This window comes from Malaclemys terrapin, chromosome 2 (assembly GCF_027887155.1).
Source record: "Malaclemys terrapin pileata isolate rMalTer1 chromosome 2, rMalTer1.hap1, whole genome shotgun sequence".
Taxonomy (NCBI): domain Eukaryota; kingdom Metazoa; phylum Chordata; order Testudines; family Emydidae; genus Malaclemys; species Malaclemys terrapin.
Window position 1 is genome coordinate 126148876 of NC_071506.1, and position 144179 is coordinate 126293054.

General features: G+C 39.1%; 1 protein-coding gene across 2 annotated transcripts; it reads left to right on the forward strand.

Moving 5' to 3' along the window:
- The first annotated feature begins 8812 nt into the window (after positions 1–8812).
- On the forward strand, positions 8813–120427 carry CDH9 (cadherin 9). 2 transcript variants are annotated; one of them, XM_054016718.1, is made up of 12 exons: positions 8813–8891; positions 40922–41245; positions 70901–71195; positions 91618–91737; positions 93023–93190; positions 96985–97172; positions 99979–100232; positions 101895–102031; positions 103386–103507; positions 115128–115245; positions 115476–115727; positions 119497–120427. In XM_054016718.1, the coding sequence occupies exons 2-12, from the start codon at positions 41018–41020 to the stop codon at positions 119982–119984; spliced, it is 2370 nt and encodes a 789-aa protein (XP_053872693.1). In that variant the 5' UTR covers positions 8813–8891; positions 40922–41017; the 3' UTR covers positions 119985–120427. The 2 variants fall into 2 exon arrangements, with proteins under 2 accessions (XP_053872693.1, XP_053872694.1); XM_054016719.1 differs by lacking the exons at positions 8813–8891; positions 40922–41245; positions 70901–71195; positions 91618–91737 and adding an exon at positions 91927–92002.
- The last annotated feature ends 23752 nt before the right edge of the window (positions 120428–144179 follow it).

Consider the following 144179-nt stretch of genomic DNA (forward strand, 5'->3'; position numbering starts at 1 on the left):
TTAATGAAGTTCTTTCAGCCCTATAGCAGGAGCAAGTGTCTTTACAGTTTTCTCTTCTGATGGTGTCTCAGGTCAGGGAATGAAATGGTACTAATTATATCCAGCTTTAATGAACTGAGCTCTCAGAAAGTCAGTAAATACAGAGTTAAGGTACAGAAAACTCAGTCTGAATTCTACATACTTATGCATATGCCTTTATATTAACTTTCTCTTTTTAGCTTCATATTTGCCATATCATTCAATGTCATTTCTGATATAGCATAAATATAGTACACTAACTACATGCAACATGTTGCATTCCCATCCATGTTTTGGAACAATAAATAATAATGAAATCATAGAAATTATAGAGTTTAGTTTGCTTAAAACTCTGTACCATTGTCTGTTTGAAATAGTTGGAACTTTAAAACTGCTTTACTGAGTTTGTTGAAAATTGGCTCCTACTTACATATCATACATGGGGTTTTTTTTTAAATCTATTTGTAACTTTTTCTTTTGAGATATACAGTTTCTGATGGGAACATATGGGAAGATTTTTGTTCCACACACATGTACCTAAAAAAATGGCAAGTAGTTGTGTGCCAACTATCTCAAAATAATTTATCTCTGGGCTGACACTGAGGATGGAAATGTTGGCCCCAGAAGATTTAGTTTATCTCAAGAAAATTATGAGCAACAAAAGATGCATGTGTACATGGGGGGTAACTGTTGGAATCAAAACTGGAACTTAATCTTAGTCACTGCTGTGCCTCTGATAATCCAAATACATTACAATTGCAGACTTACCAGTCTGAAACCAACTGGTCCTGTGGCATATTGTTATGTCTGATTTACATTTTATGTTTGCTTTGTTTTAAACTGGTAAATGTTGCATGGTACTTTTCTAACATTAGGTAATCATCCTTACCTTGCTCCTGCTTCCTCCCCATCCCATCATGCTACTTTGGGGAGTTTGTAGACAGTTTCAGTACTGTAATTCCCACTCTGAGACTGGAATGGGGGTTGCTTTTTGCACAGATGTGCAACGGGGTCTGCTAGTTTCTTATTTTGTCTTTTTTTTTTTTTGCCCCCCCCTTCCCCTTCCTTCCCTTCCCTTCCCTTGAGTACAACACAGAGGGCCAGCCAAAATCAAGCACTTGTCAGGTCCGATTTAGTAGTGTTCTGTCAATCTTAGAGAGGGAGAAGTCATGTTCTCCTTAATTTCTAAATCACTTAATGCCTTTTACAGGAAGAGAGCAGAAGCCTTGGAGAAAAGCTAGGAGAAGAGCTAATTGTTTTCTCTTGATATGATTGACTAGAAGACTATATGGGAGAGCTTACATGCCATTTTTAAATTAATGGCAATAACTCAATCTGGTTTCCTTATGCTTCATAGAGCTTTATGGACTTTGGTCAAAATGTACAGTGCTTGAATGAAAAAATTGATCGGTTTTGCTCTTGCAAGTCTGAAGAAGGTTGTTATTCATGTGCTTCTTAACTGTTCCATTCTCAGAATTTTCTGCAATTTTTCCTTTATTAGAGGAACATTAGAGACACCTTATACAATATCTCTAACACTGAGCCTATTAAAAAGCTCAAGAAGTGCACCCTATATATGGGAAAATGTTACTAGCAATGACCAACCTGATTTTCCCAACAGATCTCAGGATAACTGTGGGAATGCAGAACCATGGACACTGCCTCTCCATGGGTTATCCCGTCCAACATTCTAGAGGGGAAGCTAGAGTAAATACGATTGAGTCTCAAGGCCATGATGTGTCCCACTGTGCTCCTCAGTTGCTTTACACACAGGAAGGCGTGATCTGGCAACTGGGAAGAACTATGAATTAAAATAGGTGCTTCCCTTAAAAAAAAAGTTTGCATTTCATCATCATAGAATCGTAGGACTGGAAGGGACATTGAGAGGTCATCTAGTCCAGTCCCCTGCAATCATGGCAGAACTAAGTATTATCTAGACCATCCTGATAGATGTTTGTCTAACCTGCTCTTAAAATCTCCAATGATGGAGATTCCACAACTTCCCTAGGTAATTTATTCCAGTGCTTAACCACCCTGACAGTTAGGAAGTTTTTTCCTAATGTCCAACCTAAACTGCCCTTGATGCCATTTAAGCCCATTGCTTCTTGTCCTATCCTCAGAGGTTAAGGAGAAGAATTTTTTTCCCTCCTCCTTTTAATGATCCTTTATTTAACTGAAAACTGTTATCATGTCCCTGCTCAGTCATCTCTTCTCCAGACTAAACAAACCCAACTTTTTCAATCTTCTCCCATAGATCATGTTTTCTAGACCTTTAATCATATTTGTTGTTCTTCTCTGGACTTTCTTCAAATTTGTCCACATCTTTCCTGAAATGTGGCACCCAAAACTGGAGACAATACTCCAGTTGAGGCCTAACCAGCACGTAACAGAGTGGAAGAATTACTTCTCATGTCTTGCTTACAACACTCCTGCTAATACATCCCAGAATGATGTTTGCCTTTTTTGCAACACAACATTACACTATTGACTCATATTTAGCTTATGATCCACTATGACCCCGAGATCCCTTTCTGCAGTTCTCCTTCCTAGTCATTTCCCATTTTGTATATGTGCAACTGATTGTTCCTTCCTAAGTGGAGTACTTTGCATTTGTCCTTATTGAGTTTCATCCCATTTACTTAAAACCATTTCTCCAGTTTGTCCAGATCATCTTGAATTTTAATCCTATCCTCCAAAGCACTTGCTACCCTTCCCAGCTTGGTATCGTCCTCAAACATTATAAATGTACTCTCTATGCCATTATCTAAATCATTGATGAAGATATTAAAGAGAACTGGACCCAGAACTGATCCCTGCTGAACCCCACTTTATGCCCTCAATCAGTTGTACATATACTGATAACTACTCTCTGGGAATAGTTTTCCAACAAGTTATGCACACACCTTATAATAGCTCCATCTAGGTTGTATTTCCCTAGCTTGTTTATGAGAAGGTCATGCGAGACAGTATCAAAAACTTTACTAAAGTCAAGATATACCACATCTACAGCTTCAACCCATCTACAAGGCTGGGTACCCTGTCAAAGAAAGCTACTACATTGGTTTGACAAATCCATGCTGACTGTTACTTATCTCCTTATTATCTTCCAGGTGTTTGCAAATTGATTGCTTAATTATTTGCCCCATTATCTTTCCAGGTACTGAAGTTAAGCTGACTGGTCTTTAATTGTCCTTAATTCCCTTTTTATATACTGGCACTATATTTTCCCTTTTCCAGTCCTCTGGAATCTCTGTCATCTTCCATGACTTTTCAAAGATAACCACTAATGGCTCAGATATCTCCTCAGTCAGCTCCTTGAGTATTCTAGGTTGTATTTCATAAGGTCCTGCTGAATTGAAGACATCTATCTTGTCTAAGGCATTTTTAACTTGTTCTTTCCCTATTTTAGCCTCTGATCCTACCTCATTTTCACTGGCATTCACTATGTTAGATGTCCAATCGGAATTAACCTTTTTTGATGAAAACTGAAATAAAAAAAAGCATTTAGCACTTCTGCCATTTCCACATTTTCTGGTATTTTTCCCCCTCTCCCCTCATTGAATAACGGGCCAACCCAGGGTTTTGGTCTTCCTCTTGCTTCTAATATACTCGTAGCATATTTTCTTGTCATCCTTTCTAGCTAGTTTAATTTTGTTTTGTGCCTCGCCTTTGTAATTTTGTCCCGACATGCTTGTGTTATTTATTTATATTCATCCTTTGTAATTTCACCTAGTTTCCATTTTTTGTAGGGCTCTTTTTTGGGTTTCAGATAATTGAAGATCTCCTGTTTAGACCAGGACGGTCTCCTGCCATACTTCCTACCTTTCCTATGCAGTGGGATATTTTGTTCTTGTGCTCTTAATAATGTCTCTTTGAAAAACTGCCAACTCTCTTGAACTTTTTTCCCCCTCAGACTTGCTTCCCATGGGATCTTACCATACCTTGCCATACCTTAGCTTACCTTGCTTCCCATGGGATCATGGCAAATCCCAAAGGGATGTGTTCTTTTTGTAGCTGAAATGGCCAAGAGCTTCTCTGATGATGAGATTAAAATAACTAATGAAACCATGTGATAGGACTATTCTGATATCCTGCACATTGGTGGAAAATGTAAAATTGGTGCATTAATTTGAATTCAGATTTGCCTAAGCAAGTAAATATAAATAACACACCAAGAGACTAATATATTCGGAGTAAAAAATGATTGAACACAAACCTATTTAACATACCAGACAGCCTGATTCTGCATGGTGCTTTGTGCTCTCCGCTCCCACTGAAGTCAGGAGACACTCAGAGCCTCACAGGAGTAGGATTATTATGAGGTTTTACTATGGTCTCCAACAAACAAAGCTCAGTGTGCTTTCTATTTAAAAAGAAGAAGAAAAAAGGCTTGATTCCAGAAAGGCTTCACAAAGCAACTTCTGTGAAATACGGCCTGGCTTAAAATCAAAGCAAATCCTGCTGCACCCTTTGGTACACATTCTACTTTCCCATATCTATTGCCGCCGACTACTCTTCCAAGGAGAAACTTATTTTTTCTGCCTCCTGGGGTATCTTTCAACAAGTTATAGCACTCTTTCTGCTCTAGATTCTGCTCTTGCTTGCTCTTCTTTTATACCAATATGGAAGCCCTCCAAGACCTTTTCCTTCTTCTCTTCCTGATTAATGTTTATCCCCTTTATGGTATATTTTATAAAGCTTTTTAGCATGTATATCATCATAGTATGATGTTTGTATTAGAAATTGTCTATTTTTTTTAGTGTAAAGCATTTTTTCCTATAGTAGTTATTGTGCTATATTTTGAAAAATAAAAATATATGAGAAGGAACAGGCTAATATAAACGGTATTGTTTGTTTTATTCAGAGCTTAAATATGGCACCATTGGAGAACCAGCCTTTCCCACCTGAGCACTGCATGCCTGGTATTGAGTTGGGCTATGGGGCTAGATCCTCAGCTAGGGCTGAGGAGCACTTTGTGGAGTTGAATGGGAGGAGGGTACGGACATGCCCTTGGGGCTTCTCTGCATGAGGCTAGTCTCCTAGCACAGGTTAGTATACCCCAAAAGGTATAAAGAATGCTGAGGCAAAAAGCAGCCCTGGCTACCCTTGCCAGGCATGCCCCTGTTGGCAACCTGTACAGAGGTCACACAGGAGCCAATATGATGGTTCTATACCTCCAAGCATCCTGGTATTCAGGGAAAATCTCACACATGCTGGAGCCACCCGGCTTAAGGCTGCTTGAGCCAGTGGAGCATCAAAAGCATATGGCATATGGCCCCAAACTGGGGCCAAGATGTCCTATTCTGCTTTGCTATTGACTGAACACATAATTCTGTGTAACTGGTGAAGACAAGAATCCTATCACCTAACTTTTTTCGGTATTTCTACTGTTAATTAAAGCAGACACAGCATGAGATAAAAGTGCTTATTAAAACTTTCCTTGTTTTCTATGTGTTTAGTCAAGATACATTAATTGTTTTTTGTTTTCACCTTTGCTTTCAAAATAATAGGCCAAAATCTGCCTTCTGTTACACACACGCAGGCACTTACTTCAGTGGAGTTGTATATGTGCATAGTATCACAGAGTAGAAATTAGCTAATTTAGGGCCCAGCCCAATTACCATTGAAATTAGTGGAAAGACTGTCACTGATTTTGATATGTATTGGATCAGGTCCTTAAGAATTTCAAATGGGATGTCTGACAGTGAAATGGGTCATTAGAAACAGCCTGCTGTGAACATAGGCTTGATGATTCTCAATCAACTGGGAGGTGGGTGGTATTAAGGAAGAATCTATTCATAAGTAAATTATTCTTTGTTCTTTAAAGTACTCAGTTTGGCTGGTTGATCTACACAGGAACATAAGACATAGGACCTGAAGGGATCTCCTGGGTCATCAACTTCAGCCCCCTGCTATCATACCAACCCCATCATAAAATCCCATTCATAGATTTAACAAGTTCCATTTTAAGACTAGTTAGATTGTTTGCCCCCACTACCCCTACTCCTCTGATGGTTAGAAACCTTCTCATTCCCAGCCTAAGTGTATTCATGGTCAGTCTATACCCATTTGTTCTTGTGTCAACATTGTCCGTTAGCTTAAATAGCGCAGCTCCCTCCCTGGTGTTGACCCCCTGATATATTTATTGAGAGCAACCGTATTCCCTCATAGCATTCATTTTGCTAGGCTAAATAAGCCAAGCTCTTCCACTGTCCTCTCATAAGATAGGCACTCCATTGTCCTGATCATCCTAGCAGTCATTCTCTGCCCCTGATCCAGTTTGAATTCATCTTTTCTGAACACGGGTGACCAAAACTGTATACAATATTCCAAATGAGGTCTTACCAGTGCCTTGTACAGTAATACTTCCCTACACCTACAGGAAATACCTCTCCTGATACATTCTAGGATTGCATTGGTTTATTTATGTAATTATTTTAAACAGCTGCACCACACTGTTGCCTCACAGTCATTCTGAGTTCTACTAATAAACACAGGTCTTTCTGGTCCTCAGTTGTACAACTGAGTACTATTCTGTTGTACTCCAATGAGCCCCCGGCTTACAGCAGAAATTCTTATTGTTAGTCCCTGAATGCATGACCTTGCAGTTTGGACTATTAAATTTAATTTAATTTCTATTACTCCAGTCCTATAGGTCATCAGATTTGCCCTGTATAATATTCTACTCCTCCTCCTCTGTATTGTCATCTTAACACTGCTCTTTGTTTTAGTAAAGTTTCTCTGAAGTGATGAGCAGATTTTTTCTCCCTGAAAAATCCAAACCAATAACCCTAATACTATTTCACAAGTATGAACTGGTGTCAGTACTTATATATGAGTAGGGCCCTACCAAATTAACAGCCGTGAAAAACACGTCACAGACCATGAAATCTGGTCTCCTCCCAGTGATATCTGGTCTTTTGTGTGCTTTTACCCTATACTATACAGATTTCATGGGTGAGACCAGCATTTCTCAAATTGGGGGTCCTGACTCGAAAAGGAGTTGCACGGGGGTCATAACATTATTTTAGAGGGGTCACGGTATTGCCACCCATACTTCTGCACTGCCTTCATTGCTTGGTGACCGGAGAGTGGCGGGCTGTTGGCTCGGGGCCCAGCTCTGAAGGCAGCACCCCACCAGTAGCAGTGCAGAAATAAGGGTGGCAATACCATACCATGTCATCCATACTTCTGTGCTGCTGCTGGCGACAGCTCGGCCTTCAGAGATGGGCTCCCAACCAGCAGCAGCCGCCACTCTCCAGCTGCCTCGCTCTGAAGGCAGCACTGCTGCCAGCAGCAACACAGAAGTAAGGATAGCAATATAACAACCCCCTCCTACAATAACCTTGCGACCCCCACACAAATCCTTTTTGGGTCAGGACCCCACTATCACAACACTATGAAATTTCAGATTTAAATAGCTGAAATCATGAAATTTATTATTTTTAAATTCCTATTACCATGCAATTGACCAAAATGGACTGTGAATTTGGTAGAGCCCTACATATGAGGTACTTTTGCATCTCTGCATTTGAAACACAAATACATTTCTAAATTAGCCAAAGAGTAGGAACATAGGCCCTTTGCGCTGTTTTAGTGGTGCTCCAGATAGACATTTGGTTATTCCGCTGTTGCCCTACACCATCCCCGCACGCCCAGTGAAACGTATATTTGCAGCATGGATGGACCATATTCTGCACCAATGATCCTGACCAGTAACAGTCCCTAAGAGGTCATTACAAGTTAATGGTCACCATGACTTATGCCAGTGACTGAAATAACCCCCAGCTGTCTCTGGCTGAAGACACAGGCTGCCCAAGGGATAAGGGAGCAAAAAGATTGGATGCAGGGATGGGGTTTATATTTATATTTTCATCAGTTCTGTGGTTTATTGAGGCCATTATCTGATGCTTCACACGTAGGTGCAAACCAATCAGAACATATCTAGCTAAACATGTACTGCTATACACTGGGGGAGGTAGGAAGTGGGGAAGAGAGATTCCTTCCTGTCCCCCGTAGGTAATCAGACTGCACTGTGAAGCAGGAAATTTGTTTACCCTTAGCTGGCAGAACTATATATCAGTAATTGTGCTAAAACTGTTAACCATGACAAGTGAAACATTCTTAATAATGTGGCATTATGCGTTTTGAGATACAACAACACTCCCATCATTTACTAATCTCTGTAAATGAATCTAATGCTGTAAACTTGGGAATGGGGGCGGATCTTCTTCACCTTCTCCTTCTTTCAACTTCAAATCTTTTGTCCCTGCACTGGCACCGAATAATATCAAATTCTTCAGTGATTGCATGTGCACAAATGGCATTGAATCACAACGATAGATAATGCGGGTAAATCTTTTCTCCAGATGATTTACAGGTTACAGATATGCCTTCACCTTTATTATTAAAATTGAAAACAGATTAAACTGGGCTGATTAACTGAGACTTCAAACCCAGAGGCTCATTCTATCAAAAGGGGGTCCTTGACAAAGCCCTCCTCTCGGTAGCCTCCCACTGCATTCACTTGCAAATCACTGTATGCCTGGCAAAGCCTGCACTCCCCCCAGCCCCAAACCTTCTCATGTTGAGCACTGCGGCTCCATCAGCAGCAATATCTCTCTGTGTGAGGGACGTTTCTTATTAATCATGGGCACTGAATGGAAACCAATCAGATAGAGAGTCCCTTTGGCTTCAGCTCCCTGCCTGCCTGAGTTAAAAGTGATGCTGGGAGAGAGGGAGCCCCAGTTAGATGCAAGTACATCCAGCAGTGGAGATACTGTAACAGGCAGCAGAGGGAAAGCAGGCAGAGAAGCAGCACTGAGCAGTGCATCACTGAGCCAAGCTAGATTCACTTTACATTGGTGAATAAGGTAAGAGGATTAACTTACTTTAGCCTTGGAATTACTGGCAGCTAAAAGTGGAAACTTTTCTTTAAAAGAAGTTGTTCAAAGCAGTAGTGATCCTTGATTGTTACCTTTTCTGTTTAGGTTTGGTTTATTTTATTTTCTGGAATAAGGGGGGGGAGGGAGCTAAGATGTTATAAAAAATATTGTAATAGACTATTGAAAGTTGAAACACAAAACTTGCAATGCCTGGTTAATTTCCTTGAATATTATAATATATAGAGAGAGACTGCTTTATGTATATTAGGAAGCTTTATGCTATTCGACAGTGTCAACATACAGTAAGTTCTATTTTATTTGCATTTTAACAGTATATCCTAACATTTTTATGCAGTGTATTTTCTCTCCTGTTCTGAGTGTTAGCTGCAATCCCCCCTATCTTTGAATTCTATTTTTATTGAAAGTTTATAGTCAGAATTCACTCTAGATAAAAGGATAAACAAAAAGCAAGTTTTAGCCATTAATTTGCGTGAGAAAAATCCCTATCTCTGTAAAGCAAAGAGAAAAAAAAATCCATATTTTATATGTAGTTGATACAGGAGAAAAAATGACAGTTAGTTAAAATGACTGTTAGCATAGGGTTCAGGGACCTGGAGAGGTAAAGGTAATGCTCCTTGGGATATTCTGAGCAGTAAGTCAAAGACAGCCAGCTTAAAGTATAAGGCTATTTTCCAGCAGTGCTAACTAACTACCTAGCCAACATGATATTTAGAAACAGCAAACTGGATAGAAACCAAGGCAGAAAGAATGAAAGGCACAGTTGATATTTTGACTTCAAAGTAACCTGTAAAATGCAATTATTTGATAAACAACATTTTTTACACATACAAGAAACATGCAATCACATCAATTCAATTTCAGTGAGCATACAAGTCTCGAACAAAGAATGATGAATACTAATGTTAAGGAAATCAATATTCCTTGCAATAATGTAGTAGTGTGAATACTGTAGCAGTGTGCATACTGTACCAATTTATCCTCTTGCAGACAGTTTAAAATAATGAGTCAGGATAATAGAATAGGAGCTCAGTTAGGGTAATTTCCTTTTGCAGCAGACAAGTTTACAATCAGGAGTCCAATCCTACTCCTAGTAAAGTCAGTAGCAAAACTGCAGTTGACTTTAATATGAGCAAGTTCATGCCCCAGGGCAATGTACTTTAGTTCAAGTTTCTTATGACATGGGTAAGCCATGCACTTAAAATAGCTTAGCTAGTAGGGTCAAACATCTTCCCTATTAATGATACTGGTCATAGTAGTGGAGTTTGTTGAGGACAGGTGGTGGGTTGTTTTTTGCCCCCTCTAAAGGATATTAATTAAATTTTAAACATGAATAGATATACAATTAAACATTTAGACCTTGTGCTTTTACATTTTGTTGTGGCTATTTAGAACCCCATCAGAGGGAATATAGTAAATTTAATAAATGTGCATTTGCTGCTATACATGGAGATATGGCATTTCAATATATGGTACTGCCATGTGGATTTACAATCTAGTAGTTTGGATTCAAGGTGGGATTACATAATATATTGTCACCTATTGTAATTTTTTATTAGCAATAACATAAGACTTTTACATGAACAGGCATGTTATGCAGTCAAACAATTATAACAAAAGCATGTCCCTTAAAAGATGAATAATGTTAATCTTAAATGAAAAAAGTATGTCTGTTTTATTTAGTATTGTAAACCACCAAAGTTGTACCCAATATAGTTGTCATGTCTCTGGTTTTCTCTTAATATGTTTGGACTAGACAAATATTATTTCAATAATCAGAGTTAACTGTTATACATTTGAGTGCATGAAGGGATAACACCTATTATTATTCTGATAGCTATAATAGGGATATTAATAAAATGCAATGTGTATTATATATGTACAAAAAGAAGCCGAAAGACAAAATACAGTGTGGCAATATAATATCCTAGTCTATCTACGTCTTATGTTAAGACTCCTTCATGTTTTCTGTATAGAAGCTTTATAACTTGCCTGGTGAATTGGCCATTATTAATAAGGACCGAAATTCCAGTTATCCAGACTTCAGGATAACAGCTCATTTACAGAGGTGTGCATATTCTTTTCATCTGAATGCTTGTCAACAAGGATGTTAGTTATGTTGGACTGGCAGAAATACTCTGTGATAATTAGATCAACCAATGAGAATAATTTAGTTCCCCAATTTGGATGCCAATTGGAAAATAATTACTTAACTCAGACCACATTCATAAGGCTATGAATAGAACCAAACAACTTACTAGTAACATCTGATTGTGTTTGGAAATCTTATGAAAATTGAAATGGTTTCTGAAAACCTAGCCAGCCACTAGGTCACAGGTATTCAGCTGGCAAAAACTGTATGATGTGGGTGTGGTAAATAATATGGTTCAAAATTTCCTCTGAAGATCAATTTGTTCAGGAGATGAAATGTGGTAGATTAATTTCAGTTCCATCTGATGAATACTGCCAACAACCTGGCATGATATGACACTTAAAGGCACATTATTTCCGGTATTTTGGTTTGATTTTAGGAGGACACAAAAGATGTAGCAGCTGTTTTCAAATACAGAACGGCTATCCTGTCTTTATTTCTTCCTAATCAAGCTTCTGCCAAGTGCTCAGTCATGTGGCAGGTCCTTATTGGAAATGAACACTCTGTTATGTTCAAAGAGTCATTGTGTACAAATTCTCACAGTTCATGAAGAAATCTTGTGCTCATGGAAAATCAGCTGAACAAGCCTGGAATTGGGATAGTATTGTATTAAATCCCCATTTCCTCAGTGTGTACCATTTAACTGTAGGGATGCTGCTGAAACAAAAACCTACACAAAGACGTTTCTAGTCTCAGCAGAGTGCCTTCTGAATTTCTAGGGCTTGCAGCAGGTGATATATGCAAATGGTATCGGGAGAAGCACAAATATTTGAACATGAATAGGGATGACTGAATGGAAGCCGACTGCATTTTGTGTGTGTGAGTTTATGAAAAGTAATTTTGGGAGACTAAAACACAGATTCCCTCAAAAGGAAGAAATAAAGTGAAGGGAAATTACTCACAAATCTGAACAAACAGAATACCAGGAGAAGCAGTCATTCCTTTCACATTTAAACGAATATCAAATTGACAGAAAATTTTGCTGTAGGATAAAAAAACAGATTATTGTGTTGTCTTTCAGGGATCGACCATGGTAAAAAGATCTGATAACTTAAAGTCCTCTCATATTAGAAGCCCACTAGATTTTTGTCTCGAGTGACTAAACAAGAAAGTACCATTTTGATCAGATGACTGTTCATGTCATTCCTAGTGGACCTAAACTCTGCTCCTTGGAATTCAATGGAATTTAATGAGAATTTTATCGCTGACTTCAATAAAGGGAGGATAAGGACCATAGAAAATACTATGTATATATAGGTGCAGCTTAGAAGAAAGTTCAAGACTGAGAAAGTGCTAGAGACAAATAATTGTTCAATCCTGTATGGAATGGAGTGGCATGTCTCATTTGCTAATAATAATAGGGAGGAAGGATTATTCAGTGGTTATGACACTAGCCTAAGATTTGTGAAATCCAGGTTCAGTTCCCTGCTCTGTCACAGACTTCCTGTGACAGTTCGGGCAAGTTTCTGTGCCTCAATTCCCCATCTGTACAATGGGGATAGTAGCATTTTTCTGCTCACAGAATTGTTGTGAGAATAAATACCTTACAGATTGTGTAGTGCATTGAGATCTATTGGTGAAAAGTACTATACTATTATTATGATGACTTAGCTCTTATATAGCACTTTTCATCCATGTATCTCAAGAGGCCTGACAAAACAAGAGAAGTAGCACTATCCCCACGATACAGGTGGGGAGACTGTCACACCAGAAGCTAAAGTGACTTGCTCAAGATTACACAGCAAGTCAATGGCAGAGTTAGGAATACAAGCAGCATCTCCACTCCAATATCTTATCCATTACAACACTGCCTTTACATGATAAAAATCTGCTCTTGAATTATTAAATAATCTATTATGAAATATATTATTTCAAAACAATGTTTCTATAGTAGCAATATGGGAATGTACAGCAACTTCCCATGCATGACACAGTATGTATTCTGAAACCAGTGGAATGCAGCTTCCTATTTAGATTTCACACATTTTGCTAACAGGGTATCTAGAATATAAGGGACAACTTTCATTGTAGACCCATTTTCTCTGTCCCAAACATGGCATCATTGTGGCTTTGTTGTTATAAACTACTGATTTCAAAAATGCCAAATCATAAAGACTCAAATGTGTGAGTGTACATTTGTTGGCTATTAAATGTTATCCACGTTGTTCTGACCCCACAGATCTTACTCAAGGGAAGAAAAAAACATATGTCATTGTACAGAGACCCAAATTTTCTCTGAGACACAGAAAATATTTTTAAATGGCTCATTTAAGCACCTGGAAGAAGAGCTGTTGAAGTCTGCACAGTGGTCTAACACCACTGAAAGCATCAGTGAAAGAGAAAAAAGTATGGGTAATGTATCTATGATTGTTAAAGGAAAATGAAGTCATCATTAACTATACCAGTAGACCTTCTCATTATTATTCTTAGGGGCAAATACTCAACTGGTACAAATCATTGTAGTTCCATTGAAGCCAATTGACATCAATTTACACCAGCTGAGAATCTGCCTCTCAGTATCTATGCCATCTGACAGTTTATACAGGCATATTTCATTTATCCCATTAGTTTTGGAAATTGAAAATCAATTTCACGGGTAATGAGTTGATCCAAAACCCCACATTTTCTGCTAATGAATAACACACTTTTTGGCATGCCTTAACAATAAAAATTCAGTGAGTGTGAGAGTATAAGTGTTCATAAATGCAAATTAAAAGGCATGCCTTGTATCAGACTCTAAAATCTTCATATCAAATTATCAGCATGGTAAATATCTTCCATTTTCCCCCTTCCTCCATCATTCAATATGTTATTCACCTCTTGATGAGGAGGTGAAAACCATTCGTCCATTACATCTGATTTGAGATAAAAGACATAATGCCTAGCTATTATGAAAGCAAATTGGATTATTTTAAAATCCAGCATTTTCATGTTATGATATGATCAGAAGGTGCTAGTAAACTGGTGACATATAAATTTAATGAATCAGCGTAATCCAAGCTCATGGGTGGAATTGTCGTTCTTATTGAGCCAAGCATGGTTCAGGCAACATCATGGAAGGAATGATTTTTAAAAATCAAATGTAGGTGAAAGCAAGCACAGACTAAAATGGGTTTCCTTAGTATTTTACAATGCTACTTCTGTCAGACAATGAATCTATTTACTTATTCATGCTGCTCTTCATCATAATGTGATAATGCAAATATTCCATTTGATTTAATCAACACATGCTCACTTTCTTGCTTTCTTTCCTTCTCATCTATGTGTTTTGTCTGTTTATTTGAATATAGCTTCTATGAAACCTGTGGAAATCAATCTGACCTTGGATTACCCAATAGCCTCTTGTAAAACCTGTTGTTTCAAATGCAGGTTTCTATAATCTTACTTATCAGAAGGCAATATAGAGATTCTATCAGATTCTTCAGCACTTACTTGCATTGAGTAGTATTTAGTAATCAGAGTAGTCCCATTGAAGCCAATAGAATTACCTTTGTGAGTACACACCAGTCATTGTAAGAAAGGGTTGCAGAATCTGGCTGTTTAAAATGACCTCTGTCTGACAATAATATTGCACAATCCTGTCACATGGAGTTATAATAAATATCACATTGTGGAAGATATTTTCCCCCTTTTTTTCAATGTCTGAAATAGGTCTAACCTTTATTTCCCTATGCAAAATAAAATAAAATAAATAATCCACAAATTATATGAAGGAAATAATCAATGTTAGACATTAATGTTTATTTCTGATCCTTTTATTATTTTAATTATTAGTATTATTTAGACTCTATATTGTGGTAGTGCGTAGGAGCCCAAGTCATGGAGCAAGACACTATTGTGCCAGGTACAAAGCCAAAAGATGGTCCTCTGCCCCAAAGAGTTTACAATCTATGTGACACACCTCACGTTTCATGACTAAGACACATTTTTGGATGACATTTATATCTTTTCTATAGAAGGCAGTGTGGCCCAGTGGATTCCCAACCTTGTCACTGCCTTACTGTGTGACCCCCATCCCTGCAGTTAAATTTCCTCATCTGTAAAGTGAAGATAATGATATTTATTTCTTTTGTAAAACAATTTGAACTCTATGGGCATAGCATGTTAGAAAGAGCTAGATATCTATTATTAATTATTGTTATTAATTATTATTATTAACAAGACAAGGAACACACATCACTTTAAAACAGCGGGTCTCAAACATTTTCATAGCATGGATCACATTTTAATACAGAGATTGCCTCAGGCATCACCTAACCTTCCATTCACAATCCCCCAGGTACCTCCTTCCTATCCATGGTATCATAACATCCCTGTGGCAAACACGCAACTGTCGACATGGCAAAGGAATGTTAACGAAAGTATTTAATATACTTTTAGCTGCCTTTTAATGTAATTTAGAATCTGGAAATAAGGACAGGGAGCACCAGTCACATGTGAGCAGGCAACTTTCTGCAAAGCACCTGCAAGTGCTCCATGACCCACCTGAGAACAAGAGACCACAGTTTGAGAACTTCTGCTTTAATGTGATTGTTCAGTAATGGCAAAAGTGTCCCTGGGGGTTAAAAGGTTGATGAGAAGGGGTTTGTCAGCACCACATATTCATTAGTTATTTGGAATTCAATACAACAAAAGGGTGCTTGTCTTGGGTTCTAGGCACCCTTTGCCATTAATTAAAATATTAACGAACATTAATGCAAATATGCCATTCAAGAATCATTACAAAACCTAACAAGCACTACATTCTGTCTTGTCTCACCATATACCCTACACCACATCATAATCACACACATTAGTGAATTATCCTTTCCCATCTGGAGATCAATGATTGAGACCAAATATGGCATATCCTAATAACTAGTGGGCATTAGCACATTACCAAAATGCCACACAATTTGACGTAATTCTTAAAAAGATGAATCTAAGTAAATAATAGCTCAGGAGTGGACTATCAAAGTTGCTATAAATCAGGACTGAAATACCTTGGCATTTGAGTGCAAACCCCTGTCAACATCATCTCTAATCACTGCTACTTTCCCCTGTTACAAAACACAAATTAATGGCTACATTTTAATGCAAATATGTCCCAAATAAGAGCCTACACACTAGTTAGCAGCCCCATATTGCATATGCTACTCAAATTTTTTGTGGCTAGATGGACACACCAATTCTAGATAACAAGTTTCCCCTGAAACCCATTGATTTTTAAATGATTTGTTTGAAAATTACTTGTAGGTTGAAATTTACCCAATGGCTCTCCAGATAGTCCATTGTACTCTAACACAGGTTATCGGCTATCTTTAACTCCTTGCAAAGCTGCACAACAATGGCTGATAGCACCACGTTAGTGATGTTCTCAAGTTATAAAGACAAAATTTGTACTGTAATGATCCAAAACACTTCCTTACAGATGGAAAACAGTGATAGAGTCATCTGCATGGTTTTTAAATTCTTAACCAAGAGCAGTATTTATGCTCAAAGTTTACATTTTGTCTGGGACTGAATTAAGGCATAGGCACTATAGGCCCAAGCCTAAAGTCCTGTTTCTTATGATGAAAAATGAGAGTCTTGCTTTTCTTTTTTTTTTTTTTTTTTTTTTTCTGTTTAAAGTAAATTACTTGCTTCATGGTTTTGAAGAAAAACCTGAAAAATATGAACCAAGTGTAACCAATGGAGTAACATCTGCTTAGACTGCAGACAGCCTGAAACAACAGCCCTGAGAAGTGTGAACTGACCCACATATCTCAATAGGGTGTTATCTCCAAGATCTACTGCCCTGGAAGGTCATGCCAGCACTGTCCCCGCAGGGGACTCTACACGGGGCAGGAGGAGAAGAGCGCATTGGGTACTTCCTTACCCACCCAAACATATACATCCAGGCTACTTCAGTAAATAATAAGAGGCCCACCTCTTCCATTCACAAGGGGAGGAAGGGGCCCTGGTACCTCTCCTAAAGGGACAGGAGAGTACCATGCCACTGTCTCTTGGGAAGGAAATGGGCACCTTCGCACTTCCACTCCAAGGCTATGAGAGCAGCTCTGCAGGGGTGAAGCCACAGGAGACCTCAAATTGTCATGTGCTTATGGTCCTGGATTACCTTAATCCAGCCCTGATTTCGGTGCAGTACTATGGAATGCTGCACCATTGCAGGAGCTAAGTGAGTCACTGTTGAAAGCATAACAGCTACACAGTTTGCCTACACAGTGTTTGCATCAGTAGTGCTTGAGCCTTTGCTTTATAAAGTATGAAAGCTGCTATATAAAACATTCTATTAAGGGATATAAGTAGGGGGAGATTGCTGCAGTAATGGAAAATGAGCCACATAAATTTTCTGCTCCCCTCACCTCAAGTTGATTAGCACAAATTAAATTTCATGCTAGTCAGCCTGATCAGTTAGTAGGAAAGAAATCAATCCTGAACTTCCGGTGACTATGGTAAAAATATGTTTGTAATGTATGCATAGCATGTAAACCATGCATGTACTCGCATCATAATCCACTGGCATGACAAAATCCCTATGGAATATATCCTAGCCAGGATCAGACTATGGTGAGATGGCTAGATGTTTTGGGCTAAGGGAAAAATCTGCTGGCTACCTCAGGTGTGCAACCTTGAGCAGCAAACACAGACTAATAAATATCAAAGAGGAAATCCCAGGGGAATAGCTGCTCTGCACACACTATCAGTGCAAAAGGAGAAAGTTTAAAAGATTAATAAAACAATTTGTTAGTAATAATACCTAGCTTTTATATAGCACTTTTCATCAGTAGATCTCAAAGCCCTTTCCAAAGAAGGTCAGGATTCTGATCCCCATTTCATAGATGGGGAAACTGTGTCCCTAAGAGCACCTCAATGCCAGATGATACTGTTGTCATGATATTTACCCAAAAGGTGGTATGTAATATATCATGTATAAACTAATAACTCATTGATTATTAATATTCGTGTGTGATGTATGTATGGTTAACCCACAAAAATCTTTACAGATGTGCTGGAAATATGAGACTAAAATGTTTTTAAACCTGGCACTTTGGGGGATAGGCGGCTGAGAATCAGATTTTCTCCAGCCAAATAAAAGAGGCCAATACCTCAGAAGAATACATTTTAAAGGTTTACTGGACTATAAAGAGAGAGAGAGAGAGCATGCAACCCCCTAGAACAGGGGTTCCCAAACTTGGTTTGCGGCTTGTTCAGGGTAAGCCCCTGGCAGGCTGCAAGACACTTTGTTTACCTGAGCATCCGCAGCTATGGCCGCTCGCAGCTCCCAATAGTGCACGGTTTGCTGTTCCCGGCCAATGGGAGCTGCGGGAAGCAGCGCGGGCTGGGCCACCACTTCCCACAGCTCCCATTGGCCGGGAATGGTGAACTGCAGCCACTGGGAGCCACAAGCGGCCGTACCTGTGGGCACTCAGTTAAACAAAGCGTCTCGCGGCTTGACAGGGGCTTACCCTGAACAAGCCGCTAACCAAGTTTGGGAACCCCTACCCTAGAGTAAGCAATCTCTTGAGGGAACAAAGAAACCAGCACTATCATTCTGTAAGGGTGGATCCCAGCTGGAATAGCCAGCCATGCTGGAGAAGTTGCTGTAAGTAAGGAAGCCATCTTGAACAAGAACTAAAGCTAATTAAGTTAAGTTTTAGTCTTAGAAGCACATTTTAGTTTTGTTTGTTTGTAACCATTTTTATTTTTATTCTTTCTATGTAGTATCACTTAATCCTATGCCCTTTTGTTAATAAACTTGTTTTACTTTTATGATAAACCAGCTCAGTGTTTTGTTTGAAGTGGAAGGTGTGTGAATCCCAGCTAATAAACTGCTGTGTACTATCTCTTTAAGGGTGCTGCAAATTTGATAGAGTTTTGTGAGAGAGGCTGAGTACTGCAAACAGATGTCTGGGAAATTTGTGAATTGGAGTTCCCTGACTGTTACCTGCTAGGCAAGGTTTTAATGGGCAGAGTCCTGAAGAGTTTTCTGGCAAGGCAGACAAGATGGTGTGTCAGGGAACTGATACATAGTTTTGCAACAGCAAAGCTGTCACTTGCTGTGGTGGCAACACAGTGGCTCACAGGTCTGAGAATCACTATCACAGAAACTGAGGCCCAGAAAGGCAACTTGCCCCCAAAAATATAGTAGACCAAGTGCTAGAGCTAGGAATAGAACCCAGTCTTCTGCCAGTCCAGTACTGTATCCATTATGCCATACTGCTTGGTCAATAATTGGATTGAATGTACCCTGACTCATCACAGCCAGCACATCATCTACTCCAACCAATAGGTTTGTTCTGAATCTTCTATTTCTTGGGAGAGGTACCAGTGACTCTGGCTCACTCTAAAGAACAATGATGCAGTATGGATATACCTGAAAAGTTTCAGAGATAAGCATCCATTAATTCTCCAATCTCATATCATCTACTCCAAACAACAGGTGTTTGCTAAAACCCAGGGCCGGCTCCAGCATTTTTGCCGACCCCAGCGGCGAAAAAAAAATAAGAAAAAAAAAAAGTCGTGATCGACGGCACTTCGGCGGCAGCTCTACCGCTGCTGCTTCATTCTTCTTCGGCGGCAATTCAGTGGCAGATCCTTCCCTCCGAGAGGGACTGAGAGACCCGCAGCTGAATTCCCGCCGAAGAGCCAGACATGCCACCCTTCTCCATTGGCTGCCCCAAGCACCTGCTTGCTGCGCTGGTGCCTGGAGCCGGCCATGGCTAAACCCCTATCTGAAGAAGAGTGAATTCCTTCCACTTCTTTTCCTTGAGGGCCAGTCAGGCACCCTCGTCTCTTCTTGTGGTGAATGACAAGTCTACTGCCTTCACCTTGGTGCACCCAGAGCCAGAAATGTCTGTGCTATTTTCTACTGAAATGCCCTTTTAAAATCTGAATGCAAGTGTTAGCAAATGACCAAGACAATCTCTAATATTTTGGTGGTCCTGGGAAGAAAGTAGGGAGTATAGTAGCCCATGCAAAGTTGGGGTTTTTTTATATAATTTATTTTATTTTTCTCTGACCCTCCCAATTAATTACAATTAGATTTTTCTGTGTAATAAAAACAAGGCAAGTGACATTAATTGTGTTCCTATTTGGCAAATGTTTTCATCACAAAACACACCACTAGGCTGTGGGAATATCAGCAGAGATCAATACACAAATAGGCCTGCTAAAACTGGTCCATAGAGATCAGGACTGACACATGATGAATAGTGCAGGAAGCTATTAAAGCTGGTATCTATGCTATACTATATCTCGTTCTCTGGGTAAATAGAGGGATTATAGGCATTAATAATAAAAAGCTATCCATTACCATCTGCATTTACCAACAGTTATTTTCTTATGTGCAGCTAAAAGACAATCACACTTTCCTCAGTCAAAGATATAAAAAATATTTGAATGAATACAGGAGGTAGGAAACCCCAGAAAAGTGAGAATCCTTCATATATGCACCCACCTCACAAGCCCTCAAAGGCCCTTCTTTCTTGCACACCTGGCAAAACCAAAAGGGATGTCTTTAGTAGTTTCACAGAAAGTAAATTAGTTTATGATTCCACCCCAATTTTTCAGTCTTCTACACAAAAGAAGATTTTCATTTTTATAAGCAAATAAAAAGGAACATTTTTTGCTTTGAAAAACAGTGACAATTCTGTAAATATGGCAAAATTTCTCTTTGGAGGTATTGTAGCATACATAAAATTTCATAATTATTTCAAAGGTAGAATCTCATTATTTCTTACTGTAAATCACTGTGCCTGATAGTGGAAAAGATTTCACCTATTACCATATTCATGAAATCTAGCAAAAGCTCCTGAAGCCCTCTGCTTATGTCTTTTAAAATTCAGTAAACAACAATTGTTGGTTTTCATTGCTCCATTGCTCGTCACATTTTTGTGAGCAGATGTTCATTGTTCATCTGCTTAATATTCTCTAAAACTACTTGTAAAACAAATCCAAACAAAACTCATGCGAAAAAATATGCACAGGTTAAATAGAACTGCATCCATACATTAAAAAACCCATTAAATGAAAATATCAAAGAGGAGAATAAGTTGACATAAGAGTGAAGAGTCATGCTCCCTATAGACCATACACTGTACTCAGTTTCTCACAGGATGGGTCCTTTGTATATGCCGGGAAGGGAACACATCACCCCAAAGAAGTGTCAAGGTCCAGGAACAATGCCATACCCCTGTCCTTCAGCTGACCCCACAGCAGGCCACATACACAATGAGGAGCAGTCTGCACACACCCCCACACACATCCAGCAACTCCTGGAGGGACTGATCTTTATTGAACTCCCCCTGGGTCAATACATTTCCTAAATATTGTGCCATTTAGGAACAGGCACATATGAGTTATAAAGCCTATTTTGTAAAAATATACAATATATTTGTAGCAATATAAAACATAATTACAGCATCTGCTATTAAATCTGTGCTGAGAGATGGAGGTGGGTGGGGTAGGTTGTGAGGATCACCAGGTGTTTTGTGCTGGTTATAAAGAGCATGGTTTGTCAAAGTGTAGATAAGCAAGCTTCTACCATGTGGCATTTATCCCCACTGAGAATAACTGCCTGGTGAAAAATAATATTACTCTAATCCTCTAATATCAAAAGCATTGCCCTTTCTTGAAATCAAAAGTAATTGACTTTTATACATTGGGAAATAAAGCTAGAGAGCCCTTTTCTGCTAGAATGGTGTAAATCTGGTGCAACTCCACCAAAGTAATAGGAAATGATCAGTGAAAGCAAATCTGATACCAACGAGATCAGAGTTAGGCCCTTAGTATTTTCACACATTTGAGGTAACACCTTCTACTGTCTGACACATGGAGCTGCCTAAGTGTACTTGTATTTGACTCGTAGGAAAATTAGCAACTTCAAATGGGGGTGAGGTTGTGGAAAGGCCCTGGGAATGGAGATTTTATTCAAAGTAGAAATTGTCAAAAATGATTTTGATTCATCTCATAGACTCATAGACTCATAGACTTTAAGGTCAGAAGGGACCATTATGATCATCTGGTCTGACCCCCTGCATGCTGCAGGCCACAAGACCCTTCCCTGGACTCTGCCATTGAAGTCCCCAATCCTGTGTTTTAGTGACTTCAATCGGCAGAGACCCTCCTGCTAGTGATCCCTGCCCCATGCTGCGGAGGAAGGCGAAAAACCTCCAGAGGCTCAGCCAATCTACCCTGGAGGAAAATTCCTTCCCGACCCCAAATATGGCGATCAGTAATACCCCGAGCATGTAGGCAAGAGTCTCTAGCCTGACCCTTGTTGGCCATTATGCTATTTACGTACCATTGCTTGGTTTTCCTTGGCTACTATGTTTTACCATTAAACCATTCCCTCCATAAACTTATCTAACTTAATCTTAAAACCAGACAGGTCCGTCGCCCCCACCGTTTCCCTCGGAAGGCCATTCCAATATTTCACCCCTCTGACGGTCAGAAACCTTCGTCTAATTTCAAGCCTGAACTTCCCCACGGCCAGTTTATATCCATTCGTTCTCATGTCCACATTAGTACTAAGCTGGAATAATTCCTCTCCCTCCCTTGTATTTATCCCTCTGATATATTTAAAGATAGCAATCATATCCCATCTAGCTAAGCTGTAAGGAGAAAAAGCACAAATACAGCATATGCAGGTAATTCTTAGATTTATATGGTAGGATGAAGTCCAAAGCTAACAACAATACGTGCAAAGAGTTAAGATCAAGAACCATTTTTATTAGCTCTGTGTGACATCACTCTGCACTACTGAAAGCAATGGAAGTTTTGCCATTGACTTCAGTTGACACAAGACCAGGCCCCATACAAGCATCTGACATACAGAAATTTGCTATCACATATTGACAGTTGTTGTTACTCACTGTTACAGCAGAAATGCCCAAATAGGGCCAAATCCTAAAGTCGTTTTGCTTTATCCAGACAAAATACCCTTTTAATTTAATGGAAATCACAGTTGGAGAGAGGAATTGTAGGACTATTTTTTAAAACAAAAAATCATTTTAATTAGAAAAATAGTATCACTTCATTGTAATGGTACGTTCTCATTCCATGGTGATCAAATTTGAAAGATGGTACATGCTACATTACTTCAGGTAAATTGGTACCTTTAGAAATTTGTAACATGACACAGTGCTACATTTAAAAGTGTTTTGTGGTAACAGTAAAGTGTAAGCAACTGGCAAACAATAAATAATAATAATGCCCTGAAAGACTGGTTCAAAGCTCAGTGATTTCTAAGGAGTTCTTTCCATGGACTTCCTTCTTCTCTTCAATAAACTTTTGATCAGACTTGTTTACAGTGGGTACATATTATCACCCCCCTCCCTTTACTAATGAAGATAAAGGACCTGATCCAAAGCTGTTCCTGGCCAATGGGAGCTGCAGGAAGCGGCGCGGGCCTGGCTGCCACTTTCCACAGCTCCCATTGGCTGGGAATGGTGAACCATGGCCACTGGGAGCTGCAGGAGGCCGTGCAAATGTAAATACATGGTCTGACAGTCCACCAGCGGATAACCTTAATGGGGCGCATGCGGCCCGTGGGCTGCAGGTTGCCCACCACTGGTATAGTCAGACAATGAAGCCACTGATGTGAGTGTCATTCAAAAAAGTTCAACACCTAGAAACAGTGTATTTCATTAAAAGACAAACAGACAGTGAGCACTTAACAGTAGGTAAAGGAAGACACTGTAATGAAAATTACACAAATACAATGATGTCCCAACTCAAAGACACTGATGTCAATAGGTGGCTTTCCACACACTTTAATGGGTTTTGTAAAAGACTCCAAAAGTTCTGCATATCAGGAAAAACTACACACACAAAAGAACAAATGATTTTGCAAAAAATGTTCAAAGCAAATAAAGTGTATTTTTAAAAATATGATGATGCAAGTGCAGCATTAGATTAATAGATTTTTGAAAGAAAAGATTTTCAATAATATGGTAAAGAAAATAATGTTTGGAACTCTATGAAGCTTCTGTCACTGTTAAACTTGATAGAGGGCTCAAGATAATGTGTTGCCAGAAAAAGTGTACCAGAAAATCAGGAATAAATCTGAGGTAGAGAAAACAAAAGTAAAATTTTAGGAATTTACATCAGAGAGAAACTGCTAGTAACTGGGATTATCATTATCAAGTGTTAAGTGAATCTAAAAATGCACAGTGAGACCACTTGGTTTTACTGCTCAGAGTATGGTAACAGCCTGAATTAGGGATTAAAATTTGTGAAAAATTATAAGTGATTAAATGTATACAGCAGGTCTTATCTCATATAATCAAAATATAAATAATAAACTAGAACAATTCAAAGATTTGTTTTACTAAATCAGTTGCACCAAAGACACACAACAGATTTGTTTAAATCATGAGGAAATCCCAGGTATTACTCCCCAAAGGGGGGGTGGGAATCTAGTTACACCGAAAGACCAAGTTCTTCAGGCATAAGTATATTTGATTAATTTAAAGTTATTAAATCAGTCAGTGAAAGAAATAACTAGGGTCATGTAATAGTGGATAATAGGGGGAAAATTTGTCTACATACAAAGAAGGAAAATAGCACCAAAAAGCATTTGCAGCTTTCAACAGAGGAAATCATCCAAAAGTTTCAGGTAAAGCACATTTGCTATGCCATAAGATTTACAATGTGAAGATAAACACTGATAAGCTATTGTTCAAAAGGTATTTGCTTATTTCCTCCCCCAAAACTTGCAGAACTAGAATGTCTCAAAAGGATGATCCCTGAGGGATAGCTGGAGGCAAAGAAATAAATAAAAATTTCTAGTAATGATCATCATTTCATATTTGCTTAATGGTGGTTGATAATGTAATTTTAAAATTAATTAAATTAACTTCCATGTAGCATAAGGAAAAGAATGCACACCTCATCCATGAAGGCCATTTGGGTGTGGGCTTATGCAAGAGAGAACCAGAGGAATACATTAATGAGTTCATATGAACAAACAGATTGCAGATATGTCTATGAAATATTCAGTATGTCACACGTATTGATCACAACAGTTTAAAGGACTTTTACATCTTCACCAAGTACTATAGAGCCTTTATGTTGAAATTTTCTTAATGAAACAATGATTCATCATATGAAATTTATCTCTGTGATGCAGGATTTCTGATCAAGTGTTTTCAGATCATGATCCTCAAATAGATGATGCAGAAAAGCTATTACAACTGGACAGCAAACCCATTTGCCTCTTGGGATGTGAATAACCCAGTGAGAATGTGACAAAGAGGCAAGCAGGGATCTTCACAAGTACTGCTCAAAGAATATTCTCCTGGTCTGCAGATGAGAAGCAACCACCTAAAGGACATACAAGTCACTTTGACCATGTTACCCCTCTCTTTAAATTCCTCCACTGATGCCTCCTTCTCTGCTGCATCAAACATAACCTACTTGTTTTCACTTTCAAGGCCCTTCAGTGTCAATCCCCATACTCCCTCTCACCTCTCATTCGCTATCCAGTTATCAACGATCGCCTCTGATTGTACCCATGATATCAGCCTCCATTCCCCACTTGTTAAATTTTCAAATAAGTACCTTGATGCTTTCTCCCATGATGTCTCACAGGTTTGGGATGTGTTTCCCATAAACATCTACAAAGCTACCTCACTAATGATCTTGAAATCCCTCCTCAAAACTCTCCTTTGCCATGAAGCCTACATAAGAACATAAGAACGGCCATACTGGGTCAGACCAAACGTCCATCTAGCCAAGTATCCTGTCTTCCAACAGTGGCCAATGCCAGGTACCCCAGAGGGAATGAACAAGTAATCATCAAGTGATCCATTTCCTGCCGCTCATTCCCAGCTTCTGGAAAACAGAGGCCAGAGACACCATCCTTGCCCATCCTGGCTAATAGCCATTGATGGCTCTATCCGCCATGAATTTATCTAGTTCCTTTTTGAATCCTCTTATAGTCTTGGCCTTCACAACATCCTCTGGCAAAGAGTTTCACAGGTTCACTGTGTGTTGTGTGAAGAAATAATTTTTTTTGTTTGTTTTAAACCTGCTGTCTATTAATTACATTTGGTGACCCCTGGTTCTTGTGTTATGAGAAGGAGTAAATAACACTTCCTTATTTACTTTTTACACACCAGTCATGATTTTATAGACCTCAATCATATCCCCCCCTTAGTCGTCTCTTTTTCAAGCTGAAAAGTCACAGTCTTATTAATCTCTCCTCATACGGAAGCCGTTCCATACCCTTAATCATTTTTGTTGCCCTTTTCTGAACCTTTTCCAATTCCAATATACCTTTTTTGAGCTGGAGCGATCACATCTGCATGCAGTATTCAAGATGTGGGTGTACCACGGATTTATGTAGAGGCAGTATGATGTTTTCTGTCTTATTATCTATCCCTTTCTTAATGATTCCCAACATTATGTTCACTTTTTTGACTGCCACTGCACATTGAGTGGATGTTTTCAGAGAACTATCCACAATGACTCAAAGATCTCTTTCTTGAGTAGGAACAGATAATTTAGACCCCATCATTTTATATGTATAGTTGGGATTATGTTTTACAATGTGCATTACTTTGCATTTATCAACATGGAATTTCATCTGCCATTTTGTTGCCCAGTCACCCAGTTTTGAGAGATCCTTTTGTAGTTCTTCTCAGTCTTCCTGGGACTCAACTATTTTGAGTAGTTTTGTATCATCTGCAAATTTTACCACCTCACTATTTACCCCTTTTTCCAGATAATTTATGAATATGTTGAATAGGACTGGGACCAGTACAGACCCTAGGGGACACCATTTTTTACCTCTCTCCATTCTGAAAACTGACCATTTATTCCTACTCTTTGTTTCCTATCTTTTAACCAGTTACCAATCCATGAGAGGACCTTTCTGCTTATCCCATGACAGCTTACTTTGCTTAAGAGCCTTTGGTGAGGCAACTGGTCAAAGGCTTTCTGAAAATCTAAGTACAGTATATCCACTGGATCCCCTTGTCCACATGCTTGTTTACCCCTTCAAAAAATTCTAGAAGATTGGTGAGGCGTGATTTCCCTTTACAAAAATCCTGTTGACTCTTCCCCAACAAATTATGTCCATCTATGTGCCTGACCATTTTGTTCTTTACTATAGTTTCAACCAGTTTGCTTGGTATTGAAGTTAGGCTTACTAGCTTCTAATTGCCGGGGTCACCTCTGAAGACCTTTTTAAAAATTGGCGTCACATTAGCTATCTTCCAGTCATTTGGTATGGGAGTTGATTTAAATGATAGGTTACAAACTACAGTTAGTAGTTCTGCAATTTGACATTTGAGTTCCTTCAGAACTCTATGGTGAATATCTTCTGGTCCTGGTGACTTATTACTGTTTAGTTTATCAATTTGTTCCAAAATCTCCTATAATGACACCTCCATCTGGGACAGTTCCTCAGATTTGTCACCTAAAAAGAAAGTCTCAGATTTGGGAATCTCCCTCACATCCTCAGCTGTGAAGACGGATGCAAAGAATTCATTTAGTTTCTCCTCAATGACCTTATCATCCTTGAGTGCTCCTTTAGCATATTTATTGTTCAGTGGCCCCACAGGTTGTTTAGCAGGCTTCCTGCTTCTGATGTACTTAAAAAAATTGCTATTACTTATGCCTACAAAAATTGACAACAGTTAAGCTGCTATTGTGCAGAGAGACCACAGCTTCACCTGCACATCTACACAAAAGAATAAATGGATACAAATCTGACATCAGGAATCATAACATTCAAAAACCAGTAGGAGAACACTTCAGTCTATCTGGTCACTCACTAACAGACCTAAAAGTGGCAATTCTTCAACAAAAAAACTTCAAAAACAGACTCCAATGTGAAGCTGCAGAACTGGAATTAATTTGCAAACTAGATACCATCAGATTAGGCCTGAATAAAGACTGGGAATGGTTGGGTTATTACAAAACCTAAACCTAATTTCCCCAATACTAATTTATCCCTACTATTACTCACACTTCCTTGTCAACTGTCTGTAATGGGCCACTCTCTTACCACTTCAAAAGTTCTTTTTCCTCCCTTGGTATCCTGCTGTTAATTGATTTATCTCATTAGACTGACTTCACACTTGGTAAAGCAACCCCCATCTTTTCATATATTTATTTATATTTTCCACTCCATGCATCTGATGAAGTGGGTTCTAGCCCATGAAAACTTATGCCCAAATAAATTTGTTAGTCTCTAAGGTGCCACACGGACTCTTCATTGTTTGTCTGCGTACTGTTGTTTCTTCCAAACACACAGTGCAGCACCACGGAAGACCTTTAAAGTGATATGTAAAAATATTGTAAGAGCATCAGGAATGGGTGATGTACAAACCAGCCAGAGTGTGCTTCTCAAAGAAATTTTCAAACCAAACCTATATTGTAATTCATCAGTTTTCATAAGGGGGAACCAAACTCCCCCTTTTGACAACTCAAGGGTCCATCCTCTCACCACCCCCTCTTTTGTCAAAAGTTGCAGGATACCTCTTCTTATCTATAGGGGTATTCTGGAGGTCACTGAAAGTAGGAGTAGCTATTGGGAGGGAACAAAGGGAATCTCCTGAAGAAGTTAGGAAAGTACTATACATCTATCTACTTCTCTATTGTATTCCTAAAAGGCAGACACCTTTGTTTACTGGCATCCCAGCTGAGAGAACAATCCTGGCCCATGTTTGGTAAGTTTGTCAGAGTATGGGTAGAGATTTGTGAATACATTTGCCTCAAAGTAAAGTCTCACTTTGCAAATAATAATATTTGATACTTCTGTAGCACCTTCCATCCAGAAAAAATCTAACTGTGCTCTCTGGCACGCGGCTCTCCAGGGTAAGCACCCTGGCGGGCCGGGCCAGTTTGTTTACCTGCCGCGTAGGCAGGTTCGGCCGATTGTGGCTCCCGTTGGCCGCGGTTCGCCACTCCAGGCTAATGGGGGCAGCGGGAAGCCAGGGCCAGCACATCCTGCAGCCCATGCTGCTTCCTGCCACCCCCATTGGCCTGGGACAGCGAACCGCGGCCAGTGGGAGCCGCAATCGGCCAAACCAGCCGACGCAGCAGGTAAACAAACTGGCCCGGCCCGCCAGGGTGTTTACCCTGGAGAGCCATGTGCCAGAGGATGCCGACCCATGATACATATATATATTTTGGCCCACAAACACCACCACCCCTTGTGTTATTTTTCTCCATTTCATAGAAGGGGAACTGAGGCATAAAGAGACAAAGTGACTTTTTCAAAGTCACATAAGAAGAGTCTGGCAGAGTCAAGAAAACCAGAAAGAGCTCCTGACTCCCAGTCTTATAACAAGATAATGGATATTTTTTCCTCTCATTCAAGTGTGCTTAACATTCAATGTGACTTTTTCACACAATTCTAGTTAAAACTACTAGATCAATTAACTGGTTAAATTATTAGTACTGTGTTGTTTGTGTATATAAATACATAAGAACAAAACGTCAAAGCAAAATGCATGTTTACACTGAAAATACAATGAAAACGGTATGCAAGTATACAGGCACATAAAATTGAAAAATAAAGCATAATGCTATGGCTCCCTCTTTTGGATAGCAGATATCTAGTATTTACTTGTAAGAAAACTCTGTATGTTCTCAGCACCAAAACATTATACAAGAATCTAAGTGTTCCTGGGATACTATTTAACGACTGTGGAAGACAGAGTGAATCAAACATGTGTTTTCATAACAGTTTCTTGTAAAATATAATCATAATGCACACAAAATTTGGGCACTGTATAAAAATAGACATGCTTTTGCCACTTAGTGTTTTGACTACATTTTCCATGAAATGTTTTAAAATATTAGTGCATGGTAGCAACTGTAAAAACTGAAAAGTAACAGATCCTATTTTTGCAACGAGTTATGTGTTGTATTTCAGAGTAAGAGTATCAAGGGAATATATATGGGGAAACATTTTTCACTAACTTACCTTTCAGACCAATATATATAAATCTATTAAAAAAGGCAAATTTTCTCCCTCTCTTAATATTTTGTCTTCAGCTACATCACTAAAACATAAATCAACTGTAGATTTTCTGGGGGCGAGGTGGAGGGGGCTAATACAGGTTTGATAAAATGTGGCCAGATCCAAAGGCCACTGGAAGTTTCAAAGAGTTTTGAATCAGTCCCTTGAAGAATTACATTTAAAGACTGCTTGCTACTTAGCACGAATACTTATTATTGTAAAATAAATGGCCATTTACAGAGAAAAAAAGTCAAAATGAAGTTAGAACTTAATAATTTAAACTAAGAGCCAATTTCTGGTCTCAGTGAAGTAAGAATCCAAACTCCCATTTACTTCAAGTCTTCACCCTAATATTGTGATACAAACTACCAAAGCATGGAAATAAAATATATTTGATCCTTAACTTGCATTTTGGGTTCCTAGGCTTTGCAGCATACCACCAGACTCCTGCAATAAATATCTAGACACAGTTCCACATTTAAGATGGTTCACTAGATTCAATTTTCTAAATTTCTGACTTTCTTGTGCTGTGTGTCAACTAGGAATGTGAATTTTTTTGGCAAAAATTATATGAAAATTTTGACCTTGTTTCTCATCAAAAATTTCAACCAGCTTGAGTGTCAACTAAAATATTGGCGTTACTTTCTCTTTGAACTTTTCCACTTCTGCTTTCTGATTATTCTTATATGTGTGCATGCACATAAAAAGACACACTTTCTCTACAGCATGTGAAAAGGCTTGTGTAGCACCCTTTATTATCCAGACATCAGACGACACTACTACTCCACTGAACATTTAAAGGTCATATTATTAAAGAATGTTATAGATTTATATCTTTTACTTTTACAACATTACATCATTATGATTATGTCACTATATCATTACCTTCACTTTATTGCATTAATAATTCACGAAATGTTATCCAACAGGGCAATAACATTTCAATATACTTTATTATTTATTACTAATTATCTAATAGTAATAGTTATTACAAAATGTCACTATTGTGATCAGGCAGTTTAAGGTATTTTCTCTGCCATGAACAGCTGCCTCCAGTTAGTTCACTCAAGTCCTTTAGCCCTCAGCTTGGAGACTCCTATTTAGGAACAATTAACGCTCTTTTGGGACAGCTGCAGTAAAAGCATTTCAATAGATTCTACTGCTTAACCCCTGCCTGAAATCATTATATTCTATAGTGACATCACAATTTGATGCAGTAGAAATGGTTAGGATGTCACAGAGGATGGGGACATCACCCAGGTACTGCATATAAAAATATCCCTTCCAACGGAAAGCAAGGAAAGAGATAATCTGCCTTAACATAATTGTCTCTAGGACTTACCTGTGCATTCCCCTGATACTGCTATTTCTTTGTACAGGGCTAAATACTCTATGATGTTTTAGGCCTGATCTACACTTAACAACTCTAGCACCTAGACACATTGGTCAGGGATGTGAAAAATTTCACACTCAGGTCGACCTAACCCCTGGCCTACCAAACTATCATGTCTCGGAGAGGTGGCTTAACTACATTGATGGAAAAACCCTTCATGATGTAGGAAGAGTCTACGCTATGGTGCCACAGTGGCAACATCATAGCTGTGACACTGTAGCAGCTATAGCGTAGACATGCCCTGAGAGTAGCCAAGGGGCCAAAACCACTGCTGAGGATTAGTGTGATGGAGCAGGATTCTGACATGATGCCTTTAACCTGCTATGCTGGTGATGGGTGGATGTGTGAATGTACGTAGCCAAGGGAGAATGCTGTGTTGTGTAAGTGCTCTTCACCACTGGTAGATCACCCTGACTTTGATCCTCTCTGGGTGAATTAAGATGGTTTTGGGGCTCAATCATGCTGGTGAGATGGAGCAAAGCAGCTGCACTGCATTCAGGAATGTGACCCTATGTTTTCCAAAGTGTGTCAGAGAAATCAAACAGGTTTAATGCAGTCATTTCCTTTGTTTTTTATTGTATTTGACTCTGAAGGGCAGTGAGAGGCAGGAAGACAGATAAATCTTGAGTGACACCATTAAATTAGTGGAGGTACTCTGGATTCATACTGGCAAAACAGATCAGAAGTTCTATAATAGTGTAGTGGAAATCAGAACTTGAGCTGGGAGTTCAGACTGAAGTACAGAACCTTCTTCCTCTAGGTCACCAGTTCAAATCTTGTCCAGGAAGGCAATGGCCAAAATTTGTTTTCAGTTGTCATGTAAAGCCTATTTGGTGGTCTAGATGAAAGAGGTAGTGATCTCAGTCCCGCTGCTAGTGAACAAATGTCCAAATCCTAAAAAAAGATATCAGTACAATTAAATGAAGTCTCAGCAGCGAGGCCAAGGATTAAATGGATAAGAAGACTGATATATTGCCTCACCCCTAGAATTAATCCCACCTGGCCAGAGTTAGAGCATAACTCTCTATACAGGTTTTTATAAGGTCATCCATCACTGTGACATATGAGGAATTGATGGGGCAGTGGAAGAAGCTTGCACTAGTGGGACCCGTGCTATGCCTGTGGCTAAATAGAGACCTTAATTGTTCAGAGTTACCAATTTGCCACTTTTAGTAGGAACTAGCTTAAACAAACATCTGAACTTGTATAGCTGAATTATAAAAGCTGGCAGCAGGGAGTGTGAGAAAAGCTGAAACAACCTTTACCACAGGAGTACAAGCAGTACTATTATTAACACTGTCTGTGATAAGGATTTGCTGAGGTACTGTAATTTTCTTTTATGAACTACCGTCGGTGATAGCTGTAGGCTTTTACAAGTTTTCCTCTTTGTAACTCGCTTTTAACAAAGCAAAGAAAATGAACAAGTCATCAAAACAATTATTATGAAGATGATTTAATTCGCATTTCAATATGGAAGGGAGCTATGATAAAGATTCATTCCAGACAAACATAAGGACACACAAAATCTCAACCTCATATTTATACTGACATTCCCTACACTATTGCTGTACGTGTCAATAAGTGTGTTGGGTTCTTGGAACTATAGGGCCAAATCTTCCACTTTGGCAGATGTCTATTAGAATACATGAGGCAACTGGGGACAAAGGTAGCTTTAAACACATGGGACTGCCCGAGGCCAAGTCAGCTCCAGGCACAGCTTAGAGCAACCTCATGTAAGAATTTATGGACTATGAACAAGTCACCTCTTTAACGTCTCTTTGTTAAGCTAAATATATTGAGCTCCTTACATCTTTCACAATAAGGCAAGATTTTCATCCTTTAATCATTCTCAGGGCTCTTTTCTGATTCTTCCCTCATTTACAATGTTTGAGACTTGTCATTTAGTCAGCTTTTAATCCATGTAATGTGTACCATGTTGATTTTGTATTAATCTAGTTTCTCAATCAAAATGTTATTTGGTCCCAATTCCAAATGCCTTAAAGAAGCGTAAGTATGTTACATAAGCACTATTATCAACTAAACATGTAATCTCAACCAAAAAAGCTATCAAGTGAGTTTGACAAGATCTATTTTCCCCAAACCCATGTTGATTGGCATTAATTATATTACCCTCCTTTAATTTTTTATTGATTGAGTCCTTTACCAGCTGTTCCATTATTTTGCTTGGGATCAATGGCAGATTGACAGCCTATAATTACCCAGCATTCTCTGGTCACACTATATGCCAGTGGAGAGGCTGGCACAGAGCCAGCTTCACCAAATCTATATTCCAGACTGGAAGGCAGGAGATAGGGTTACTTTCCTGCACATTTGTATCACCAGAATGGTGTAAAGGGACTAGACTAAGGTGGGGAAGAACGGGTGTCAAGATCTGAACCACTATCTATTCAAATAACACACACACACTGAAAGAAATTTAGCATTTTAACAACACTTGAGCTCCTAAAGCACAATGTTGCCACAGATGACACTTACTGCTTCATGCACATAGGCTGACTTGGACAGACAGATCTGGAAAATAGTGCTCTGTACCGAGGTGCTGCTCTGTTTTGTGTTTTGGCAGATAGAATGTTATGATTAGATCACTGCACAGATACAAAATTTATATCCACAATTGATCTGTGATGCGCCAACGTGGTCTGCAGATATCTGTGGATATAAAGCAGATAGCCACAGATTTGCAAATTTCAAGCTATGCTGTTTGTTAGGCACAAAAATGCCTTACATAATGTAGGGTATCAATATCAAAGTGCATGTCAAATAAAAGTGATATTTCTAAAGAAGAAGCAATAAGAAGAGGATGGGGGAGGAACCTCTTCTGTTGATGCAACATTTCTTTTTCCTCTTCGTTTTGAAGACTGTTCTGTAAACACAATAAAGCTGTTGAATTTGTAAATAAAGTATGGTATATGAATGTAGGGCTGCCTAATTATATGATAAGAGTGAAATGTGTTCCCTGTGGAGTTTAATTGACACTGAAAGATCAAAGGAGGACAGTCAAAAGGCCTTGCTTTAAGGGTTTAGAAGTGGTACATTTCTTATTTCCCCTCATGTTAATGAAAAAAAGACCCTGTAAAAAGGATTGCTAATGGGAGTTAAGGGTCTTTTTTAAAGAAATGAGGGCCTCCCTTCTGTGATTCAGCAGGCTGCTGCCTCAAGAACAGTTACTTTAAATTATTCTTTTTAACTTAATGTAACCCCGTCTCTCACACAGCAGAGCTCTGTAAAGTCTGTGTCAGTAACTACTGTGGGTTTCATTCACTAACACTCTCAGAGTGGGGTAAAACTGTACCCTCCCACTCCTCAAAAGGGATTCACTGTTGGGGAGGGAAGATAGTGTTTTCACCTCAACACTCTACTAGGGATTATGCCAGTGGACAGCAAGCCCTTACCCCTGGCAACTATTCAGATATGAATCAGCATATCCTCCTGGCATCTTTACTCACATATGGGGCTGTAGTGGCTCAGTGGAGCAGGGATTGGTGGATTTTCTATCAGCAAGAGTCTGAAACCTTAGATAAGCAAAAAGAAGTCAGCATATTCTTTGGCTGAACCTAGCCCAGTATCTCCACCTAGAGTGTCTCTGGGACTTGTGGTATTTTTAAATATAATGCTAACTCTCTCTAATGTCAATAATAAGATAAATATTTATTTTAATACCCCATTCATCATAGATTTATTTGCCTATAGATGTGGATATAGACATATTCAATAGACTTTCTAATATTTCAACACAGTGCTGCATTCACAATAGAGGGCAGATTTTTCAAAAAAGAGTTCATCTCCCATTTAAGTACCAAAGTAAGGAGACATCTATTTAAAACAGTTCAGCAGCACATGGAGTGCTGAACTTTGAAAACCTGGCCCAAAGTGTCACAATTAAAGAGTGAGATATTCCTCTCACCTCAGAGCAACATAGCACATGTAAGACCCAGTGTCATATCCCTGCTCTGCAGCATGAGCTTGAACCAGGGTCTACCATATCCCAGCTGAGTGTCCTAACCAGTAGACTATCAAGGTCAGGACTCTCAGTCTCTTCTGTAGAAGCTCTTCCACTTTATATAACTAATTAAATAGCCCCTGGGCCAGAGAGAAGGATTGGATCTATAGCCCAAGTTCAAGTCCCTGCATCTCCCAAGGAAGTAGTAGCTATCAGGGAAGGTCTCACACTCTTAAAACATTTTTGGGTTTTGATGAATTGGCATTTGCTGAAGAAAAACTGTTTTGTCAGAAAATTACTGACCAGCTCTTGTCACAAAGGGTGCTATTGATGCTGATTGTTCTTAAAAATCTGGCCCTTGTTGAGGTACCTAAATAGATCAGAGCTCTTCTGAAAAGCTGGCCTCAATTGTAGGTGCTGAGCACTTGAAAATCTGGTCCTTAATTATTTGGAATCATTTGTTCATTAATCCTGTTCCCACTGAAGTAAACGGCAGTATTTCCACTAACCCCACTGGGTATAACACTAGCTCATTAATACTCACCGTCTATGATAACTACCATTAAATCTATTTAAATTCTACTTTTGTGTCTCCCTAAACCCCCCAAAGTATTCTGCTAATGCCATTAGATTTGGCTCACATCAGCTAGGCTTCTTAGTGCACACACTTTAATTGATTAATTTTTCCCACTTTTTGTTCTTTTTAGTATTTTCCCCATCCTTTATATTTTGGAGAAAAGAAAAGAAAAAAAGATACGACACACGCTCCACATGAAATCTACAAATATCTTGCTCTTTAAAAGTAATACTGATCTCAGATCTAATTCTGCAGCCTTTACTCATGTTAGTTGTTTCACTGAAGTCAAAGCCAGGGACTACTCACAAATGAGTAAGGGCTACAAAATAAGGCCCACACTGCAGTGTATCCTGTATAAAATGTGTGCCCCAACTTTGTAGGTTCTTTGAACCTTTAAGAACAAAAAGTGCATCATTTTTATGTAAAAACTTAGGAGAGACATGTCTAGTGCTTCTACTGCAGATAAACATGCACTACTTTTAGTCAGTTGAGATATGATGGACCATACTTATGCATCTATATTCCATTATTATCTTTTCATTTGGAATGGAACTTTATTTCAGTGTCAACAAATTAAACAAACTATTCTGCATGCTCTATTGTAAAGTTGCCAAAGGTTACCATAGACGCATATCATGCTTGTGAGTGACTGTGCAGCACTAATTAAATACATTACCATGGTGATTGCTATAGTAACATTTAAATTGGCATCATTGCTAACAAATCCCTGCTATTGATCTCAGCATGCCTTATTTCACAGTACACCTCATGAATCTAAATAGAATGTTTTACATTCAAAAGGCTTTAAGAAATACCATTTTTTCAATTGCTAATGTATTAAGGAGAATTATGACTTTCATATGAAAGTAATTCATTTACCTGGAACTCCCTTAGGACTTGATAGCAGACTCACTCACTGCAGTGGAAGATTTTAATGATTTCAGGTTACTTCCACAGACCTCTCAAACAGCAAAAAGCATTCATTTTCTATCATTCAAGCTCATCAGACGTAACTGGTTTGCAACCTGAGGAAAGGATGCAGGTCACAATATGTGCATTCAAGTGTTTATATGAATATCGTGTCCTAAATAAGGTCTTTAACTCATATGTAACTAAGGAAATAATGTGTTTTCCATTGTGTAAAAGGAAGGCTAGATAAACTAGATTGACTTGATGGTGGGGAAGGCCCAAGCAACAGATGCTGGATATATGCTGTAATACAGTATCTGACCCAATACATTTCACAAGTTAGAAAGAAAACAAACAAAACCTTTTCTTCCAGTCCATGCCTCACTGCTCCTATTGAAAATCAAAGAGGGTTTTGCCATTGTTTTCAGTGGGGACAGGATTGATCCCATCATTATAACAAATTTAACTCTACAGATAATGCATACATCTACAATATTATCACACACAATGGGAAAAGTTAGATCCATGGTTCATTAGCTCCCAAAACACAAGCCTCTGTACCGATTGAGATGAAAGAGTTTGGCTTCAGTACGAGACCTATCGCCCAGTGACCCACTCACTAGGGGGCAGCACCACATAGAAAGCCAGTTCACTACAGTATTTAACTCTTGCCCTGATTGGAATAAAATGTGGGAGCAGACAGTCTTTCCAGTATATCCTCTGTTAAAGAATTACTGCTTAGCAGGATAGAATTCCTCATTGCAGAAATTCCTAGAGCTGCTGCCTTTAGCCTTGCTCTTGGGTAGAGCTTGCTGTTGATTTCAACCTACACACTAGCTAGCTGAGTGGGTTAGACATGTCCATTGGCCCATGGTTCTGCCTTGGAGATAGAGTGTATTGGCTGATGCCCAGTTTCTAGTGCTTCCTTGAGCATATAGTATGTGGATTCGGGAGGAATGATTATGCAATCCTGTAAGCCTTGAACCTGCTAATTAAACCGAAGGCAGATTCTGTTGTCAGAGATGTGAATGTATGGGGGTTCAATTAACAACAGGAAAAAGCCCATATATTCCACAAATATAATAAAGTATATTGAGAAAGACATGAAAAAATAAAGAGACAAGGTGGATGAAGCAATATATTTTATTGCATCAACTTCTGGGCCAGCTTTCAAGCTAAACAGAGCTTTCTTCAGCTCTGGGAAAGCTGAAGAAGAGCTCTGTGTAGCTCAAAAGCTTGTCTCTTTTACTAAATTTTTCCAGTAAAAGATATTTCCTCAGCCACCTTGTCTCCCTAATATTCTGGGAACAACATTGCTACAACAACACTGCAAACAAATGAAAAAAATAATTAAGCATTGTAAGTAAGACATAGCAGAATGTAAAATGTACTCCCTAGATTTTGTCAAGAACACTTTTATTCAAAAGTTGATCAGAAACAAATTTAATGTTGTATATTGCTCTTGTTGCTTAATGAAGATACATTCAAATATATATTTTCACTGCAGAGTATTTGGAGTTGCTCACGGAGCTAGGTGGGAAACAATTTGCCCTTCCTGAAAACACTTTTGAGATTTCAATAAATGTCCCGCTGCACATCAGGATGAAACTGAGAGTTTAAAAAAATTAAAAATTGTGAAAAACAAGAGAGACCCACTCCAGACTAGCAAATAGCCCAGTGATTGGGGGACTCAGCTGTGATGTGAGAGACTGAGGCTTAAGTCCCTGCTTCAAAACAGAAAGAGGAATATGGATTGCCCACTTCCCAGGTGAGTGCCCTATGCACTGGCCTATTGGCTAATCTGGGCTCAGTTGTTTTGATCCCCCCAAAAAGTGCATCCTGGACCTGAGAAACTCTCCCAATGAAAGTTTCAACAAAATGAAACATTTCTTGCAAAGTTTTGTGGTTTCAATAAATTGGGATTTTCTGATGAGATACAGTTTCATTGAAAAAATTCAAACCAGCTCTAGTTGCTGATAACTAAAACTAAACTTAGATGAGTTTGTCACTTCAAACAAAATAAATAAACTCCATTAGATTTGAGTCAGGTGAGTCTGAATTATAAGGTAACACACTATCTATTACGGGACACATTCTTCACTTAACAAGTTGGGAATTTACAGGTGTTAAATTAGCCACAGGAGAGCTCTTCCATGGTTCTCTGAACTCAGCAGGAACATACTGAGAATAACAGGAGAAAAAATGAGATATTGAATATACCTAGGGAATTCAAACAAAACATGGTCTCTAATTTATGCCAAGATCTATGTCCATGCACGGTTTTATGCAAATCAGAGTTCATACACTGTGTGCTTTAATTCTTCAATTAAAAAAAGAAATGAAGAAAATGAGAATTTTCCTGCATTATAGCTATAATTTTCTGCATAAATTAGACACCTATTAAAATGTTTTATTTTTGTTCTTAAAACATGATGCTAGAGAGTGATAAATATTGCAAGCCTTCACTTCTTTCTCAGATAAATCTCTGATTGAAGTTACTAAAACACACCAAAGCTTTGATACTGCTTTAGGATCCGTGTGCCCATGCAGAGGCTCACTGACATAAACTGGACTTCCCACAGATGCAAGGATCTGTACTAGCCAGGCATGGTGAAGAATCAAGTCTAACTTTCTAATCATTAAGGTCTCCAAATTTTCCACTGAAACTGTTTGTTGACAGAAAGTTTGTTTTCAACTAAATTCATTGTTTTGTGAAAAGTGTCTACTTTCTGCAGAACATTTTAACTTCTTAAAAACACAGACACCTGAAAAACAAAACAAACAAACAATATTATGGCTGAAAACCACAACTTTGATTCAGAATTGGTGCCACTGCAGTTCAGCTGCCTTTCTCCAATTTGGGGCAGGGTCCCCAGCCAGACCACATCTCCCATGATGCATCATTGTCATGGAACTCTCATAATGGAGTGCAGCTGTTCAGAAAAAATAAAAACCATATAGCTGCATGGGAGTTGTAGTCCAGCTAGGGAGCCCAGCCCATGGAAGAGAATGACGCTGTGGGTCATCCGAAGGAGAACTCCCATGAGGCACCTCAGTGGCATTTGCAAATCAAACACTTTGGCCTTCAGCTGAAAAATTTCAGTTTTTGGCCAGATTTTTAGGGTTTTCTGTGGAAAAATTAAACAAAAGCGACTTTTTCCTCTTTTTTTATTTTGTTTCTCCATGGAGGGTGTTGGGAGAGACATTTTCAGATCAGCTTTACTCCAAATGCAAAATGACTCCAGTGGAATTTTTGGGCATAGATACCTTACAGAATTCATCTAGTACATATAATTTCTCCCAGTTCAGGGGACCTGCAGGAGGCCCTTTGCTTCATTTAGGCTCTTCTGAACAAATCCTGCATGCAGCTCTATATCACAGTAAGTCCCTTGACAGAGGAACTTTATAAGCAAAGGCAGGATTTAGGCGGTGGGTACACAGGAGGCATGCGTCTCTGTCCACCGCAAATCTTAGCTTCTCTGGAACCACTGTGCAGAGGGGGAAGGTGGGGATAGTAGGTAAGGGCAGGTAGGGGCAAAGCCAAGGTGAGCCATGTGATTGAGTAAATTGAAATCTTTGTTTCTGTGTGGCTTCTCCCTCAACATCATAGTAGCAGCTAGGGACTGGCTCTGTTATTTAGAACCCAGCTAAACATTGTACCTAAATAACCAGAGACTGATTAAGTTTTAAGATCAAGAAACATATCACCTGATTCAATAATTATTTGTGCATGAAATCATATACTGGGGAAAAAGAGGGAGAGAAAGGAGGATGGAGAAGACTTCAAGAGCCTGATATTAAAATTAGATTAAGTTGTATGTATGATTACCTCAGTAACAAACTAAAATCCAGTGGTTGTACAAATGATTGGCCCTTTTGCTGTACTGGCCTTTTGTGTGTCCAGTTTTCTGATTTGCAAACGCAGCTGTGGCAACCGCATGTGCAAGTTAGGAATGCAGTTTTAACAACCAGGCTGTAAATATACTCTAACACAGTATATTGACCTAGAGATGATTACAATTCACCCAGAAAGTTTTGTCCATTTCACAGGTCCTTTCAAATAGGAATACAACCTTTCAAGAGTTTTGTTCTGGTGAAACAGGAGAGACGTCGACCCCAGCAGCATCCTTGCTAAAGCCGCAAACAATGAGGACTTGCTACTGCTTGTCATTTCTGTTCTGGACCTCTATGCTTCATGTGGTTCACATGACATCATCCCCCAAAAGGACTATCAAGTATTCACAAAATGGAAGGATACTGGGGTTGTCACAGGATGATGGGAAAACCCTGCACCGCAGCAAACGTGGCTGGATGTGGAATCAGTTTTTCTTGCTGGAGGAGTACACAGGTTCAGATACTCAGTATGTGGGCAAGGTAAGCTTTGCATTTAAAAGACCACAGATGGTTGACAAATCTGACAAGTGATGCTTTGCACAGTTCTTCTTACTTGATTTCTTATATAAAACAGGTGGTCTTATTTTCTCAACAGCACTAAAGCAAAGCACACATAATGTATTATAGTTTGAGCAAGAAGGGTTAGGAACTGGGAGGCGGGATGTCGTGATGAAACGGGAACACTTCAGTCTAAACATTACTAATTCCTGGTGAGACAAACACACATTTGTAGGGGTGTTTCAATCACTGTATCATTTCAAGTCCATGTTCAGTTGTCAAGGATAAATATTACAAGAGAGAATTAAAAGATAGGTTCCTCAATGACAGCCAATCTTTTGTGATATTTGCAATTATGCAGAGATATATTCTCCACTAGATGCACACAAAATTCCATTTGTTAATAATGAAAATTTTATCCATGCACAGTGGAGACATTATATTATTAAGAATGGTGGTTGAGAAAAGAAAAGATCTTCAGCCTTTTTCCAGCAAACAAACTCTAATCTTTACTTAACGGTCTGAAAAAAAAGTGAGTCCTCTTCCAGCTGTTAGCTCCAACAGCATCCCTGAATTGTAACTGCATCTTTGTGATTCCAAGTTGGCCTCTTGCCTTTCCTGGTGATACTTATATCAAGGAGTCTCAGATTTACAGTCTTTGCTGTGCCTCACCATCTGCCCTGATGTTCCCTGTTTTCTGGCAAGGCCTTCACAAAAACAGAAATCTGTGTCTTGGAAAACCATTTAGAAAACCAGTAAGTAGGAAACTGCAGCAAATTGTGACCTCAGTCACACAGGTGTGGATCCAAAGTAATTTGATTGACTTTGATAGAGTTATGACAGTATAAATCTGGAATAACTGAGATCAGACTCTGAATCTCTCTCTCTCTCTCTTTTTAAAAAAGAAAATGTATCTATGAAGAAAGGGACAACTTTGTTGAATCTACAGCAGATGGTATGCCCACCTCACCCAGTCATGCATTCCTTCAATGCCCAAAATTCCCACTGACTTTCAGGAATGCACTACTGGACCCAGAGAGACACACCCCATATTATGTATTAGCCTTAAGACCTGAGATTGTTTCATGATCTGACAATGTATATGATTCTGCTCTCAGTGTAAAAAGGGGTAATTCCATTTCAGTCAGTTATGTTATCATAAAAATGGTGTGAGAGGTGTAGCAGGCCCAAAGTGTGATAAACAGGAAAGTCATCTAAGGCTTTTTTTGTTCTTTTTTCCCTTTTTTTAAACAATTCAGAGAGCAATATCTGTTTTGAGAAAAGCCTAAGTCTCAGTTTAGTATTCTCTATCTGAAACTGATGGCAATTAGCAAATTGTGTTACATGTGAGGAGAGAACACTTTTATTCAGACTCATGGGGATGAGTGAGTAGCAAGAATTCCTAGCCAGCCCTTCTTTAATATGGACAGACACAAACTGAAGGACTCTTAGAGTAATATAATAATGTTGTACTAGAAAGAGAATGAAATGAATTCAGAAACTCTTATTGTAAGTACACTTGCTAGAGGATCAGATAGTTGACAAAAATTAGTATTTATTTTGCTCTATAGTGGATTCAATTTCTGATAAGTCCCACTGAGTAATGTAGAACTACATTAGTGTATTTTGCCTATGACATAACAATGTGTGAGTAGGAATTGGCTGGGACTGGATTACTTGGCTGTACTACCTGCTTGCATATGAAAGATGTTTATAAATTTAATGTTTAATACATCACACATAGGTGAGCATTATGCTTTGATGTCACTTAAAATTTTGACCTGACTTATATCTGTGGATCCCCATTTACTTTTAGTGCAGCACCAACTAACACCAATTTTGTGTCATCACTTCTGAACACACTTGCACCATATTCCACAGAAACTTTCAAGTACCTCATGGAGTCTCAATTACTGGGATTCCTCTGGAACACATGGAACTTCTCATGCCACTTCTTTAAAAGTGATGAGAGAGTGTTCACAAGAAGGCTTGCAAAGAGAAAATGTGCTATGAGTACTGGTGTGAAGCTCTATTTGCATAAGGAGTCACATCAGAAGTGCTTCAACGGCCGTCTCCTAAAAGCCATCTGTGGCTTGAGAGTTGGAAAAGGAAGGAGGGAGGTTTTGGCAGAGAAGTAGGAAGAACAATAAAATAAAATCAACAGTATCCATGAGAAGGTGGAAGAGTTGGTCGTAATTGTGGGGGCGGGAGGAAATAAGCAATCATCCTTATCATTCCCTATCTCCAGCAGCAGCTGCAGCTTCCACAGGGTAGCAGTACTTCCCAGGATCTGTCTTCAGAGTGTGTGTGTATGCGCATTCGCACCCATGTGCATTGTACACTGTGTAGCCTTTTATATTATTTAAAGTGAATTTTGTAATGTGGTGTTACACCACCGTGGGTTCAGCTACAGTTTCAACAGAGTGAAAGTCACCTCTGCTACTTGCTTCAGATTTAGAGTCTCTAGGAACACATAAAAACCAAGGATGGTGACCACACATACATTTCACAAGTATAAGGTCTAGTCTGTTTTTACAAGTTTTATTAAAGTTACAGTTAAAGTTATGATTACTCATGCATATAGAAATCCTATAAAGCCCTATGAACAAGTTACAAATACAGTTATGCTCACATCCATAATGATATTCTTAAGGTCTGATGGATGCATTGCTAATTGATCATTTGTAGAGGGATGGTTCCTGCTGGAATTTTCAATAGGGAGCTCAATTTTCCTAATCTGGGCACCTTCTTTTTATAATGTGGGTCTGACTATACCTCATTAGCATTTACGAACATATTGTACCCTGCAGTTAGGGCATGCATTAGAGAAACGTGACTGCTGGGTATCTTGTAAGCAAAACAATTACTCTCACTGTGGATTTTTTACCCCCAATATTGCCCCTTGGTAGATCTTTTCCCATAATTTTATGGTATAGAGTTATTCTTCGGTCACTTACTTATGTCAGTATTTCTTATCCGTAAGGCCTAAAATAGCTAAGCTAAAATCTTAGCATCCGAAGAAGTGGGCTGTAGTCCACGAAAGCTTATGCTCTAATAAATTTGTTAGTCTCTAAGGTGCCACAAGTACTCCTGTTCTTCTTTTTGCGGATACAGACTAACACGGCTGCTACTCTGAAACCTAAAATCTTACAGGCCTCAGCTTACAGGTCTTTGTTTCAGCCTTCCTTACTTAGCTACCTTCTACATAATTATCCCTTCTAACTACTGATCAATCTTATACTTCTATAATCTTACAATTTAACTCTATTTAGCACACGATGATTATATATGACATAACATGTGAGTTAATCATAACATCACACAATAAATTAACAATAAACTAAAGTCATTGGCTACAACTGCTACACTAAAGCAAAATATAGTCAAACCCATCTCTTCACACAGGCACTGCAGTGAATATATGCAAGTTATGTAACAGAATCAGAAGCCATGTTATTATTTGCCACATCACATAGAAGGCATCACATCATATCACACAAGAATCAGGCCTAATCCTTCACTCACTGAAGTTAATGGGAATGTTACTATTGACTCCAGTACGTGAAAGATGGATTCCATACTATGCAATATCATGTAAGAAGATTCAGGACAAGAACTCTGCCAAAAGCAACGGGAGCATTAGCAGCAATATGTCACTCATACAAGCATGACAAAAATATATGAACCCTCCTCTCCACCATCCTGTGACCAGTCAAGAGCATACACTGCATCCTCTGTATTCAAAATCCCCCCATCCCAATCCTGCTTTTGCCACTCAAAATGTATTAATTATACTGATATTTCTGTACAGCACGGTGGTTTGCCACTAACATACAGGCACACAGAATCTGTGTTGGTGGTGTCCTTATGTCTACTTCATAGCAAATGCATGTGGCTTAATCATACATTCTTGGCTCATGCAGACCACTTGCTACTTCAGAGCTATGAGAACCTCTCTTGTTCACTGTGTACACTGGTAACCAGGAAATGTAGTTATTAATGGGACACTGTTTAATATTAACACAGCAGGAGAATCCCAAGTTATTACAGAGATCTGACAATACACTTGGTGGTTAGAACCAAGCAAGAACACAATTACTACAAGCTGTTTGTAACAATAACTATGTTAAATCTTGACTGCAGTGACAGGAAACGGGTATGAGTCAATTCAGTCAACATACTTGTTCTATGTAATGTTGTTCATAGGATGGATCACAAACACAACAGTTACCCAAAATTTCCCTGTCCTTAAGCCTAGTCCTGAGGCTATTAATTAAGATAATGGTATGCTAACAGATCATGCATGTCCTACCAATTATTATTAGATTGCTTTTGTCAATGACAGTGGAGAATGGTGATATGTGATAGAAAAAGATCAGTAAATTCAGTTAACACACTTGGCAGATATAGGAAATATTGTTGAAAAAGGGTACATATATATCATATTTAATACAGTTCGCCAAAAACAGGGCACTGGGTAAATTAACAAGATAGGAGACACAGCCCATAGTGTATCTTTCACAAGTAGAACACATATGCCACATGCAATTATTTTGTATCAATTGACAAGAGAAAATTGAATGTAAATCTTCAGAACAGTCAATATATCTGCCATGTGTCTCTCTCCCCTTTCCCACACACTTGGTCAGAAAAGGATCCAGGTATTTTTTTCAATCTGGGATCTACATATTTAGCCAAATACAACACTTGTCCATTGACAAAAAAAGAAAAGTTTAGACTGTCCTAAAATTCTCTAGGCTCACTCCTCTCTCACTTTCTCGCCTGAGCTTCCCATTCCTTTGCCCTTGAAAGGATCAAAGGCAGACTAAACTAACCTTGCCCTTCTCTGTATTCTTCTTCATCTCAATTATATTACAGTAGTGCCTAGAGGCTGCTGCTGCTGGGCATCATTGTACTAGGCAGCGTATAAACATATAGGGAGAGACAGCTTTTCCCCCGAAGAATTTACAATCTAAATAGGCAAAGGTAAGGCAAGCAGAGTCACAGAGCTGATTAAAGGCTAGGCCATCCAAACTGGGAATAGAAACATTAACATGTCACTTAAAGTGACCTGTCACACAGAATGACTAACTAGTATCTAATACCAAGCTGAATAATCTCATTATTCATCTGAGTAATCCACAATCTTAAATTTGTTAAATACTTGTGAATAATGAGCAAAGCTGTCAAATTCATTTGACAATTCTCAAACACAATAGTAATGAATTGTTCACAAAGAGTTATTCACCCAGCTATGTGTATAGATTTCCTTGTAAGAATCCTAACACAAACACCTTTAGAAGCGAGGGGGTCAATACTTTTTTGTGAGTGATTCTGGGGACAATAAAAATATTGAATACAAATCACACCCATTGGGTCCACAGGTCCCAAGGTCTCCTTTCCCCTCGACAGGGAAGGATCAAATGTTCCCAAAACTCAGTTCCACATCCCCACACCCTATCTATATGCAAGGGTAGGGATACAGCAGATCCCCTGACTTCTCTGCAGGGACTATGGAAATTGCACTGCTACTATTATGAAGTCCTATATAATTTAGCAAGGATCAAATTGACAGGGTTCTATAGAATTTACTCTGAAACCTACAGAATTTAATAGAGAATCAGATCTGTTCTATAGTTGATTTTTAACCATTCTATAGAATTCCATGAGACATAGGGTAGACAAAAAGTACCTAGAGAAAGAATCACATTCTCTATTAAATTCTAAACAACATGTTCATAAAGAAAGTGAAATAGCCAGGAGAAGAGGTGAGGCATCACCATCCGGGAAAGACTCGAGGCCCATGCAGTTTCCTCCATAAACTGCTTTGTTTCAGTCCAATGTTCAGCCTCTGCAGTGAGTAAATCCCCACTACAAATCTCTGGATTTCCACAAAATCATATAGCTCTCACCTCAATAATATTTTAAAGTGGCTAATTATCTTCTAATCAGTATTTTTCTCTTACAGTCCAAAGGAATATTGAGTAGGTGCGGGCACTTCATTAAGCCTCTGAAATCTAGCTCTAACTTGTGCAGCTTGGACCGAGGGCCGCCCAGAGAAAGGGGCAAGTGGGGCAATTTGCCCCAGGCCCCACAGGGGCCCCCACGAGAATATAGTATTCTATAGTATTGCAACTTTTTTTTATGGAAGGGGTCTCCAAAATTGCTTTGCCCCGGGCCCCCTGAATCCTCTGGGCAGCTCTGCTTGGACCCTGCTATCCAAAAGGTCTATCAAGAGCAGTTTTCTATAATTTGGGCTCACACGTAGCCTAACAACATATTGATTATAAAATGATGTATTAGTTTCTATTCTTTCTTTCACTAACTCTTTCATGATCTGGGGTAGGTTCAATTTATCTGCTGCACATATTGCTGCCAAAAGCATTTCATGTGAACTTTACCCACCATCCACTACTGCCTAAGAAAAGAAGAAGATGTCTAGATTTAGCCAAATCTCCCCAGAAAACATTAAAACAAACCCCAAAGCATGCATCCAATAAAAAAAATGAAGTGCCCTTAAGGACTATATTCTTTCAGAAAAGGCAAAGCTAAAGTAAATGAAACCAGGCTATGATCAGATAGCCTGTTAGTGACAATTACATACATTTTCTAAAGACAATACGGAATTCAGGTTCCTCAGTTTTTGGGCGGCCAACTACACAGCTCAGGTGCATCCTGAGCACCGCCTTGTGGCTAGAGGTCACTCTGCAGTTCCTTGCTAATAACTTCTCCCTCAGGGTATGTCTACACTGCCATTAGACACCTGCAGCTGACCTGTGCCAGGTGATTCAGGCTCCTGCAGCTCAGACTTGAGCTCTGAGACCCTCCCACCTCACAGGATCCTAGGCCCAGGCTCCAGCCTGAAGCCAAACATCTACACAGCAATTAAACAGCTCCTTAGCCCAAGTCAGCCGGCCTGGGCCAGCCGTGGGTTTTTAACTTCAGTGCAGACATACCCTCAAAAGGCTCCATACAGAAACTCAGTGCAGGCTTGTCTTATGCATTCACCACCCTTTCTCAGAATTTATTCACATAAATAAAGCTCTGAAACAGAACTCAAAGTCTCAAATCAAAATCCATCAGTTTTACCCTCTTGTTGGGTCACTCATGTCTGTAGGGAAACCCCATGACCCAGGTCTTCCTGCTGGAGCCTGTTTCCTTCCAGCAGTCTCCAAGTCACCCTATTTCCAGGCCTTCTTGCATCAGGCCTTTCCTGTTTTGGCAGGCCACTCACTGGCTGGAGTCTCAAGTTTCTGACCCTGACTTCTAGACCCTCTGGTATCACAGTCATCCCTGCAGGAGCCTTTCTTACTACCTGCAATTTCCTAAATTTTCATGTTCATTTCCATTTTCCCCTTTCCTTCCCCTCTCTCCCCCCCTTACTGCAGTCACATGCTGCCCTTCACAGGGAATTTCCTGACTCCAATGGCTTAGCCCCAGGCTTTCCAGCCCAGGGGCAAGCCACTCTGTTACAGTCACTAACAATACATTTCCGTGAGTTTTTCAAAGGCATAAAACATGTCCAGTCTTGTTAAGGACACAGCTTGTATTGATGCTCAACCAACTATGTTGTCTCAACTTGAGAGTTAAAATACCTTAATAGATCAAGGACATTGGCTTGAAAAATAAAATACAGCTACTTAGCTGATAATGGGTGAGGTTCTTGATGGTTTCTATTAGAACCCTCATAAACTGTACAATTAAAATCACCCCCTAAAATCTATTATAAGATGGGCAGTCTGATAAAAATCCACTCAGGTTTTTAAAGAAGAATCCTTTCTTCTTCTCCATTGTAGAGATAAATGTCACTCAAAATGTTGATCAAAACTATCCCAAACCATGAATGACCTGTCCTTAACAACTTTCATGGCAATGGATGAATCAGACTTCACTTTTCCTTAAAATAAAATATCAACCCAACCAACACTTATACTGAATCCCTGGCTAAGAAAATCCCCTTCTCTTCATTCAGTTAACCAGTCATTTTGATTCATGACATTTACCTGTGTCCCTTTTTTAAAAACAAAACATAATAACCCCCCTTAGAAATTAACTTTCTTTTGCAACAGATATTCAAACACAACCATTCTTTACTTTACGCCTCTGCACTTGTTAGCATTCAGAGATTCACAAGTAAGATGGCTTACTATAGTAGCACTTATGATAACTTGATAAGAAGTGTGAGAATACTTACATGGGGAGATAGATTCAATGTTTGTAATGGCTCAGCCATTTCCAGTCTCTATTCAAACCTAAGTTGATTGAATCTAGGTTGCATATCAATTCAAGTTCAGCAGTTTCTCATTGGAGTCTGTTTTTCAAGCTTTTCTGTTGCAAAATTGCCACCCCCAGGTCTGTTATTGAGTGACCAGACAGGTTAAAGTGTTCTCCTACTAGTTTTTGCATGTTATGATTCCTGATGTCAGATTTGTGTCCATTTATTCTTTTGCGTAGAGACTGTCCAGTTTGGCCAATGTACATGGCAGAGGGGCATTGCTGGCTTGGTAGATGTGCAGGTGAATGAGCCCCTGATAGCATGGCTGATGTGATTAGGTCTTATGATGATGTCACTTGAATAGATATGTGGACAGAGTTGGCATCGGGCTTTGTTGCAAGGATAGGTTCCTAGGTCAGTGTTTTTGTTCAGTGGTGTGTGGTTGCTGGTGAGTATTTGCTTCAGGTTGGGGGGTTGTCTGTAAGCGAGGACAGGTCTGTCTCCCAAGATCTGTGAGAGTGAGGGATCATCTTACAGGATAGGTTGTAAATCTTTGATGATGTGCTGGAGAGGTTTTAGTTGGGGGCTGAAGGTGACAGCTAGTGGTGTTCTGTTATTTTCTTTGTTGGGCATGTCTTGTAGGAGGTGACTTCTGGGTACTCGTCTGGCTCTGTCAATCTGTTTTTTTCACTTCAGCAGGTGGGTATTGTAGTTTTAAGAATGCTTAATAGAGATCTTGTAGGTGCTTGTCTCTGTCTGAGAGATTGGAGCAAATGCAATTGTATCTTAGAGCTTGGCTGTAGACAATGGATCATGTGGTGTGTTCTGGATGGAAGCTGGAGGCATGTAGGTAAGTATAGCAGTCAGTAGGTTTCCAGTATAGGGTGGCATTTCTGTGACCATCACTTATTAGTACAGTAGTGTCCAGGAAATGGACCGCTTTGTGGATTGATCTAGGCTGAGGTTGATGGTGGGATGGAAATTATTGAAATCATGGTGGAATTCCTCAAGGGCTTCTTTTCCCTGGGCCCAGATGACGAAGATGTCATCAATGTAGCGCAAGTACAGTAGGGCGTTAGGGGACGAGAGCTAAGGAAGCGTTGTTCTAAGTCAGCCATAAAAATGTTGGCATACTGAGGGGCCATGCGGGTATCCATAGCAGTGCCACTGACTTGAAGGTATATATTGTCCCCAAATGTGAAATAGTTGTGGGTGAGGACAAAGTCACAAAGTTCAGCCACCAGGTTAGCTGTGACATTATTGGGGATACTGTTCCTGATAGCTTGTAGTCCATCTTTGTGTGGAATATTGGTGTAGAGGGCTTCTACATCCATAGTGGCCAGGATGGTGTTTTCTGGAAGATCACCGATGGATTGTAGTTTCCTCAGGAAGTCAGTGGTGTCTCGAAGATAGCTGGGAGTGCTGGTAGCGTAGGGCCTGAGGAGAGAGTCCACATAGCCAGACAATCCTGATGTTATGGTGCCAATACCTGAAATGATGGGGCATCCAGGATTTCCAGGATTATGGGTCTTGGGTAGCAAAGAGAATACCCCTGGTCGGGTATTCTAGGCATGTGTCTGTACAGATTTGTTCCTGTGCTTTGTCAGGGAGTTTTTTTAGCAGATGGTGTAGTTTCTTTAGGTAATCCTCAGTGGGATCAGAGGATAATGGCCTGTAGAATGTGGTGTTAGAGAGCTGTCTAGCAGCCTCTTGGTCATATTCCAATTTATTCATGATGACGACAGGACCTCCTTTGTCAGCCTTTTTGATTATGATGTCAGAGTTGTTTCTGAGGCTGTAGATGGCGTTGTGTTCAGCATGGATGAGGTTCTGGGGCAAGTGATGTTGCTTTTCCACAATTTCAGCCTTTGCACGTTGACGGAAGCAATCTATGAAGAAGTCCAGTCTGTTGTTTCGACCGTCCGGAGGAGTCCACGCAGAATCCTTTTTTTTTTTTTTTGTAGTGCTGGTAGGGAGGATTCTGTGGGTTAGTATGCTGTTCAGAGGTATGTTGGAAATATTCTTTGAGTCGGAGATGTTGAAAGTAGGATTCTAGGTCACCGCAGAACTGTATCATGTTCATGGGTCTGGAGGGACAAAAGGAGAGGCCCCGAGATAGGACAGACTCTTCTGCTGGGCTAAGAGTATAGCTGGAAAGATTAAACAAGCAAAGTATCGTTCATGCTATATTGCATGCAGTGCCAAAAAAGGAAAAAGAAATAGAAGGCCTGGGTGGAAGAAAAAGAGTGGGGAAAAGGCAGGGGAATAGGCACAGGGAAAAGGGATGAAATGAAAATTGTCACTGTTTTTCATAAAAAATAAAAATGAAAACATAGTTCTATTTAAAAAGGTGCAGTACAAATATGTCTTCAAAATATCTGAATTTTTTATTTTCTTTTTCAACTTGTTCTGTTTTTAAGTGAGCAGTTAGCCTCACCATAACTAGCCAGATCAACAGCCTGCTGGTAATTACCTCCCAAATGGTGCTACGCTGGAACTTGGAAATACTTACCTTAACAAGTGATATGGAAAAAGGTAGACCAGGAACAAAGGAATGTTAGTTTGCAACATTCTCCGTCTCAATTACTTTATTAGCTAAACTCAACAAACCATGAACAGGTTTGCTCATTTGAGAATCATGATTGCTCAAGAATCTTAGAGCATATGTATTTATTTATTGACAGTGAGCTGGATTTTCTACAGACAACACTTCATTGAAACATTTCCTGGAAGCAAGGTCTTTAAAACCACAGCTGTGCTCCAAATCTTAGGGCTTTCATTCAAAAGTGGTGGCTTTCCCTGACTGCCAGAATGGCCAGGAGTTGAAAACTAAAATCCAGATAAGAGCTGGTTGATTTTTTTTTTAAATAGAACATTTTATAAAAATTCCAATCCCTTGATAAGCGTGTTACAAACAAACAAACGATTTTTCACTAAACCAAATAAATATTTATTATTATTATTATTGTTTTGCAAAAGTAATTTTATCTACATTTCAAAAAACCTGAAAATGTTTGAAGTGGTTTAGTCCCTACCATTCATGTATTTATGCACGTTCTTAACTTCATACTCATGGGTAATCTCATTGCCTTCAATGGGACTATTCACATACATAAAGATGAGCATGTCCATTGGCTAGGTAACCAGGCTAGAATTAGGGATACTTGAGTTCAATTTCCTGCTCTGCCACAGACTTCCTAGGTGACCTTGGGTAAGTAATTTAGTCTCTCTGTGCCTCAGTTCCCTATCTGTACAATGGGGTTAATAGTGCTTCCCTACATCATCAGGGTACTGTCAGGATAAATACATTAAATACCATGAGATGTTCAATTACTGCAGTGTGGGGTGATAAGTATGTAAGTTAGATAGATACTTATGTGTTTGCAAGATTGGAAGGAAAGTCCACTAAACCACACATGGGAAACAAAAGAAACCCCAAAAATATTACAGAAGAAAAAAAATGTAATTAAACAAATGTATCAGAAAAGAAAAGAAAAGAAAAGAAAAGAAAAGAAAAGAAAAGAAAAGAAGACAACTCAATTGTTGCTCAACCCAGCCTCCTTCTCAAACACTTTTATATTCCCAAGCAAGACAGGGATATTTTACTTAAATTGTAAGACCCAGGCAGACACCAACTTTTTCTTATCTGTTTGTACTGCACCTAGCACAATGAGTTCCTGATCCATGGCTGGGGCTCCTGGGTACTACTGCAATAGAAATAAGAAATGATAATAATGTAAAGGTGTATGTGTATGAGAGAAACCCAGGGATATGTGTCTGTATGCACAGTTGTATAGATATCTGTGTGGTGTGGGGAAGGAAGATGTGTGTCTGGTCTGGTAAGTTTTCTTAAGAATTTTGCAAGACTGATATCACCATCTTTATCCATATACATGATATAAACAAATTTATCATGCAATTTTGATGTCCCTCCTGTCCTCTGCCCACCATTCCATCTCCCCTGGGGCTTATTCTAATAGTTCAAGGGCCTGGGCAGCTATAGCCGGCCACCTTTAAAGAAAAAAAAATCAATACATCCCAGAAAAGTTTCCCCCTTTCCACTCAAAAAATGTGGAAATTTCCCTAAATAATTACACTCACCAGAGGCCTCATATGGGTCACACTACGTCTTAGACCAGATTTTCTTTCCATAAAAATGCCCCAGCTTTATCACTTATTCCTGCAAGTTTAAGACACTGGAAATGAGAGTTAGACGCCAGAAATTTCCAGATGTATCATTTGCCTCTTATCAGGCATGTAAAAAAAAGGGGGCAAAAGGCATTTCCTGAGATGCTTTCCACATTGCATTATATTTAATCACATTGATTACATCATCGTAGAGATGCTGAAAGGGGGAAGCATTTTGACTGTATTGTGGTTTCCTACTATCTGCCAATCTAGTGATAAAATGAGTGCGAAACCCATCAGAGCAAATCAATATGTAACTACCTAGAAAGGGCAATTTAACTGTCTGCATCAGCTGGTGGTATTGTGCAACTTCTTGTCTCTCCCAGAAAGGCTTTATGTATAGTCACCTTGAAGGGAAAAAAGGGGAGCTGTCAACAAGCAACTGTCAAGAATATAAAATCTTTTCTTTGCCTCCCTGTACACGTTTGATACATCAAATCCTGTCCATTGTATGAATCAGCGCACAAAAAATAGAAACGTACTGAGCCTCAAAGAGTGATATGATATGTCTAGCCAAGATAATCTGTCAATTTAACACTATACTGTATACCAATCAGCAGAGCAATCTGTAATCTCTAATCAATTCTTATAGGTATGCATTGCTACAGTCAAAGGGTTGCTTTATATGTAGACTTGGCAGAATTCATTTTTTTTTATAATTTCAACGGATAATATGGATGTTTATTTTTAAGCTTTTTTGTTTATCGATTTAAATTTTCACAGCTATGCAACATTATGGATTTTAAGTTTTTTATTTTTTATTTTTATTGATGTAAATTTCCACAGTGGGGGAAATTATGGAGTGAATCAGACAACCGGGGAAGTGAGACAATAATTATTTAATGACAGTAGACAAAGCTTTATAGTCATTGCAATACAAACTATCAACCACACACCTATAAATATATACATAGTAAATATCCTTAAATCCAAATCTAATAAGTTCTCAAGCAGCATTCTTCTTACTTTGCCTATCTGGTAATTTTCGATTATCATTGATGGAAAAAAGTTGTCTTTTTTTAGTGTGGGAGGATTTACAGTGAAATTGACATTTACCAACATTTACCACAAAAAATCTAATCCTCCCAAACCTATTTATATGTATTGCAATGGCAAACAGATTTAGTGTGAGCAAAATTATATTCTCAGTTATACTGGTTCAAATTGAAGAAACAGCTGAAGTCTCTCCTTTCTGTTTTCATACTACATAGTGGCAAAATGAGTTAGAAAACTCTTTAACCTCTCATAAACAGATATATTTTTAACATGCCATTAGTCATGAGCCCCCTCCCTTGCTTAATTTACTTCAGATCTCATGGAAAAACTCAACCTCAAAATTAGAGCTCATATACTAATATGGAAGCAAAGATTCCTTTTTTTTTTTTTTTTTTGTGATTTAAGAGAGGGGGCTAATGTCAGGATTATAATGGAAACTGAGTTTCAGCCTTAACTCTGCATCAACTTTCTTTACGTGTTCTCCATTTACATGCATAAATTTCAACTGTAGGGGAAATGGCATCAACTTATAGATTTACATTGTCTAACACTTTCCATTAAAAAAAAAACTTGCAAACTTATTTGGAAAAGCTCTTACAGATCCATAATTTTAAGGATGACTTTGAAATTTGGCATCGGGGTAGTCCTGGGATCAAAGAGGTACCTTTTGCTGGACTCCCATAAATCCTCTGTTTGAGCTGAGTTACATAATGTTAGTCCTTTTTAGCTCAAGCAGAGGCTTATGCTGCAGTGTTCAGATTTAGGGTTCAAACCCTTTAGGGTTCCTGATGCATATTGATTGGAAGGATGGGTGTATTACTGTTGCACATAAACCAATTTGGTTTTGACTTTTTTTCTTTTTCAAAAAAAGAACCCTAAGAAATTACAAACAAAAACTATGTTAAAATAAAATTATTCAAATTGTAAAACTAAGCACTCAAAAATTAGGAAATGAAGGATTTAAGGTTGTCTGTGAAATCTTATGTTGGTCTTTTTCTGCATATGCCTCATGATACATTATCACAAATGACTTTTTCCACAGGATCCTTCCCTCATTCAGTGCTTAGGATATGAATCAAGTTTGTGCAGTGAATGAAGCTATTTTCTTTAGGATCAATTCCTTATTCACGCTAGAAATTGAGGTAGCTGTAAAGAAAGAGACTGCAGCAACAGCAGGGATGATCTTGTGGTTAAGGCAGGTGAATGCCACCTAATATAATGTATTTCTGTTCCTACCTGTATCACACAGTTCCTCTGTGAGGCTGAACAAGTCACTGTTTTCAACACAAATTGCATGTTCCTCATTTTCAGGGTGCCGAACTTGAGATCCCTGGGCCCTAAATTTTAGAAACTGTGAGCCCTTGCAATGACAGCTGAAGTGAATGAGAGCTGTGGATGGATACTCAGCACTTCTAGCAGTAAGTCAGTGTAGTCTGGAGAAATGTGCACTGTCTTGGGAGTCAAGATGTCCAGAGTTCTAATACTAGCTCTACCACTGATTCGATGTCTGACATCGGACAAGTCACTATCTCTCTGTCTCAGTTTTCTCACCAGTAAACTGAGGATACTACTACTTACTCATCCACCTCAATGGAATAGTAATGATGTGTGTACCTACAAGATGCTAAGTACTCAAGAAATCAGGCTCTACATTTCTCAACATGGGGCAAAATCAATAAGTCACTGAAAATTAAAGTATTCGTCCCCCGGTATTGCCCTGCACTCAGCTCTGAGCTGTCTTCCCTCTACCCCCTATACATCCACCCAAAATCCCAAGCTCTTACCCAGAGAGGTGGTCAGGCTAAAGAGCACCATCCCTGCCAGGGGCCGGCAGTTCTGGGAGTCCCAGACATCCTCCTCCTCCTGCATCTCCACTTCCCTAGGAAACACCATAAGCTTGGATCCAATCCTCCAACCCTCCTGCGGACGGGGGTTTTCTGGTACCCCATGCTTTGCTTCTCCCTGGAGGTTGGGGCTGCCCAGTTCCCATGGGCATCAGAAGGAATGCAAAGGTGTGGGGAGTAGAGGGGGGGCAAGCAAGTGCATGGGCTCATAACACCCATGATGGCGAGGCAGTTAGGCCAAATTTATAGCTCCCCTCAGGGGCCAAGTGGGGTCCCCTACTTCCCCCACATTATACCCCTGCTAATAGAGGCAGCAAGATATGCCTGTAAAGCACAGATGTTCTCCTGGGTAGCATGTCTTTATGAGATATTCCGAGACCATATATCCCTAAATACCAGGCTGTCAAAGAATTCTTAAGTTGTTCCATATATTAACACTGCTCTGTGAAAGGCAAAATCATCTAACAGAACCTGTTAAAGAAACTGAATCCCAGGCAAAAGTCATAATTAGCACACAGTTATGGTTGAAAGAATCTGAGACTTGCTTCAGCTGGAAAATCCCTAAGAACATTGTAAATGTTTGAAAGACTGCAAATTCAACACACCGGTCTCCATGACATGTTCATGGCTTTAGATTTAGTGGTCTATCTTGTCCAAGCTTCTAAGGGTACTCCAGCAAGGGAGGGGTTCTAGGAGGAGAATAAAGCAAGAGAGTGCATCTGAGATGGTGTGGCTGAAGTGTCTGATTCCCTCATCAGTGAGCTGAGAGCACTGAGGGAAAAAGTAGGCAGTAAGAATAGCAAATCTTTTATGTAGTTTTATTTGCAAAACACTATTTAAAAAATCTTTAGTGAACAACACTTCAAAATGTTTTGAGGATTTGTCTATTGCATGGGGAGCGCCGAATAACACCCTTACTCTGGGCTTGGTGAGTGACTAGGAAACTGTGGTTCTTCTAACGCTTTCTCTGTTTTCTTCATTTAGTTGACAGTCTGATCCTTAATTTGTGCATCTGTTTTGGGAAATTATTATTTTCCATTGTTTCTTGTTATATCATTATAGTCCATAAGTAGAGGGCTCAATAAAAAAATACCAATACCACACATCAAGTTCTCTCTCTCTCTCTTTCTCTTCCACTAGCACTGCTGAGCTATCCCAGATGTTATAGCGGAACATTGTTTTGATTTGTTTTTTAAAGCAATCACTGTATTTTTCACTCAGAAACTCTTGTACAATATATAATGTTATGTTAACTAGGACTATATAAAAATAGCATATTCTTAACTATCGGGTCTGCTGCTGTTAGAATACTTTTTAAAGCAGTTTAATCTAGATTCTATTCCTCCTTATGCATCTTTGATGGAGATGTTTACTGTGTTTCAATCAGTTACACCTGTGCAAACCTATTATTGGCAGTCAGTTTACATGAGTGACACTGAAGGCCAAATATGACCTGCAGAACCTTTAGTACTGATGATGAAGAACGGAAAGGAAAGAACTCAGTTTGGTTAGGCCTTCAGTGCTAATAATAGATTTGAAAAGTGAAACTCATTGAAACACAGTAAACAAGTCTGCTGATGATGCACAAGAAAAAATAGAATCCAGTTCACTCTCTTGGGTGTTTTGGCTCTGCAGGGCTAATTGGATTAAACTATTTTAAAAACTTATTTTCAGTTTGCAGAGCTAGCAGTTCAGGAAAAAAAAAACCTTAGTTATCAATTGAGCATGTTTGATATGGAAATCATTGAGAATCAATAAATATAGACCCCAATAGCATCACTTCGGGGCCAGTTTTCAGGATAGAAAAATACATGAAAAATATTTCATGGTTGGCTAACTGCTAGAGCTCTGTGACATTTTTTGGATGACTAGTTTATTTGCCAAAAACTGCAATTTTGGTTGACCTGAAACTATTTGTGAAATGGATGCAAATTCACCAAATAGTTTCAACCATTTTTTCCTCAGCTAGATTCCAAGGGGATTTTGGCACTGTTCACATAATGGGGGGAAGAGGGAGTGCCCTCCTTATAACTTTTAGACAAGTGGTTAGGGCACTCACACCCAGGATTTGGGAGACTTATGTTTAATTCTCACCTCTGCCTGCTGTGAAGAAGTGTTTTGAACTTGAGTCTCCCTCCTAAATGTATCCTAACACTGTATTATAGGACACTCTGATGTGCGTAGTCTGGTGAGAGCTTCTCTCAAACTTCCACGCTGTACAAAATGGTTGAATAATCATTGGATCAGAGAGTGCGAATGATTCTCTAGCCCTGTGCTTAGAGCACTCACCTGGCATTTGGGAGACGCAAATTCAAATCAGTGCTTCAATGAATATTTAATTTAGAGCATCTGTGTACATTTTGGTCATTCATAGAAAAGTAGGAGTGGGTGGATGGTTTGGAAATAATCTGAATTAGAATCTTCTGAGCTAAATGTAAATATTATACATTTGGTTCAGAAGACATAGATTAATATTCAGAGTCTCAGACTGTAAAACCAGAAGGGATTGTCTAGTCTAACCTGCTGTATATCTCAGGCCACAGAATTTCACGCATGTATCGAACTCAATAACTTGTGTTTGACTAAACATATCTTCCAGAAAGATACCTAGTCTTGATTTGAAGACATAAAGTTACCCCCCCTCCACACACACACACACTTGTACAGTTTGCCCTCACTAATGAAGTCCTTCATAGAACCCTTATGATTCATATATTTGAATGCCACCAGGAACCACTGTGGACTTTTAGTCTGGCCCCCAGAATAACACAGGCTGTAGAATTTCACCCAGTAATTCCTGCATTGAAGGGATGTTTTAGAAAGACATTTTAAATGCTCTCAATTTAAAATGTCCATGTGATGATGAATTTACCACATCCCTTAGTTACCTGTTTCAATCATTGATTAAAGTGACTGTTTGATGCTGTGTCATGATGTGATTATTTCAGAACTGTGAAGATACCTGGGGACTATTCTGATGTCTGGTAAGCCTGGATTCAAAGACTTGGGGCAAGCAAATCAAAATCTATACTGGCTCACAAAACACTGTGATGGGTTAATACAGTAGGTTTGGGGACTACAACCCAGGGATATATCCATGGAATAGATTAAAGAGGAGAAAACCCTGTGCTTTAGGATCCAATTCTCAGAGTGTAGGGAAAAGCAACGAGCCAGCCACATCGCCAGGGTTGGCCCAGAGGCCCTGCAACCTGGAGTGCAGGTGACAGGAGAGGGCCAGCTGAATGGGGAAGCTGGAGGCCAAGGAAAATTCTGATCTCCAGAATCCCATCCCCAGAGTGAAGAAAAGAGAAAGTGGCCTCAGCAAGTGAGTTCACCAAATGTTGTGGACATCAGAAGAACTCAGAAGTTACTGCGTAGACCCTTCAGCCAGTCCTAATAGAATGGCAATTTACCCCTCCTCTAGCAGCATCACCGCCACTGGCACCTTCAAGCAGGAATTGCCAGCACATTTCACAGTACAGTACTCTAGAGAATTTGTAACAATGGAATGCTGTACACAAGAACCATATGCTGGAAAACAGAAGATAAGAAAAGTAAATGTCATTTCCTTTTTTTTAATATACAGTCACTTAGGTTACCATCACACACAGACTAGAGATGTTTAATTAAGAAGTTAGTGCTGATGTCACAAATTCAGATCAGGTAAATATATTACCATTTAGTACATACATAAAACTTTTGCTTAAACACATAGGAATAGGAAATTAAACCAAACCAGATATTGCCGCTGTAATCCAGACTGAAGACATACTGCAGTTATTAAGCTGTCTTTAGACTTTTAAATTAGTTAAAATGTTAATGTAGTAGAATATTGGCTGCTACTGCAGTATCATTGTCTGCTTTAAATTTCAAGGGCAGTTATAAAATCTTACAGTGGGAACATTGGCTATTTTCTGTGAGGTCTCCAGATTGGCTGTGGGATCACAAACTATTATTTCAACTGTATGTTGATCAACTGTATGTTATCTGTATTTGTGATGGCAATTTAATTAATTTCTCATGATTTCTCATGATTTAATTAATTTCTCGTGATTTCACCACCTTCTCTGTCACGTTCTTGTGCAGCTTTACCCTGAAAATAAGAATGTGAACAACCAGAAAAGAGTATTGGGTAGTGGTTATGTCGCAGGACTGAGAGTTGTGATCCTTGGGGACCATCTAGTCTCTCACCAATGCAAAAATATATGAACTTGTTTGAAAATCTGTGCTAGGGAGCATCCACACTAAACTCATTGACCACACCACTTGATTGCAGGTCCCATCTCCAAATAACCCCTTTGTGGTTTGAATATGAAGATACTATAGAGTCCATGGCTTTAGGGCTATCCTGGACTGGTGAACACCAAATGCACTCTGCTTAGCTGCCTTTTTTCCCCCTACATCTACAACACTAAATGTCTTGGCTTTCAGATGATCTAATATAATTTCATATTAAATGAATTTCTATATCTTAACTGTACTAAACAAAGTTTTAAATCTGGAACTATATACTTATCATAACTCTTTTGCCCTAAACCACAAGGAAAGCAGAATTATAAAGGTAAAATAAGGGTATGCCTACACAATGGAGACTATACTGGCATGGCTATATATGCATACCTATACCAGCTTAGATGAAATTAGCTATGTCAAAGGAAACCCTCTTACGTTGACATAGCTGCATATACACTGTGAGTTATGTTGACATAGTTACACGTCACACACAGAGATGCAGGTGGTGTAACCTAGTGATTAGAACAAGAGATTGGCCTAGCAGCAGAGCAAAATAAGAGGACAGAACCAGAGGCACGGTCAGGAGAGAAGCCAATGGTAGGAGACAGAAGTTCTGAGGAAGGTAGGGACTTTGGCTAGAGCACAGCAGACAAGGGTTGGAGCAAGAGCTGGTCAGAAAGCAGGTCTGGCACAGCTGTGGTCGTAGGATGAATTAAGTAGCCACTGTGCTGCTGTTGCTACAATGCTTAAATGGTGGAGGCGGGGTTGGCCCTTCTGTCAAATCAGGGAGCACAGCCTCATAGTAAGGATTTATTGGGGCCACCTGAGCTCATTGTGTTGCTAGGCAACCTGACCTGGAGCCAGCTGACTTCATGACATTACACTGGTCAGGAGTGTGTTTTTCACACTCCTGACTGACATAGCTATGCCAATATAATTGTTCAGTGTACACCAAGCCTAAAACATCCTCCACAGCAATGCAGAAAAGTTTGTATGCTAAAAATTTGATTTACGGACTGAACCTTAAATGTACCGGGAACTAGGAGGCTGAATATAATGCATTTTGGGGGGAAATAAACAGTTTTTCATCTGAATTGCCTGGCCTCTTTCAAATACATAAATTGTACATGAAGTATAAATGAGCAGAGATGTGCTGAGATGACTGAGTTGAGGGTTCAGCAATACCTAAATTACTGGTATACTTTGTATGAAAAGACAAAACCAAATCCATCGGTGGTTTGGGCTTTAGCTTCATTTTTCACAGTATATTTTTCAGTTTCCAAGTTTCCCCTACTGACATGTGATAGATTCAACCCAAAATAATAATCTCCTTTTACGCTTCAATTATTTATTGCTTTGCTTCCATGACCAGGAAGAGAATAAAATAAACTGCATGCAAACCACAAGCTCCTTCTCACAAATGATCTTATCAGAGCACACAATGAAACACACCCAGAACTGCCAGAATGCATAAAAAGACCATCCAAGCCAGCCCTTATGTTAAACTATATGTCAGAACACACAAAAGCTTACCCTCCGCATTGGGCAAATAAGGATAAAATTATACAGCAAACCAGATTTTATGGTAAAATACAGTGGAACGTAACAGAGATGAAAGTAATAAGCCTCCTTTGAAATTACTCTACAAAACTAAAGAATTCAATAGGAAGAGATGCCCTCTTGAAAGGACCTCGTAACTCTCCTGTAGAGCACTACAAAAGGGTTAGAGTTCTCTCAATAGTTTTGTACAATAAATAAAAACTGTGGAAAAGTTGTAGCTTTCTATTACAAGCTATTGCATTTTTTTTTCATAGGGAAGCCACAAGCATTACTGTTATACATTGAGAAGCAGGTGGTAAAGGTAGACAAGCCCTAACCATTGCTGAAACACAAAAAGGAGCATCCAAGGAGTGTAGGATCACACAGAAAATCAGTCCACAGTACTAACAATATAAAGAGAGGAAAAGGTGATAAACCATCTGCCTATATTAACAAAAATGCATTTTTGGACATGTAGTAAACTGGCTTTATTTCTAGCTTATTCTTATATCACCCTGGATCTCTAAAAGCACGTTGACATCCACTCAGATCTGTATCTAACCCAGTACTCTCTCCAGTCCAACCTAAGCCCGGAATCCCCTAAGTATCTTCTCTCCCTGCCAACAAAGTTCCCCAGACTGACTCACCACTCATCATCTTTGGAAAAGGAATCATGGTGGTTTTCAACCTCTTGATCCCTCTTTGGCAGCTTCCTCCTACTGTATGGTAGGGAGATGAAAGAGATCATACTCTTCCCCAACCATAAAGTTGAGCAGAGGGGATCATAGGCTCCTTCTTTCCCCATAAGGCAGCACAGTCTTCTCTCAGTTGTACCCATCACTGCTCTACAGTGAACATTGCTAAAGAAATCAATAGGTTCATGAGAGAACCGTATGGGTTCAGCAAATCCCAGAGAGCCTGGGAGCATGGAGAGGATGAAGGCCACCATAACACCTTATAAAAAGCATCTAGTAGCAAATAGGGGCAGAGTGTGAATGGAGTGGGATAGCCTGGGGGTCGGGCGGTGGGGGACAGCTGTATGAGTGGAAGCAAATGAAGTGGGGCCCGGAGGATCCAAAATTAGGGCCTAGGATGAAGACAATGCAAGAATACCATATTTTAAAATCATTACTGTATGCAGGCAGAGTGCAAAGCTTTCAAAACCAGTTGTATACTTTACTGCAATATCTGCCACCATGCAGGATATGTCTACTTTATGCACCCTCCTTTGTGCACCCTCCTCCCCCTTCTCTTTTTCCTTCAGCAGCATCAAGATTTCTGCTTCTCACCTCATTTCACAAAAGATCAGGTCTCTCTTCTAAACCCCCATGACTAAATCAAGGTTCTCTAGACTCTCTCTCTCTATTTGTGCATGACAACATCTTTAGCCACAAGTGGCTCCTTTGGATGGGTTGGGTCCTTCTTTCCCTTTTCAGCTGTGACAGGAGTTGAACAGAAATGAATTGCAGATGACATGTTCAGATTCAGGTAAGTATTTGCAAATCTAGTTATATAATTTGTCTGTGTCTAGTAGAAGCCTAGATCCTGGTTCTCCTGTCACTTGTATTGATTTTATGCCAGCATAACTCCACGAGTTACTTCTCAGTTACACAGACATAAATGAGCTGATAATCAGGTCCTTACTGTACAGCTTAGATACATCTGAAATATGGAGGGTGAAATTTCAGTAAGGGGAAAACAGGCAGAATACCTCCTTGCTCTCCTCTAATTGGACTGTTTCCTCTTCAGCAGCAACCTTCTGTAGCCATATTGCTGTCTTTTACTTTCTACACCCTGACTTCTCCTTCTGCCATATCATGCCTACAGCACAAGAGGATTACTTCTCCTCCTTCAACAATGTCAACACCCTTTTTTATCCACCCATTGTAAGGAAAGTTTTTTTTTTTTTTTAATTCTTGCATACTAACAATACACAAAGGGAAAATAACCATAAATATTGCTGGTGTCCAGATTCTTAAAGGCCATATAACTAACGCAATTAGCAGTTTATATAAAGGGAATGTGGCATTAATATGAGGCCAGCTGCTGAGATCTTTCTGCTCAAATTTATATTAGAACTAGTAATATCCCTAGTAAGATGATACTGACTGGGGTCAGCTACATATAGATTTTTTCTGGAAGCAACAACTTTTTATATATATTAGAATGGCACATGAATTTGCCATGTTGCAGAATAGATAGAATAGAAAATATAATTTTAAATGTATGCTTATCCCATTTAAGTGGGGACTGGGTGTTGTTTCAGGGGGAATTTCCATTTCCGTATTTTCAAAGCATGCTCAATTATTCTCTCGGCTAATTCTCACCACCACAAATGTCTTTGTGTGTAACAATCATCAAGAGAAATCACATTAAGGATTCATCCAAGTAGCCATGTAGGACACCTACAGAAAAATATTTGTATAAGAGTCAGAATAATATTAATAGATCCTTAAAGTGTATTGTCTGAGTTATGTCTTTATTCGGATATATTTCAAATTCAGACATATTTCAGACAGTGTGTTGCATATTAAAAAATTGGTAAAGACATTTGGTATCAGGAGTGAATGTTATCTACCCTGCAATTTGACATATCTGTTTTCTCTTTAAGTATTTTGAAGCTCCCTGCAGAACTGAAAGTTAGTCACAGAGATTCTAAAACCTACAGCTTATGACTTTAAAAGTTAGACATCTGGCAATTAAATTATTAGTCAATATGGTGTTTTCAATTACTAAAAACACTGACTAGTGAAAAAAGGAGCATGTAGAAGTAAATAAAGCTATATATTCCTACAGGGAGGAATTTCTACTGCTGATAAATGGCAGAGCTGAATATTTTATCAAATGTTAGTTACTTAAAAAAATATATACTAGTTTGAATGTATTAGGGACCCTTTTTTGTTTGTTCTTTATGAACATCCCACACACTCCCAAATTTGCAAAAGTTTCTGAATTATACGCATGTATATCTGGGATGACATTTGCCTTGGGCTCAATACTACTCTTGTTGACATAAATGGGAGGAGGATTGGGCTAATTATTTTCTTATTATTATTACTTGGTTTTAGTAATAAATCCATATCTTAATAATAGCTTGACAATATATTGTGTCTGTAACACATACATATTTCAAATCATATTTGTATGTGACCCACTTTGGGCTTCTTTTGGCGTAACTGAATCTTGAAATGTTGTAGAAGTATTTTCAATTTCAAATTTTAAATATCTAAATACTTTTGTAGAAGAGAAGCAATAGTGTGATAGTGGATTAGTGAAAATTAAATTATAGGACATTGGTATAATTGTATTTATAACTAGACTCATTTGGCTATAAAGATGTGCAATACTATATGCAACCACTCTAAAAAAATAATGCAGTACATTTTGCATTTAGATGATAATGGTGCCACTGCTCCATTTTACAAAGTAAGTATTTTATTTCAGTGAGGAAACCAGAAAACTGCTAAATAAAAACAACACAATGGCAATGTCTAAAACTATCATACTGCAAGTTTCCTATGTATTATATCATAGGCAAATGAATTTCCCTGCAGTTTTTAATACAAGTAGAAAGATTTGTACATTTGCTAGAAAACAAATCTTGTGATAGTGTTGCAGATTATACTTCCAATAGTGTTACTGACAGAGCAATGCCAACGGGATATGGAACCTTTTATCACAAGCTGCCAGTTCAAACATAGCCTACAATCAGTAATGTCTGGACATCAAATACTGCCTGGTAGTCGACATGAAATGAGCAGATTGTCTCCACACAATTCCTAGTGGGCAGGTGGTCTCCAAAACCAAAATCACTATTGAAACAGAATGACAGCTTTGTGACTAGTTTCAGACGGGGGGTCAAGGATACTTAACTGTTATGGAGAGGTTAAAGTACATTGAAGAGGCAGCATGAGCAAACTTTAAAAGTCACTGTCAATGCTATAAGTGATAAAAGAATAGATAGAGGACTTTACCCTCCAGGATGGCCAAAACTTTCATGAACATTGAATTAGGTTTAAAGGGGGGGGGAGTTGGAATGCTCCAGTTGTTGTTTTAAGATGGGCTTTTTACAAAGGAATAGTTAATTTCATTTCATCTTTCCTTAAATAATGTTTTTGACTATTGAAAAATTTAGTTTGTTGTAAATACTTCATGTGATATTTCCAAGAGCTGAATCATAAAACAAACAGAGCAGGTTGAAATCGGGAATTTCTATTCTGTCGGAAATTCTGACATTTCCAAATTTGTTTTCATTTGCAATTATAATGAAAACAAAAACAAGCAAAACAAAACAAAACAAAAATTCCTGCAAAATATATTGTTCAAATTGTGTGTCTGTTTGTTTCAGGTCAAAACATTCTATTTTAGTAAAATCAAAATGTTTCATTCAGATTTCAGATAGCATAATATAAAATAAAAAGTATAGATTATTCAACAATATTTTATAATATTCAAAATTAGAATGAAACATTTTGATTGTATTGAAATGCAACATTTAAATAAAAATTTCAAAAAAAAAATCATTTGAAATGAAAAATCAAAACATTCCATTCTGATAAGGTTGAAATAGAACATTTTCATCTTCTTCAAATTATTTTTTTTTTAAACAAAATCATTGAAGTTAACACATTCCCACAAAAAATATATATTTCAAGAAAATGGCATTTTCCAATGGAAAAATATGCTGTTGGAAAATTATGGAACTACTATACAAATTACGTAACAGCTCATAATTAGAGCTATAAGAAACATAAAAAATAAAATGTACAACCAGGTAAAACTGTTTTGCTTTTTGGGCTTTGTACTGAAAATAAAACTATCTTACTGTTTCCTAGAAATATGTCACTGAGTTTCTGAATTTTAGCATCAAGTTCCTATGCTCCATAAGAAAAGTTTAAAAAGTGATGAGCATTCCTCAAAAAGGTTCTCCCAGTTGAGGTGTAATGTAATCATCCAAGAGTCCATGGATTTTTATACAAAGTATAAACTATCTAACTTTCTTCCTTCTCTATAAGTAGGCTAGCATTCTCAGAATAATGATCTATACAGAGCATCTGAAGATCGAGAAACTAATATTTTGCCTGCATATTACGTTCTGCTGTGACCCCCTTTAGATTTTATCTACTAAGGAGGGTTCAAGAGTGGAATGGAAGACCCCTAAAAAATACTTCGTTGCTCCCTGATGTGGTGATACTGTTGCAGAGTCCAGTGTTACTGGATGTGCTGTATTTTATGCAAGGTGTAAGGCTGAGATTCAGATCACATCGGGCCATTAAAAACTCCATGATACTTTTTACAAGAAGAGGAATATTAAATCAATAAAATCTGCAATTGGGTAATTGCATTCTCTCTATTTAAATACCCAATCCAGTCTCACAGGGATGTTTTATTTGTAGAGCTGCCTGGGAAAGAGACTCCAGTTCCCCAAAAATGTCATGTTTTTGGAAAACATTTTTTTGTGTGGACCTGTAAGTCCATAATATTTTATTTTAGGAACACTAAAACCTTCCCACGACGGAAACATTTTGATGTTTCCAAAATGACACATGTTCTCTGGATTTCCAGGCTCCTCAGGATTTTAGTAACTGGAGCTCCGGGGCTTTTCAACTTCTCAGTATCCTGCCAAGCAGGTAGCCGAGAAGATAAGGACTCTGGAAGCACAGGACCCACCAGCTCCCAACCTCCACACCACAAGGTCTGCCAGGATGCTAAATAGGTGGATTAGTGGATCAGAATCCATGCAGGTGTCCATCAGTTTCAATTTGGCAAATTGGCATTTATTGAGTGTGAACAATGTGTTGAGCTTTATGCAAACATAGAGGAAAACAATCCCTTCTCCAGGAGCCTTACAGTCTTAATTAGATACAGGCAAAACAGTGCAATATACCTTCTACAAAGACCGAAGGTCAAAACATCAAGTGGGCTTTATGCACTGTCCCTTCTATTTTGTTTTTTGTTTTTAATTAAAAATTAATTTACCACTGGTGGATCATCAAAGAAAGGAGTCACGAAAGAAATGTATGTCAAGAAGGGATGTGAATAAGGACAGGAAAGTCACATGGAGAACAATGGGCCAAATCCAACTCTGACTTTCCATTGACTTTAGAGGGAGTTGGGTGGTGCCCAGGCAAAAGGAGTGGATTCCCAGGGTAGAAAACAACATAGAAGATATGAAGATGAAAGTGGGCATTCTCTAGTTCATATGCAGTGTCATTGTCCACTAATTTAACAGCTGCAGATATTCAATGCAGGAGGTGGGTGAAGCAAACTTTCAGTATCAAGATTGTATATCATTTCCTGTTTGAACAGGACTGTAATGAAAAGCATTTTGTAAATTTGAGTTTTTACTGTTATTAGCTTCACTTAAAACATTTACAAGGCAAAATACAGTACAAACTTTTTTTTAATCTGAATTATTTAAAAAGTGACTGAAAGCAGAGTTATTTGATAAAACATATAAAGATAAAAAATGTTTAAGCCATGCTGAAAGGACTCTTCAAATGAAGAGCATATACTGTGTAGAAAATCTTAGTATTTAGATCTTTGAATAAGAATTCAAGCTTGCATTGACGTGGTGATATAATTGCCAGATGCAGCCAGGCAGCACAGAAGATTGAAATGACTTCAGTGAGTTTATTGACTTCAGTGGGATTGCATTCACTTATATCAGGGTTGAATTTAGCCCTAAGGATCTTGAGGATTTATCAGTGATGTAATTAAAATAATTGTCCTTAACTAAAAAAATAACAGTGAAAATAATAATTTGAAAAGCACAAAGCATGTAAGCTTAATGAAAGCCTAGGGTGAAATACTGTTTCCACTAAATTCAACAGCAACAGCAAGACTTTAATAGGGCCAGGATTTCATCCCTGACTTGAAAGCCTTCCACAGGTAGAACTCCTTTTGAAGTCAGTGGGAGTTCCAGAGGTGAAAGTAAGCCGGTTCAGTCCGGTCCGACATACCGGCAAGAGCCAGTACGCAGGCACAAAGTCCAAATACCATATTGGTATTTTGAGATACTGTATGTTGTGTGTATATATAGGTTTCACCATTGAGCCAATGCTACATTTATACTATAGCTCATGTCCTGCTTGATTTGCTCATGTAAGATGTCCCATTATACAGACCGAATCATACTTCCCTTGATGTAATTGCAGGATCAGGCACTATGGGTGCAATCCTGGCCCAATGGATGTCAATGGTAAAACTTTCATTGATTTTAGTCGGGCGAAGATTTCACTCTATCCCATGTAAACCTTAGGAATGTTAGTATCCATTAACTACAGTAGTGCAACCAGTGGTTTGAAGTATAGTATAGATCAGATATAGGTGGCATTAGCATTGTCCTCACACCGTAACTATTTCATCTAGTTGTCCTACAGTAAACAAAGCCACACTGATAGTATGAGTAAAATGAACAGGTTTTGGCCCTTAGAAGGGGGGTGGGGAATAGGTACTTAATGCAGAATTCAGTACAGACCCTTTATATCAGTAACTCCATCTTTTAGCATTTAATATTTTATTCCTCATTTTGGCAAGAACCCAGCCAGTCAGAGTATTAAGAAGATGTAACAGCACAAGATGCAGCGATAGAAACTATTAGAGCAAGAGTGGTAGCATGAACATACTAGCAGAAAAATAAATGCTATTGAGGAAATTTTCTGGAACTAGATCTTGAAGAACACCTACTTATAACATATAGTGTTTTTTTTAGGTTGATGAGTGCCTGTTTAAAAATGGACAGAAGGAATCTTTCTTTTAATGTGGCTTTGTCTAACCAAAATAATATCATGGCGCATCAAGTTATCAAATCCTGGTCAGATGCCAGTAGGATGGAACATAGTTGGGATTTCTTGATGATGAAAACTGTGCTGATTACACCTCACAGATGTCTTTAAAAAGGAAATGTATTTCCATGTGTGCTGAATTATGAGGATGAGAAGAATAAGAATAAAAAAATGTAGCCATGTGGCATCCCTTTAATTTTAACAGGAAGAGAGCTGCTAAACTCCATGCAATGCTCTGAAAGTTTACCCCCTAGTGTTCTTGAAAATTGTTTCTTGTATATAGAAGGGACCAGAGGGCGGGGGGAGGGAGTAAATCATTAACTGTGATAGATGAACCTCAAGAAAAAATTGGAATAGAACTGTAAGGTTCTTCAGTTAGAACTTTTACATGTGCTTTTGGGAATTTCAGAAAGCTCTAATCCGATCTGTTTATCACTGGTATAAAGCAACTGGTTCTATTCTACACATAAATACTTATTTTATCTTACAAAAAGGACTTGAGATTTTTAGATGTCTCTTATCTTCAATAAGGAGACTTCTCTGGGTTTCTGGACAGACTGTTGAAAGACACATCATTTTTATTATCATTGGGTTATTATAAATGTTACTGTATTATCTTCTACATCCCCGTGTGTCCTTATGAATTTGTTTAGAGATATTTTATGTGTGACTGAGTCTCAAATTTGTAATTTTTCCAACAGTGAGACAGAAGATAACCACTGCTCACCCCAATTACAGTCAAGATTTGTACAGACTTATTCATATATGCTGAATGATTTGGTCTGTAATAACAATACATATATTTATAGAATTCTTCTTTTCTACCTCCCTGAAGCTACACACTGACCAAGATAAAGAAGATGGAAATTTAAAATACATATTAACAGGAGATGGGGCTGGCAGTCTGTTCATTATAGATGAAAATACAGGAGATATTCATGCTGCAAAGAAATTGGACAGAGAAGAAAAGTCCCTGTATGTGCTACGTGCCAAGGCTATAGACAGAAAGACTGGAAGACAAGTGGAGCCGGAATCTGAATTTATCATTAAAATCCATGATATCAATGACAATGAACCAAAATTTACAAAGGACATGTACACTGCCAGTGTTCCTGAAATGTCTGGAGTTGGTAGGTATAACTTATCCTTATATAAACTATAAAAGGGCTTTTGGGGATTCAAGAATAAAAGTCACTCCTCCTGAGGAGAACGGAGAGGTTATTATTTGGTGTATTTAAATAGTAGTACAAGCTTCTGTGACTATCCATTCAATAACTCCTGTGGCCAGGAACATATCACTACTGATCAGAAACCTGGTTTTGCTTATTTGTTTCATTTTCATCCACTTTTTATGCCTTTTTCCACACCCTGGGCTTCTGTATGGCTGTTTTAAACTCATCACAGCCAAATGGGAATGTATACACAATGGTCTTATCAGTTACTACCAGCTACTTTTGCAACACTTCAAAATACCACTTCTGTAACATGTCCAACTAGTGTTTGTATAGGAATATTAGCATTCCAATCAATTGGACATTTCTGCATCTTTACACAAAACAATCTATAAATATATAAGTAAAGAAATCATTTATGTATCAAAATGTGTTCTTATTAATACCTCAACCTCATTTTGCTCATTCCCACCCCCACAAAAACATTCCACCTGGCTGTCTCTCTTGAGATATAAAACATATGGGAGGGGGGAGGGATAAAGGAAAGAATGACCATTTCAGTCTAAGGAGATTTTTCTAAATGCAATAAATGTTTTACAGCTATTCACAATGGCAGCATTGAAAAGCAAAACATGAAGTGCTTGTAAGTAGTAGGGTGAGGAATATGTTCTCAAAGGAAAATAATTCTCTGTTCTTTGTTTGTGTAATGTAATGCTTTAGCTATTATCGACCAGCATGCCACTATGAGCATTCATAAGAAGCTGTCATAATTACCTAAGAGTCTAATTGTTTCTCGAATAGAGATGGTCTCTCCAACAGAGATGGGTGGATATAAAGCACACATGCAAAGTGGGACAACTGGTTGTTGTGGATTTATCTGTTGCTTAATCACTGTGATTTAATGTTGTGATCTGTTGTATCAGCTCTGCAAAATGGCATTGGTGAGAGTGACAATACGCATTTCTGACAGATACATATGTTCTCAAAATAACGTCAAGAAACTCACCACTGTCCTTGGCAGCAGTAGCATAAGTATGAAAACATTACACCACACTTCATTTTGTTGACATGAAAGGGGAATTCCTGCATTAGTTTATGAGCTATAAAGAACACAAATCATGGTTCTCTTAAAGAGATATGGAAAATAGGGATTAAACAGAATTATTTAAAATTGTGAGGTGAAGTTTATTTTGATAAAAGTCTGTAAAGAAAAAGGTTTTGAGAATATATAGTTTTCATTTAAAGTTTATTTCTAAAGAAAGAACTGCACTGGAATAGTTCGGCGTCAAAAACAAAGTGCCCAGTTCTGATCTCATGTACATCAATACAGCCCCGTTAGAGTCAGTAGGGAATGTTAGAGAACAGAATTGGATCCAGTTTCTTGGCAGTGGAGGCTGCTGCCAATGAAATGTCCAGAGACTATGGTGGTGAATGTATATGGCTACAGTAGCTAGAGCTCAGAGAGTGGCTCTGACAGAATGAGCACAGGTGAGTTTGGCAGTAAGGGTAGTAGGTTGCTTAATTAGTTGTTTGTAGACAGAAGTAAAATCAGTTGAAAACAGACAGTTTATTGTGCAGAATGCCTGACCACTTGACTTGTGTCCAAATGACATACGTGTATGACTGGTGTAAAGCAGACCCTGGCCCTTAGAGCCCCACTACTGTACGGCATCTTGAGGCCAGAGCTGATTGATGGGATGTACAGACAGAGGCCAGATTCTGAAGACACTGAACAGAAACACCCTAGGCAAAGCACAACTTAGAACAGTTTTCTCTATTCCGCTTGCTCAGAAAGCAGATGGCAGATTGAGAAAGGACCAATGTGGGTTGAATGGGTACACTTCCTTAGATGGGATATGCTTTCCAGGAGACTGGAGTACACTTGTGAGATTTAGACAGGCTGTGACAGTGTGGAATTTGATCATTCAAAATACTGTCAGCAGGCTATGTGGAGATCATGAAAACCATTCAGTGAATAGCATATTAGGTGTGAAAGTAATGAAGCTTTTGAAAGAACTTGGGTTGTTTAGCTTAGCAAAAACAAGGCTGAAAGGGATGATGATTGCTTTCCATAAAAACATCATGCAGGTAAGCACCAGGGAGGGAAAGGAACTATTTAAACTAAAGGACTAAGCTGGCATAAGAACAAATGAGTATAAACTGTCCATGAATACATTTAGGCTGGAAATTAGAAGGTTCTAACCATCAGAGGAGTGAGATTCTGGAACAGCCTCCCGGTAGCCGGTAGCTGTAGTGGGGGCAAACAGTATAACTTGTTTTAAAATGGAGCTTAATAAATTTATGAATGGGATTATATGATGTGGTTGTCTGAGATGGCAGGAGACTGATCTTGAGGACCCCAGAAGTCCCTTCCAGTCCTATGTTCCTATTTCGTTAAATCAAGTTACATAAATTTAAGCCAATTAATAGCGCACAGACAGAAAAGACATAAGAAAAAGCAAACAAACAAGGGATAATGACAGAAAGCATAGCCAAAATATAGAAGGTATGTTAATACATGAATACATGAAAACTGGCTGTGCAACTAGAAATGGCACAGATCCCACCTATATGGCTAGGGTCTATATTGCATATGAGCAATGCATTATGGAAATGCCATTTAAGTAGGAATGACCTCTTTGCAATTCAATGTCTAGGATTTACTGGTCACCTATATTCTTTCCTTTTTTCTCTCTCTATGCAGACCAATCCATTTTTTTCTTGAAATAACATTTGTCATAATCACAGCAAAACTATTTGTATTATCCATATACATTCGAGTTAATTTATGCCTCACATTCAATATCTCAACTAGCTGTAGTACATCCTGGATATCAGTGAATTAGAGAAGTGTAGAAGAGAAGTCTTGAAAGCTAAATTTAGATTAGAAAGTAGGCTGAAGTCCAGGGCCTCTGCTGTAGGTTTCTTTGAAATGTGTCTGGTTCCAAGTAAACAGCCAAATTCAAAGTCACAGTGTATTGGTGAGAAGATGATGTTTGAATTTATCAGGCACTGATCTGGGAACTTTGTGGCAGAGATAATGCTAACATTTTGAGGGGAAATGGTTGTGTAAACTAAGAAGTGGGGGGAAAACACCAACTATCAAGGAACACTCAAGTCAGACAGAGATCAGTTAGGGATGCCAATATTACTAAGGTAACTCTGCCTCAGATAGTAAAGAGGAGGATAGAAAATATAGCTGATATGGAGGAGGAACAAGATGAGATCATCACAGAGGTACATTTTATAAATGAGTAAGTTAGTCAAAAACATAAACTCAAAGAGCAATTTCACATTGAAATCAACTTCTATACTGAAGGACTGGAGGGCAATAAGTGTTGTGACTATATTTTTAAATAGTATTCGGATGGAGTATAGGAATTACAGACCAGTGAGTCTTCCTCCAGTACTATGTAAATGTGTTCAAACAAGAATTTAAAAGAGTTATAAAACAACTAGTCTAACATGATGCAATAGGGACAAGCTAGCCAGTTTCGGTAAAGGCAAATCAAAACAAAATGCTTGGATACATAAGTAATGGGACAGAAAATGAAAACCGAAGCTCTGAAAAATTTATCATAATCACACTATAAATCAATGGTTGTCAAAACAATAAGGATTAATTTTTGGTCGCAAGGAAGTCAAAGGGAGTTTTTCCATTGATTTCAATAGGGCCATGATTTCATCCCTGGAATATTCTATTCTGATCAGCCAGTCTCAGTAGAGACTACTGCAGAAAGGAGAATTCAGAGATGGGTGATGAAAATGATCAGAGGCTTGGAGATACTTCTACATGTAGAGAAACTGAAAAGATTGTTTCTCCAATGGGGACAGGACTTCACACTAGGACTGTTCAGTTTATATAGTAGATGCTGAATGTATATGAAATAATGAATGACTTAGAGGAGACAAATTGAGTGATGCTATTTAACCTTTCTCATAATACAAAAGCTAAGGAAACATAAATTGAAAGGAAGAAACGTAAAGGATAAGAGGAATATATATTTATTTGAACAGATTAGAATTAAACTGTGGAATCCACTGGGCACCAGTGGCTTATAGGTGCTGGAAAGAAACTTCCCCTAAGGACATGTATTCCGTAGTTGTCCATTATGGGGATTTTTGCACCTTGCTCTGAACCACTGACTACTGGCTGCTGTCAGAGATAGTACACCAGACTGGAAGGAACAATTGCCTGATCTCGTATGGCAATTCCTATATCCAAAGGACACAAAGGACTGATGTTGTCCTTTTTAGGATGAAGTATTCAGCTCCTACATAGAAGGAGGTGATTATTCTTTGCACTACATTGGAAAATGGAAATATTACAAGAAAAGTATCATGTGAAGCATCCAAAGATTTTAAAAAATCTGTAGTACCTTCCAACCTGAATAATCAAAGGGTTTATTAAATACACATTGATAAACTGAAAATAAACCCAGCAACATCATTTCAACTGAGACTTTTCAGGAACAATCTATAAAGGAAAAAGGTAAAATGTATGTTATACTGGTGTATATATTTATATCTAGTCTACTATCTCTTACCTTTCACGATCACAGATAAAAGTTATGTTTATCAAAGGAAAGGCCAGCATGAAAGTGACTTTTCTGAAGTTTTAAAAGAAAGTGTTAAATTTGAAGGAAGTTGTGAAAAAACAAGTTAGTAGTAGAAGCAGTAAAGTGGTTGGAAAGAAATCTGTCTTGAACTAGGTCAATATTGCACACTTCTCTACCTGCCCCATTAATGTCAGCAGGAAAGGTTTTCTAGTCTTCCCTCATTCACCAATCTCCAATATACAGTTGGTAAACATCCTTCACAATATAGTTTTTTAATCTTCAAATTGGCTTCATTTTCATAATAAGAATAGGTGTAATATAAAGTCAAACCGCATTCATTTATCGGTCAACCCCTAGTTTCAGTCAGATTGAACAGATGCAACTGAGGGCTGTGTGCTCTCTCTCTTTACACGCATGTGCTACAGCCACACCCACACTCAGATAAACAGGAGGGATGATTGTTTTAAAAATAGTATTATCACTGTTCACCACTTCATAACCTCCTTGGAAAGACAGACTTTATGTCTACACTACGAAGCTTTTAGCGACACGGCTGTGCCGCTACAGCTGTGCCTCTAAAAGGCTCACAGTGTAGCCCATTTGTCAGCAGGAGAGAACTCTCCTGCCAACAAACAATTCCATCCCCAACAAGAGGCGTTAGCTTTGTTGGCAGGAGAGTGCTCCTGTGGACAAAGCACTGTTTACAACGTCGCTTTTTGTAGGCAAACCTTTTGTCTTTCAGGAGGGTGGTTTTTTAACACCTCTGAATGACAAAAGTTTTGTCTTTCACTTGCCAGTGTAGACAAAGCCTAAATACCATGTACCCTAATGGCTTTCAATGAGACTACACTGAAATGTTTGCTTCAGAGTATTCTCATCAGCTTTCTTCTGCATTGTGTCATCATAGCTACCGATAACTCAGAGGACACTGGTTATTTCACATCTGAAACTCTTACAGGAAAAGCTACAGTGACAACAGACTTTGCATATGATAAACCTCATGTTTTCTATTTCTGAGTTTGCTTAATTGTCAATAAGAATTAATTTAAGGATTTGTGTAAAATTTAGCATAGGAATGCATCTTATCTTTGAAATTCCATCAAGGAATATTTATATTTTTATGCTACATGGAACACTTTTTCCCCCGACTCAGATGAGGGCAAAGAATAAGGATGAGCCTCATGGCCTTGTTATGCTCTACAAAACCCGCTTCTATTACATAAAGAATCTGGGAGTGTTAGTTGACAAAATATGCTCTGGTTAAAGGGGAAATTAAAGTGTGCTTAGCTTTGAGTTAGCATGAAAAGAAAAGCAACCAGAGAGCCGACAAACAATGATTTTTTCAACAGTGATTTTACTCACGAAAGCTTATGCCCAAATAAATCTGTTAGTCTTTAAGGTGCCACCAGACTCTTTGTTGTTTTTGTAGATACAGACTAACACGGCTACCCCCTGATACTTGCATTCTCTTGTCAGATATAGCCTTTGCACTCCAAACACTCACAACGCATAGTATAGATACTATACATAGAATATTTTGTACAGTACTATGACCCATTTTGTGAGAATTAGGTTTCAGTTGGTATTTGCAACTTTAAATGAGTTTCAGATCCACTGTATAGTGTCAAAATCTGTAGTTTCCTCAATTGTGTGTATGTAATATATGTATATTTAATTTTTTTCTGTTTTTTAAATTAAGGAATCTTTAGTATTCATTATACAAATCTTTCTTAGAGAGAAATTTTAACATTTTCACAGAAAAATATTTGAAGCAAAATGACAGTTCTGTGCTCAATATTTAAAAACAAAATCAAGGTAAGAAAGCAAAATATTTCCATTTTCATAAATGTGCAAAACAAGTAAAATGTGTTTTTTTTCCAGGGATCTGAGTACTTTTTAGTATTGATACAGCTCTAGGGGTAACTCTTTCCACAAAATAACCTAATACTTCATGTTCATCAGTAATTTATGTGGGACTCATTGCTAATATTATGTACTAAATTTGATGAAGAATATTCTTAGTTGGGAAAATATCCATTTTTCAGGTTATGTTTTTTCATTTTACTGGGAAAAATCCACTGAGGCCTTATTATTCACTTCTCTAGTCCCATTTGTATTCTCAAATTATGCTTATTTCTTCCTGAATTATAATTATTTTAAATAATTTATACAGTGACATATGCAATGTGAATAGCGCTTTACTGACAAAATGACATGTCTCTGCCATAAGGAGCTTATAGCCTCGGGCTTTGATCCTGTAGGTTCTGTGCAGACAGACTCTTTTCCATTGAATTTAGTGGGATATTGTGCAGGCGCAAAGATCCTCCTGCATGGATTTGATAGTACGGACAAGGTCTTAATTCTTTGTACAGATTTTATGTACACTTATGCCTATCTTTTTTTCCTACTGAAACACCAAGAGGGCTTTTGAGCTACAATAATTAGACACACTACATGATATAAAAATGGAGGATTTGGGGACATTAGGAGACAGATCATGCCACACATGGGAAAACCCACGAGAAGGTAGATTTACAACAATTCCCAAATTATCGCATCCCAAGGAACTACTGACACATGCATGGGCCTGAGGTCATGGCTCTCAAATTATATAACACTTACATTCACAGACCAATCACATAACTGTCTGGACATATATTGATAGCTTGGGAAGCCAGAGAAGCTCAAATTGGTCGAGCACTGACTATGCACTTTTCACATACAGGAACTTTTGCAGGTTTTGGGGGTAGAGACTTAGGGCTTGTCTTCACTACAGTGGAAAATTGACCTAAATTACTCTACTCCTGCTATGTGAATAATGTAGCTGGAGTCGACGTAGCTTAGATCGACTTACCCCAGAGTCTTCACTGCGCTCCATTGACAGGAGACGCTCTCCGGTTGACTTCCTTTAGTCTTCTCAGGCTACGTCCTCGCTACGGGGGGGGGGGGTCGACTTAAGATACGCAAATTCAGCTTCGCGAATAGCGTAGCTGAATTCGACATATCAGAGCCGACTTACCCCACTGTGAGGACGGCGGCAAATCGACCTCTGCGGCTCCCCCATCGACGGCGCTTGGTGGAGTACAAGCGTCGATTCGGGGATCGAATGTCGCGTCCCGACGAGACGCGATAATTCGATTCCCGAGAGATCGATTTCTACCCGCCGATTCAGGCGGGTAGTGTAGACGTAGCCTCAGAGAGCTGGAAAACCAGGGTTATCCGGAGAGCGCTCTACTGTTGATTTAGTGGGTCTTAACTAGACCCCTAAATCGATATCTGCTGCATCTATTGCAGCAGCGTTGATCTCCCCGTGGTGAAGACAAACCCTTATACAATAAATGCTTCTTTACCCCTTTCTTGTACTTATCCCTTTAACTAGTATTTACATTCCCAAAAGGAAACTAGAGCATTTAGCTGAACGTGATTAATTTCTATTGATTTTCTTTGATTTTTATGTACATCTTTGATATTTATTTAATATATTTGCTATTTTCTTTGATTAACCTTTACCACCATTGTGCAAGAGTCACTCCCTCTCCTGCCAGCAAGCCTTCATTTTAGTAAAGATCTCTGTGTAAGATTTGGATTGAGACCAAGTGGCAGAAGAAGTTACAGTATGTTCAAATCTGACCTTTACTTGCAACTCGATAGACAGACAGATAAGAGCTTTAGAAAGTGAAAAAAATGGCAATTGCCTATTTTCTGTCTGAAAACTGATTTTCCTTGAGGGTGAAATTGACCAAAAATGACCCAAGTATTTTTTTTTTCTATCTGGTACCAAAGAGTACTAGTAATAATTTTACCAGTTTCTTTGGGGGTATGATTATTATTGCATAGCTCTACTTCTAATAAATATATATACACATACACCCCAACATATAACACATATATAATATTAAAATAATATATTTCATTTCTGTGGCACCTTTCCTCTTATAGAACTTTACTAATTTTATATAAACATGAATCATTTCACCCACCATTGGATTGCAAGCATCTCTGATGTAGAAAGACAGCAACCATATGGAAAACTAGTACAGCAGAGGAGGGGGGATGGAACTTGGCTAGTAATATTGGAGTAAACCCTCATCTCCCAAAAATAATATGGGAACTTTAATGTGGACACAAGTACAGGACCTTAGTTTTTATAACATCTTATTTAAAAGAACACAGTGCACAGTGCCCATTCTATATCCCTCAGTAAGATAAAGGGCCAAGTCGACACTCCTGAGATTCAAATCACTGGTTCTAACTAATCCAAGTCATTCAGACCTGAAACTCAGAATCTCTAAGCCACCTGTAGGAGGTGATGCTAACAGCTTAGTAGGTGAGGGGACACAGGAGTTGAAGTATGGTAAGTAATAACCAGGTGTCATGCCCATAAAGCAGGGTAGATTTCAAAGAACTGCCCAGGGAATTAGGTGCTCATCAGCACATCCCAGCTGATATTAGTGAGAGGCACTTAGTTATATCACTTTGTGCCATGATGAAAACTTTCCCCTAATAACTTATTCCATGGAACCAGAAGGATGTGAGAAAAATATAACTTTGTAACCCTTCCTTTCCAGTGTGTTTAAATGGCATTTGTAATCTGTTCCAAAGGTCAGGGAACTAGCTTAGAATTTGGGAGACTAGAGTTCAAGTCCCTGCTTCACTACAGATGTCCTGTGTAAACTTGGGCAAGCCACTTACCCTCTCTGCGCCTCAGCTTCCGATAGAACTTCCCTAACTCACAGCAGTGTTGTGAGGATTAATACAATGCAGACTGTGAGGTCCTCACATACTAAGATAGATTCAATTCTAGCAAGTGTACAAATTTCCAACCATGATTGATGGCAAATGTGTGGTTTCCCTCTTTATCTCCCCCATATAATATATTGTAATACCATTTGTGTGGATATCTTATTGAGTCCATTTTATTTCCAATTATTTCTGCATATAAAAGAGAAAGTGTTTCTGCAGGTGACTAGCTCAGATCTTTACATTCATGTTAAAAGTGCTTTTATCATAGTTATACTCAGAAATTGTTTGATGTATCCATTTTCCTCCCTTTTACTTTTCGCTCACATCTAATGCTGACACTGCAGGGGGATACTAGGGGATACGTTCTGCACTGTTAGCAATGCCGTCCTTTGGATAAGATGTTAAATCAAGGTTCCTTCTCTCCCTTTCTGATTGATACACAGGTAAAAATCCCATAGGTACTCTGAAAATAGTAAGGGACAGATTAATTGTTCTGGCTAATATTTTCTCTTGCACTATAGACACATTTTAAGGTCCAAGATTGTGACCTGTTATCAGCATCATAACAAATATGGTTTTCCTTATATAATAACTGCACTTCAACTAGCTAACCCATTGTTTCACAAGGTGTTTCAAATAATGGTTCCAATTAAGTTTATTCATGGGAAGATATATGCCAGAGGGGTGAGAGTGTAAGGAGCAATTTACCTATTCCCAATGCAATGTAACCATGCAGGGAACAGCCATTACTGGGCTGCAGATGCTGGAGATTGTAATGGTTGGGATCAGTTACCACTGCCTGCAGTGCTAATCACTCATGTCTGAGAGAGGCATCTGAGTCATACCCCATCCAACAACAACAACAGGACCATTCAAGAAATACCTTTGCAACAGGATAGAAAGACACCATGCTGTCTAGGGGCACTTGGAAATATTACACCAATAACAAAATGTCTCCCTCTCTGCTGTATTGGAGCAGAGTCCTCCCCTTTCCTAGTACTCCACACCACATAAATTCATAATTTAGCCCTAGAGGACAGAAAAACACTTTATGAAACTAAATTCTAACCTGCTTCAGAGTTTACTTTGGAAACATTCCTTTCTGCATGGGGCTCCTGCATTTTGGCTCAGCAGCAGTTGGTAGTAGGTTTCTGGCACAAACTGGAATTGATTAGTCCAATTTTAAATATATTTGAATACAAAAACTAATTCCAAAAAAAGATAAAACACATTTATATTAGGTATACACACACACGTGTGTATGTATGTGTATATATATTAATTCATTATATTATATTTCACATTTTATTCCCCATCCTTCAAAGCCTGGGGCAATCCTTACTTAGGCAAAACTTCCACTGGAGTCAAATGGAAACTAAAGTTGCTCAGCCATTTTGAAAAATAATGCCACTTATTTTGGGTGCCTGAGTATGAATTTCAGTGGCTAACTTTAGGTATCCAAGTTTGAAAATGTCAGGCCTATTGTCTAACAGCATGTTAAAATGAAGCATATCAAATGTGTCTATTTTGTAAGCAGAATACAAAGGCAATCTCCTTCCACCAGATTTCCCCTACAATTAGAGTATTTCCAAAGTGTGCAAATAAAATCTGTTTTTAGTGCAGCACAAAACAATATGCTGCAACTTATTTGAATACAATATAAATTAACATAATGAAGCATCACACACAACACAGCATAGACAAAGATGCTTTGAACACAATGTTCAGTGTTCAGTGATGATAAAGGACACATCAAATAGACTAATCACAGTATAGAAACAAAGAGCCAAGATTCTGACATCCTCACTTAAGTTGAGTAGAATGTTTTTTCAATAGCAGTCCCATTGATTGCTACTCAGAGAGTAAGGTGCTATGTGATTTTAGTGATGGTGTCAGAATCTGGCAGCAGGTCTGCTGCAGCAAAACCATGCTGACCTAACAGGAGTAAGCATCAGAAACGAAAATCTCTCCCCATAGTCCATCTTGCTCTTTTTCCTAATGCAGACATTAAAATGGCTTTGAAAGTAAGGGGGGGAAATCTGAAAGTCTGTACATTACTGGGTTTTCTGTTGCTAGATTAGCCTGCTTTAATTTTAAAAACAGTTTTAGTTTAGCACACTGTTTAATTTTATTTAATATAATAGTTTTCCACAATGAAGCGCACAGAGACAAAACCCATAATAGGAGTAAATTTAGTAAATAGATTGTAGGAACACAGCAAAATAATTATTGCACGAGTATGCTTCTATGGCCTGTTAGTGATGGTGATTCAGCATGCGTTCCATAAGACAGTGAAATTTCCCCCTTGTCTATAGTATGGTGCACTGTCTTCACAGAATCAGAGACAGAAAGGTAAAAAAGGGCTGACTTGGGTCATCTGGTCTGACCCCCCTAGCTTATTTGACGAAGTACTTGCTATATTATTCCCAGTAATGTTTTAACTATCCTGTTCCTGAATATCTGCAGTAAGAGTACTTCCACCATTTCTTTTGGCAGTTCATTCAAGGGGCCTGTATCTTTCACACTTAACAGGGCAGACACAGAGGTGCTGGGCATCTGAAACTCCCTATAAAATCTGTAGGAAATTCAAGCGCTCAGTACTAAATCCGAGTAAAACTTTTTGCCCAAAACATTTTCCCCCAAAAAGCAGATTTGATTGCTCTGAGTCACTTTTGCTGAATTTTATAATCAAAAAATGTCCTTCTAAAAAAAAATCAAATTTTTTTTGGTGACATTTTCAAAATAAAACATTTGATTTTCTGACTCTAAGTGACTTTTCATTCCAAAATTTACTGTAAATCTATCTTAAAAATAAACATGGAACATTTTGGTTTGGGTCAAACACAACATTTCATTCAACCTGAAATGCATTACCCCCTCCCTCCCCCTGCCAATTTTGGGATCAACACAAAAGGATTTTTTTTTTTAAAGGCCCACAGTCCGAAAAATGCAATCTCTACTCAAAACGTCTCAGGATTTAGCCCAAGAACCACTTGTTTGCACAGCTTAATGTTCCCGTCTCTTACAGTTCTGAATAAATTCTATTCCTTCATTTATATTGTTTACACTCTATAATCATGTTCTCCCTTGAGTTTTCTCTTTTTGAGACCATGCGTCAAATTCATCCCAACTCCATTGATATTTATATAGTCACATCAGGAATTAATCTGATCCTAAATAATTAGTGTCTGCAATTTCATCCTTGTATCTGCTTTATTGGCAGAAATTTTATTTTCTTTAGTTTTTCTATACTGTTCTTATAACATGGAACCGAAATGGCTCATATTACAGTACATAATAGCTCTACATGACCAAAATTCCAACTGAGGTTGCATCAAGCCTATCTAGAGCAGCATTATTACTAGAGCTGATGGAAAAAATGTCAATGGGAATTTTTTTCTCTGTCAGAAAATGCTGAATTCATTGAAATCAAAACATTCTGTGGGAACATGTTGATTTTGATGAAACTTCATTTAAAACAATCTAAACAAACTGTTCTGATAAGGTCTAAATGTTCCATTCTGTTTCTGGTTAGAGCTTATCGAACTTATTGCAACAAAACATTTTAATTTATGCATTGAAATAACTTTTTGTTTCAAAATTTATTTTCGATTAGATTATTTATATTATATTATACAGTATAACTGAAAATAAAAAAGCCAAAACCTAACAAAACATTTTGATTTTCTCAAAACTAAATATTTCAATTGACCCAAAACAAACACACACAAAATTCATTTTGCAGAACATTTAAAAATTCTTTGATTTGTTCCAATTCAGAATTATCACAAATTTCAAAATTGTGGAATTTCCTTCAAAATGGAAATTCGTGTTCCCATACAGCTCTGATTGTGACATTGCTGGCTTTCATGTGCTCACCCTACCTCTGAATCCAAGAATAGTAGTGGCTTTTTTCACAATGATGGCAATCTCCAAGCTCATAATTAGTTTACTATGTGACCTCATATCAAAATATTTCTCAAATCGCTTTTCAGCCACCTGTCTCTATTAACCTCCTATCTATATAGATAAAAGGTGCTTTGAGATTAAGAACAAGTTTGATCAAGCCCTTTGGGAATAAGAATATTGCTCATTGTACAATAGTTGTGTGCGTATTAAAACATTTAAAGTACCTGCCACCCACATCTAATCAGTTTTGTCAAAATACCTGCCAACTTGTTGTTCATTGAAGCATTCATGGATGCATGCAAATGCAGTGCATAAAATATTAAGGTTGCCAGTAATTCACAGATTTTCAAGTCCTTCCTGTCACAAGGCTGCCCCAATGATAACTACTTCACTCAGCCCTATGGCAAATGTTAAATACTGCATGACAAATAGTGCAATGTATTGGAGAAGCAAATCAGAAGGTTTATTGCCTCATAACACCCATATAATAATCCAAACCTCTTTAATATAGCAGATTGGGTGAGGGCAGTGCAGCACAGGAAGAGTCTTTATAGTTCAAGCACAGGACTGGGAAACCAAGAACTCATGAGCTCATGGATGACATTTTCAAAAGAGCCTAAATGATTTAAGGGACTATGTCCTATTTTCAAAGTGACTCAGGCACTAAGAGCAAAAGTCTCACAGACTTTCAATGAGACATACTGTATGTCTACACAGGAGCTGTAAATGTAATTTCCAACTTCGGTAGACAGACCAGTGCTAACTTTAACCAAGCAAATGTACTAAAAATAGCAGTGTAGCCCATTTGAAACCCTAGGTATGTATTCAGGGCAGCTATCCTGTCCCTGCTGCCCATGCAGCCATGGCTACACTGCAATTTTAACATGCTAGCTTGATTGGAGCTAGCTCTGGTATGTCTATCCAAGCTGAAAATTACACTTCCAGCTCTAGTCTAGACATACTTTTAGACTATGTCTACAGTATGAGTTGTGGTGTGATTCCCAGCTCTTGTACATACCCTTTCATTAACTCAATGACAGCTAGCGCAAGTATGTGTACATGACGTGGGCATCACATTTCTGCCTCATAGCGCACACGTAGCATTAGACTCCTAAGTTTAAAAGTGACTGTTAAAAATTACATTTAGGCACTTTTGAAAAACGTTACCCAGCTCTTGATTCTGACACTAATTCACTAAGTGACCTTTGGTAAATCTATTAGACCAACATTTTCAAATGTTAGTACCTAAACAAGATTTTCATTATTTATAATATGGTAGTGCCTAGAGGCCACAACCAAGACTGGGCCCCTCTTGTGCTAGACACTGTAGAAACACAAAGGAAGAGAAGTCTTTGCCTCAAAGAGTTTATAGCCTAAATAAACAAGACAGATGAATGGTGAGATGGAAAACAGAGATGAAATAACGTGTTCAAGCCCATTCAGCAGTTTTATGGCAGGATTGCCTGTCCCACAATCAATAGGTGGCTTGATTTGCTTATGTTCTGAGCACCCCCATCTCCTAGTGGGAGATTATATATGTGGACCATCAGCAGGACTGAACCCAAAGTTTGTAAAGATTTTTGATGATAAAATGTCTAAATCTAATAATAGAGTGAGTTCTTAGAGTGATTGCTTACTTAAAATTCTATTCCAATCATCTAGGCTCAATAGTAGCTAACTGTTTTGTTGTTTTAAAAAAACAAACCTTAATGTGACCGGTATAATTTCACAATGCATATGACCAGGGTAACCCTGGAATTTGCTGCATCGCTTTCTGCTTCAGACTTTGGATTTCCTTTCAAATTACAGCTCTTTATTATCTTTTCCACAGACAAAGTCCACAGTATCTAACTATTACAGCAGCAAAATGCTTCCATGAATCACACATTAAATTAATGTAAATTTTAGTTACCAATAATATCTTTGTTTACAGCAGTCACATAGAAAATGACTATTTGCCACAGTTATATTAATGTTTACAGAACCAGGCTTTATCAACACACAAACATGAGTTTTCTCAGCTGACTAAAATGTCCTCACATCAAACAAATGTAAGGTCAGTCTGGTGTCCTAATAATAGTGCACTATATTTGCACTGTCATGTTAGAGATTCAGAGCTGATTTCTGATTACCGTGTGTCGTATCCTGGGTTGCTAAAGGCTGGGGGCACTGCACAGATCATTATTTATTCTTATTATAGTAGAATCTAGAGGCTACAATAAAGATTGAGGCCCTATTGTACTAGCTGCTTTTCAAACACATAGAAGGAATTAACAATCTGTCAGTCTTCACAGTCTAAATAGAGGAATAAGACAAAGGATAAGAAGAGCAACAGGCACAAAGAGGAAAACTGTCTTTCCCAAGGTCATACAACAGGTCTGTGATAGAATCAGGAATAGAACACAGTTCCTGTCTAGGGCAGAGTCCCAGCCTGGACTATGCTGCTTTCCTTCTCAGGGACTAAGCATCCAAGTCCTGGGATGGAAGGGGTTTTCTGCATCCTATTCTCTCAATAGTGACCCTTTTTGTTGATGTAAGTGAAGGAACTATGGGTCACCAAAAAGCTTCCATATAGTCTTTGTTAGTCAAACAAACTGGACACAATGGGGAGCTTTGAAGATGAGGAAAAGCTTTCATGTGCTCAAAAGAAATATTCTCAGAGCTCTGCCAGAGACACAAAAAAATGCAGTGTTGTGGGATTGTCTATATATTACACAGCTCTGACTGCTGCTCTTGGCTTGAGCATTTTCTTGAAAATTATAATTTCTCCTAAAAACTTGCATCTGAAGAAGTGAGGTTCTTACCCACGAAAGCTTATGCTCCCAATACTTCTGTTAGTCTCAAAGGTGCCACAGGACCCTCTGTTGCTTTTTATAGATTTGGATACTTTCCCTTTTATGAATCAGAATTGTTACTGATAAAGAGCCATATGGTAGCATTTAGGCACTTTCCCACAACTGCATCTCATCAAGAACAGTCAAGAAGGAATAATTCCTTCTCAAGTTCCACAGTGCACAAGGTGTAGCCTGCTCCCCACAGCATCAGGCCCATTCTTTGGGCTGGCACGGGGAAGGAAGGGGTTATAATTAGAACTGGTTTTTTTTTGTTTGTTTGTTTGTTTGTTTGTTTGTTTTGTTTTTTGGTTTGCTGGCATTTCCAAAAACATTGAAAGAAATTCTTTTGGGCAGACCTAAAAGGAAACTTTTCGGCAAACTGAAAAGTACAAAAAATAATTTTGTGACAAATGAAACATGGTGTTTGTTCATTATTATTTTGATCTTTTAAAGATTTAATTTAAAAAAATAAAACAGAAGGAAATTTTCAACACAAAAATTCATTTCAAATTGAAAAAAGAGAAACATTTTCTTTAGAACATGTCAAAATGGAACATTTTGATTTTTTTTTCTTTAAAGGTTTTGTTTTGCATTTAGTTTTTGTTTTGTTTTGTTATTCTATTGAAATAATTTGGACAAAAAATATTTTGTCCAAACATTTTTATCTAGTCATAGTCTCATCCTCTTGGCTCTTTTTGAGGCTATCTGCATCCTCAAGGATATACAAAGGATATAGTCGCTGCACTACTACTAATGCATGCCCCACTAATGGCAGATTTTGGCAACAGACCATGAGTATCCCTATGGGCTCCACCACGCACACCTCACTGCTGCCTGCACAGAGGGTGCAGCCCGAGTAAAGATGACATTGCTAGAAACCCATCATTGTGCTGATTGCCAGTTGCTATTTCAGTCCGTTGGGACCATTAGCAGCTAGTGTAACTTAGAGCCCCATCTCGTCTGCTTGTAAATATTTACAGCACATTGAACAAAAATGAAAAAGAAATACTCATACAGTTATAGTTAATTTTTTTTATGGAAGACCCATCATTTTATATTATCTCTCTTTAATTACTGAAAAAAGGCCCAAATACCATGCTTTAATCTGACTACTTTCCTTCTCTGATTGTCTCATCATTGGTATGGTATGGGATATGCGAGAAGTGCTTCCTAGGCTGTACCTACTCGGAGGACAGGGATGGGGAGCCAGTCTCCAGAAAGGATAAACACACATGGACATGTACACACACATTTCAAACTACATCACTCTGTTTTTTCCAGCTCTTTGTTCCCTCCATAATGTTTTTCAAATTCTCCAGCCAGGCATCAGATGCATAATTGCCACCAAACAAAAACTAAAGTTATTGTACCAAAGTACTGAACAGCAGGAAGGCAAGGGTTAGGAGTGTTATTCAGTTTTAGACATTCTTTCTCAGTTAGACTTTATAGCATTATTTTACCATAGTAAATTCATTATATTTAGTGGCAAGAGCATTTACTTCACACAGTATTTCAGACAGATTAAATATACAGCAGTTTAGTCATATTACATCTGTCTATGTAGTAAGATTGCCTTATGGTCCTTCAGTACAAGTCCTAGTAATGCAATCGAGGATAGCATTTCATTTCACCTTTCAAAAGAAAGCTTTGGGGAGAAAAAAAGAAAAATGAAAACACCTAGCATATGCTAGAAAGGACGAGAATTATATCATCCTTACATTTACAAAATATATGTATATATACACAATACTGCCTCCATAGTAGTGGTAGGAGATTTATGGTATTAGAATGGATTATAGGTTTTGCGGGGGAAAGTGGGTTGCTTTTGTGACAGGAGGCAGGGTTGTACTGTGCAGTGGTTACTTATGTTTCGCATGTGGGTCCTGATTAGAGCTGACCCAAAAAAGGGGAATCCCTTTTTGCCACACAGTGTGCAGTTTTGAATAAAAGAAATGTCCCAAAATGGGTCAAAATGTCAAAGATACAAACATTTTCACAAGAAAGGTTTTATTCTGTTTTAGGATTTTTATTTTATTTTTTCACTTTCTGGCTGCTGTAGCGGCCACTCAGCCCTCCAGTCTGGGATATCGTAACTCACTTTTCCTAATTAGACAATTAGTTCACAAGGAAGCAGAAGCTGATAAATTGAGCAGTGGCCAGTTTGCACAATGGTACAAGTCAAAGAAAGCATATTTCACCAGTATTCCACAAACTGCACTAGAACCCCATTCTGTATCAGATCCAATTCAAGGTTCTGATACTGGTCTACAAAGCTCTGACTACAATAGTGTTACACTTCCTTCTGCAACTTCCCCCTGTCTGTCTGTGAATGTCCCAATGACCGAGATAGCAAAGATAAAATCAAAAGAGATATAAGGTCGAGGTTTCTCAATACAAGCCTCTGGATCACCTTCCCTAAAGAAATCATCTTCATGCTATACTCCAAGGTTCACCTTTTCACCAAAGATTCCCCAAATACCCAAATTTGATGAACAAGGTAAATATGCGTTTAAAATTTCTGACTACAATTTAACACAAAGTACATCAGAGAATTATTCATGCTCCTGAATAGGGTTTTTGTTTTCTGCAGTTCTTATTTAACTCCTAGATGCCACAGTAGCAAGCATATAGGGATGCAGATCAGTTGATAATCGGGAATGTGTTCTATACACACAGCCTGAACTGAGATCTGGATTTTACCTCGTAACTGGGGCAGGAGGAGGTGGGTGGGGTAAAGCACCAAACTTCCTTCAACAAAGGGTCATATTAGCTCCTGTGGCAGCAGAGGCCTTATTTTAGTTGTTCAACTCAGCATCTGATGAGACCAGTTTCGTTCTACATATGTGAAAGACTATTGTTCACTTTGTGGATTACTTGATCCACAAACTGTTTGGATGCTATCATTATCTTCTGTCCTTTACTGATACAATTATCCTTAAATGCCCCCTACCTCTGCATTATTCTTACAGCTCACCTTGGTTTACAGATGACCTTTGACAGATTAAGCAGGTAAAGAGAAATATAAAGAGCGTGGGGCAGAAATTCTCCTCAGAATTTGACTGATTGTGATATAAAGCATTTTTATAATTTTACTACTTGGTTTTTTTGCAGAAGAAATATCCCCTGTCTTCTACCATGTCACCCACAATGCCCTAACCAGTAGGTACTGTTGCCAAATCACAAATGGTAAACAGAGTTTCACCTTACAAGACCCAATAGTAGTATCTGTTTGCCTTTCATATGGGGGTACCATGGGGTACCATAGGGTTCTGCTCTGTCATTCCCTTTGCTTAATGCATATGTAAAACCCTGAAAGGATTTATAAAACACCTCTGTTCCATCAGTCCCAGATAATGTGGACAATTGTTTTCCCGGTGTCTAGTCAAGATGGGTGCTTTGCTGGAAGGTAGCTGACTAAAGCTCAATCTAGATGAGACAGAAGATGGGGGAAACAACTAAAGGAAATGAGAGAGGTGATATCTCCCCTTCCGTGGATGGAGTATGCCAACACCTTTTCTATTCAGGATATGGAGACCATACAAGATATCCAGAAAGAAGATGTGGCCAAAAGGATGTTTTTCTCCATCTGCAGTTGGCAGAGTTAATGATTTACTTTATGATTTTGGACTCACTGCATTTATCCATGCTTTTGTCGCCACCCCCATCCTTCCTACCCCCACCCTCCCGAACACCCAAAAGGATTACTGATCTGCTCAGAAACAACAGCTAGTGCCAAACATTATTTCTTTTTTATAGTACTTAGCAGTGCTTTGCACAGAAGCCACTTTATACCTGGGTTTCACAGGCTTTTAAATCTTAATCTGTGTCCAGTTCAATGTATTGGTTGTATGAAGCTATTTAAGGCATGGGTCCTCTGTATCTCAGAGACCGCCTCATCATTGTGGCCACCACTTGAGATCAGCTGAGATGTTCCATTTGAGAGCAGAGTGTTTTCAGAAGACAATCCTCAGATCTTGGATTTGCTGCCCCCTTGATCAATAAACTCATGATGTGTTGGTCTTTCAGATCATGCATCAAGGCCTATCTGTTTACCCAGGCTTTTTCTGAAGGATGGGCTTAAGGGAGGCTTATTTTGTTTTGTTTTAATTCTGAGTAAAATGTGTTGTTTTAAATTTTATTTTAATTTTGCATGGTGAAGGAATTATTTTGCTGGCAACAAACTGGGTTAGTCTGATGTATTCTGTGCAGGTTTTGATTGTTCTATGCATCTGGTCATTAAATATATTTTATAAATAGAAAAAAATGTGTACATCAGTCTTATGATCTAAATTATCTCTTTTCATATGATAGATTCCTTGTTTTGTTCCTATTCAGGAACTTCTGTTATCCAAGTGACAGCTATAGATGCTGATGACGCCAGCTATGGAAACAGTGCCAAAGTAGTGTATAGCATCCTCCAGGGACAACCATATTTCTCAGTGGACCCAGAGACAGGTCAGCAACCCTTTCTGTCTTACTTGTCATAATTACAGAAATACACACAGGGATCAAAATCCTTCTCACTCAAGTATTTATACCCAGTTTTATAAAAATGCTAATTAAATTGTTCAAGTACTGTTTAATATTTGTCCAAAACTCAGAATGAACATGGACTATCTATCTGGTTTTAAGCAGAAGACCCCCTTGATTTCTGCTTGAAAACTGATGGCGTGATATGGCCCCATATTATTAAGGGAGTGAACGTGCAGCACCATAAAATGTAAGTTTTATTTTCTTAAAGTAGTAGGAATAGGGAGGTTATTTTATACCTGTTTTTGGCACGGGTGAGACCACTACTGGAATACTGTGTCCAGTTCTGGGGTCCACGCTGATACACTGGAGAGGGTTTAGAGAAGAACCCTGCAAATGGCAAGATTGGGAAACATAACTTATAGTGAAAGACTCAAGGAATTCAATGTATTTAGCTTAACAGAGAGAAGGTTAAGGGGTGACTTGATCACAGTCTATTCTTATCTACTTGGGGTCAGAAATCTGATAATAGAGGGCTTGTCAATCTAGCAGACAAAGGTATAATAGGATCCAGTGGCTGGAAGTTGAAGCTAAACAAATTCAGACTGGAAATATGGCACAAAAATTAATACTGAAGGTAATTTACTAACAGAACAATTTATCATGAGTTGTGGTGGGTTCTCCCTCAAAAAAATCTTTAACTAGAAGATTCTAGAAGTTATGTTCTAGTTCTGCCACAGCTAGTGGACCTAAAATGGAAATTAATTTATAGAAATCCAGTGACTTGTGTTATGCAGGAGGTCAAACTAGATGACCTCAGTGGTCCCTTCTGAAGTTAAAATCTATGAATCTATTGAAGTTTGAAATAGTGAATCCAGGATAACACAGAATTCTGCCCTGTTAATGAAAAAGTGGTATAATGCAGAGGCCACTCCAGGGTTGGAGCTAATAACCTTATCAAAATAATAGCCAGGGAAACTAGTTGAATAGCTTTCATTAATGTGACAAACTTAACATTTTTTTGCCATCAAAAGGATAATTACATGGATTTAGCACAGTCCAAACACTGAATCATTGCACTACTATATTTCTCTCTTTTCTTGCAATCACATTAAATCGGTCATGGATTAAAAGCCTTATTTGAATACACCTTCAATTTTATTTGTTTGCCTGGGATTAACATTTGTACAATATATTTTACATAAATCCATTTTAAAACTCAGGGATTAAAGTGTTGTTTTTTTTCTCCCCTCTTATTCTTTTATCCAAGGAATAATCAAAACTGCTTTACCAGACATGAGCAGAGAAAACAGGGAGCAGTACCAAGTGGTCATCCAGGCCAAGGACATGGGAGGCCAGATGGGAGGATTATCAGGGACCACTACGGTGAACATCACACTGACTGATGTCAATGACAATCCGCCTCGATTCCCCCAGAGTATGAAGCCTTTAATAGTTCTGCTGTGTTTCAAAAAGCTTCTTTAAAATTGTTTAACCCTCACCATCTAGGATACTTTTTTCACATCTACAGCTGTACTGCTGTGTCTGCTTATGCTGCAGCTTTGTCAAAGCACATGGGGGTCCACTTTAAAAAAAAAAAGACAAACAAACTTCCTTAGCAGAATAAACTTACTTCCCAAACCCTTAAATTAATTTCAACAGGAGCCAATAACCCATGGTAATTGCAATGTTATACATGAAACAATTTATAGTTACAGTAAATATATTGTAAAATACAAGGTCAGCTTTTCAGAATAGCTCAGTATCGAACTCACTTGGGCACCTAAATAAGTGGCCTGGTTTTCCAAACCTCATAATGGGCATACCAAAAATCTGGCCCTAGTTGAATGTGCTGAGTAATTTTGATAATCTGGCCCATATTTTACATGATTATATTTTTGAAAGAAAATCCTTTAGGCTGCAAAACTGGCAACCAAGGAAAAGTGGGATGGTACAGGGGATGTGCAATGTGATGTTGACCCTTTAATCCTAGACTACTTGTTTAAATCTGATCCCAAACTGATTAGCAATCAAAAGTTGTTAAAAGCAGCACTTGATGACTGCTTGGTAGGCTATATGAAAAGAATTCACAGTTTCAGTTCAGTATCTGCTAGGAAAATATCCCCATTATTCAATTACTATTGCCTTTGGCTCTGATTGGGATCCTTGCTTGCACTCTCATCAGACACACCAAAGACTGAACAAACATCAAGACTGATTTAGAGACCACCTTTCTGGATTTATGGAAACTTGTAAGGCACTCAGATACCATGGTGATGAACAGAGGCAAAATAACTAGTCACCCAATCCAGAATGGATTATCTTGTGAGTTTTCTTACTAATGACCAGTTTCACAGAGCAAGCTCAGGCCACTTATTTCTAAACAGAACACTCCCATTTGACGTCAACAGGGAGTTCTGCTAAAAAAAAAAAAAAAACCACAATAGCATAATATGGTCCATGATGTTTTATCAGACTGGAGATGTTGAACCCAAAGATGCGGTATAGTTCTTTTCACTGAATTACACACTTGGACATGGAGTTGCAATCTAAAAATAAAGGCTACGTAATAGTAAATAGCTGTAATGTAACTTTGACATCTGAAATCCTGGAGCCTTTGTTCCTGCTGGTAGTCTGCAAGGTTAATAAAGGACCAGTCCAAAGTCTATTGAAATCAGTGGGCGTCTTTATGCTTACTTGAATGGGCTTTGGATCAGGCTCTTAATTAGAGTGAAAGTTAGACCAGTGAAGAGGCCACATACAAGGCCCTATGCAGTGCACTGCTTAAACTTCACTGAAGCACAGAAGGTGATATGGAAGGCCTTATCTGGGCTGGACACACTGGGGTGATTGTAACATTGCTAATGACCAGTCCCCTTTCTTGCCTTGATTCCCAGGATGCTGGTTTCCTGCTCCTCCTACAAAGCAAGTCATGAATGGAAAATCTACAGGTTTTCATTCCTCCTCACACAGTCATGAACTGGAACACGTTTCCAAAGATACTGATTCTGAAAATCTGCTCCTTCTATACCCAATTACCTTCCTTTCTTCCCTTTATGTAAGGCTATAGGATACGGGGAAATTAGGCCCAAAGGGGAGGAAGAAGTTGCATGTGAAAGAGACAGGAATGAACTCCAAAATATTGAAGAATAATTTGATTTATTTAAGGGGCTAGAAAGAAGGGAAATTGACAGATTCTAGTGGGAAGCCACTGTGACTTGGACTAAGTATGTAAGGAATGGTTTTTAAAAAGGTACAGTGGCCCCCATACAACTAGTAGACCTGAGCCATGCACAATATAAATAATAGGAAGGGCAAGAGCTTTACAGAATTGTACCATATGCTCATGAAAAAATGGACACTTCGGGAACTGAATTATACCCTAAACCATGCTGATTAGCTTATATGCTGACAATATGCAGGTCACTGACATCATCTCAATTACAGTGACGGCTTTCAGAATAAAACTCACCCAAAGGAGGTGTTCCCCTGGTATTTCTGGACTTCCCACGTCAGGGAAAAATTGAAGTGTCATGACTAAGTTGGTGCTTATAGGATTTCTGGCTCAATTGCCAGGATGAAAAGTTTAGATAAGCCTACAAATGGAAAAGGTCAGCCTTTTGAAGGCTGGTTGTCATAAGGTCTAACTTCTAAACAGTTTTTTCAGCCTGTAGTAAGAGAGTAACATGAATTTTGCAGCCTCCCTGGTTTGAAGCCCACCGCTCATTTTTCAATTATAGGGTTAACTTTCTAACAGCAAATACAATTCACCATCATACTATATCACTCATTTTTTCACAAATCTCTAAAGATAAGACATTTCCAATAGTCAGAGACTGTGATTTAGGTGCATGACACTGCGGCTAGAGACTCACTCAACCTTCTTTAGCCCACACAAGGATCTGTTATGATCAGTGTACTTGGGAAAACTCAGAAACTGCTCTCTCAGTGTGCCCCAAAATGGATGAGAGGGTGGAGAAGGGACATGGATATATGAAGGAAGAACTAGTCACATCAAGTGACATAGGTTGCACCTGCTATAGGCTGGGTGTAGTTTGTACAGTCTGTCTGTTCATTAAACCACTCAAATATGGATTGTACCTTCTTCAGGCACACTGCCTTCCCCAAGGTTGTCTTGGTCAGGCATGGCTTCACAATATATCCTACATGGGTACCAGTTTATAATTGCTACAAATGGCATGATGCTAGTAACTAAGTGAGCTGTACAAATGACAGATAACAAATATTCAACAAATTGGAATGCAAAATGTCTGCAAACTTCTCACACCTACTTGTTACTAGTAAATATTTGCCAACACTGTTTTAACAATTATTTTAACCCCATATCTTGTGAATTGAAGTTCAAGTTATATTTCCTGATTGTGATTGGTCAAGAGACTCATGTAATATTATTCCTGTTCTGCAGGAACATAACTTTATAGTTAGTCTTTTGGTGCACATGCTGGGAAAAGATAAATTTAAAATTTACCTTCTGTACTAAGATGTGCAAGCATCTTAGCATCCAGGCTAGTAAAACCTGATTCCACAAGCATTAACAGAAATCAGGCATGAAAACAAATGTGTCCAAAGTGAATTAATTCAAAAATCTGAACACATCTGTACAACTTTCATACAGTTCAAGCAGTTAGCAGGAATATTAAATATTACATATCTCAAATATTTTTTGCAATATATTGTATTATGTGTTTCCATGAAAAACTTCTATCTCACATAAAACACATTTAAAGCTGTTCAAGGCAATTTCAAAATAGAAAACCTTGTCTATTGTATTTTAGTTTCTTCCTCAGATCTATTCTGTTTTATAAACTGTGGTTCCTAGAGAAAAAAATAATAACTGTAGGTATCACTGAAAAAATCTGTAGAAGATAGACAAAATAAATAAAACCATTAACTACTCAGGGTCATAATCACTGCTGTATTATTGTGCTTCTATCTATGTTCCTTTCATCTGAAGTACAAAAGAAAAAGTGTATAAAGAATACAGTACTAAGTGCCTTTGAAGTGTCACACTTTCATTTAAAAAACCAGCAAAACTTTTCATTGACAGTCAAGTCGTCTTTGTTTTAAAGTTTACTCCTGATGACTAAGAGCACTTTTCTTAGAATGTTTCAACTTTCAAGGCAACTTTAAAAAATAATCTAGGGGAAACAAATGGTATTTATTATTTAGAAAGATGAAAGACTAAAAAAAAGTTTGATTTAACTTTTCCAGGTACTTACCAATTCAGCTCTCCTGAGTCCGCATCACTTGGGACTCCCCTCGGCAGAATAAAAGCCAATGACCTTGATGTGGGTGAAAATGCTGCGATTGAGTATAGCATTTCCATCGGGGATGGATCAGACACGTTTGATATCATCACTGACAAAGACACACAGGAAGGGATTATAACCATCAAAAAGGTTTATTTTTGCTCCCTCTCTTTTTATTACACTTCGCACTCCAGGTGGGTTTTTTCTTTCCTCAAGGGGGAGGGCAAAGGAAAGTCTCACATGGGGTCACCTGCTGAGAAGCTGTATTAGTTTTGTTGTCCTCTTTCTTCATCAGCTATTGTTATTCCCAAGGCTTGGGGGAATTTACTTGGCATGTCACTTCAGATAAAGCAATATTCTCAACAGCTGGTGTCTATCAAAGACATACGCTCACAAACAATAGTTTTGAAGTAGAGCCATGAAAACCTGGAGGGGTTCATCATCTGAACTCTGCAGTGTGGTTCACAAGGGGTTGAGGTGAACAAAATGTTGTAGGTATGCCTGAAGGTCTGAGTTTGATGAACTCACACCTCTAAAGAGAACTAACCCACTATAGATAGCCTATCCTCCTGTAGCCTTCCTGTCCCTCCACTGAGGAGTCTCTTTTCTAGAGCTTCAACTCAAACCTCCAGCCTACTTAAAATCTGCCCTGTTTCCATCATACCTTGACAGTTACATGACATGTCAATAGGTGCCCTCAGATAAACGGAATATACAGAACTTGAATTCATAGACAATTTGTGATTCTTTAGGGCTTAAAATTGGCCAGATAAGCATATTGAAAACTACAGTATTTTGATGTTATCTGAATACCCATTTTAGGCTACAGTTCACACTGTTTTGGGTTTGTCCTTGAGACACATCATATGGGGTAATTCATGATACTTTCCATTACAGCCATTAACCTCAATTCTTTTTCTACTGACATGTGAACCCCTGAAAATATGAATAAAACTGTAAAACCCAAACCTTGCATGCAGATACATAATTAGATATGAACATAAATCCAAACTTATTTAAGCTTCATCAGCTGAGAACCTTTGCAAAGTGGTTCTGATAAAAAATTGGCAATCCCATTTTGAAAATAAAATCAATTGAAAAAAAATGGAAAAATGATGAGTTATTTTCATATTTTTATGCAAAATAGGGCCGAACGCTTGTGGCCTGGGCTACTTTAATTCCGGTACTTCCTAAATTTTTGAGTGCTTCACTTTGCAACCTTAACTGATTTTAATGTTTTTTTTTTAATATAACAAATATGTGATTCAAAGTTAAAACTGGAGCTAGAACAACTTGTTCTTATTTTATTTTGATACAACAATATGCTGGATATCATAGTCAAGATCTACAAAAAACTCAGACCCACATAGTTCATTCTATTCCACTTCTGATTGAGCCAGTACTAGACTATAAATACAGTTTTATAAATCATGTTTATGGGGGATATTTGCATTAGAATCCTATAAAAATTATATACATCTTTGTAAGAGATGAAATACAGAATAGAATATAAATGGTAAAACCAAGCTAACCACTGTCATAGTTATGTAATTATTGATGGGCACACTAGTTATTCTCCTAGCTAAACCAACCTAACGTTTGGCAAACAAACAAAACCTTTTAAGAAAACCCACATCAATCATACTAAAACCTTTTTCCTTCCTTTTTCTGCCCTTCTTCCAAGTTTCATCTCAAATACGATGTACCAGATTGCCATTAGAAAAGCTTTTTCCCATGGTATTTTTAACACTGGCCATAATAAGGAAATTCAAAAATACACTCATGAGAAAGCTCTAGCTCTAATATTCTGGATCGTATGTTCCAAAAATGAATTTTATATAAATTTAGGCTGAACATCCAAGCCTTTGGAAACTTATCCCAAATGAGGATACCTTTGAGATTTGCCCATCACTAGTGTTAATCCCCTTTGCTAGATTTCAATATGGAATATGTTCATTATTGTGTGTGTAGAGCAGGGGTCGGCAACATTCGGCACGCGGCTCGCCAGAGTAAGCACCCTGGCAGGCCGGGCCAGTTTTATTTACCTGCTGACGCAGCAGGTTCGGCCGATCGCGGCCCCCACTGGCAGCGGTTTGCCGTCCCGGGCCAATGGGGGCGGCGGGAAGCCGCGGCCAGCACATCGCTCACCCGCGCTGCTTCTCGCCGCCCCCATTGGCCCAGGACGGCGAACCGCGGCCAGTGGGGGCCGCGATCGGCCAAACCTGCCGCGTCAGCAGGTAAATAAAACTGGCCCAGCCCGCAGGGTGCTTACCCTGGCGAGCCGCGTGCCAAACGTTGCCGGCCCCTGGTGTAGAGTATAGCAGATTTTAATTGCTTTGAAACATGATAACAGTTTTCAAGTATGTCAAAGGTTGTTAAAAGGAGGAGGAAGAAAAATTGTTTTTCTTAACCTCTGAGGATAGGACAAGAAGCAATGGGCTTAAATGGCAGCAAGGGAGGTTTAGGTTGGACATTAGGAAAAACTTCCAAACAGTCATGGTGGTTAAGCACTGGAATAAATTGCCTAGGGAGGTTGTGGAATATCCATCATTGGAGATTTTTAAGAGCAGGTTAGACTAACACCTGTCAGGAATGGTCTAGATAATTGGTCCTGCAACAAGTGCAGGGGACAGGACTAGATGACGTCTCAAGGTCCCTTCCAGTTCTATGAAAGGAGAAAGTGACTTTACCAACTTCCTAATCACTATTACTAAGCTACATTTTGCATAATAAGATGAAGAATCCCCTGTCCTGTACCTTAGTCATCTATAATTGGTTCTATATTGCTGTGACTGATGAATTGCGTATGTGCATGTAGGAACCCTGTGCGGTCTCTCAGATAGGATGAAGGCTACTAATGCGGTCCCTGATAACTCCCACCCCTATTATTTTAGTGCTGTAATTTTTTTTCCATGTCTTGTAAACTGACCCTACTTTTTTATTATTTGCTCTCTAGAAGTTGGATTTTGAGACCAAGATGCTGTACTCCTTAAGAGTGGAGGCAGCCAACACTCATCCTGACCCACGCTTTTTCCACTTGGGGCCATTTAAGGACACAGCTCTAATCAAAGTTTCTGTGGAAGACGTAGACGAACCTCCAGTGTTCAGCAGGAGCTCTTATTTAATAGAAGTAGATGAAGATGCCAAGGAGGGAACTATCATCGGGCAAGTGATAGCTCAAGACCCAGATACCACCAAGAATGCAATAAAGTAAATATCAGTTCATGCACAGTGTAAAATGCATTAGATGTAGATGCTCATTTCATCTTTCTCTCAAAATTTAGTAAAGCAAATGGCATATGGTCTGATCCTGAGCAGTAAATAGCAGCTTTAGTTCCAAATGAGCTCAGTGACAGTAGAAGACACAAATGAGCTAAGTGACAGTTAAGGGCACTGAGCACATTACAGGATCAGGCCTACAGTGATCAAGTGGAAATAAATTGAGCAATCAAATATCTGTGGAGAACTGGTGACGGCAAGCAGAATTAATACATCACAGTATGTCTTTTCAAATGGAAAAGTATGGGGGTTAGGCAAAAGGAAATGTATAAGCCTGATTATAACAAACACACATTGCTTTGCAGAACTCTCACTTATATCATTCGCAGGGCAATGCTATTTTACCTTATTTGTCCCTATTGGCAAGCTTATAGAAGATGTTCAAGACAGTGTATTTCTATTGGATGAATGTGCATCTCTGCTGGTCAATGGCACTCAGCATCCTGCATCACACCTTGCAACAAGCTCAATGAATGGAACAATCCCCTAGAGATACACCGTCTACCATGTTCTACTTCTTAAATATTTAATGATCAACATTTGTACAGCATGTTAAATAAGAAACTACTGTGAGAAAGTCATAACAATTAGGAGGTAAATGTTTGGTGCTGTGCTACTGACATAACTGTTAGCGCATCTGCTTTTATTGTCTAAACTGAGATGCATAATACTGACCATTTGTACATTAGTGCATAGACCATGTCAGTGATTGTGAAACCTACTTCAGCTACATTTCTGATTGAAAGTGAGATAACTCTGAATGATCTACTTTCTCAAAGTGTGCATTTTGGGGGGAAATAATGTTATCAAGCAAATTGCGCATACACTCTTCATTCAACTGGTTTGTGGTTAATGGTCACTAGCTCACTAGATCAGAGGATGACTATAAATGTAAGTTACTCTTTTTGGAAGGAAAACAGAGCTCAACAAATGCAATGTATCATTAAAACTGGGTTATAGTCTTGTTGCATTTTCAGACCTAAAAGCCAAAATTTTAAAAAAATATTTTCTAGTGATTTTCTGCCCATCCTGAGAAAAATCAAAGGTGCCTGGTCTTCAGAGAGCGGATGCTCAACGGTTACTGAAATTAAGTCCCTGTGATGGTATCTGAGGTTGAGCACCCAAAAAACTGAAGCATCAAAAATCTCTAATCATTGGTGAAAATCTTAACAAAGACAATTCAGTCCGAGTTAACTCGCTATCATTCCAGAATTTGTGACATTTCTGGCCTAAAATATATTTTGTAAAATGACTCATACTGAATAGCTGCCTATACAGATGTGCTACCTTTCTATCCTATTTAAGACCAGTGTCATGAAACTTACATTGTATGGGCTATGCTACGCATGTGGAGTTTACACCCCATCTTTCAGAAAGAGCCAAAGTCTTAAATAACTTTAACTTGGTATTTACAGTACTTTGCAATAGTTATTCCCTATAGTAAGTACCGGGAACCTTAGGTAATACCGTACTGCAAATTTTAAGGTAACCTTACCTAAGGTAAAACTGGAAGCATTTAATGGTGGTTAGTAAGCAAAACTGGAAAATATAATAGAAGAAGGTGATATACACACTTGTATTATATCTTGACAGATATTCTGTGGATCGACACACTGACCTCGACAGAATATTCAACATCCACTCAGGAAATGGGTCTATATTCATCTCAAAGACACTTGATCGGGAAGAAACCCCCTGGCACAATATCACTGTTATAGCAACTGAAATCAGTGAGTTGGAGATGGCTTATTTGAAGAGAATGTTAGAACACGAAAATTGGGAAATTCTATAACAAATTTCTGTTTTAAATGTTTTTTACCAGATTCACTCTTGTCTGTCTTTAAAAATTACAGCCAAGCATATAATTTGCTAACTACAAGCCAGAAAATTCAATAGGGGTAACTTTTAATAAAAAACTTATTATTTCATGATTTACTTACTTTTTCCCATCGTAAAAAAAAAAAAAGTTCTCAGGTCCACTTCAGCTGTATAGAGCAGCACAAAGCCAACATAACTGGCTTCCTGAGGATTTCCCTTGCATAAATTGGTACAGAGCCAACATAGTGATTCTACATTGCTCCCTCAGGCTCTAGGAAAGGGGAAATGTATAAGAAAATGAGGACGTGGTTAGAGCATTCCAGCAATCCCAGACTGTCAGAATGGTCCTTTGGGGCCATGGGCAGACATTAGATTGGCCTTCAGGCTGCTCTAATTTACACCAGGGATCAATCCAGCCCCAGGCACAACTGGAGGCCTGTGAAGTTAATATATTACCCTTCCCCACAGGCAGAAAAGAAAATCTGACCTTGTATCTGCCATAGGGGCACACCATAGTTGATTAGGCGATGGGCTCTATGACACTATTTTTCTCCTCCTTACAACTTCTTCCTTCACTTTGGGAAGCAGTGAGATTGACATTGTGTGGGCTGTGATGAGCATATTCTATACACAGACCATCTTTTAGAAAGAGCCACACCATTTTTTCTTTAAGAAAGCTATTTTCTCCAAACCCTGACTCAACTGCCAATATTTCCTTCACTTTATTCATCCCATTGGCTATGGTTTGGCCTAGGCACATTGCAGTGGCACATTAACGATAAAGGTGTCAGATACATTCTTCCTGCCTTTGTATTGACATGGCTTTGAATTGATCCAGAAAATGTATCTATCCCTCCTGGATTACCTTCAGCAACTCCATTTTAGGACACAGATCACAGAAAATAAGCACGTATACACTCACTGCTGATTGGAATACATTGACAAACCAGACACCTTGGATAATTTAAAATTCTGTTTTCAACTGCAAATCAATTTCAACTGAGATAGTTTTGCCTTAATATAACATTTTTCTTTTTAAAATAATGTAATGGGTTTCAAATGTAAATATGAGTCTTAACTATATTAAATTATATACCAGTAGAAAACTGAACATAATTGTAAAGATATGAGCATTTCTTATATGTTTTGAGGGTGGAGGGGAAGTAGATAAAATATGCTTGATAATTTCACTTCTCTTACATGAACTGTAAATCTTTCCAGTCCTTATATTCCTTAGCTAAATTATAAATTATTTTCTTGTTCCAGATAATCCTAAGCAAAGTAGCCAGATACCTGTCTTCATCAGGATTTTAGACATAAATGACCATGCACCAGAATTTGCCAAATATTATGAAACTTTTGTTTGTGAAAATGCAAAAGCAGGACAGGTAAATGCATATTTACTCTACCAGCAAATTTATGCCTGTGTCTTCTGTTGCTGTTTTTTATTCATTTCTAGAGTTACTCACAAAGGAGGCTAACATCTCCATGACAATCTTGATTTGCACAGATGAAAAATAATAAATAATAAATCCTCCTATTGTATTTCCAAATTCAATAGATGTTTCAGGTGGATAAGGAATGCAGGATTTGGCTCTAATATAATAAATACACAATATTTTATTTTTAGGTAATGATTTAATAGTCTTCATCACAAAACTCTTTTATAGAAGGAGTCATGGATAAGTCACTAAAATTTCATATGTTTAGCTAATTCTCCTTGTCTGCATGCTTACCAAAGTATTATATGATCTGTTGATAACTTGAAAATATGCAAAAACCCAATTTTGGAAATGTCACATGTTTCTGGTCCTTGCCAGAATCAAGAAATTGTGATATGGAACTATAATTTTAAAGCTAGAAAGATATGTCAACTTTCTCAGACCTTGGTTAAGATTCAGTTTGGGTTAGATTTGAATTTGTGAAAAGGTCCAGGATGGCTCTTGCTTTATGCCAACTGAATCCACACATTCTTTTGATAAACTAAAACAGATTTAAAGAGGAAGTAATTTACTAGCTTGGGGAAAAGAGAAGAAAAGTTCCAGGTACATAGTGCAGCAAAATACACATATCATGGATATACTGAAATATTCTATTACTATTGTAAATATTACAATCTTCTATTTATTATGGATGTTTCCAGCATTGTTGTAGCTATGGTGGTCTCAGGCTATTCGGAGAATGTGGGTGAGGTATCTTTTATTGCATCAACTTCTATGTGTATGTAATGGTCAGAGACTTATAGATGTGAGGCCTTTGGGGATGATGTTTTGTTTCTTGCATTTACTCATGAAGTAGATGTCATTGCTAAGTTTTGCTTCCTTTATCTTCATTTCAGATGGCAAAATTCATTATCTTGAAGTGTTGTAGTTGTGTTGCTCCCAAGACATTAGTGAGACAAGGTGACTAAGGTACTATTTTTTATTGGACCAATTTCATCACACACTGCCACGTACTACAAAGAAGAAAAAAATCAGGAAACATACCCCATGATCATTCAAGGAAACTAAAACAATTTTCAAAACAGAAGTTGGTCCAATAAAAGATATTACCTCACCCATCTTCTCTCTCTAATTATCATGGGGGTCAATTGACATTTCAGTTGTCACACTTTTGTTCACAGAGTTACGCCTTCACAATAAACATTCACTCTGTGTGGAAACATTGCATTAAAAGTATCTCAGTATGGAATGGATTTCTAAGGAATTAAAATTTAAGGGCTAGACTGTATCCAGAAGCAGAAGCCCACCATAGAAAAAGTGTAGAGCTCTCTTGGGGAAGAACTGTATGTGTAGGTTTCCCCTTATAAACTAGGGAATTCCAGGAAGTACAGTTCGAGTGTAAAGTAGCAATTGAAACACAAAGCACATTTGAATGTTATTTTGGAAAAGGAAAGAAAAAAAATGGTGGCAGAGTGCAGCCAATGGCTCAACTGAGTCACATTCTGTTCACTCTATTCACCCAGTGTCACCAATTGTATGTGCCAGTCCATGAGTTGGAAAGATAATATAACATACTTTGGAATTGCCTTGGTTTGTATAAAAGGCCCTCACAGCCAATATGATTCTTTTTCATACACATCTTTTCATTACTTTTGATGCACATAATACAGTCAAATCATAGAATCATAATCATAGAATCATAGAATATCAGGTTTGGAAGGGACCTCAGGAGGTCATCTAGTCCAACCCCCTGCTCAAAGCAGGACCAATCCCAAACTAAATCATCCCAGCCAGGGCTTTGTCAAGCCTGACCTTAAAAATCTCTAAGGAAGGAGATCCCATCACCTCCCTAGGTAACCCATTCCAGTGCTTCACCACCCTCCTAGTGAAAAAGATTTTCCTAATATCCAACCTAAACATCCCCCACTGCAACATGAGACTATTATTCCTTGTTCTGTCATCTGCTACCACTGAGAACAGTCTAGATCCATCCTCTTTGAAACCCCCATTTGATAGGTAGTTGAAAGCAGCTATCAAATCCCCCCTCATTCTTCTCTTCTTCAGACTAAACAATCCCAGTTCCCTCAGCCTCTCCTCATAAGTCATGTGCGCCAGCCCCCTAATCATTTTTGTTGCCCTCCGCTGGACTATTTCCAATTTTTCCACATCCTTCTTGTAATGTGGGGCCCAAAACTGGACACAATACTCCAGATGAGGCCTCACCAATGTCAAATAGAGGGGAATGATCACGTCCCTCGATCTGCTGGCAATGCTCCTACTTATGCAGCCCAAAATGCCATTAGGCTTCTTGGCAACAAGAGCACACTGTTGACTCATATTCAGTTTCTCAACCACTGTAACCCCTAGGTCCTTTTCTGCAGAACTGCTGCCTAGCCATTCAGTCCCTAGTCTGTAGCAGTGCATGGGATTCTTCCATCCTAAGCACAGGACTCTGCACTTGTCCTTGTTGAACCTCATCAGATTTCTTTTGGCCCAATCCTCTAATTTGTCGAGGTCCCTCTGTATCGTATCCCTACCCTCCAGCATATCTACCACTCCTCCCAGTTTAGTCTTATCTGCAAACTTGTTGAGAGTGCAGTCCACGCCATCCTCCAGATCATTAATGAAGATATTGAACAAAACCGGCCCCAGGACCGACCCTTGGGGCACTCCACTTGATACCGGTTGCCAACTAGACATGGAGCCATTGATCACTACCCGTTGAGCCCGACAATCTAGCCAGCTTTCTATCCACCTTATAGTCCATTTATCCAGCCCATACTTCTTTAACTTGCTGGCATGAATACTGTGGGAGACCATATCGAAAGCTTTGCTAAAGTCAAGGAATAACACATCCACTGCTTTCCCCTCATCAACAGAGCCAGTTATCTCATAATATATACAGTAACAGCAATACTAAATGAAATGAAAATAGCGGTAGGAATTGTAACAGATAATGAAATAAACACATGAAACTCTAAGACTAATGGAGCACCTTGTCACAAATTAATGTGATGTTTATAATTAGGATACAATGTCTTTACCACTGTGACATAAATTTAATGTGTGACTAAGGTTTGAGACCTATATAATGAGCTTAGAAATTTCATCCAATTACTGTTTATTGTACTCTGGTAGTTTTATTTTATAATTTATTAATTACTTTTTCAACAAAAATACATTCAGATAATCCTGGCCAGCAAGTCTGGATTGCTGGTATACGACCAAATTTCTGTCTGTGCAACAAACCCTCTTTGCATAGTACAAGATTGTGGACAAATAATTTTTAGAATCTCAGTTCAGTGATTGATATCAAAGTGAGTCATGGTAAAAGCTTTAATAGAATTGGGCAAAGCAAAGCAAGATTAAGCATTTGTAATGCTTTTCAAATTTGGGGGTATGATCACAAACAAGTTCCACCCAGACTGGCTACTTGTCATCTCCTCTTAAATGATACCTTTCCAAACTCTGTGTAGTCCTATATATTCTGTGGAATTTCAAATATATGGAATACTCAAAAATGCACAAATTACAATTTAGCTTCCCAACTAACTGTGTATGTGTAATTCACGACGCCTTCCCATTCTTTGGGTGTAAATTAGGGCTGGGATCTTCAAAGCGACCTATGGGACTTAGGTCCCAACTCCTGCTGACTTTCCATGGGAGTTAGTTGACTAACTGCCTACATTTTCATTTGCCTTTTGATTCTTCAAGTTCATATTCTGCAATAATACTTTAGAGACAAATATTTTGCATTTCGCAGTTGATTTATCTACTTGATCCCTCCTCTTCAGAAACCTTCAATAAACTGGAGTAAAGGTTGAACATAATGTATCACTTAACAAAAAGTTTAAGCCTTCAAAGTGAAGGCTGTTTTGAATTTGCTGTTTTGTCCACAAACACAAGTCTTAGAAAATCTAGATATTCTAATTTGAGGCACTACTTACCTTGCCCTCCCCCCAAAATATAATATGTTCAATGTATTAGAAAGTACAATAAAGCTCATTTAATATCATTCAAACAATCTTAACTCTGCCCCTACATCACCTGATTAACAACAGTGAGAAATTTGGAGACAATGTGATTCTCAAGGAGCACAAAGGACTAAAGCAGCATCACCCAAGATAGTTATTTTATCCCTTGTATATACTTTTGTTTTATTATTTTATTATTTCCTCCATTTTGTTTTTGGCCCCTTTCTATATTATTTATATTTAAGTGCTCAAAGATTTGACTTGGCTTTGGAATCTAGTTAGTCAACATTCTTCCCATTACATCCCCACCAAATTTTACTTTGCTAAAAATGAAGAGAGCAGGTTTAGAGAAAACGTGCATTTAAAAAATGTAGCTGACAGAGGCCCATTAGTTAGTCTGGTATTTAGCTATTCAGATGCTCCTTCCAAATAGCATGAGCTCAGCAATTATATGATATAATTCCAGAAATTATTTTCCCCAAATGGCAAATTCAGTACTAATGCTACAGAGATTATCTGCATCAAATATCATTCCCTGAAGTACTGCCTCCTACTCGTTACATATGCAGGGATGTGATATTTGCAGGTTTCTGTGGCTGCAGGCAAGTAGGAGATTCAAGTAAAAAATTTCAAACATGGATCTAAAGTTAGGCACCTAAATTCATATTTAGGCATTTATGTAAAGTTGGCTTCATTGGGAGCTGCAAGTGCTCAACACCTTTAAAAATCAAGTCACTTTTAATTAGATGTCTGAATATAATTATGGATTTAAATGCACATACGTGAACATTTTGGACATATAGTATTTATATTCCAAATAGGCTCCAGTTTTGTTGCCTATTTTAATGTACTGAACAATACTATTATTGTACAATAGCGCATAATGTACAATATACTATTATTTATTTCATACTATTCCACCTTATTTTAGAGCTCACCTAAAGCAGCCAACCTGTTAGAATTATAATTGCTTCCCGTTGAGTTACATCAGTGCATTTAACGCTGATGATCACGGCATGAGGGCTAGACAGAGAAGATAAATATATTTAGTTAATTTTAAGATTTTCTTTTAATTGAGCTTAGCTATTAATCATACCACTTTCTAAATCTCATTCACATCAGGAAGCAGCCAGAAATATCAATTATTCCTCCCCATTGCCAAATTACAATACCTGTGATCAATGTCAGCAAATATTAAAGGGTAGATTGTGGCATTTATGATGCAGCTGTGTGGGGAGATGGGGAGAGCAGGAGAGAGTTGCAATATCCCAGGGGCGGTGATGAGAGAGTCTATTGAGGAAGGGCATCATCTCTATAAATGCTTTTTTCACATGGAAATATACTCTCTGCTTCATCCATTAGGTTGGGTTCCAGATCTGTTCCACAAACTTGTAATGTGGGCTATGGTGGGAGCAGCAGGGTCCTGGCCCCAACTCATCTTTGTCCTCTTTTAAGTGTCGCTCTCTCTGCAATGGAGCTCCAGAAGCACAAGGACTGCTATTGTGGAAGGCTCTTGTGCAAGGGTCTCTCACAACCTTGTTCTATGAGCTCTTTAAGAGCAGTGCATGATCCTGAGCTGAACTAGGGGCAGAGTCAGGCAATTCTCTCCATGGAAACCAGGGAGTTTTACCTTAATAGAGCATGAATCAATGACTGGAAAATTCAATTATAGGATATCAACTCATCCAACTCTCTATATTTGCTGAGACCACATTAACAATAATGATCGACAACTCATTGCTCATTGATGCTATATTCTCTCTTGCCATTTATGAGCTCCCAAGCATCAGAGCATGGATAGAGCTCATCTTATTTGGGAAGATGATAATTTTTCCTTTAATTTTTCTGTATTTTCTCCACAGACTGGGAAGGAGCAGGGAAAGGCATAATTGTCATGACACCATTGATAAATATTGATCATGCATTGTTGTACAGACCTGTAGCTGAATTATGGGTAGGCATCCATTGACTTAGTAGAGTGATATATTAAAATTCTGTAATCCTTTTAAAAAGAGGAAGAGGAAAAAGATTTTCTGACCTCTCACATGCTGGTAATTATCTCTGGGGTAAGAGCCAACTTCTGATGAGTAAACCATTTGCCTTCAGAATGCATCAAACTTCATCAAAGGACAGATATTTTAGAAAGATTTCCTAAGAAGGACAGTCCCTCCCAGATTCTTCTACATCTTCATCTTTCCCACCTACCATTGTGATTGACCATTGATATACTCAGATTGTTTCTTTAACACTTACCCCTTTGTAGGGGATAGTGGAGTCACATCATCCCAAGGGGAGCATGGTAGGAAAGTCTCTTTGTGCCCTCCTTCCTATGCATTCAGCAAAGTCCAATGACAATCTCACTCTCAGCATATTTTTTATAGTTTATCATGGATTTAGGGGGAGATTTTTGTGGAAGCCCCTTGAAAAAAATATGTGCAGCACATAACTAGACGAACAGATTTCAGGAAATGATAATACAGTGATCTAAGGTTTGTGATTTGTGATATTCACTCCTAGGCCTTGTCTACACTAGTGGTGACATCCAGGGTACATGTAACCACATGACACGATGAAAAGCAATCTGTGTGCACACTGCACTCTGTAGTGACAACATGCCAGTGAAAGGCTCTGGTGGTGGTGGTGGGAGACAGTAGGGAAAGTCTTTGTCAACAAGGTGGTAGTGGGACCCTACATTGCTAAAAATAGCACTGTAGATGTGGGAGGACTGCTTGGGCATGTAGAGAGCCATGTCGGGTATATACCCTATGGTTCTGGCATGTTTTTACTCACCTAAGCAGTGTCTCCCCATCCACACTGCTATTCATACCCATGCTAGGAAGGCAGGCAGTGTGTGTACTTTATATGCCACTGTAAGTATAGACATAGCCCTAGACAGAAGTAAATAAAAAATTGCTCAATCGGGGGACTAGTAACATTTTTGATGTTTGATATCTCACACACAGTCAATGAGTGAAACAAACAATAGTGTAGACATTTGAAAAGCCATCTAGCATTATGCAATATCTATGTTTATTTCAGGGTCACAAATTACCAGAACTTAAAGCTCAAAATCATTCAACTGAATTCAAGGCTACACTCCAATCAGCTTGTTCTGCAGCAGAACAAAAGCAAAATTCTGAAGCCATGACAGTTAAGCATCCCCAGGTTAACAATACATTATCGTTATTGCAAAGTACAAAAACTTATGCTGTACGTTAATTGTGTTGTTTGAAAACTCCAAAGAAGGGACTGTTTAAACAAATTAGCCTCCCTGAATTCCTCAGGAATCTTCCTGGTTTCATAGCGAGTGACATCACAGCTGCCTTATCAAAGAGAATGAAAACTGCCGTTTTCAGAGAAAGGTGTCATGTTTTCTAATGACAATCAATATATCCTGACAGTGACATATTGAAAAGGAGTGTGTGTGGAAGATTTCCAAGCATCTCATGGACGTATTGGTTGTTTCAAGTTTTTGTTAAAATATCATTGTAAATATATTTTCCCCAAACATTTTGCGACATCTTCCGTCCCATCCCATTCCCTTCATGAAGATTCATACAAAAGACTTACTTGGATTTTTATAAAGAAACTTTCAGTCCTGCCTTTAAGAGAATCTTCTAAAGCATGCTGAGTGACTTACAAATCAGCAGTCTGGAGCAATGAGGAGAAAACACCTTAGCATCCAAATCATCTGCAGTATCTGAGAAAGAGATGGCACTCTGTGAAAGATACATAAACAGGGGCTACAAAGAGTCCTGTGGCATCTTATAAACTAACAGATCTAACATAAGGTGCCACAGGACTCTTTGTTGCTTTTTACAGATCCAGACTAACACGTCTACCCCTCTGATACATAAACAGGGGCTGAATGTACAGGGGTGCAGGAACAATCTGTATAGTTGGGGTGCTGAGAGCCATTGAACCAAACTCTAAATCCTGTATATAATGGAAACCACTTCAAGGTAGGGTGTGGTGCAGCACCCCTAGTTCCAGCACCTACGCAACTGTGGAACCCCACCTCACGTCTGCGAGCATTCACTCATGGGGTGTCCCTCTGACTTCAGTGGGAGTAAGACCCAGATCCTCAAAGTTATGAAATCACATAGAGACCTAAATACCTTCAAGGATCTGGGCCTAAGTGCTCACCGAATTGAAGAAAGGTTGCACTGCTCGGCCTACATTGTTTAAACAGCTATAAAACTACTCTGTGTTGGATATAAAAGTGAAGTGTTTGTATGGACACTCCGGGTTTACATTATCAGCACTTGAAAAGCTGAGTGATCCCCTCAAGAATGGGAATTTATCCTATAAATCCCAATGAGCTATCTCACACTGATTCTCCTCAGAAAGGTAGAATTACTGACAGTAATGCTGAATTTTTCAATCTGAGTTCATTCACAAGGGCATCTAAACGAAAAGGAATGTATTTTTTCAATAGGTCTGATATGCTTGAAATCACATTTGATTTGAGTAAAAGTCACTTTCTTGAAAAAAAAAATCTCTCATAAATCTTACAATGTCAGGCATCTCTCTGAAGTCTCTGTGAAGCGTGAGTACAACTCCTAATTCAGAACTGTTTCAAAATGGAAAAGTATGTATTTCATTTGACACCACAAACTTTAAATAGCAAAACATTGTGCCCTAGTTTTTACAGTATCCCTACCATACCAAAAATCAGAATGGCCAAGTCTCTTTAATTTCTACATCTAGGATTGACTTTAGTTTCTTTTATTCATGATTTTTAGATCTACAAAAGCTAAAAAAAGTTTCTATTTTTTTCTTTGCTTGTTTTTGTTTTGATTTATTCACCCTTTGGAAAACTGTGCCAGCAATATTTTTCTTCATTTTTTTCCCCTTTATTCTTCCATCTTTTCAAGACAGCCAATACCTTTAACAGGTAATAAGGGTTTGTTTGTTTGTTTTTTTCATTTCTGCAGCCTTATTCTCACAATAAATTTTCAGTGTAATTAGGTTCCTCCGTTTCTGCCACAATTGTCCACTCTTCATATTATTTGCATCTGAAAGGAATCATATGTGGATCTTACAAACATCTCACTGATTACATCTCAAAAAGCCACTGGATACTCAGCTACAATGCTTTGGTAGCTATTTTAGCTGGGTATTTTCTCCCTGGAAGTTTCCTAGCAACACTTGGACAAACATCCGCAAATATTCTAAGTCTCTCTCTTCTACCGGATGTTCTTATTCTCACATTGCCCTTCAGACCTCTACAAAAATGCAGGAGGAAATTTTTTTTCCAGTCTATTTGATGCTCTGCTAGCCTTCCACCATAAGTAATTTCTGCTATAATGGCACTGGAATTGTAGACTTTGGCGACATGGGGCTTAAAATGTTGTAGCTATCTAAATCCATGCCTATACTATCACATCCACCATTGCTACTGCCAGTGGCAGTGGTACCAACACTGGGAATATTTAGAGAAAAAAGTGCTACTGGAATTACAGGTACAGTGACACGCCAACAGAGCTCCTTTACAAAGAGTGTGAACTTGGCCAAATGTATTTAAAAAGTTTCCCCAAGTGTCAGGATCCTTCTTACTTTCAAAATGTAGAGATCTTAATGTGTACTTGAGAGCCTCATTAATTTTAAGAAATATTGCATAATCCTGCTTTAACTATATTCTGTTCATCATGAAGGAAGATGACATTCATGAATTCCCTCACCGATTCTGTTCAGATGACAGGAAACCATAAAGACTCTGATTCTGATCTCCCCAACACTGGTGTAAATGAGGAATAATGCCAAGGAAGTTGATGAGCCAAATTCTCATTTTCACCTAATTTAACCTACTGACTATAATTAAATTATTCCAGAGCCAACTATTCATCTAGTGTTTTACTATATTTTGTTGCTGTATTGTCAGGAGTGTCTAAGATAGGTCCCAAACATGAGAGATGCAGAATAACTACATAGAATATTGAATGAGTGTGTTCAATTCTCATTGAAATTAGTATTCAGAAAGGTGTTTTAAGGGAACTGTTCTTAACTCAAGATAGTGTTTTGTTATTTAGCAGTTACTGCTTTTGCTTGGACAGTTAATGCTATGCATGTGCTCTGGAAATCTCAGCGAAACAAGCTACATGCATAACAAACCCCTTTGAAGTCAGGGGAAGCAGAAGATGCCCAGGACAGTGGAGACATTTAGCGCTTCAAATGAGGCACTCAGCACACCGCAATATCATAAAAAGCAGGTCCATCTTCACAGCAGGTGCTAGAGGAGCTCTCTGCTCATGAGTAAAGAAGTGGTAAGAAGAGTTCTCTGCTGAGACTTATTCTGGATTCGAGCCACAAATCCTTTCTCTGGGAAACCCACCCACTCACTCATGCCACTGAGCTATCCTGACACCTGATTAAGCCCAAAACCTCTTCTTTTGGATACAGCCACAACTCCGGCTCCAGGAAAGGGCAAAACATGCTGGATTTCTGTGGTACTACAATAGTTAGTGAATGTGAACAACCCAGTAGTCATTTTTACTGTACATATGAATTATCACAGTTTATAGCATAGTAAATGTAATGACATCACTTTATAACTGCACAATGCTTAATATAATATTGGTACTGAACTCACTCTTCCTTACTGTGTTTGCTTTCCCAGTTTTAGCAACTTTACCTTCTTTAGCCATATAAATGCAATCAACATCTTAAATTAGTCTGAAAAATACTAGAGTACTTATTTTATTTTTTTTTAATTATTTTTAATGTGGCAGGGGAGCAGAGCTGGTGCTAGGCATAAACAGACTAAGCAATTGCTTAGAGCCCCGAGCAGCTCAAGGGACCCCCTATTTGCTTTTTATTATAAGAACATTCCTATTTTAGTATGGGGGAGGGCAAAATATTCCTGTTTAGGGCCTCCAATGTGTTAGCACCAGCTCTGCAGGGGAATCTTCTGCATTCCAGAAGGAACCCTTAACATTTTCCTCCTCTTTATGCATGCTGGCTCCCATGGCCCTATGACAGTGCTACTATCTTCCCCTCACAACTGGACTTGACTGCCCTCCATTTTCCACCAGTGCCATTCCACAACCAGAGGTGTCCATTTAGGGTGATGCAAGGCATTTCTCCACCTTCTTCTCCCCCCACACTCAACAGCTGAGAATTCTGCTTCTGCAATATTCTAACTTTATCTCCAGGAGAAAAAGATGTGGACTAGGAACTGAACCCAAGTTTCCCACTTGCAGAGCACAGTGTGTGAAGAAGCTGCTAATGTTGTGTAAGGGCATGGGAGGAGGCTGGATTGGTCAGAGGGGCACCCTTCACACAGCAACACAGGGCACTCGGAACTAATCAGAACAGAGAGCTGCCTTCAGCAGCCCGGAGCAGGCCCTTGTTTATGTGCTGTTAGGTGGATGTGAAGTTAAAAATGAAAGAGCTGATTTGTTTAACAGAAGCTCTCCTTGTGTTAACATGAGACCACCATATAGCACACTAACCCTTCGGCACTGGGTGGCTTCTTCAAATAAATTGCATTGGGTATTTTACATATGCTATCAGAAAAGGCTGTCTTATTTTAAAAAAAAACAACAACAAAAACAAAACATTAAGCACATAATACCTTGTTTTCCTTATAGCTGGTACAGACTGTTAGTGCTGTGGACAAAGATGAGCCTCCTCGAGGCCACAAATTCTTCTTTGAGTTGGTGCCAGAATTTGCAGTTCATCCCAACTTCTCTGTTGTCGACAACAAAGGTAAACAACTCTGCTCCTGCATGTCATAGGCTTGCCAACTTTGGTTGGATGAATTCCTGGAGGTTTCATCACATGATATTATCTTTAATTAAAGATTAATCTTTAATTCCTGGAGTCTCCAGGGCAATCCTCGAGGGTTGGCAACTCTAGCATGCCATCTCACTGTTTTGCCCCCATGTCAGAGACCACATCACACTGTCACACACAGTTATTCTGCTCCTCCATTTCAGATAACACAGCAGGGATTCTGACTAGAAGAAATGGATATAGCCGCAGTAAAATGAGTACCTATCTCCTGCCAGTCTTAATATTCGACAATGACTATCCAATCCAGAGTAGCACCGGCACGCTGACAATTCGAGTGTGTGCCTGCGATAGCCGGGGGAATATGCAGTCCTGTAATGCTGAGCCTTTGCTCCTTTCAGCTGGCCTCAGCACGGGTGCTTTGATTGCCATTCTTCTCTGCATCATTATACTGTTAGGTAAGTGATCCTTGTGACCTATATGTAATTTAATACATGCGTGCTAGTCACTGCTTTATTGACTGCTGTCACTCTACAAAGCCCTTGATTCAGGTGACTAGAGAAAAGCCCTTAATATGGCCATTTTCCACACTAACTACCTTGTAATAGGGGGGTTTGAATGTGGACTGTAAGTCATTACAACTACTCAAAAGAAAGCTGAAAACCGGGCTGAGAATGTCACTGTTTTACAAAGATGTGATATGAGGCAAATAGTAACGTAGGACTAGATTCTGTTACCCTTACTCAAGCAGAGTATTATCTTACTTGACAAGTAGTCCCCCATTTAATGAAGTTGAGCAATGTACCACTCAACAGGAGTACAGATGACAGAATCTGGCTCCTAATAATTAAAAATTAACAATTACACCAGTTATTAAGTCATTTATATTTTCTATCTTTTAAAAACATCTGGATAGAAAATATAATGGAATAGCTATATATATACTAACTTTCAAACACTTGCAAGTGGAAGGGGGTGGGGCAGGTGACTGGTGGGCGTGGAAGGGAGAAGAACAGGGAGAGAGTGAAGGGACAACCTCAAGGACATCAGGAGATATGCAGGGACTTAGGATGAAGACTGGTGAGGGAGGGTTGGGAAGATGAGGAGCGCGGCTGCCAGGTTTGACAACTAGAGAAAGTGCTGAGGAAGCAGGCACAAGAAGCTGGTAAATCAGCATGAATGCCATGCACAGCTTATGTAAGAGGCACTGAGCACCTGACTGTGAAAGATACTAATTCACGGCAACCTTTGGAAGCAGATCAATAAGGGGTCTGACCTCATAAATGCCTCTGGTTCTTTTAAGTGACATTCTTAAGCATACTTGAGTAAGCCAGTATTCCTGGCTGACAACAGGGGAAAACTGGAAAAAAAATCTAAAAATGGCTGCTGCACACACAAAGAAACTATGTGGAATAGAACTGCAGAACCATGTCCATTCAGTGAATCATATTTAAGCATATAGCTCCTGTGCATGTTCTCTCTGTCCTCAGCATGCCCTCTCTTCCCTTTAGTCACCAGTGTTCAAGTTATTGCTCACCAGTGCTCATGTATAAGTTGGCTCATGTCGCTGAGCACAAGTGTAACCTACTTCTTAGCATGAGTTAGGCATCCATTTCTACATCTGATCCACAGATGACTTAACTGTGCTGTAACTCCTAGCTACTGGGCTTAGTCTTTTAGCTCCTGCTGTAGAGGCTCACACTTCAGCTTCAATCACTTCATCCAAAGGTGAAAATTGCTATACTAGTATTTCTTGCAGCAGGATCAGTTGTTTAAATAAGTGGCTGTTAGTACAGACCTAGATTCCAAGTCCTGAAGCCACTGAAGTCAATAAAAGTTTTGGTATTAATGACTGTAGGTTCTTAGGGCAATTTTTTTTTAAGTCTAAGTGACTTAGGCTCCTAAGTCTTATTTTCAAAAGTGAATTAGGCACCTAGGACCCTAAGGGCTGGTCTACACTACAGCTGCCGGTCGATGTAAGCTAAGCAATTCAAATTACATTAGCCTAACTCAAGTCGACGTAGCTCAGTTCTACTTACTGCAGGGTCCACACTATGCTACATTGATGGGAAATGCTCTCCTGCCAACATTGCTTCAGCCTCTCATTGAGCAGGAGTACAGAAATCGATGGGAGAGCGCTCTCCCGTCGATTGAGCATGTCTTCACTAGACCCTCTAAATTGATGCCGTTGCATCGATTGCAGCAGCACCAATTTAGCTCCATTGTGAAGACAAGCCCTAAGTCTCACTGAAAGTCAATGGGACTTAGGCCATGTATAAACTAGGAGAGCTTTGCCGGTATAGGCATACTATCCCAACAAAAAGAAGAACAGGAGTACTTGTGGCACCTTAGAGACTAACAAATTTATTAGAGCATAAGCTTTCGTGGACTACAGCCCACTTCTTCGGATGCTCTAATAAATTTGTTAGTCTCTAAGGTGCCACAAGTACTCCTGTTCTTCTTTTTGCGGATACAGACTAACACGGCTGTTACTCTGAAACTTATCCCAACAAAACGCTCCCAGTGTGGACACAGCTACACCAGAGTAACCACACTTTTACTGGTGTAGCTTTTTTCAGTCCCGATCTCCCAAGTGAAATAAGCTATACCAGCAAAAAGTGTGATCTTTGCCAGTATAACAGCCTTTTTGTGTCTTTTGTCAGCACAGCTATACCTGTCAGAGATGGTACCTATTCATACCCCTGACCAACATAGCTATGCCAGCAGAAGCTGTATTATAGCATGCCTGTCACTTTTGAAAATGGGGCCTTAGGAGCATAAAGCTTGATCTACACTAAAAATGTAGGTGCCCCTAAAAGACTTAGTTAAGCTGACTTAAGCACCGGTATAGACAACACTAGGTCATAGAGTTTAATGCCAGAAGGGACCACCAGATCATCTAGTCTTTCCTCCTGTATATCACAGGCCTCCACCACCACCCAGCACCTGCACATCAAACCCAACAACTGAAATGAGACCAAAGCATTATAGCCCACAGGAGACTAGATTATGATGTGCCAAAGGCAGAGAACAGGAGGGACCAAGGTGCACCAGTGCCTGAGGCCCCCACAATAACAGGGAAATGATTACATGAGTTATACCTAGATAATGCAGGAAAGTCACCTGCACTTACATGCTGCAGAGGAAGGTGAAAAACCTCTAAGGCCCCTGCCATTCTGACCTTGGGGAAAATTCCTTCTCAACTCTACATATGGCGATTAGACATAGTTAGACACAGAGCATATGAGCAAGAACCAGCCAATCAAGCATGTGAGAGAGAAAATGCTTGGTGCCACCTCAGAGCACTTCCCTCCACATCCAATGTTCCATCTCCAGCAATAGGCATCTTTGATGCTTCTGAGGAAGGAGATTAAAAAAATAATAAAACCTCCCTGGATATATTGAAGGAAAAAATCCCATCTTGCACATGGCTGGCTGAAACCCTGAAGCATCAGATTTTGGGAATGTAAGTCAAACTGGATGTGAGTCCCAGGGCTGTTGATCCCTGACCCCTACCATCGCAAGCAATCCATTATACAATCACACTCATAATTGTCCAGCTTTCTCCTAAAACTAAATTAAGTTGTTTGACCCCACAACTCCTATCGGGAGGTTGTTCCAGAACCTCACTCCTCTGATTGTTAGGAACTTTCTTCTAATTTCCATCCTGAATTTGTTCATGGCCAGTTTACATCCATTTGTTCTTCTATCAAACTACCTACTGCCTCTCAAGGGGGTGCATTTACTACAGTGATTCCATTGCTGTACTATACTATAGTACTACAGCAACACAGGTGTAGCCATACCCTCACTTATGAAAATGTTACCCCTAATGTCTGCATGGCAAGCAGCACAAAACAGAAATGAAACAAACTAAACATTATTAGGGACTATGGTCAAAGAAACCTCCGCTCCAGTGTGGAACCACAAAATGACAAACATTAGGAACAGGATTTTGCTTGACACTGAAAATGCAAATCCTAATCAATAATACATTTCCTTAACTTTAACCTAACTTTAAAATTAGGTATTTGTAATTCTTATATCTGAATCAACATTCACTTTATTATTGTTCAATAGTAGCTTTTCCCTATTTTCCAAACATCCTCTCTCAGTTATAAAATTATTTGTCCATTGCAAATGTGCATTAACTCCATTTCAGTGCTAACTATCTTGTCCATCTCATTATTTAGGCTACACTGCAGCTCATCATCTATTTGTTTTCAGTTTTAGTTGTGCTGTTTGCAGCATTGAAGAGGCAGAGAAAGAAAGAGCCCTTGATCATCTCAAAGGATGATGTTCGGGACAATATTGTGACTTACAACGATGAAGGAGGTGGGGAAGAAGATACCCAGGCTTTTGACATTGGAACACTAAGGAATCCAGAAGCAAGAGAAGAAAGTAAGATGAGAAGAGATGTTATCCCAGAAACTATATTTCAGATAAGGAGGACTGCACCTCTGTGGGAAAACATTGATGTCCAAGATTTTATTCAACGAAAGCTAAAGGAAAATGATTTAGACCCAACCGCACCCCCTTACGATTCACTAGCGACATACGCCTATGAAGGGAACGATTCTATAGCAAATTCACTTAGCTCTTTGGAATCACTTACTATGGATGGCAACCAAGATTATGATTACCTCAGTGACTGGGGACCTCGATTTAAAAAGCTGGCAGACATGTATGGTGGAGATGACAGTGACGGAGACTGAGAAAGTAATCTGTGACTTGGTCAGTGTTAGTGGAGGTAATGTCTATGTTAATAGATAAAGTGGCCTACACTCTCTTACTTGGAAAAAAATACAAAAAATAGGTGTTGTCTTAGTAAGAGTTTGCTTAATAAATAAGTCAACGTAAATTAATATGATTGATTTAAATATAAAAATAAAATCTATACTTCACCCTCTCTGCCTAAAAACCCCTGAAGGAAGATTCTCACCGACAATGAGAAGACACTAAAAAAAGGCTTTTTGTGCCTTTAATAATAAATAGATGGAAAACTTATACTTTTTTTTTAATTGCTTTGCATCACATTTATTACTAGCTGGGAGATTGTGCACCTGTGTTGTAACATAATCTGAAAAAAGTATACCTTAAAAAAGGAATTAATATTACTGCCATATTTATTGAGTTAAAGAATGTCTGTGTTGATTCATCAGGATATTTTTATATATGTATATTATATTTTTGTATTTTTATTAAATAAATTAGTATTTATAAAAACATTATTTCATTTACTTTGCCAGTCATAAATTACTGAACAGGAGGAATCGTATGCTGTACGGATTTTTTTTCAAAATAATGTCTTTACATCAGAATGGCTGTACTGTAAAATGAAGAGAAGAAAAAATACATGAATGGGTTTCTCTTTGACAGAGGTACAGTGTAGAAAAAAATAAAAAGCAAATTTTCTGGGTAAGTCCAAATACAGGCAATTATAATAAATGTAGTCTGCCTTCAACTTGGACTGTTCAAAGGCATCAGCATATAGTTTCACTGTTGATTCCACCCCTCCCGCATCCCCATTTACTGGCAGTTGGCCAATAAAAGGATTAAATGCATGAATTACAGAGGATTGAAGAAACCATGAAGGTTTGTTCCAGTAGATATGCTATTCAGGCAAAAAAAAATTACTGTGCTTTTTATATTTTGATGAGAAAGCAAATGTTAGCAATCCAGGAAAGTCTGCTGCAAGCTAATCTTTTTTTTTTTTTCCCCTCTCTCTCTCTTTCTCCCTCTCTTTTTTTAAGCTAATAATGCTTTTTTTAAAACTGAAGGGCAGTTAACAGGAAGAAGAAGAAAAAAAACCCTTAATAGTTTTAAAAGATTTCAGTGTAGTTTTCCTTCAGATAAAATACCCTAGCAAATTGCATGGAATACATTTCTACCACCTGGAACACATTTACGCATTTCATACATCTATGGATAATACTGTGCAATCAGTTTTTAAGCAATGGAGATTTTTCATTGACATCACAGGATGACATGGCCTTATATTAGGGTGGAACTGGTTGCAACACACTAATTAAGGTTGCAGCAAAGGTTTCAATTTAGAAAGAATTTTAAACCTTCAATTCATTAAAAAAAAATCATAAAATGGCAAAAAGCAAAACAAAGAATGTAAACTTTGTGTAGCATTTGAATTTTTCAACATGATTTGAAGATTGTGAGTATATGCAGAGAAAGTACTAAGAGTTCCAAAATCACTGTGTTTTTAAATTTTCAATGGAATGCCTCCGTTTATTTTTGGACGACTTTTCCAAGAAATTTGAAGCCTTCTGGGCTTTGCTTCACACGTGACAATTTCCAGAGTATTATACGTAGATAGGTAGCATTTTTGCACAGAGTTTATTTTGAACATTCGAAAATAGCTGCAAATATATGCACCAAGACAAGCCTGCATTGAAGACAGAACTGCTGTTGTCATACAGATTAACATGTGGAACTTTGACATGCCAGAGAACCTCGCCAAATACTGCTGTCACTTCAGGGAAATTCTCTGGACTGTCAGACCAGAAGTTCAAATCTCTTTTCTCCCATTTATATTTCTGTGCACTCATTTCACCACCCTCATTTATATTTCACCACCCTACCCCACCACACTCCCAACCTTGAAGGGAGTCAAGTATGTGCCATTGCTGCATCTACCCCGTTACACAAGTATGTTAACAATAAGATTACACAGAGTCACTTCAGGAACAGCTGCAAACAGAATCCAGACCCAAATTTTATTTACTCAGCCATGTTGCTTTTCAGAGTCTTTGTTCCAAAATGTGCATGATTTGGTTATCATATCTGTAACCACTACACTGTACTCCGCTCCCATACTGAGGGATAGAATCCAGGATCCCTAATCTCCATTTTTCTGCTTCTATTCAGCAAATAACTGTGTAATCCATAGGGAAGTATGTGTCAAGTGCACATTAGTGGCTGTTCTACATTAAGGTTACTCCTGTGGCTCAAATGCTAAAGACGGGACTGGTGGATCAGAAATTGCAGCATTCAAATCCTGCTGATGATTCATATGGAGGGACTGTTATAGTGGCATGGAGTAGCACTATATACTCCAAATTCATCAAACTTACATTTAGATGTAAAATTGTAAAGGCAACCACAGCAACATTAAGGCAGAATAACTTCCCAAAGGCATGGAACGAGAGAACCACATCTGTTGGCATAAGAGGTCAGTGTTGAGTTTCATAGTCAATTTGATGAAGTTGGGGTACACATTACTTTTCAGTATCTACTGGAAAGGAAAATGAAAGCATAAAGTTGGAGTATAAGCAAGGAATGCAGGATGTTTTCCCCTTAACTTCTAGTCTCCAGGATTTTAAAGATTTTGTGTTGGTGCTATGTATCGCAAAGCAAATTTAAGTCACTAGAGAAAGATCTTGTTTGTATCAAGTCTGAACACTTTGCTCAAGAAAAACTCCCATTGACTTTGAAGGAAATCTTACCTGTCAGTGGTTAAAGTAGATCAAAAATAAAATGGAGAGCTCATCAGTTTTGTCTTACTGTAAGGGAGCAGGACATTGGCAGTATTGCCTAGCGGTCACAGCTGAGCTGAGGTCCACATGTCAGTGACAGTAGTCTCTGTGCAAGGCTTGGAGGAATTGCTATAGCTGGGTTCAATAAGCAAGAGTTAGGGTCAAAATCAGGCTGTGATCAGAGACCAGAGATCAGAGGTAGTAGCAGGCTAGAGTCAGGAGGTAAGAGTCAGGGTCATGCTGGGATCGGAGACCAGAGATCAGGAGATGAGGTGAGGTCTGGAGTCGCAGTAGATGCAAAGTCTGTCTTGCTGCCTAGACAACTTCTGGGGGCACCCTCCAGAGTTAAATAGGATGGTTGGCCGATCAGAGGGCTGCAGGATACTGTCAAGTCTGGGTCCCTTGGACGATATTTCCTGTGTTGCTTATTCTCCGTGGCTGTGACTCTGCATGGCCTTCGGGTGGCACTGTGGGAAAGTCAGCCATCCCAAGCTCTGCAGATCCAGCTTCTAATCCCTATATCCTTACATTACTCCCCTCTCCAAGCACATCCTTCCTCCTGGCGGGCACTGGGCCTGGTTTATCCAGGTGTTGTTGATGAAACCTTGTTACCAGGTATGGGACATGGACATTAGCAGTGGGTTCCCAGGATCATTCTTCAGGCCTATAGCTCTCCCACTCAATTAGGTAGTAGAGTCTCCCACTCTGTACTTTAGAGATGAGGATAGCAAGGACTATAAATACCTCATGCCCTTGGACCTGGACTGGTATGGGAGGCTGTTGGAACCAATCAGGAAAGGGGTCCTCTATGTAAGGCTTCAGGAGGGATACATGGAAAACAGGATGTACCTTAAGGGATCGAGGGAGCCGCAATTTAAAGCAAGGGTTGATTTGCTGATAGGGTTGATTTGCTGACAAATCTGGAATGGTGCAAAGAACTGGTAGTCTAACTCGAGGGACAGCCTGTTTGTACAGAGGTGTTTTGCTGCAATCTAGACCTTTTGACCTACAGTAATAGCTTGGGCTTCCAGGCATTGACAGTCTGCATATCACTTGTAGTCCCAATTCATGTCTTAAGTTCCTCCTGTATATGGTGAATTCATTGGATCCAATCAGCAGCTGCTGGGTTCAGGGATACTGTGGGCAGGCTGGGTGGAAGTGAGAGTGGACTCCATAATTTGCAAAAAAGGAACTCTGCCCCACAGAGGTGTGGTCGGCATTATTGTATGCGAACTTGGTATAAGGAAGGAGGGGGAACCAGTTATCTTGGTGATAGTTGACAAAAGCACCATATGTATTGCTCTAATTCTTGGTTCACTCTCTGCCCATCTACCTCATGGTGGTACATGGAGGAAATAAAAGCACAAACAATTGCCAGAGTAGTTCATGCCAGAACTGCTGGCCTTGGTCTGAGGTGATATGGTCTGGAAGCCCATGAAGACAGATCACATGAACCACTAGAAGTTGAGCTATTGTTGCAGCAGAGGGCAGGCTGTGTTTTGGTCAGTTGGTCTACAACATTCAAGACTACTGTGTGGCCATCAGACTCAATACGTTCCAGTACAAAGGCCAGGGTGATAGAGGCCCAGGGTCCAGGTGGGGTCTTCAGGGACACTAAGGCTTTGGGGAGCTTAGCATGGGGCGTGCATGCATGCACACAGGTTTCAAGAGTGAATGTGGACTTTGGCTCAGATACAGGGCCACTGAAGAAACAGGAAGCCATGCAAAAAGTATTAAGGCAGCCAAAGTGGCCTGCAACTAAGTACCAAGACAGAGATGAAGCACTTCTAGCTAGGGGTGCCTTGGTGGAACATACATGCACCCATCAAGGCAGGTAATCCCATCCTGTGTGGAACAGTCTATTTTTATTCTGGATCTTGTTTACTCAGGCTCTTCCATCATCTCCTGGACTAACAGGTCATCCCATAAAGTGGATGGAATTAGATCAAGCAGGACTTGGTGTATTCTAGCACTAAGGAAGTTTTGACATTTTAGGAGACAGGGTGGTTCTTAGTTAGGTCTCCTTACCCTCTTGATAGTATTCTCTCTTCTGGAATAGGGCATCACCTTTCCCACTCCCAGTTCCCAGGCAATAAGTGATGACAAAATAAAACCAAGAGAAGCATAATGTCCACCTGAGCTGTCTTTGATTCAAGACTTGAGCCTCACTCAGATATTCAAGGTTCTTATGGTCAGAAAAGACTTTACCTGGGTGTCAGGTTCCCTCAAGATGATGGGCCACTCTTCAAAGGCTGATTTAATTATGAGTAGTTCCTTATCTAACATCTCATAATTCTATTTGGCAGGGCTAAGTTTTCAGCAGTAGTAGACACAGGGGTGCAACCCTTTGACCATGCTTCTGAGATACTATGGCTCCAATAGCTACATAGGAGGCATTCCCTGGGATAGGGCCAGATGTGCTACAATGGGAGCGGTGAACTTCAGGTATCCAAACAAATTTGACAGCTTCATGGAGGAGGTTGTTCACCAAGGTTATATGCCCTGAGAAGCCTGGAATGAACTGTTGGTAAAAATTCACAAAGCCCAGAGGCGTTCTGTAGCTCCCCGGGGGTCCTGGGCACTCCCACCTGCAAATGGCCTCTGCCTTCTGGGATCCATCTTGACACCCTTTGGGGAAAGAATGCAACCCAAGAATTTTGTGGAGGATAGGTCAAAGGCACATTTTTTCCAATTTCACAAACACATACTTCCATAGTCTTTCCAGATAGAACAAATGTGGAAACAATGGTGCTCAGGAAAACTCAAGTATGTCATGAAGATAGACTACATACAGATCCAGAATATCTCTAAATACATTGTTCACAAAGTGTTGAAAGGTCACAGGATCTTTGGTCAGCCTGAATGGCATTACTAAATATTCAAAGTGTCCATAGCAGGTTCAAAAGTCTTCCATTCCTCTCCTGCCCTGATGCACCCTGTAAGTACTCTGAAGGTCCAGTTTGATTAAAATTCTGGTAGACCGCATACAATCTAGTAACTCTGAGATTAAGGGTGGGGGATATTGATTTAGGACTGTCACTTAGTTTACGGCCTGATAGTCTATGCAACAATGAAGCTTTCTGTCCTTCTTAATGAAAAGGACCGGAGAGGAAAGGTGGAGTGCTGGATGAAGCCTTTGGCCAGGTTTCCCTGGATGTACACAAGAAGGGCTGCTAGTTATAGCTCAGACATCACATAAATACATCCATATGAACCTTTACTCTCAGTTGCAGGTCTATGGGGCAGTCGTAGTCATGCTGTACTCTGTCTGCATTTTTCATTTCAAAAATGTCCCCATATTTCCAATACTTTCCAAGGATATGGGGACTCAGGCTTGGGAGTGACTCCTTTTGGCTAGCCAACACCATCTGGTGTTCCCCCACAGGCACCGTTGCTTCTGATTGGCTGAAAGAGCCAGCACCAGAGGGATGGGACCAGCTGCACACATGCGGACCAACTGGCAACGTTCAGAAGGGAAGATGATCCTCTTTTCACAGCTGGAGATGCAAGAGTCATGCTGCTCCAGCCAAGTGATGCTGAGAATTAGGGGAAAGTGTGGAGAATGGATCACATTGAACTGTAACACTTCCCAATGTAACACTTCCCTGGATTACAGCCTTTAGGAGTTCTGTTTCCTGCATTACCGGCCCCAAGAACAGGAGTGACCCATGTATTGTCTCCATGAGAACTGATGTAGGCATTCAATGGAGGGAGATGTGTAGTGTTTGAGCAGCTTTAGCATCTATGAAGTTATCTATAGCCCTGGAATTAACCAGTGCCCACTGAGGGGGAATCATCTTGGCCCCATCCATGGAACATAACTTTTTTCATACTTGTAAGTGTGGGAGGACCTGCAACTCCTAGATCAAACTTCTTTCCAGGGCTGGGGGGAAGTTCCATAGCTTAGTGTCCTGATGCTGCTCTAACTGCCTCCCTTCCCGCCCACAGTCCAGGCTTACTCATTTCCCAATTCCTTGTGGGTCAAGGTCCACAACCGGCAAGAGCAATGGCACATCCTGGTGCTACACAATAAAAGCATAGGTTATTGTGCCATTGCCACTCCTTTTCTTCCAGGGTCAAGCATCAGTGGCCCAAATTAGCCTGCATTGGTTCATGGTGGGACCCTGGGGGGTTTGGTGTAGAGTGTGGGTGAAACGGTGGCAGGATGCCCCTCCTCTCCTCCTTTCACTCACACAGACGGTTGTCAGTGCAGAAGAGAAGTTAGTGAAAGCATCCAAGTGGGTCAAGGTCTCAATGAGGGCTAGCTCATCCCTTACTTCCTCACTGAGTCTACATAAAAAATGATGCAGTTAAGCTGCCTCATTCCACTCAATGTAATCCGCGAGTCAACAGAACTGGGCAGCGTATGAAGCAGCTGGCCACTGCCCTTGCTGGAGCCTTTGTAATGTGGCTTCCACTGAACAAGTGCAATGAGAGTCATAAAAAATTGTGGAAAATGCTTTCAGGAAGACATTCCAGTCCACTAACACTGGGCTGTCCTAGTCCAGCCTGGGGGAGGCCCAGTCCAGCTCTTCTTCAGCTAGCAAACTGGTCACTAGTTCCACCATCGAGCCTGGTCAGTAGGATACATTTGAGGTCATATTAGGTAAAGGAGATTGGTTCAGGAACCTCCTGAACTTCTGGTGGTTCTCATCAAAACATTCAGATTGTGAGGGTACTATGAGGCCCTGTTCAGAGGACAGTGGCCCAACTCAATCCTGGAGCATGGAATTCTCTTCTTGGGACCATGGTAGCTGCAAGCTGAGTATCTGGTTTTCCATTAGGAGTTGCAACATTTGGGACCTCAGCAGATGACTCTTGGTTTGGAGTTGTGCAATCCACTCCTCCAAATCTGGTACCCAATTGGGTCCAGTGGGTGATGGTAGACACTTCTTTTCCATATCCTGTTAAGATGTGCCCGAGGAGGGGTTCAGAATTGGAGCTGTGCAAACTGTAAGGGACTGGGGAGTGGGCAGTCTGGCCTAGCAGTCACAGCTGGATTGGGGTCCATACATCAGGGACAGCAGTCTTTGAGCAGGGGTCTGAGGAATTGCTAGAGACTGATTAAGTAAGAAAGAGTCGGGATCAAAATCAAGCCGGGGTCAGAGACTGGAGATAAGAGGTAGTACCAGGCTGGAATCAGGGTCATTCGAGAGGTAGAGACTGGAGATCAGCCAAGAGTCAGGCTAGGATCAGAGATCAAAGGTCAGGACACGAGGTGAGGTCTGGAGTCACAGCAGACTCAAAGTCTGTGTTGTTGGCCAGAAAACTTCCTGGGGCATCCTCCAGGGTTAAATAGGATGGTTGGCCTCAGGGTACTGTCACTCTGAGTTCCTGAGGAAGTGCTTCGTCCTGTGGGAAATATCAGCTGGTCCAAGCTCTGAAGATACAGGTTTTAGTCCCCACGTCCGTACATAGATGTTGCCATTGATCTTAATGTCACTTATTTAAATGGAGAGAAAGGAAATTGGTGGAAGAGACAGATTGATTGTCTGTTAGAGGAGAAAAGTGGATTAGATAACTCTAGTAAGACATCTCTTCTTCCATGATAGGTGCTGCTGCCCCACCTACAATACCTTGGGAAGACTAGGAACCCCATAAACTCCAAAATCAGGCACCAGCTTTTCCTGTTGTGTCTTTAGATTCCCTTGCCTCATATGTCCTCACCATATCAGCCAAGGAGAGGGATCTCTACACTCTATTTTTACCAGAGGAGTGAAGCTGTGTTGTCCCATGCTTTCCCCTTATTTTAACCCCCAACTTCAGGATGCATCCTAACTAACACAGGACTTGGATGTATGGGCCCAGTCCTGTGCCACTGAAATCAATGGGGGGTTTTAACATTGACCTGAACAGAGCAAAACTGAGACCTACAAGAACTACATAGAGAAGCTTCTCTTAGCAGTTTTCTTCTCCTTTGGGTCGGGGGGGGGGGGGGGGAAGAATTGAGAGAATGCACTAAAGGGTGTATGTGTGTGGAAATCAGAAACAATTCAATTTTCCCCCTTTTCTTGAAATTTCAAAGTATGAAATAATTCAGCCAACTCGAAGAAGAAGAAGAAGAAGAAGAAGAAGAAGGCGGCAGTTGTGTATTCTGGATAGGAGGGTGGCACCAGCAATTTTTCAGAGAATAAAGCAAGTTAGTAGTTTGTGTGTGTGTGTGTTTTATATACAATAGTTAATCAAAAGGAAATATTGGGGTCACTACTGGGGTGAAGATGATTTCTAGGCCCAAAGGAACAGCAAAACACAACATATGTTCAGCTAAGTACATACTAGAGATGAGAGGAAGGGAGGTGGTTCCATGTTTGGTTATTGAATAATGGCCTGTCAGTATATGGAATATATTACACTTTCCAAGTTTCCTCTGATTAATCGTGTCTTAAACTAGAGATGGGTCTGAAACCAGAACCTCCAGCTATGGGCAAGTTGGGATTTGCATCTTCACTATAATTTCACAGAAATCCAAAGAGTAAAAAAGCTTCTTGTCCAGCTTCAGTTATGTTTCTGCAGATGTGATACTCTTCAACAGCAAATAGATTTTTATGATAGCCTCACGGACTCAAAAATAGGTACATTTCCAGTTATTGTTCATTTTTCCTTGAAATTCTGCACAGCTCTAGTCATAACATATTAATTTACCCTATTCATGCTCCAAATGCACTTGCTTTTAGAGCTGATGTGCAAAGTATTTCTTTTCCTCTTACCGCAGAATGACAAGCTGTGTAAAGTGAGCCTGCATGAACCCCGATTTGCGGATTTTCTGGTGGGTGTAAAATGATAATAGTGCTGTTCATTAGGGTTTTGTCCTTCAATTTTCTGTTAGATTTACTTGCAGCCACTTAGATTGCATTTGAATCACTTTATTATCCCTTACAGCAGAAGGGACCTCGAGAGGTCATCGAGTACAGTCCCCTGCCCTCATGGCAGGACCAAATACTGTCTAGATCATCCCTGACAGACATTTATCTAACCTACTCTTAAATATCTCCAGAGATGGAGATTCCACAACCTCCCTAGGCAGTTTATTCCAGTGTTTAACCACCCTGACAGTTAGGAACTTTTTCCTAATGTCCAACCTAAACCTCCCTTGCTGCAGTTTAAGCCCATTGCTTCTTGTTCTATCCTTAGAGGCTAAGGTTAACAAGTTTTCTCCCTCCTCCTTATGACACCCTTTTAGATACCTGAAAACTGCTATCATGTCCCCTCTCAGTCTTCTCTTTTCCAAACTAAACAAACCCAATTCTTTCAGCCTTCCTTCATAGATCATGTTCTCAAGACCTTTAATCATTCTTGTCAAGTATCAAGTATCCGAAGAAGTGAGGTTTTTACTCACGAAAGCTTATGCCCAAATAAATCTGTTAGTCTTTAAGGTGCCACCAGACTCTTTGTTGTTTCCTTTAATCATTCTTGTTGCTCTTCTCTGGACCCTCTCCAATTTCTCAACATCTTTCTTGACATGTGATGCCCAGAACTGGACACAATACTCCAGTTGAGGCCTAACCAGCGCAGAGTAGAGCGGAAGAATGACTTCTCGTGTCTTGCTCACAACACACCTGTTAATGCATCCCAGAATCATGTTTGCTTTTTTTGCAACAGCATCACACTGTTGACTCATATTTAGCTTGTGGTCCACTATAACCCCTAGATCCCTTTCTGCTGTACTCCTTCCTAGACAGTCTCTTCACATTCTGTATGTGTGAAATTGATTGTTCCTTCGTAAGTGGAGCACTTTGCATTTGTCTTTGTTAAACTTCATCCTGTTTACCTCAGACCATTTCTCCAATTTGTCCAGATCATTTTGAATTATGACCCTATCCTCCAAAGCAGTTGCAATCCCTCCCAGTTTGGTATCATCTGCAAACTTAATAAGCATACTTTCTATGCCAATATCAAAGTCTTGATGAAGATATTGAACAGAACTGGTCCCAAAACAGACCCTTGCGGAACCCCACTTGTTATACCTTTCCAGCAGGATTGGGAACCATTAATAACTACTCTCTGAGTATGGTTATCCAACCAGTTATGCACCCATCTTATAGTAGCCCCATCTAAGTTGTATTTGCCTAGTTTATTGATAAGAATATCATGTGAGACTGTGTCAAATGCCTTACTAAAGTCTAGGTATACCACATCCACCGCTTCTCCCTTATCCACAAGACTCGTTATCCTACCAAAGAAAGCTATCAGATTGGTTTGACATGATTTGTTCTTTACAAATCCATGCTGGCTATCACCTTACCACCTTCCAAGTGTTTGCAGATGATTTCCTTAATTACTTGCTCCATTATCTTCCCTGGCACAGAAGTTAAACTAACTGGTCTGTAGTTTCCTGGGTTGTTTTTATTTCCCTTTTTATAGATGGGCACTATATTTGCCCTTTGCCCTTTTCCAGTCTTCTGGAATCTCTCCTGTCTCCCATGATTTTCCTAAGATAATAGCCAGAGGCTCAGATACCTCCTCTATTAGCTCCTTGAGTATTCTAGGATGCATTTCATCAGGCCCTGGTGACTTGCAGGCATCTAACTTTTCTAAGTGATTTTTAACTTGTTCTTTTTTATTTTATCTTCTAAACCTACTCCCTTCCCATTAGCATTCACTATGTTAGGCATTCCTTCAGACTTCTCGGTGAAGACTGAAACAAAGAAGTCATTAAGCATCTCTGCCATTTCCAAGTTTCCTGTTACAGTACAGAATCCAAATATTTTTTTAAAAAAATATTGTCAAGGACCACAACCAAAAATAAGTTTAGAGGCGGAATCAGAAGTAGGAGAATTTTCATGGGGAATGTAGTCAATGGTTTTGGTAGCTAGAAATATGATGTTAGAGGCTCTTATCACTGGAAAAGACTGCAGTGGAGAATATGGAAAATGAAAGAGGGTGTGTTGGGGGTCATGTTAGTCATTTTTGTCACTGAGGGCATGGAACATTATTTCAGCTGTTGGAAGGGGGGCACAGACTGCTTGTTGCTAGGACCAAGCATGATAGTTTGGTATGTGGGAAAGTGTTAGTTTGGGGATGCCCATCCCTTCCTCCCCTAACTACTAACTTTACTTCCAGCCAATCTCTAGTTGCCCCACAGCATCCAGACATCCCACAGCAACATCCATACCTATCAGCCTCATGATGCTTCTGAGTTTAACCTTATTTTGGTGCCTTGCAACTGAACTGATGTATGTTCTAATGCCCATTAGAAGCTTTTAATTCCAGAGAGAGTGTGTGAGAGACAGAGATGGGCGGTTTTTCAGATATATCTCAGAATATAGCAACTCAGCAGCAACAATGAGGCACTATGCTGCAACTCACTCAGAAGCAGCTTGGTCCTGAGTTAATCTTTAAGACAGAGAGGATGACATTGGGGCAAAGGGGACCATAGTGGAACAATACCAGGTTGTGGAACTCCACATCAGCTGGTCCTCAATCCTTGTAAAAATAGTCATTTTTGTTATGATTTCTTCCCTCTCTTTTCATTTAACTTCCAGATGAGAAATTATCTTCTTATTGTAGAACAAATACCAAGTTCCCAAGGGTGCGAAGCTGGTAATTTTATAACAAACCTACAGGACTAAACCCCGCTCACTGTTGTGTGGATGTACAGAAGGAAAACAGCACATGAAGAGGCTTCCCCCCATTTCTCCCATACAACTGAAAGGCCCTGTTTCAACTCAGTACTCTAGAAGGAGTATAGAATGTGCGTCTGTCAATGTACCATCATCCTAAGGGGCTGGCCTGCCAGCTAAAGGGCAAGAACAAGCTCCTTCACCTAGTAGTGCATATACTGTCCTCTACGACATACTAAGAAGGAACTTTGATCTCTTCCAAAGGAATAGCTGTGTGCTTTTCTCTGCATGGTGCGGCTGACTGCCCTCAGCCATTCTGTCCTGTGGTGCCAGAATACTTGACACTGATGTGCAGCCAGCACTGCACTGTTTTACAGACAACCTTTATGTAGCGCTGCCAGTAAGGGGGAGATTTTACCTACAGTAATTCACTTCCAACTTCACTGACTTGCTGATGTAGCCCATCATACCAACACAGAGCATTATATGTGATTTCGTCATAAAATTTTTCAATGCAATTTGTTACAGGAAACAATAACCTCCTCCTAATGCAATTATCCCACCACCCCCCCAAGCGCCAGTTTGTATGAACCCTCTTTCAGAAGGGTCTTAAGTTTGGTTGTAAATATTAACTCAGGTCTGGAAATTTGGCACAAGGTTTCTTAATTCACTTTAGGTATGTATTATACCATATTAAAAAAATTAAGTTTTGTGGAATTTAAACTGGATGGACATATACAAATTAGAAGTTGATTTTATCAATCCCATATGGAAGATTTCTATAAAATTGAGTGGGTTCTACAGATACTTAATAATATTCTGTATTCTATAGAAATTTTGTTACAGAATTTAAGCAAGTGATCCTTTTTATAGTTTTTAAATGATTATACCAGAGTACTATGCTTCTATATTAAATTATATACGCTAATTCAAAGCACCTGTGGAAAGTTTATACATTTCTACAAAGTATTCTTTGTAGAATTATTTTCCATACAGGACGTAATGTACTTTTAGGTACAAGTGTCAGTATAATTCAAAAATATTTTGATATTTAATATAAAATAATATAATCTAAAATATTTTAAGTATTTAATAAATAAATAAAAACATTTACAATGGTCTGTATCTTCTTTTAGAAGCTGAATCTTTCTCATTCACCTTTACTATGAAAGCCACAGAGGAAAACAATTACATTTAGGAGAAAGCACTCTTGTTTTGAAACTGACCTCCATCAGGGGCAAGAAGGTGCACACAAACTATGCTGGTAGAAACCATAAATGTGCATGGAAAAATAGAAATAGTTAAATCTAATCAAAGCGGTGCCTGCTAAATGAAGAGATAAGGTATTTTACACCAAAAAGAGGCTAATATATATTTATTAAACCTATAATGTATATCTATTCTAAATACATTTTATTATCTAATTGAGTGATACTTAGCCTGTGGCTCTAAAGTCACGCTCAGTTCTTTAGAGCACCACACATAGCTCTTGTGAAATCAGAAGGTTTGATCACAGCAACCTGATGTCTTATCACAGGAGAACTCTCATCACTGTATGGCAAGGAAGAAGAGAGGGGAATCTTGAATTTACAGGCCTGTTCCCCAAGGCATCCAAAGAGAAAGGGAGAGGGCAAGAACCTTCCCCTCTGTGACCAGTAAGTAAGAAAGAGGTAAGAAGAAGAAACATACATTCCCCACTGAGGCAAAGTCAAGGTGCAAACTTCACCATTATAGAAGTGCCTGACCTGCGGTGTTTGAGCCTGTATCTATACTATCCCAAAGTTAGGTTTAATTCAGATCTTGGATTTCAGTCCAGCTATCAGGAAAGTTGGGGTGTGAATCCAGACTCATGACTTTTCAAAGTTCAGAGATGCTCAGATCTGGAGTCCTGGTGTGGGCAATTTTCTAATTACAGCCATGTCAAGAAATCATGCCATAATGATCATATAGCTCTCTGCAGCTCCATTCAATAACAATATAATTTTTAGCATTACAAGGTAGAGTATGGCACAACTGATCTATACTAATATAAATATGAATTTTTCCCCAAATAAAATTTCCTCGATATTACCTACTTAGTTTCTATTATAAGAAAAGTGATGGTCCAGTAGTTAGGCACTAGCTTGAGACTTGGGAGATCCACGTTCAACTCCCGGCTCCACCACAGACTTCCTGTGCGACTTTGGGCAAGTTGTTTAGCATCTCTGTGCCTCAGTTCCCCATCTGTAAAGTGAGTGAGGATAGTAGCACTCCACTACCTCACTGGGGCTGATTGAAGATAAATACATCATAGATTATAAGGTGCTCAGATACTATGAGACCACACAAGTATCTAAGATAAATAATCCATTTTTATTTCTAAAAGGTCAACATATCATTGTACCTAAAACATTTAACAATCTCATGGTGTATCTATGTAGCACCACAGTATGACATCTGAGCAACATTGTCACCTCTCTGCCCATGCCTTCAAAGCTGGCAATTATGCCTGGGATCTCTGAATGTACAGGATGTGTTTCACCATCAGTGTGTACCTTGTGCAGTCATTTACATCTGTATAAAGCAGGTGCAAAGTGCTATTGTTCTGATTTGGTAGTACCTTACTCTTGCTTTTCACAGGATTCAGGGTGATGGTCAGTCAAGCCTACAGTCATGTTGTGGTAGCACCATGAAGCTTGTTGCTTGTGGACTTTGCTACTGCTTTTGCTTTTAATCCTTCTTTATTCAAGTGAATAACAAATGATGTATACATTATGAATGGATTAGACTACAAGCAAATGTCCTCTCATTTCTTTCCTGACATGGAAATAGTGTACTCTGGCAGTCCAAACTTTTCTGCTCTGCTTAGAAGTCAGGGCAGTATTATGCTACATAAAGTATCACCATGGGATACTCTATGACAATTACATTATCTCATTATTCTATACCACAGAGTGTAACATTGCACTCTCATTAACATTAACGTGTAACGGTCCTATTTATTGCTGTTGTTCTTATAAGAGAAAATAAGTCCAATTTGCTTCTGTGTAAAACCTGCAAGAAGTAATTCCACTGAGGTCTAGGGTATCATGTTAATACATGTGAGAGGAGAGCCAAGCCCAATACTTTTTAATACATATATGTATATTACTACACTTTTCTAACTCAAACACGTTGCTCGTTTTATTTTAGAATTTGCTGGATTGCTTTCCCTCTCTGAGCTCAGGAATAGCTGGCATGGAAGTGGAAAGAGCAATGTGTCTCACAGCAAATATTCCCCAGGAAACAGAACATGTAACTCCTCTAGAGAGGCTCTTTCTCCAACTGTGGAATTAACATGGCCTGCCAGAGAGTTGCCTAGCTGCGCATAACTTAGCAGGTAAACAGAATAGGACTTCCTCTAGTGAATTTCATATGTCTAAGGAGCCTGGGGATTAGAGTCTGTGGGAAAGAAGGCAGTAGACAGGAAAGGCATAGTGGGAGCTGGGTTGAGGGGCTGGCTGGGGAAATCTAGTTATTGATTGAGCTATGAAAACAGGCTAGATAGCCTTCCCCCCTTTATTTGCAGTTCTATCTATACATACAATTTTATGATAGACTAAAAAAAATTGATGATGATGATGATGATGATGATGATGATGATGGAGTAGAACAAGTGGACATATGTTTTAAATTTAAAAAAAACTAGTGAAAAATAAAGGATTAACTAGGTGTAGAGATTGCACATTACTGGTATCTGGGTAACATGCACAATATACACCATTACAGTAACAGCAGAAAGGTTTGCTCAGTCAAAGGTATTCCCAATGTGTTTAATATATGGTATCTTTATACTTCCCTCATTACTTTGGAGGGTTAACAAGGGAAGTGGTGGATTCTCCATCTCTTGAAGTCTTCATTTCAAAAAAGGGATGTCTTTCTGGAAGATATGCTTTATCCAAACACAGGTCAGACTAGATGAGCAAATTATCCCTTCTGGTCCCAAAATATAGAAAAAGCCAGATTTTTTCCCCTGATATGGATGCTTTATTCTTTTGTATTTTTAATTGACCCACATCTCTATAGTCAGAGAGACAAATGTTTCAACCAAAGGGACGCATTTATTAAATTAATTAGGGGGTGCAATTTAACCTCAGAACTCTCATTGACCTTGCTAAACTTATTATGTAAAGTAACCCAGTAGACATATATGATCTATGGGGAAGTTATATAAATCAGAATCCACTAACATAGTTTATTTGGTTGTTAATGTAACCCTTGAATAAGATGAGATGAGCAGAGGAAGGAATTATTGCAAACCTAATAAAACAGTCCACAAGTATATAGCCTGGCTTCTTGGACCGTCTACTAGCTCCAGGATTTGGCCCCTGGACATTTCCTTAGGGTCAGATTCTGCCTGATCCTTGCATGGGTGCAGTGTATGTGCATGTGGGGAGATGGAAGGAGGGTATGTGGAGAAGATTGAAAGAAACACCTTCTCTTCACCTTCCTTTCAAGGCTTGTAAAAGGGCCAAGCAGAACTGCAGGCCCTACACTTGGGAAAGTTAAAGACCGCTGTGTCTCTGCTTCACCAGGGACCCACAGCACCCCAAAGGGTTGGGAAGGAGACAGAATCATGTTCCTTCTCTCCCCTCTGCACAGACCCACAAAGCAGAACAGTGCACAGTGGGGCTGAAGCTGCAGTGACTACTACAAAAGGAAGCAGTACTAGGCAAGCTTCCTCTAAATGTCAGGGAACTCAATGGTGCTTTCTTTTTGGCAGTGCACAGTACCTTTTAACTCTGGATTTTGCCTGAACCTAATTATTAGTTAGCAGCAGAGGCAAATTCCTTAATGAATATATCTAGATCATTTGCAGAGGCAAGTAGAAATTCTGAACCTTTGAGCAGTTGGCAAATTATTATTAAGTATACTTTGGTGAGCTGATTATTTTGATAGCCAGGTGGAGATCTGTTTAGAAGTTTTCTTGGGAAGCTGGGGATGAGGAAGGGACTAAGTTATCCGCTGGTGGTTTGTGAGTGAGAGCAAATGAAGTGGTGGAGCTGAGGCAGGTATAATAGCCAAGGTTCAGCAATCCCAGCAAAGAAAGACTAAGAGCAGAGAGCTAGCAAAATACCCAGAACAAGACATAGAGCACCTACTGGTTAAACCACAGCATAGCTGAATGATCATCTATATGTTGCATTTTGCCTTTTTCTCTTTTTTCCCAAAGAGCTCATGAATACTTAATTGCAAATATTCAATATTTGAACTTTTACATTAGTGCTGTGTTGGGCACTTATCATAACCGACATCGTATTCTTTCTGATTGGATAGCTTATGCAATGGTATTTCAGTTTCCTGAAAACCTTCATATGCCGATTTTAGATAATAAAGTATCCCTGTAACAACAAATTGCTTATATAGAAAAGTAATATTAGCAAATTATATATTTATTCCTGGGGGAATTCTGCATCACAGCATGTGCGCAGAATTCATTTCCGCTGCAAATTTCTTTGCTTCCCCACAGAAAAATGACTTCTGATGGGGAAGAAAGGGAAGCCGCAAAAGCAGTTGTGCCTCTCCCCAGCAGCTCAGTTCAGCCGCCCAGGGCAGCCAATAGAGAGACATAAATCATGGCCGGGTGGGGGAGGGAGTTGGGCAGTCATGCGTGTGAGAGAGAGAGACACTCTATCCCTCTCACTCGCTATTGCGACATGCTTGGCGTGGAGGGGCAGGGCTTCGGGGTGTTTCTGAGGAGGTCTGAGTGGGGCAAGCTCTGTTCCCTTAGGCAGAGCAGAATGTAGCAGCCTGCCTGCTTAGTGAATTGTTCCCATTGTCTTTGTGAATTCCCCCAGGAGTATAAAACAGGTGTAAAAGTTTTAAGGCTCCTTTACATTGCCAGAGTGGTATAAAGGACAGTATGGCCTTATAAATACTTATAAATAGGTGCTTTAGTGATTAGAACTGGTCTAAATGTTTGGACTGAAAAAAATTTCCTATCAAAATGTGCTCCATGACCTGTCTGCTACTAACCTTTCTGGGGATAGTCAGTAGCCAATATAAATTGTGAGTTTGATTCCCCAGCCCTCATTTGCTCTTCAGTTGCCTCTGATGTAACACTGAGCATATGGACACATATATTTGTTGACTAATAACTAGAAATAAAGGGTCAAACCTAGCTACAATATATTAGGCAAGGGGTTTGGGGATTTTCTCCAATGCTCCCCACTCCCATTCTCCATCCACTGTACTGTAGTTTCAATAAATTACCAAAATAATTGAAACCAGTGTGATTATACTGATTATTCTGACAATTAAAAATGTGGAATTTTGCAGAATTTTAAAATATTGTCATAAGAATTTTTAATTTTTTGGCACAGAATTCCCTCAGGAATATATATTGCATTTTAAATGTTTTTATACAATAAGTGGGCACTTGCAGAAGCAGCTGGAAATGATAAGAGCCAGTATCGTATGACATGCCAGCTCTCTACAAACCTTCAAGTAGTAATCACTGTTCTGTAGACCTGTGACAGCATGCCTGCTAGGAAACCCTAAGCCAGACCTCTGTCACGTTAGCTCCAATCAGAAAAGGGGTATTGGAGCTGGCTGAGTAAGCCCAGGCCTAAGTGGCAAATGGGGAACAGCTGCTGGCCTCATTAGCCAGGGGCTCCATAAAGGCTGGCAGGAAGGATGCCAAGGGGAGAGGAAAGGGAGGAGCCAGGGAGTTAGAGACCACTCTCCCCTCCTGGATGCAGAAGCTAGCAGTCTCTGAGGCTGTAAGCCTGACGCTGTCTGTAGCTACAAAGTGATGGGAATTTCTACTGTAAATAAAAAGCATGGATGATTGCACCAAAGCAGAGGTCTCTGGCTGGTTTGTGGGTGCAGAAGCGGCAGAAGATTGTGAGGCCCACCTGCGCCCTGTTACAAGACCACACATTAGAAACCATTGGAATAAATCACAAAGGGAGGATACATCGGGACAAAAATGGAAAGATCAAATGGACTAGATATTGATAAGGATGAAAAGATAATAGATGAAGCTGGCAACAGAAAAAAGGGAAGAAATGAAACATTCGTCAAACTGTAAATTAATATTCTGGTCTTCAGGAGAGAGGATGATCAGACTAAGGAAAAAGGTAAAGATAGACAATTGTCTGCCCAATCAAAAGCAGATCCTTGTATATGAATCCCTCCCAATGATTTTGTTCCAGGTAAGATCCAAAACTGAAAGGGATAAATTTCAGGATCTGGTTTCATGGCTCACAAAATGGTAGAAGTCTCATAAAACCAGCTAATCTTATGTAACCCTTCTGCCCATCTAAGTTGGCAGCAACAAGGGCCGGGTTCTGTATCTAGGGGTTCCGTTTCAATAACGCAATGCAAAACCGACTCGAGCCCCCACCCAGTGACCTGGGACAATTACATACCACCCCCTGTGTGCCTCTAAGAGGCAATACTTCCCCTCTCGCAAGCATGGAGTCTGAGTGTAGCAGAAAATGTTTAACAACATGAGATAAACGACATCAGCATTAAATTGGAAAAACACCACAAACAGGATTCATAACACAAACCATGAGCAAAAAAACCCACCCCAGCAAATTGGGCTGTGTCCTTTCCCTTTGGTTCTTGAAACCAGCAACCCAAAAATCACCCAAAGTCTCTTGGGTCCAGCAACCACCCAAAGTCCCAAAAGTCCAACAAACCCCAAAGTCTCTGTCCCTGGTCAGTGCAGCCCCAGAGTAAAAGGGGGGGCATGCAGGGTGTTAAGGGGCACCTTACGTGATCCGAGGCCGGCTGGCCGTTTCTCCGTGGGGTTCCGCCGCAGCCTTCACCACGAGCCAGTCCACTTCCTGCCGTCCCACAAACTGCTCCGCTCTACAAGCTGCTCCGCTCCGCTCACTGACCTGTGAGCCGCTCCAGCCGTCCCCACAAACAGCTCCGCTCGCCGTTCCTTGGGCCGCTCCAACCGGCCCCACAAGGCTCCACGCCATTCGCTGCTCCTCCAGTCATCCCCACAAATTGCTCCGCCATCTGCTTAGCAATATAGCTTCAGGCTCCCCCACTAGTTAACACAGCACTCAGTGATCTCAGCTCTTAGCAATTTCAGCTCATAGTAGGGGAGCCCCAGTGTTAGTGCACCATTGGCCTAAAGTGAATTCAGCTCAGCAGCCTGTAACTAGACTCCTAATGGAATCAAAGTTAGCTCTGACATTCAACAGTGGAGAGAGGCAGTAGTGCAATTGGTGTTTCAAACCCTCAGCAAGGGCCCATACCATCAGACACAAATACGTGTCCCCAGCCTCTCTCAATTGACTGGGTTTTGTAACCCATGCCCCTTGTCAAGCAAGTGCTACTTAGGTAATGGTGAAGGACTCACTCAGTCCTTCTGTCATACAACAGTTCCACTGGCCTTGATTCACAGAATCAGGGTAACAAAACTTTATTCTTCCTGCCCCAATAACAGAGAAAACTGGGGATCCCACACCAGCCAAAGTAACCACTTTGAGTTGCTGTTGTTGCATGCCAGGCGAGTGGGTGTGCCTATGCAAACAAAATCAGCCTTTGGAGTTCTTTTCCACACTCGCCATAATTCACCACCCGATGTCAGGGTAGAGCTCATCCTGACTCTGCTTACACTTATAAGATCTGTATCACTTATAGTCAAAATATGATTATACTGCCTCCCAAGATGGAAGAACCTGAACACTCTTTTTGACTAGCTTATACATTTAAAAAAAAACCTTGTTAGAATCACACCAAGCTACTTTTTAGTATAATTCCTTCTCCCCAAATGTTGATCTTATTATATTGTTGTCACTACTGGAAATTCATTCTAAGGCTGATATGTAACTGTAAAAAATGGTGGTTCTATATTTCTAATCTGTCAATAACTTCAAGTTCAATTTGGTTTATTAGTAAAAGGATTATTTTGATTTTTACCAGTGCTCAAACTCAGCATGGAATCAGAAAGTCAAGCTGTGTTGTTAGGTTGCTGTTGGTGGGGTTTTTTTTTTGGGGGGGGGGGTGGGAGGGTGAGGGGTAATTGTTTGATTTTTTTTGCTCATGCATTGCCAACAGTATTTCTGAAATTAGAATTTAGTTTCATTTATTTATTCTTTATTTCAATGTATTAAAAAGTTTAAAAATAAAACTCATAGAACTTCAGTTCATTGTGTGAACTGAAAAATAATCTAGTTCGTGCTCTCTGTATGGGCTCTGAAATGCTAAGAGCAGTAAAAACAAGTATCATTTTTAAATAGTCACTTTTCACAGTAGAACTGTATTTTCAAGTGCACTAAGAACATTACAAAAGACCAGAGAAAGAGACTCGAAATAAAAGAGTAGGTCTTCAAGACGTATCCCATCAAAATTTGTGAAAGATGTAGGATTATCCATGAATGCAATAAAATTAAGAAAGGGAAAACTTCGATTAAGTATGAGGGAAAAAACAACATCCTATCAGTGAGATCTGTTAGACAGTAGAATAGTCTCTAAGGAACAAGAGTGGAAACCCCATTACAATTAAACTAGGGAATCCCTAATACAATTAAAAACTAAATTGGACAGAGCACTAGCAACCACATAGTACAGAACTATCCTGATAAGGCAGGAGGGTAATACAGAGCTCCCAGAAGGTCTTTTCACCAACTAATATTAATGATACCACATAGTTCTAAAAGGAGATTCTTTTTAGGAAATGTTATTGAGGGACAAGGCCCTGATCCTGCCTGGATTCTGTGCAGACAGACGCCTACACTTGTATGAAGCCACGGTGAATTTCTCTTTGAAGAGCCCAAGTTTACTACTAATACTACATAAGCAAAAGCCGTGCTTGTAAATGCCAGATTTACAATCCTGCTGTGCTTTTTATGCATTTGTTTTCAAAAAGAAATGTTTATGCTAATATAGTGAAATGCTTGAATCAGCCCAGCATGTGGTATTTGTATGTTTTCCTGCATTTCCAAGAAACATAAAAATACGGTATTTCATAGGCCCTAATTTCAGCATTATGCTGCAGAAATTACAAGAAAATATAAAACAATTTGATTATCTTTGACCATTATTAGACATGGCATTCAATAAATCAACTGTTAACAGTGTACATTTAATGTGGTGTTTCTCTGGATGTAATAAAAGAAAAACAAATCACTGATACGTCAGATATGGAAATTTAAATCTCAACAGTGTACACAATCTGTCTTATGCACACATATATCAATGTTAGCATTCCCTGGTGGATCTTCACTTTATTCATTCTGAATTTCTTTATATAATGAAATGTTGATGTATTTTGATATATTGCTATTATTGTACAAGAAAACTTAGATAAAAACAAAAATAATATGAAAAAATAGCACTTTGTACTATGTAGGCAAAGAGCTATTAGGGTATTGGCCCCTATGACTGGCTTCCAGCACCTTGGCCTGCTCTGGTTCCCTGAGTGTGACCTCTGCCATCTTGCCCAACACATTGAACATGGGACCGCCAGAGCTAAAAGTGTGTGAACTGCTACAGCTTGAGGTAAAGAGTCATGGCTCCCTAACTAGGGCTGTAGCAGATTCATATCCTTTGTTAACTGGGCATAGTGCGGGAACTGTAACACACACTCACCGGTAGGTTATACAGGCATAGGTCTTGTCTCCTCTGCCACCCAGTAATGGTTCCATACTGAAAATTGGCAGGGGAAGGGATAAGATAACATCTATAGGATCATTTATAAAAACTCTAAGAGGATGTGGGATAAAATCCTCCCTCTGTTGCCTTCACCCTGGCTACATCCTTTAGCTGCTCTTTCCTTACTTGTGAATCCCGAAATTCATAATGTCACCACCTTCCATAGTGTAGGAAAGGAGGCGAAACGGGTATGGCCCTATGTTGTTTGCTGGTCAGGGCAGAAAATGTTTTCAGCGCCCCATGAGTGGATTGGGGGAGGGGGGGAGGGGAATGACTAGCACATCAGCGGGGGGGAGGGGACCTATGGCTGAGCAACTGAGCAGCACAAGCATGTGTCCTCCTGCCCCAATAACAGGCCCAGAGGAAGCAGCAATTTCCAGCAGTTTCCTCTTCTAACCAACCTAAGGCATAGATCAGCTGGATACAAACCTTCTTGCTCACTGAAGAGGAGGGTCTGATCTGACTTTTGACAGATAGATAGCATTCAGTGTTGTCCTTTCTCATGATTTTATCAGAAGTCTCATGATACTTGATTTTTTTTTAAATCCTCATCTCTTGTAGAGCTGTGATTATGTCTTAGCTTTGTGTGTGAGAGAGAGATTACATTTTTATTGGCATTCATAAAAAATTGACAATAAAAGTACAGAAAGATAAATAACTTACAGTTTGTATATATTTCCAAATATCTCATGCTTCACAGAATCGTCAATAGAATTTAAGGAAAGAGTAAATTTCTAGGTTTCATGGTGCACAAGACAGCTTGAAAATACAAACCCGTAAAGGTTCAAAAAGCAGAAGAACTCAACTTTTATTGTTTTTCAATTCTCATAATTTCTATGCTAAACACATGATTTTGGGGGGGGACAGACTCAAGATGTTGAAGGCTGAGACAGGCAGTATTCAGTAAGCACAAATAATAACGAAGTTATAAGACGAGTTAATTGAACATTTTCTAATAGAACATTTTTCTTCAGAAAATTGCATTTTGTCAAAATCTCAATTTTTGAAGGAACATTTCAATTTTGATAAAATTTCATTTTTGATAATATTTGTAATGTCAAAACAACATCTTTGGAGTGGAGTGGATTTTTCATTCAGAAATGATGTCTTACTGCAAAATGTATTTCATATGATAAAAATATTTAAATTTTAAGTCAAAATTAAAATGAAACATTTTTCCTTTAAACAAAACATTTTAATGGACCCCAAATGATTTTTATTT

What these genes read in the sequence shown, in the direction of transcription:
- CDH9 (XM_054016718.1), top strand. Translation starts at nt 41,018, where the DNA reads ATGAGGACTTGCTACTGCTTGTCATTTCTGTTCTGGACCTCTATGCTT. An exon ending in ATACTCAGTATGTGGGCAAG is followed by an intron (nt 41,246 to 70,900) that starts GTAAGCTTTGCA and finishes ACCTCCCTGAAG; the next exon opens with CTACACACTGACCAAGATAA. An exon ending in CTCTGTTGTCGACAACAAAG is followed by an intron (nt 115,246 to 115,475) that starts GTAAACAACTCT and finishes CCTCCATTTCAG; the next exon opens with ATAACACAGCAGGGATTCTG.